The sequence below is a fragment of the Hemitrygon akajei genome, chromosome 8 (genome assembly GCF_048418815.1).
Source record: "Hemitrygon akajei chromosome 8, sHemAka1.3, whole genome shotgun sequence".
Classification (NCBI taxonomy): Eukaryota; Metazoa; Chordata; class Chondrichthyes; order Myliobatiformes; family Dasyatidae; genus Hemitrygon; species Hemitrygon akajei.
In genome coordinates, this window is record NC_133131.1 from 137,667,025 (window position 1) to 137,811,203 (window position 144,179).

Here is a 144,179-nt window from a genome sequence, read left to right on the forward strand (position 1 = left end):
TATTTAAAGGATATATGAAAAAAAACCACCCCAACTTTAAGAATTATAATCGCAATACTAAAATCTGCGCTTCTTAATATGCTTAGTTGTAAAAAAAAGAGTATAATCACTAAAAGTTTATAAATCGGTTTATAACCCAAACAAATCAAGAAGTATTTAAACTATGATAAGCGATGCATTATAGGAAGAAGACGAAAAAAGAAACAATAACGCCATCTTAAACAAAACCAAGAATATTTTGCAAAAAACTACCATCTTGATAATAAAAAAAAATTCCCTTTGAAAGGTTAAAAATATACCTTCAAGGGAACAAAAATAGTAGTCAAAAATATAGTATAGTGGTTAAAGTGTATGAGACAGAGTGATTAATATAACGAAAGCACACTTTAACTTAAATATGAAGTATAGGATAACCCTACACCAATAGCCAGAGACTAACCCTGGTTTAAGGAATCGAAAACCATCTTTCACGATCAGAATCACTCATTTATTAGAGAGTAGTGTCTATATCAGTAGGTAAGTTCTCCTCCAAATACTTTTTCGCTTCAAAAGTAGAAAGGAAAACCTGGCGCGGAGCGTTCGGCAGGGAGATCCTGAGCTTCGCCGGGTATAAGAGCGCAGGTTTTAGATTTTTCTCATAACATTCGGACATCAGAGGTTTAAAAAGAAGCCTTTTCTTCATAATTTCAGAACTAAAATCTTCCACCAAACGGAAATAGTAATTTTGAAATGTAATCATCCCAGCCCTCCGAGCCTCACAAATGAGTTGTTCTTTGTCGTGTACGTAGTGAAACCGGACAATTACCACCGGGGGTTTGCCTGAAGCACTCGATGAACGACTCCAAATTCTATGTGCTCGGTCAAGTAGCGGGGGGTTCTCTGGAAAGACCGACGGAAACGCATCTTTTAAAAATTGAGCAAAATATTTCGAAGGATCGCCTTTTTCTATGCCATCTCGGAGACCAAGCATGCGTAGGTTCTGTCTTCTGGACCGATTCTCCAAATCGACACTCTTGGCTTTAAGTGTTTCCACCAGTTTAATGGTCAAAATTAAATCCTATTGCAATTTTTCAATTGTCAAATCTCGTTTCCGAGCTTCTTCTTGCAGAGACGTGATAAGAACTTGTTGCTGGTTAATTACTGAATCCGTGTTAGTCATATAATCTTGAAAAGCCTTTATATCTTGTTTAAAAGCTTGATGTTGTTCATCAAATTTTCTATCCAAAACCTCCATAAGCAGTTCATAAGTTAACTCAGTGCGTTGCGGTTGAGCTAGCTTCTTTCCATTACCGTTCGGGTTGTGCCCAGGTTCTCGTCCTTTGGATCTAAGAGCCATTTCTGTTTGCATATCTTCAAGAATTCACAATAAAATCTTAACAATAAGCCCAAGAAAGTAGCAAGAATCTTTTGGTGTAGGTAACAATAAGTTGAATAAGGGTGATCAAAGGTTAAAACAAGTAAAGGTTATGGAGCGGATCTGAAACAGTACTCACTCCATGAGCGTCTCCCGCTGACCAGCATAGGTCTTCTGTCAATATTTCAAAGGAGCTCAATTTTGGTTCTCCTGTGAACATAATTTCTCAATGTATACAGAGCAATCTGCCGTGCCTCGGGCCATTTCAATCCCGCTTTTTGGTGCCAGGGTTTCTTAATACTCCATTCTCCATTAAATGGAAGGAGTTTACCCCTACTACACATCTTCAATGGCTACGTGATATTATGTCTTATTTAAATTTAGAAAAGATCCACTGCTCAGTCTTAAATTTGAAACGATCTTTTTATGATATCTGGGGACCTTTCCTAAATTACTTTTCCAATTTATAAATTTTAACAGTGCACAGACTTTTATGTTAATTTTTATCTTCTCTTCATAAGCGAACATGTCTTTTTTTCCTAATTATCCATTATCATCCATCAGCTTTTTCCTTTGGTAGTTGGTAGGGGGTTGACTTTTTTTTATATAAATTTTTTTTTATGATGTATGACTTATCTTTAAATTTTTGATTACAGAGTTGTATACCTTTATGTGTTATGCTATAACATTTTGATCCATTTTATTACAATATATGAATATACACAAGTTATGTTGAGATGTATCTATGTGTTGCACTCTGTAAATCTTGTTTTTTTTCTTCTGAATAAAAATATTGTAAAAAGAATACTCCATTCATTCTTTCCTGAAAATTGAGATTGATAGGCTCCGCACCAATGCTTTAGTTTCCCTGTGAAATGGATTTCTCTATCCCTATTATATTTACAAGAAATTCCAAATTAGCAAATAATTTCCTGCATCAGTATTTTAACTACTCTACGAGTATCACATTTAGGCTGTCATGGTCTGGTCCATGTAGACTGCATTCCGGTTCAAGGTCCGGTTCAATCGCTCCTTATTCCAAGTTTTCTGGTTTTCTCTTGTTCTGTTGGGTGCTCTAATTGAGGCAGCTGATTCTCATTTTGGGCTGGCTATGGGTTCAGCTTCATTTGCTGGTAGTCAAGTGAATGGACAATAAATCCTGAAGGTGGCAGTAATGCAACAGTGTGGATGCCAACTGCTGTAAAAACTCAAGGAAGAAGAAGAAGCTTCATTTGCTGAACTGTTCCCTTCATCTTCCTCTTGAAGCCTTTGCCTGCAACCTTGACTGGATTGCTGTCAAGTTCTACTGCTGGATCAAGACTGGAGTTTTGCTGTGTCTAGATAAGGAACTGTCTATTGTTGTTTGGAACTGTCTCTGTGCCCATGCCCTTGCTAGGTAGGTCTGGCTGTTTGCTGCTACCTTGTGTTAGGAACTGTCTCTCTGTTCTGTGTAGAGCCCTGGCCCCAAGTCCTGTTTCTAAGGAGGGGTCCTGGCTCTGTGTTCCATGGCCCTGTGTTCCTGTCTCTCTCAAGGCCAAGGCTCTCTGTTCAGGTGTCCTGTCCTGTCCATGTGCCTTGTCCTGTGCAGGAGTTCCATGTCTAGTCCTGCAGCCATGCCTCGAAGAACCCTAGCCATGTCCAGTCCTGTAGCTATGTCATGTCCTCGCCTAGTTTTGGGGTCCAAGCCTGAGTCAAGACCCGGGTTCTGGGTCCTTGTCCAGTCTCTGGCTTGGAGTCCAAGCCCAGGCTCCTAGTTCCCAGTTCCTTGTCCTGGTCTTGCTTTCTTAGCCAAAGTCCTAGCCCGTCTGTGTTCCTGTCCCAGCTCCTAGTCTGTGTCCTATCCCATCCCTAACTCTAGTCCAGTCCAGTTCCTAGTACTTTTAGTGTCTGTGTCTTGCATTTGGGTCCACTCCTAGCACCCACTTTATGACATAGGTGTAGGAAATGCTTCTACCCATTTAGAAAACGTATTCACAATAACTAACAGATATTTATACTATTTATAACCCCTTCCCCCACACACAAACACTTCCTGGTACATGTACAAAGTCTACTTATAGATTCATAAATGGTGCCTAGGGGTGGGCGAATAGTCAAATTTAGTGGGAGACTTCCCTCGATTGTTTCTTTGGCAAATATCACAAGTTCTAACCAACTCTTCTACTAGTACTGTTAGCCCTGAGCAAACAACTGCTTGTAGGGAAAATATGGTGTGTAGTGTAACTGTCCGTTAACATAGCATCAAAGGCTCTGTATTCCGGAGCCCAGTGTCAGTAATTTGTCATTCCAAGGAATGCAAACATCTACTTATTTTCTGGTCCAGGAGACTGTGCGATTGCGGACACGCATTCAGGACCAAGTCTTCTGGTGCCTTGTTGCACAATATAGACCAAATGGGTAACAGTTGCATGGCGAAACTATAGCTTAGAGAATGAGGCTCGGTGTCCATCGGTTCACAGGTGGTTTGGCAGTGTCAGTCTTACGGCAATCTGCCAGTGTCTTGGAGGCCAGCAGCAGATCATTAGCTTCAATTACACTAATATAATGTACTATTATATAATGTATATAACTATAATGTACTCAACTCATCTCGTACGGCAGCTGTATAAACCGCTGGACTCTCGGTATATACCCCTGAGGCATCCTCGTCCAGGTATATTGTTGTAATTTATACGTAAAGGCGAACCCATATTGACTGTCCTTGTACAGAAGGATCGAGAAGGCGGCGGAGCAGAGGTCCATCACCGTGCACCATCGAGGTTCAGATGGTATTGAGGCTAAAAGTTGTGTCCGGTGCAACAGGGGAAATGGGCTGTACTATCTGATTGACAGCCTTCGAATCCTGCACAAACCGCCATTCGGCCGGTCTGTTCGGTGTCGGGGATTGGCAATATGGGTTATTGCAAGGGATTTGTGCTGTGCGTAGCACTCCTTGTTGTAAGAGTCTTGATAACTGGTTTAATAGCGTTAACAGCTTCAGGAGATAAACGGTATTGACGAATGGTGAGGATTCTCACGTTTCACAGGTCACAGGTCAGACACTTCTTACAAAAATACTTAAATACTTTTTGCATATATACAAGGTTCTGACCTGTTAGATATTATTTTAAAAATGAATCCTTTAGTGAAGGGTTTTACTGGGGAAATTTATAATTTGTTGTTACAGCAGCACAATTACCCTTTACTTAAGATTAAGCAAGATTAGGAGAGAGAGCTTCACATAACCCTGATAACAGAAGATTGGTTAACTCTTCTTCAACTTGTGCCAATCACTCATTAATTCAATTTAAAATTGTACATCGTTACTATTTGACAAAGGAGAGATTGTCTAAAATATTTCCTAATGCTGATAGTCAGTGTGACAGATGTGAAACCGAGACAGCCACATTGACATATGTTTTGGTTGTGTTCTGTACTGAAACATTTTGGAAGTCTCTTTTCTCTACAATTTCTAAAGTTTTAAAAATTAATTTACAACCTAATAAATTGACAGTTTTATTTGGTATAATCACTCAATAGATTCATGGTATTTCACCATCAGTCCAACATGTAATTGCATTTGTTATATTATTGGCCAGAAGGGCTATTTTGTTGAAATGGAAAGATTCTTCTGCTCCTACTTTGATACAATTGTTTTCTCAGGTGATGTTATGTCTTTATTTGGAGAAAATCAGAACTCAAACTTTTGATCCTTGATTTGATTTTGAGAAAAGGTGTGGTTCATTCACCCGCTACTATCTGATTTGAGTTAATTAATATGGTTTCCTTCTGATTTTTCTTTAAGAGGATTTGAGTTAGCGGATTGATGTTTTTTTTTATGGAAGCTTGTATGATGTATAACTCCAGGGTTGTACTCCCAATGTTTTTTTCAGTTAGTAGGGGTTTTTTAGTCAGTAGGGGTTGTTTTTTTTCTTCTTAAATATTCTTAACACTTTATTTTCTCATTATTATTGATATATTACTTAGCTTTGTTAATCAGTTATTTGCTAATTTAATTCCTTATTGTACATAATGACATATTGACTTAATGTATCTCTCTTTGTTAATCTTCAATAATAATGAATAAAAAAGATCTTAAAATGAAACCCTTAGTCCTCAGGATAAAATTTTCTTCCACACTCCTCTCCTTCGGGGGTTTTCTGAAAGTCTGATCTTTGCCGACTCTATCACCCATCCTATTGGGTCCCAAGGGGATTTTGCATCATAAAAGGAGCCGACCCTCTGAAGGACTCACTATTTTTCATTCCAGGGCCAGAAGACATAGGAGCAGAATTAAGCTATTCAGCCTGTCGAGTCTGCTCTGCCATTCCATCATGGCTGATCCCGGATCCCACTCAATCCCATATACCTGCCTTCTCACCATGTCCTTTATTGCCCTGACAGATCAGGAATTGATTAAATATACGGAAGGACTTGACCTCCACTGTAGTCTATGGCAGGGCATTCCACAGATCTAATCCTCTCTGGCAAAAAAAAATCCTCCTTACCTCTGTTCTAAAGGGTTGCCCCACAATTTTGAGGCTGTGCCCTCTAGTTCTGGATATCCCCACTAGAGGATAATTAGATAATACTCTGCACTATTGTTCCTTTTACCAAAAAGCATTATCATACTTTTCCTAACACTATTCCACCTGCAAAGTTTTTGCCTATTCTAATTTCTCCAAGTCCTGCTGCAGTGGCATTGCTTCCTCAGCACTACCTACACCTCCCTCTATCATTCACAAACTGTGCCACAAAGGCATCAATTTCATTATCTAAATCATTGACAAGCAATGTAAAAAGCAATGGTCTCAATACTGATCTCTGAGGAACACCACTAGTCACTGGTAGCCAACCATAAAGGGCCCCCTTTTATTCTCACTCACTGCCTCCTGCCTGTCAGCCATTCCTCTATCCATGCCAGTATACGGTGGCATGCAAAAGTTTGGGCACCCCTGGTCAAAATTTCTGTTACTGCGAATAGTTAAGTGAGTACAAGCTTACCTGATCTCCAAAAGGCATAAAGGTAAAGATGACACATTTTAATATTTTAAGCAAGATTACTTTTTTAAATTTCCATCTTTTACAGTTTCAAAATAACAAAAAAGGAAAATGGCCCAAAGCAAAGGTTTGGGCACCTTGCATGGTCAGTACTTAGTAGCACCCCCTTTGGTAAGTATGACAGCTTGTAAATGCTTTCTGTAGCCAGATAAGAGTCTTTCATTTCTTGTTTGGGGGATTTTTGCCCATTCTTCCTTGCAAAAGGTTTCTATTTCTGTGAGATTCTTCAGCCATCTTGAAAGCACTGCTCTTTTCAGGACTATCCACAGATTTTCGATCATGTTTAGGTCAGGGGACTGTGAGGGCCATGGCAAAACCTTCGGCTTGTGCCTCTTGAGGTAGTCCATTGTGGATTTTGAGGTGTGTTTAGGATCATTATCCTGTTGTAGAAGTCAACCTCTTTTCATCTACAATTTTTTTTAGAGATGGTGTGATGTTTGCTTCCAGAATTTGCAGTATTTAATTGAATTTATTCTTCCCTCTACCAGTGAAATGTTCCCCATGCCACTGGCTGCAACACAAGCCCAAAGCATTATCGATCCACCCCCGTGCTTAACAGTTGGAAAGATGTTTATTTCATGAAATTCTGCATCCTTTTTTTATCCAAACATACTTTTGCTCATTGTGGCCATAAAGTTCTATTTTAAATTTATCAATCCACAGGACTTGTTTCCAAAATGCATCAGGATTGCTTAAATGTTCCTTTGCAAACATATGATGTTGAATTTTGTGCTGAGGATGCAGGAAAGGTTTTCTTCTGATGACTCTTCCATGAAGGTCATATTTGTGCAAGTGTCGCTGCACAGTAGAACAGTGCACCACCACTCCAGAGTCTGCTAAATCTTCCTGAAGGACTTTTGCAGTCAAACGGGGCAGTTTTGATTTGTTTTTCTAACAATCCTATGAACAGTTCTCTCAAAAAGTTTTCTTGGTCTTCCAGACCTCAACTTAACCTCCACCATTCCTGTTAACTGCCATTTCTTCATTACTTTATGAACTGAGGAAACAACTACCTGAAAATGCTTTGCTATCTTTTTATAGCCTTCTCCTGCTTTGTGGGCATCATTTATATTTATTTTCAGAGTACTAGGCAGCTGCTTAGAGGAGCCCATGGCTGCTGATTGTTGGGACAAATTTGAGGAGTCAGCGTATTTATAAAGCTTTAAAATTTGCATCACCTGGCCTTTCTTTTCCAATATTTTTATTAGTTTCTACATAAAAGAGTACAGAGTACAAGTAAGTGTATATAAAGGTCAAAAACGATTAAAAAAAACCTACCAATTACATTATCTCTGTTCATAATAATCTCATTACCCCATATTCATGTAAGTTAATCAATAGTTATATTGAAATATACTAATTTATTACAAAAAAAAACCTAACCCTTACCAAAACCGAAGCTGTTAAGGACAAGAAGGTAAAATACCTTCTCAAAAAATGAAAATTAATAATAGCCAACACCTGAGTTTAAACAATGAATTGAAGGTTTTGAAAATAATTCAGAAAAGGTCCCCACAATGTTTGAAAGTCTTGACAAGGTTCAGAAATTGAACAACTAATCTTCTCTAAATCTAATCATGACACTCTCTCACCTAGAGGGGGTCAGTTGTGCTGTGAGGATTACATTCCTTGACTTCTCTAGTGCCTTTAACACCATCCAGCCCAAGATCTTAAGGCACAAACTAACAGAGATGGGAGTAGACTCTCACATGGTGGATTGGATAGTGGACTACTTGACAGATAGACCTCAGTATGTGCGGTTGGGAGACTGTAGGTCTGACACGGTGGTCAGCAGCACAGGGGCGCCGCAGGGAACCGTACTCTCTCCGGTCCTGTTCACCCTGTACACATCAGACTTCCAATATAACTCAGAGTCCTGCCATGTGCAGAAGTTTGCTGATGACACAGCCATAGTGGGGTGTGTCAGGAATGGACAGGAGGAGGAGTATAGGAAACTGATACAGGACTTTGTGATATGGTGCAACTCAAACTACCTGCGTCTCAATATCACCAAGACCAAGGAGATGGTGGTGGACTTTAGGAGATCTAGGCCTCATATGGAGCCAGTGATCATTAATGGAGAATGTGTGGAGCAGGTTAAGACCTACAAGTATCTGGGAGTACAGTTAGACGAGAAGCTAGACTGGACTGCCAACACAGATGTCTTGTGCAGGAAGGCACAGAGTCGACTGTACTTCCTAAGAAGGTTGGCGTCATTCAATGTCTGTAGTGAGATGCTGAAGATGTTCTATAGGTCAGTTGTGGAGAGCGCCCTCTTCTTTGTGGTGGCGTGTTGGGGAGGAAGCATTAAGAAGAGGGACGCCTCATGTCTTAATAAGCTGGTAAGGAAGGCGGGCTCTGTCGTGGGCAAAGTACTGGAGAGTTTAATATCGGTAGCTGAGCGAAGGGCGCTGAGTAGGCTACGGTCAATTATGGATAACTCTGAACATCCTCTACATAGCACCATCCAGAGACAGAGAAGCAGTTTCAGCGACAGATTACTATCGATGCAATGCTCCTCAGACAGGATGAAGAGGTCAATACTCCCCAATGCCATTAGGCTTTACAATTCTACCGCCAGGACTTAAGAACTTTTTAAAAGCTATTATTAATGCTTTTTGAGATAGTGATTTAGATGCATATCATATTCTTTACTGAGTTAAGTATTGTATGTAATTAGTTTTGCTACAACAAGTGTATGGGACATTGGAAAAAAAGTTGAATTTCCCCATGGGGATGAATAAAGTATCTATCTATCTATCTAATTTTGCATGACCAACAAGCATGAGTAGCAGGAAAAGCATCTTTCCATTTAAACAAAAGTACCCTCCGAGCTATAAGAGAGCTAAAGGCCAAAATATGTAAATCAGATGTCTTCAGCTTAATATCTTGTCCTGCAACAATACCAAATAGGGCAGTCAGACAGTTAGACTTAAAGTTGACTTTGAAAAGTAAGGAAAAAGTTTGAAAGACTTCCTTCCAATATTTTTCAAGCTTCGGACAAGTCCAAAACATATTAATTAACGAAGGTTCTCAATTATTACATCTGTCACAGTAGGGAGATATATTCAAATAAAAATGAGATATTTATCCTTGGTCATATGACCTCTATGTACCACCTTAAATTGTAGGAGGGAATGACGAGTACATAGTGATGAACTATTAACCTGTTTAAAAACTTCATTCCAAGCTTCCTCAGATATTGATGTCTGTAAACCTTGTTCCCAGAGATTCTTAATTTTGTCTAAAGGAACATTCCTCTTCTCCAGTAACATACCATAAATATTAGATATAGAACCATTATGAAAAGGTGTCAAACAAAATATTACATCTAGTAAGTTCTTAACTGAGCTTACAGGAAATGTGCAAAATTGAGATCTTAAAAAGTCTCTGATGTGTAAATGTCTAAAAAAGTGAGTTTTGGTTAAGCTATATTAATCTGACAATTGCTCAAATGATAAAAGGTTTCCTCCAACAAACAGATACCAATAACATTTAATACCCAACCTGTCCCATTCTTTAAAAACTAAATAAGTCATGGAGGGTTTAAAAAATTAGAATAAATGGGACTTGAAAGGGAAAATCTCAATAAACCAAAGTGTTTTCTAAATTGTATCCAGATCCTCAAAGTATGTTTAACTATCAGTTTAGCATTGTAAGTAAAATTATCAGTTTACTTACAAATAAAGGAAGTGAGGATTCAAGAAGAGAAATAATAGAAAATTTATGAACAGTGTTAGCTTCTTAAGAAACCCATACCGGACAGTCTACGTGATTAATATAATATAGCCAATATGTAAGATATTGTATATTAAATGCCCAGTAATAAAACCTAAAATTAGGTAAGGCTAAACCTCCAGACTTTTTAGATTTTTGAAGATGAATTTCAAATTGATTGCTACTTGGAATTGACATTAAATACTGGGACACTTTCTGTTTAAAACAAAAAGCTGAACAAAGAATATTTGTTTAAAGTTTCGGTTAAGAGGAATAATAGTCCTACTACACTAAGTGTTTAAGTTTTGAACTCCTTCTTCCTCATATTTTTCATGAAGCCAATTTTTAATATTTTAAAATAAATTTTAAATAATAAAGCTTTATTATCAACAACTCTGACCCCCTGGAAAGGTCTTGCAGTTTTGCAAGGAAACTGAACTTCCTTTTAAGCCTCTCAGGCTCTGAAAAGTGAAGGTCCATCATAACTGACAACTAACTCTCTGCAGTTCATGAAAACATCCCTGGCCTCTTCACTATGTTCTCCATCCCATTACTTTTGCCTAACTTTCTCCCCTTCTTTATCCCTTTTATGGTCCTTTTATCCCTTTTATGGACCATGACACAGTACTTCCCATATCATGGTCCAGTCTGTGAAATCTGCATTCCAGTTGATGGTCCAGTCCATGTTTCTTATTCCAGGTTTTCCGGGTTTCCCCAGTTTCTGTTGAGGCAGCTGATTCTTGTTTGGGCTGGCTTCATAAATAGCCTCAGGATTCAGCTTCCAGCTGCAGGATTGTTCCTGTCCAAACACCCTGTCTGTATCCCTTCCCTTCGCCTTCCTCCTGGAGCCTAGCCTAGCCTAGCCTAGCCTAGCCTTGCCTTGCCTTGCCTTGCCTTGCCTTGCCTTGCCTTGCCTTGCCTTGCCTTGCCTTGCCTTGCCTTGCCTCTAGCCTTGCCCCACCTTGGCCAGGAGCCCTGCCCTGCCAGGAGCTCTGCCTCTACTTGGAGCCTCACCCTGCCCCACCCTGCCCTGCCTCGGCCTGGAGCCTCGCCCTGCCCTGCCCTGCCCCACCTTGGCCTGGAGCCTCACCTCGCCTCGCCTCGCCCCATCCCACCTCTGCCTGGAGCCTCGCCCTGCCCTGCCCTGCCCCACCTTGGCCTGGAGCCTCACCTCGCCTCGCCTCGCCTCGCCCCATCCCACCTCTGCCTGGAGCCTCGCCTCTGCCTGGAGCCTTGCCCTGTTTGGAACTGTCTGTCTGTGTCCAGGCCTTCGCTAGGTAGGTCTGGGTGTTTTGCCACTACCTAGCATTGGGAACTGTCTCATCATGTTCAGCATTCTGCATGATGAATCCTGGCCCTATGTCCTGTACCCAAGGAGGGGTACCAGCTCTGTGTTCTTCGTTCCTGTTCTCCCTTGACCAAGGCTTTGCGTTCCTGTCTCTTCCTCGACCAAGTCTAGGGATCTTGTCCAGTCCCAGTCACGTCCAAGGTCCTTGTCCTGTCCAAGCCATGGATTTATGTTCTCGTCTTGTCATGTGCCTTGCCCAGCCCAGGAGCACCTTGCCCAGCCCGTAGCTGGGGTTCCCTTGTCCTGTCTTGAAGTCTCACGTCCAGCTCTGTTGCCTCTCCTCATCCTGTAGCCACGTCTCGCCCAGCCCAGGAGCACCTTGCCCAGCCCGTAGCTGGGGTTCCCTTGTCCTGTCCATGAGTCTCACGTCCCATCCTGTAAACTCATCATGTCCTCACCAGGTTCTGGGTCCTTGTCCAGTCTCTGGCTCAGCGTCCAAGCCCAGGCTCCTAGTTCCCAGTTCTATGTCCTGGTTCCTCTGTCCTAGCCAAGTCCTAGCCCAGGCCCGGAGTCCTTGTCTGGTCCAGGGCCTGTGTCATGTCCAGCATCTCTTCTTCCTCACTTCCCTTGCTTCCTCCTCAAGCCTAGTCCTGTTGCTGGTAGTTCAGTGTCTGTGTCTTGCTTTTGGGTCCATTCCAACGACCCCCTTATGACATCTCAGTATCTTCCATTTTTATATCAGATTTCCAGAATCTGCCGTTTTTTTTGTTTTCAAGTGTAGATAGATCTTGAGAATCCACATATATGTTTATTTTTAGCGCCATTCCCAGTAGAGTGTAGAACGGGCTGCAGGGCAAGTAATTAATCTCCTGGGTACGAGCGATTAAATGGACGAGAAGATGTAATGTGAAAACTGCTGAAAGACTCAAACTGCTTTCAGAAGAGTTTGTAGTCCACACGGGCTTATCGATGGAGCTGAGTCCATGCATTTATTGGAAAACAAAACTGTACAGTGGAGAAACCAATGGCGTGGCTGTTCACTTACTCTCAGCCGCGGACAATGGCATAAAGAGCGGAAAAATTAATGTCCATCCCTCTGCGGATGGAGGTGTCGGTCAACTGGAAAAAAATACCTGTAACGCCTACAGAGGTCTGCCGAACGATGGGGATTTCAAAACTGCAATTGTTTAAATTCAAGTGATTTGTATTGGTGTCAAGAGTATTGACGACACTTTATTTTAAGATTCAGTCAGCAATCTGAGCACGGTCGGGGAACGCTGTTGCAAATGAGGTCTTATCCAAAAGTCGCATCCAACTAACGCCAAAAATAATATGTTGTTGAGAACCCTGGGAACCAGAACATGATAACCGATTATATTAAGTTTACAGAGCAAATAACCTTTTGGAAGAACTCAGCGAATCGAACAGCCTCTGAGCAAAGGGAGGAATTGTCAAAGTTTCGGGTCAAAAGTCTGCTTCAACTCTTCCCATAATTCACCCTTCCCCGAATACAGCCGGAGCTGCTAATTTCCTCCAACAGGTTCTCTCCTCTTTCGCCATGGTTATCGTTAAAACGCGCAATAAGTAGGTGGAGCCACTGGGTGAACCGGTCGCTACAACGAAGGTAGAGTCACACTAGAAGTCAGACTGTCGAGTTTCTCTGATCGTTGAGCCATGAAATCAAAAGCAAGGTATTTCCTCCTTGTTGTAGTTTCTTCCGTTTGCTTCTGTTTCGTCTTTTGGAAAGGAAGAGAACAGATAAATAATTTCAGGTACGGAAAAATGATTTGCAAGTCATTTGACATATTTTCCAAGACGTGGGAGAATAATTTTTAAGAGAAGTCGGTTGGTAGTATTGATAATTAAATTGTTACATGGAAATATACTGAAGTTATCTCAGCAAATGATATTTGGTCTCGCCTCTTTACAACGGTAATTAACTTTTTTGTGAACAAATTGTTTCAATTAGTCAGTTTTTAGTCTGTATTTTTTAATTCTAAAGCATCCTTGGTTAAAAAAATTAAATGTGAAAGACTTGCCAACTAGTTGTGCAACAGGAAAGGATCAGTTGAACTGCATTCCCTAGGTTTCTTTACAAATTCGTCGAATCCAGCCGCGATAAACATCAAATAAGGAAGTCAGGGATAAAGAATAGGCATAGAATGATCTTGAGGTTAAATGATTAACCATATTTTTGTTAATGGCGGAGCAGGCACGGCAGGCCCACATAGCCTCTGTTTCTCATGTTTAGTTGTGCCGCTCTTTGACTTCAAAGAGACTTGACCTATACTTACATTACTGGAGGTGGTATTTCATTCATGAAAATATGCTGTTCCCATTGTGTGCTTGTGGGTCTTTAGAAAAACTCACTGCACAGTCAGTCTATATTGCCATATAACCCTCTCATAACTGTTACATATCCCATGAAAGTATTTTGTTTTCAAACCACTTAAAATATTCTACCCCTAAATGATGGGGCGAATGATCACTCTGAGTTATTGTGGGGTTGTGGAGTTATTGTAAGGTTAGTATTATACAGTTGAAGTCTTATTTATGCAAAAAGCTAAAGTTGAGCAGCCTTGAGTAATTGGTGAAACGTGCACGATATGGGGTTGGATCATTGCCGTCTCATTTAGAGGAATAACAGTTCTACTACACTAAGTGTTTTGGTTTTGAACTTCTTCCTCATTTTTCATGAAGCCAATTTTTAATATTTTTATTCATTATAGAATCAAGAAACAGATATGGAATGATCAAAAGGAAATAAATTCACCAGAATGTATGGAAATAGCCAAAATCCTCACACTTAAACCCAAAAGGTAACAAAACTTTCAATTCTGAGTCCAGCATCTCTGATTATATAAAATAAACCATTATATTGTCATGGTCCGGTCCATGAAATCCACGTCCCGGTTCATGGTCCGGTCCATGGACTCCGAACTCTGGGTCCTCTGGCTATCCATTGTTTCGGTTGGGTTTAATCACAGGCATCTGATTCTCATATTGGAGCTGGAATATAAGTGGCCCTGGGTTTGAGTGTAGTTGCTGGTTTGTCTTGTTGGTATCCTGTCCTTGCCTCTGTGGGGTAAGTCTGGATGTTCTTGCAGTTACCCTATGGTGGGATCTGTCCCATCCTGTCCTTGCCTGTATCGCCATCAAGTTCAGACGCCAGAGTGAGACCGGAGCCTTGCCACGCCAACAGAAGAAACTATCTATCGTTGAGCTTGGAACTGTCTCTTTGTGTCTCTGTGTTTAGTGTCCATGTATAAGTCCTGGCCCTATGTCCTGTCCCCAAGGAGGGGTCCTGGAGGTTCCAGTCTGTGTCCAAGCCCAAGTTGTAGCCTAGGCCCTGAACCCTGGTCTCGTCTAGGGCCAGTGTCCATGTCCAGCTATGCCTCTCCCCACCTCTGCGTTCCTGTTCTCCCTCGACCTAGACCAAGTCTGAGCTTCATGTCCTTGTCCAGCCCTGGAGTCCCACGTCCTGCCCTCACCTGGATCCGGAGTCCGAGCCCGAGTCAAGACCCAGGTTCCAGGTCCCTGTCCAGTCTCTGGCTTGGAGTCCTTGTCCTTGGATCATTTTCTTGGATCACTTTCTTACATAATAGAAGACACAATCTTAATAGACACTATAAAACACAACATCAGACTGAAATAGAAGGAAAGCTGAAGCTAGTGCTTGCGTCTGAGTTACGGAAAGAATATGTGATTAAGAAAAAGAAATTTTAGAACAAGACCAAGTAGAATGTAAAAAAGTACCAATTTCATGGTTACTTCGGAAACACTGATCAGATAAATTTGGGTTTAATTTATTTATTTTTTGTGGTGTAATATATAATTGATGTAAAAAATTGTATTGCACTAATCTTAATCGGACGTTTATTGTATTTGTCATACTCTCAAGACATAGTCTTGACCAATTTTTTTCTTCAATTTAAATATTCAAATCACTTTCCCATTTTTGTCTTGACTTATGGACTCCTTGTTTAATTGCCTGTTTTTGAATCAAATTATACATACAAGAGATACATTTTTTAATCTTTCCTTTTTGAATTAAAGTTTCTATTTCATTGGATTTTGGTAATAACATTGTTGGACCTAATTTTTCTCTTAAATAAGCCCTTAGTTGAAAGTAACAAAAAAGAGTGTTGTTTGATACTTTATATTTATTCTTTAATTGATCGAATGACATTAATATACCTCCTTCAAAACAATCTCCTATATATCTAATCCCTTTTTGAAACCAGTTATATAAAAGTATATAAAATTCAACCTTTTTGGACAAATTTAAGAGTTTTATTGGAACGAATTATTGGAATACAACTTCCACATAATCCAATATTACTTTTACTAGGTGATATTGAAGGGATAAAACCGATATCCAAATTGAATAAATATCAGAAAGAATTTATAAAAATTGCATTGGCAGTAGCCAAAAAAGCTATTGCAGTTACTTGGAAATCGGATACATATTTAAGTATAGATCATTGGAAGAAAGAAATTTATGGCTGTATTCCACTTGAAAAAATTACTTATAATTTAAGAGATAAATATGAAACATTTTTGAAAATTTGGCACCCTTATTTACAAAAGATAGGATTAAATATATAGGTGCTCCGAAGATGAAATAATTGGTTACTTGGGGAAAGAAATAAATATATATACTAAAGTTATTACGACCTCCATGGAGCATGTGGGGATCTTCCAATATCCAGGCATTCCTTTTTTCTTTCTTTCTTTCTTTCTTTCTTTCTATAGGGATGTTAGGGGGGAGGGGTTAAGGGGAGGGGGGATGGGTAACACATATTTTCTTTTTCACACTTTTATTCTGTAACTATTTGAAAACACAATAAAAAAAGTTTAAAAAAAAAAGAAAAAGAAAGAAATCAAAACACAAAATATATTAAAAGAAGTCTCATTAAGGTAAGTAATGTTTGCCTTGTTTTTATATTAAATCAATATATCATGTAAAAATGCTAGATATGTCTATATTAACATATTTTTACAAGAATTTTATGGGGGTACAAGAGTTATATGGCACATCTGAACTCGTGCGTGAAAAAATTGACACGGAATGTAAAAGGTTGGCCATCCTTGTCCTAGGCCCTCAGGTTCTGAAGGAAGTAGCTAGAGAGATAGCGGAGGCATTAACAATGATCTTTCAAGAATTGATAGATTCTGGCATTGTACCGGATGACTGGAAATCTGCTTTTTAAGAAGGGTGGGAGGCAGCAGAAAGGAAAATATAGACCTGTTAGCCTGACATCAGTGGTTGGAAGTTGTTGGAATCGATTTGTTAGGGATGAGATTACGGTGTACCTGGAGACACATGATAAGATAGGCCAAAGCCAGCACGGTTTCCTGAAAGAAAAATCCTGCCTGACAAGCCTACTGCAATTCTTTGAGGAAATTATGAGCAGGGTAGACAAAGGCGATGCATTAGACATGGTGTACTCGGATTTTCAGAAGGCCTTGGACAATGTGCTGCATCTGAGGCTGCTTAGCAAGATAAGAGCCCATGGAATTACAGGGAAGTTACTAGCGTGGGTGGAGTATTGGCTGGTCAGCAGAAAACTGAGAGTTGGAATAAAGGAATGTTATTCTGGCTGGCTGCAATTACCAGTGGAGTTCCACAGGGGTCAGTGTTGGGACCGCTGCTTTTTACAACATAATTCAATGATTTGGACAACGGTATTAATGAATTTGTGGCTAAATTTGCCAATGATACAAAGTGGAAGAGTAGGTAGTTTTGAGGAAACAGAGCCTGTAGAGAGACTTGGATAGTTTAGGGGAATGGGCAAAGAAGTGGCAAATAAAATACAATGTTGGAAAGTGTATGGTCATGCACTTTGGGGGAAGAAATAAACAGGCAGACTATTATTTAGATGGGGAGAGAATTCAAAATGCAGAGATGCAAAAGGACTTGGGAGTCCTTGTGCAGGATACCCTAAAGGTTAACCTCCAGGTTGAGTCAGTGGTGAAGAAGGCAAATGCAATGGTAGCATTTATTTCTAGAGGTATAGAATATAAGAACAGGGATGTGATGTTGAGGTTCTATAAGGCACTCGTGAGACCAGACTTGGAGTATTGTGTGCAGTTTTGGGCTCCTTATTTTAGAAAGGATATACTGACCTTGGAGAGGGTTCGGAGAAGATTCACGAGAATGATTCCAGGAATGCAAGGGTTACCATATGAGGAATTTCTGGCAGCTCTTGGGCTGTATTCCCAGGAGTTCAGGAGAATGAGGGAGGTTTGCATAGAAACATTCTGAATGTTAAAAGGCCTGAACAGATTAGATATGGCAAAGTTACTTTCCATGGTAGGGGATTCTAGGACTTCAGGATTGAAGGACGTCCTTTTAGAATTAAAATGCAGTGAAATTACTTTAGTCAGAGGGTGGTAAATCTATGAAATTCGTTGCCACGAGCGGCTGTGGAGGCTAAGTCATTGGGTGCATTTAAGGCAAAGATAGGATCTTGATTAGTCAGGACATCAAAGGGTGAAAGCAGGGAGGTGGGATGACTGGAAGAATTGGATCAGCCATGATTGAATGGCGGAGCAGACTCAATGGACTGAATGGCCCCAGCAAATCTAGTTTGAACTCTCTCCAATAGCCTTAGCAAACCCCCCCTGCCAGGATATTGGTCCCCCTCATATTCAAGTGCAACCTATCCTTTTTGTACAGGTCATGCCTGCCCCAAAAGAGGTTCCAATGATGCAGAAATCTGTATCCCTACCCACTGCTCAAATCCCTCACCATACATTTAGCCTCCACTTCATTCTATTCCTATACTCACTATCGTGTGGCACAGGCGGCAATCCTGAGATTACCACCTTTGAGGTCCTGCTTCTCTGCTTCTTTCTTAACTCCCTGTAGTCTGTTTTCAGGACCTCCTCCCTTTTCTTACCTATGTCATTGGTACCAATATGTTCCACGACCTCTGGCTGTTTACCTTCCTACTTCAGGATGTCGTGGCAACGATCAGAAACATCCCAGACCGTGGTATCTGAGAGGCAAACTACCATCCGTGTTTCTTTCCTGTATCCACAGAATTGCCTCTCTGCCCCCCTAACTATAGTCCCCTATCACTGCTGCCATCCTCTTCCTTGCCCTACCCTTCTGAGCAACAGGACCAGGCTCTGTGCTAGAGGCACAGCCACTGTTGCTTCGCCTAGGTAGGTTAGCCACCCCCCACCCCCCCACCGATAGTACTCAAACAGGAGTACTAATTGTTAAGGGGGACATTGGGGTATTTGGGGCACCGAATGTTGGAGTATTCTCTAGTATCTGACTCTTGCCCTTTCCTCTCCTGACTGTTACCCACTTATCTGTCTCCCGAGGCTCCTAGTGTGACTACTTGTCTATAGCTCCTCTCTATCACCTCCTCACTTTCCCCGACCAGACAAAGGTTATCAAGCTGCATCTCCAGTTCACTAACCAAGTCCCTAAGGATCTGCAGCTCGACACACCTGTGCAGATGTGGCTGTCCAGAAGGTTGTGAGTCTCCTCGACATCCCACATCTGACCCACAGTACAGAACACTGGCCTCACAGACATACTTACTGTTTCTTTTCTTCACAAGTAACTTACCTCACCTCGATGCATTATCACCAAAGACCAATTGAGCCAAATCCCTCCTACTCTGACTCCCTCTACTCCGTCACCAGCTCCTCTGATGCCTGCTCTATAAAGCTATCTTCTTTTTACATTCTTCCCACCGGTCTAACTCGTTGATGTACACATGCCTGCGCAATCATGCCTCGATCAAAACTTTTTGTTTTCCCGGCATAACATCACCTTCCATTCTAACATCACTTTGTGGTTTGACTTCAAATTTCATAGCAATATTTGCATTCGATATTTACTCGTTCAACCATTCTACTACAAGCTGCTTGGATGTATTCCTTAAACAATCTCCTTAACTGGAGTGTATGCACTGGCAGGACTGGACGAAGGGTCTCGGCCTGAAATGTTGACTGTACTCTTTTCCATAGATGCTGCCTGGCCTGCTGAGCTCCTTCAGCATTTTGTGTGTGCTGCTAGGCAGGCTTCACTCTCTTGCTTCTTCTTTCCTCTTTGGTGGGCAGCCACATAACTGCCCTCTTACGCTGTCTCTAGCAATTGTTGTACCCACTTCTCTGACACAATCCCATCGATTTCAGGTTCGGACAAACCTAATGCTAACAACTCCTCTAATACTCTCATGTCCCTTCTCGTCCTGAATTTATAAGGGTGTAACCTTTTGAAGATGCACTGTATTCCTTATTATCATTAAGGCAAAACTACCTGCCGTGTTCCGGCACCATTTTTGCAATCGTATTTTGTAGTTTTTGTTTCATCCTTTCCAAAATTCCACTAGACTGTGGTCTATAGGGTACATGAAATCTCTGCTTGATCCCTAAAAGTGCCATGGCATCTTGCATTAGCTGAGCCATGAAATGTGTCCCTTGTTCCAGTTTGGTACTCTGGGGTAGCCCCCAGCGAGGGAATATCCTTCTTAATAAGACTTCTGCAGTGGCCTTTGCTGAGTTTGCCTTAGCCAGGAAAGCTTCCGCCCATCTATTACTACTAGAATATATTTGTATTGTCCTGAGCTGGACAGTAAGGGACCAATGTAATCTATCTGCCAATTAGTCCAAGGCCCTTCCACTGATCTGGTGTGTCAAAGGGCTCCTTTCTTTACATTTCTGTCAGGATTATATTGTACACAAATCAAATAAATGTTGACATAATGCTCCACATCATTCTTCATCCTAAGCCAGCAGCCCACTTTTCCAGAGTGCCTGGTGTCCCCATAGATCATGGTACCAATGGATCATCTGGTTTCTTCCATCCAAAACCATAGGCTTTCCTTCATGAAGGACAACTCCATCTTTGACAAGCACTCCCGAGTACTCTTTTTGTATATTTCAGACAATTTTTAAAATTCTTGCATCTGATCCTTTGTAAAATCCACAACTTTAACCTGTTCCTTCTGCCTCCCAATCTCCCCAATCTGTGGCTGCCATTCCTACCCAAATAAAGCACCTTGCTTTGCCAGTTCGTCAGCCTTTCTGTTTTCCTCAGGAGATAATTTAGAGTGGGATTTCACCATTATGACTCCATATTTTTCCCTTTGCCAGCTCAGATATATATTGTAATAAAGTAGCAATGTGAGTGGCTTCCGGTCAGCTGAAACAAGTCCTCTGGCTTCCCACAGAGGCAAATGTTCTGTAAGGCTGTTCCAAGTGTATTTACTATCAGAGTGTAAGACTAACCCTGGCAGAAAACGTTCTGGATAGCTAACCACGTATGCTACAGTTGCCATTTCTGCTGCCTGTGCACTCATGGTTTTGTGTAACTTTAAAGCTACACTAGGCCTTTCCTGGCTACGTTCATCCTCTGCATATATGCCACACCCAGTTGTCCTCTCACTATTCTGTACTGATGAGCAGTGTTACGAAACCCCGTAACCAGGTAACTTACCAGCAAAGATAGCGGGATCAGCTGAGTCGGATGCTACTATTTTCAAACGTTTTATTCAAAAAGGGCACAAACGTATGGTTAATACAAAACATTCAGATCATATACATCGTCAAAACTCAATCTAAAACACCGGTGTAATAATAATCAATCAGAAATAAGCTCTATAGTTGTCTAGGGGTAATACTGAGTCCAATTGAAATATAAAGAGTCACTCAGAAGTTTGCAGGCTTTTCCCTTTTGGGAACCACTGGGGTTTTCACGTGGTAGAGAGAGAGAGATGATTTAGAAAGGATAAACACTTGCCCGTTGTCTTTGCAGAGCAAATCCTTGGAATCAGGGGAGCAGGCTTCCCCGTTGTTAGTTAAAAGCAGTCTTTCGTTGGTTCTAGCCACAGATTCAAAATTTGGAATCTAACGCACGTGGCTTCCTTCAAAATGGCTTCCCGCTCCCACGGGAATCGGTATCGTGCTTCTTTGGTGTCTCCTTGGTGCGTCTGAGGGTTTCCCCCCCTCAGACCCTCCTTTATACTTCTTCACGGGATCGCAGGTGTCAATCAGGTTGCAGGTAATGTGATCTCTCTCTCAACCAGCCCACTTTGCCCGAGGGCTTTTCACGTGGTCTCCATGAGACAATAGTCAATGTCGCCTTTATTCTGCTTCTTGGGAGAACGTGGTCTTCCGCACGTCTCTCTCTCTCTCTCTCTCTCCCATTTTCCTGTGTCTATTCAGCACGTCTCTTTCTCTCTTGGGTCAGTTGACCCCCCCTCGACTAGGGCTCTTGCGATTCTCACAAAGGAGGGGGCCGAGGGCATAACAGCAGCCATCTACAAAAATTTTAAAATAAGGTTTTTCTTTTTCCTTTGTGTTTTTGTTCTCAGGCATTACTTTATCTGATCTGCTTTCACCCCCTCCTTTTTGTTCTGACACAAATGGATCCTTGCGATCATTTGCTCTCATAACGTGACACTCACGTTCACTTTCTCGGTACACCGGGTTTTTGGCTAACATTGAGGTAATGTTTACTCATTTCACACTAATATTTCTCCCTTGCAACGGCAACATCCATCTAGCAATTCTGTTTTGGCTTACTGAGCCATCTTTAATCCTTCTATCTGGCAGTAATTGTATGGGGGTGTGTTCTATCAGTATGTAAGTGGATTAAGTCCCACTATTTTGGCAAAATTTTGTACCACCCAGAAAACTGCCGGCAAGTATTTTTCATACAGTATACCCCTGTTCTACTGGTGAGAACATGCATGATGCATATGTTACTGGTCTTAACTTCCCATGCATCTCCTGTAACAACACTGCTGAGAGGGTGGTATCAGTTGTAGCCACCTCCAATGAGAATGGCTCATTCGGATTTGGGGTTTTTACAGTATGTACAGTGGCTAGCGCCTGCTTCAGAGCTGTAATGGCCTGGGTGTGTTCTGATTTCCATTCCCATGCCATATTCTTTTTCAGTAATTCCATTAAAGGAGCCGCATTAGTGGAAAATCCATCAATGTGATCTCTACAGTATCCTACCAGCCCCAGAAAGGACCGCAGCCCTTTCCGGTCTCGGGGAATAGGCAGTTTCATAACCAATTCTACTCTTTGCTTATCAATTTCTCTTCTTCCCAATGTCAATTATTCCCAAATAACAAAGTTCTTATTTCATCGTTTTTGTTTTTTTAGGGTTTACCTTTAGTCCCAGTGCAAGTAATAATTGCAACAATTCTGCCAATAACTGATAATGTTCCTGCTTGGTTTCAGTCTGCAGAAGCAGATCAACTTTGTATTGTACCAAGCACTCAGGACTTGAAAATTGTTTTAACCCTTTGCCTAAGCATTGGTGAAATATTCAGTAGATGGGGAATTATGGAACCCCTGTGGTAGGGCAATCCAAGAAAGTCCCTGAAAAGTAAATGCAACCTTGTATTGACACTCTCATTTTAGTGGGATAGACCAAAATCCATTATTTATGTCTAAAACTGAACCATTGCGATCTTCCATTCTGTTTGACCACTGTCTCTGTGTTAGTTGCTACAGCTGAGGCTGTTAATGGGGTTACTTTATTTAGCTCTCAATAGTCTATTGTCAACCTCCAACTGCCATCTGGTTTCCTCACTGGCCATATGGGTGAGTTATTAGTGCAGACTACAGGCCTCAGTACCCCTTGCTGTATCAAACTCTGTATTATCTTACCTATATCTTCCTCTGCTTTTTGGGAGACCCATATTGCTATTGTTGTGTGGGGTCTAAACCTTGTATGCACACACTACCAGTCATCCTTCTGATCATTGCTCATCTCCTCTAGTTTTATCCACACTGCACCCATTGTGCATAGTCAATCCCAAATATTCTCCTGCTGGGATCTGCATGTAGTGTATTTTATTCATGCCAGTTAGCATCTACCAAATCATACAATTAACTGTGTCAAAACAAAGCCCCGCTTTGCCCATGTAATCCCACCCCAGTATATGTTCCTGATCCCAGGGTAATTCCACCAACACTATCGAATGTTCCAATGCTTTGTGTCCTATCCTTATTTCCAATGGTAAACTCACATGTCCCACTTGCGAATGTCCTGTGAATACACTTAGGATAATTTAACCTTGTATCTCCCAATTTGCTTTACTTACATTAGTGGTTTGGGATTCTCTGGTATCTCATAAAAGTAACAGGGCAGCCTCCAACCCTACCACTCACTAAAGGTCTTCCAGTTCCATTCCACCTTGTGTTACACTCCGATGTTGGTGAGGCCTGACACCATCATTGAAGCTCAGGGTACAATTACGTCCCACTGGCTCAAGGTCACCTGACCTACCTGGGCCACCAGCTTACTGGTTCTTGTACAGGGCTACAACCAACATTGTTTCATGGTTCTACCCTACCCAGCCTTGTGTATTTGTGTCTTTCAACTCTGGCCAGTCCAAAGCAGTTTAATGTGGCGACCCAGACATAGTCTAATGAGATTACAGATCGTTTCTTTGGTAGGTCTGGCATTTTACATAATAAGTAGCTACTCATCTGAGAATGGTCTCAGATTTAGCAGGTCATTATCTGAAGTTCCTTGTGTCCGCATTGAATTGTTCTGATTAGATTGTCCCAGGGTAAGAATCAGTTCACAGAATGGGGGGAAACAAAGACAATAGGTTTGTCTGCTTTCCCTGTGCTTTATTTGTCAAATCCATTAATTATACACTGTAGTTTCTTCTGGCCACCTAGCTGATCGAGTAACCCGTTTGCAGGCCACTGGTTGAGTTGAGCACAGAGACAAGTGAACCTCGTGGAGCAGCCAGCTGAATGGGCTTGACCTTCACCTCTGGCACAAACACTCAATCTGGCCCAGCACTTAAATCAATCAAACCTCTGGTCTTTCCTCACTCTTGGGCTTGGGTCCCATCACTTTGACTCTGCCTCATGTCCATTCACTTCTCAGTTCTGCCTCCAAATCCACTCCAACAATGGACAAGCATTGGCTCAATCCCCGCCTTCGGGCCTGGGTCTCACCGCCTTGATTCTGTCCGTACATGCCACGTCACTACCTTTCTGCACCTTTCAGACGTCAGTTCATACCACAAAAATGCTAGGTGATACAGGCAGTCAGAAGCTCAATTCCGAAAGGGAAGTTACAGGCAATTGATTGCAATGATCATTTACCAGAAAGATTAATAAAGTAGTTAGTGGTTTTCTTTGTTTTATTTGCAATGGGCAAGTAGTTGCTGTGCTTCATCTGCACCATCTTAAACTGAAGCATATCTGAAAGAGGTGGGAACAGACTAATATGCCTCTTAAATCCTTTCTACCATTCATTAAGATCATGACTGATCTTCGATCATCAACTAATTTTCCAGTTTCAGCCACTGAGTTCCAAAGGGATTATCCTTTATTTGGAAATTGTGATCCATCCAGTCTAGATCCCTCAACTAAGGAAAACAAGCTTCAGATGAACCTAACAAATTCTGCCCATCTAAGGCCCTCATACTAAAGAAGTACCAGTCAATACTGGGGAAGTTGAAATCACCTACTAGAATGTGCTGTTCTATTAACAGTATGTCTTGACATGACCTGCCTGCAAATCTGTTCCACTGGATATGTGGTTCTTAACCTCTCACATCACAGAGTGAGCTTTGAAATTTCTTTGAGATGCATACATGGTCGATCTGGTTTACTGTTAGCTGGCTTGGTGACATCCATATTGCCTTGCTCATTTACTTGTGTGTGAATAAGCTTCCTCCAATAACTAGCCAGAAGTTAGCACAAGTTTCAGAAAATCATTTCCTATTTTTGTTCATTTCTCTGGGACCATGCTTCACTCTCTACTGTTAATATCCTGCATTATCCCTGCTTATTTTGGCATTAATGTCCGCAATGAAAATGGTCAAGTTTTTTTCCCTTCCCTCTGCTGATGACCGCACTGAGTGTTAAGCAGAATTTTATTTGTCGTCTTCATTAGCATTGCTTATTGGTGCATCACGTTGGATAACTCAAGCTGTGATATTCTTGTGCTTGGTTTTAAAGCTAGCACTGATGGTTCTGGAACTGATGGCTTGCCATGAGATCATGCCTCTATGTGCTTTTGGTTTCTTCATGAAGGCTACACTCTCTGTATGTGGTACATCATCATTTTGATGGCCTGAGTAGATGATACTTAACCTGTTTGCCAGTTGAATCTCTCCAGATGACATCCATCTTGTCTCAGTCAGTCTGAGAATTGACTTTTTGTATCTTTTCATCTCATTTGCTATGATGATGAATTTTCCTGTCTGGTACATGGTTCTCACTGTTGTGTATTTGATATTTCAATAATATTTGAGTAACCTTGTGATTGTGTATATTGTTTGCTCAGGCATTCTTGTTAGTTTAAATAATGAATTATGGCTTTTATGTAAAAATATGTTAACTGCATACATCATCATGCTACTACGTGATACGTCTGTGCCTTGCTTAAAGTAAAGACTTAGCTAGATCTGCATTACCTGACTCCTGTGTCTTCTTTGGAAGTAATTTAATATCTTGAAGTTAAAACACATAACATTGGCGATTAGGTATTTTAAAATGACCCCAAAACGGCTACTGACCTGTTCAAGTGAACAAAATGTTCAAAATAAAATTGTGTGAGAAACAGACAGCCTGAGCACAGGGAGGTCAAGCTTTGTTTTAAAAAAGGCGTTCTTCAGAAGGGAAGATAAAATTATTTTTAAAGAAAATTCAGAAAATGGAAGATTCAGTGTTTCCTAAAGCATGAGTACTGGGTGATAATAATCACAGAAAAGTCGGAGATGGCTGGCTACATCGGAAAGATTGATATTTAATTATACAATGGCTAATTGGCTCATATATACTAAACTATTGGAACAGTATTTTAAAGCAAATGAAACAGCAACAAGAAGTGAGTGCCAATTTTACTGAGTACATTGAGCTTAAAGGCATACAGTTTGCTTCAATATTTGACTGCTCCATTGAAACCAGCTGAAATGAGCTGTGCTGTTATTCTAAAAGTAATGCAGGAACATTTAGAACAAAAACCATTGCTGATTGGAGAATGCTTCAGGTTTCATAAGTGGAACCAAAAAGAAGAGGGGTCCATTTCAGTGTACATGGCTGAATTGAAGAGATTGTCTGAGCATTTTCAGTTTGGTAATGGGTTTAATGGTACTTTAAGATTCTACAAACTAAATGATCTCTTAAAGAATGCCTCCTAACTGAAGCACAACTTCAGTGGAAATTGATATTCCAAGGAAACCACAGACAGAGGTGCAGTCAGGAATGAAAGTGAGTGTGAACAAAACTGCAATGCTGAAACAAGAGACCTGCTTGGCGAAACAGATTTAAGTTACCATTGTGTCAGGGGCTCACATGCACCTAATACATGTTGATTTAAAGGTAAAACTAGCAGAAAATAGGAAGGAAAAGCAAAGAGTTCCTGAAAAGAGAATTTAGAGAGCTAGGTAGAAAGCTGAAAAGCACGACCTGCCAGGTAGTAATTTCTGAACTGCTGCCTGTGTCATGTGCTAGTGAGGGTAGAAACAAGATGATTTAGCAGATAAATGTGTGGCTGATAAGCTGGTGCAAGGAGCAGGGCTTCAGGATCCTGGACCATTGGGATCTCTTCTGGGGGAGGTATGACCTGTTCAACAGTGATGAGTTGCACCTGAACCCAATGGGACCAATGTTCTCAGGGGCAGGTTTGTTAGAGCTGTTGGGGAGGGTTTAAACTAATTTGAAAGGAAGGTGGGAACTGGAGTGAGGGGACTCAGGATAGGATGGATGGTAAAAAAGTCAAGATAGCATGCAGTTAGACCATCAGGAAGGGCAGGCAGATGATGGGACTTAGTTGCAGCCAAGAAGCTGAGTATCAAAACATTAGAGATGCAGAATCAGAAAGGATAGCAAATATGGTACTCAAGGTGTTGTATCTAAATGCACGTATTATATGAAATAAGGTGGATGATCTTATTGCACTATTACAGATTGCCAGGTATGATGTTGTGGTCATCACTGAATCATGGCTGAAGGATGGTTGCAGTTGGGAGCTGAATTCCAAGGTTACACATTGTATCAGAGGGATAGGAAGGTAGGCGAAAGGGGTGGCATGGCTCTGCTGGTTAAAACTGGCATCAAATCAGTGAAAAGGTGTGATATAGGATCAGAAGATGTTCAATCCTTGTGGGTTGAGTTAAGAAACTGCAAGGGTAAAAGGACACCGATGGAAGTTACATGCAGGCCTCCCAACAGTGGCTGGGAGGTGGACCACAGGATACAACAGGAAATAGAGAAAGCATGTCAAAGGGGCAATGTTATGATAGTCATGGCAGATTTTAACGTGTATGACGATTGAGAAAATCAGGTTAGTAATGGATCTCGAGAGTGAGTTTGTTGAATGCCTAATAGGATACAGAACTGGGACCCCTCCTTAGGAACAGGACATGAGGCTGGGGCTCTACACAGAGTCAGGAACCTTCCTAGGGAGCAGGACGTAGGGCTGGGACTCGGGTTTTTGTCATTGAAATGATAGACCAATTAGCCTGACCTCAGTGGTTGGGAAGATGTTAGAGTCAATTGTTAAGCTTGAGATGATGGAGTACTTGGAGATACAGGACAAGATAGTACAAAGTCAGCATGGTTTCCTTCAGGGAAAATCCTGCCTGACAAACCTATTGAAATTCTTTGAGGAGATTACAAGTAGGATAGATTAAGGGGATACAGTGGATGTTGTATATTTGGACTTTCAGGAGGCCTTTGACAAGGTGCCACACATGAGGCTGCTTACCAAGTTAAGAGCCTATGGTATTACAGGAAAGTTACTAACATGGTCAGGGCATTGGCTGATTAGTAGGAAGCAGTGGGTGGGAATTAAAAGATCCTTTTCTGCTTGGCTAGTGACTAGTCGTGTTCCACAGGGGTCAGTGTTGGGACCACTTTTTATGCTGTATATAAATGATTTAGATGGTGGAATAGATGACTCTGTTGCCAGGTTTGCAGATGATATGAAGACTGGTGGAGGGGCAGGTAGTGTTGAGGAAACAGGTAGGATGCAGAAGGTGTTAGACAGATTAGGAGAATGGGCAAGATAATGGCAAATGAAATACAATGTTAGAAAATGCGTGGTCATGCTCTTTGGTAGTAGAAATAAATGTGCAGACTATTTTCTAAATGGGGCAAAAATCCAAAAATCTGAGATGCAGAGGGACTTGGGAGTTCTTATGCAGAACACTCAGAATGTTAACTTGCAGGTTGAATTGGTGGTGAGAAAGGCAAATGCCATGTTAGTATTCACTTCAATTGGTTTAGAATACAAGAGCAAGGAGGTGATGCTGAGGCTTAATAAGGCACTGCTGAGGCCTCACCTTGAGTATTGTGAACAGTTTTGGGCCCGGCATCTGAGAAAAGATGTACTGGCATTGGAGAGGGCCCAGAGGAGTTTCACAAGGGTGATTCCAGGAATGAAAGGGTTATCATACGAGATATGTTTGATGGCTCTGGGTCTGTACTCGCTGGAATTCAGAAGGATTGAGGGGGGATCTTTTGAGTTTTGAAAGGCCTAGACAGATTAGATGTGAAAAGGATATTTCCTATGGTAGGAGAGTCTAGGTCAAGTGGGCACTGCTTCAAGGATAGTGTGGTGACCTTTCAAAACAGAGATGTAGAGAAATTTCTTTAGCCAAAGGTGAATTTGGGGAATTTGTTGCCATAGGCAGCTGTGGAGTCCAGGTCGTTCGGTGTATTTAAGGCAGAGATTGATAGGTTCTTGATTGGGCAAGACATCAAAGTTTACAGGGAGAAGACTAGGAACTGGGGTTGAGGAGGAGAAAAAAAAGATCAGCCATGATTGAATGGTGCAGCAAACTTGATGGGTCAGATGGCCTAATTCTGCTCCTATGTCTTATGGTCTTGTGGTCCAAAATGCAACAAAGTAAAACACACAAAAAACATATCTTGGGCAGACAAAAATAAATGGTCTGCACAGGCAAGAGAAAGCACTAAAAAGTCAAGTTGTACTTTCAAAAAGAACACTAATCTGGACTCTGTTGACAAGAAAGCCTGATATGATGAGACTGACACAGGATTGTGCAGTCTTGAGATTTACAATGTAAAAATTAGCAATAGACAAGAACTATGGCTTACACCAGAACTGAATGGCAAATTAATTAAAATGGAATGGGCCACTGGCTCACCTGTTTCAGTCATTCCACAAAATGGGTTTCAAAAGTACATTTAATGTCAGAGAAATGTATACAATATACATGCTGAAATGCTTGTTCTTCATAACCATCCACAAAAACAGAGAAGTGCCCCCAAAGAATGAATGACGCTTAAATGTTAGATCTCCAAAGTCCCCCCCAGCTCCCGTCCTTCCCATGCATAAGTGGCAGCATGCAACAATCCCCCCTCCCTCCACCAGCAAAAAAAGAGCATCGGCACCTCTGCCACCGAGCACTCAAGCATGAGCAAGGCATCAGCAAAGACACATACTCGCAGTACCCCAAAGACGACATTGTTCACCTGACATTCGACATGCCACAGGCTATTTTTCTCCCTGATAAGGGAGAAAGAGATGTCTCCATTTCACAGCGAGGGGGGAGACATAACAAACAACTCGCTGGTTTATGATGTTAAAAGTCTGTTGCGTCGCTTTTCCGAGCTTTGTGCCCAAAGATCTCGGGTCTCTGGGAACACAGCTTCAGATCTTCCATCTCCCACCAGTCTTCTGCTCGGACACTGACCACTGATTCCCCCCCACCCCACCCGTCTCCAGAGCCATGACAACTTGGTCCTCCAAAGGCGAATGGAGCTCTCAGGCCGAGCTCTTGGTGTGCTGAACAACGGCCAGTTGTGATACCCCGAAATCACGAGAGTGGGTCCCATTTCCACCAAGAACCATAGTTAGTGTGAAACTCTGGGTCAGGGTCTTCAAAAGAACCATGAAAGGGAAAATTAGAGATATTAAAGATGGAAATATAGCTGTTTCTGAAGATGCAAGCAAAAGAGTCACTGTTAGGTGCCATTATCCCTCCTGAGCTCTGCCTTCTATGTGACTGGCTTTTCAAAATTACCACACTGAAACCCAGCTGGATGAATGGAAGGCCAAAAAGGAATGAGTCAATGGAGATGTGGAAACACAGAATTCATCAGATGTTGTGAATGAGGAAATCAAGAAGAGAGATCAGGTCAAAAGGGAGCAATAGAAAGATTAATAAGAGCATACTGCAGTGAACTAAATGCACCTTCCTAAGATCACAATACACAAACTAGAAGAAGAAAACGAAAGGAAGAGATGGAGAAAAAGAATGTGAACAAGAAACAGAATGATGTGAAAGAGAGAAGGAACATGAAAAAGGAGAAAAAGGATCAATGTAGATCCAGAGAGAGAAAAGGAGAAGAAAGGTATCCAGAGCTGTCAGAAACAAGTCCTGAAGTCTCAAGGTTGATTCCAGCAGCCCCCATGGAGGAGACCCCAGGGCCTGGGATTGTTTTTGCAGAAGTAAGTCTTACCTGCCAAGTGGAGTGATCCCCACTGTCAGGAAAGATATTATCCCACAAGAGTAATAAATTCTCCACAGCAATTAAATCTTTCATCCTGAATAGGACAATTCTAAATGTATTTGGATTTGGATGTATTCTACAATTCTAAATGAATCTGGACATGCTTTGGATGTCTGTATATATTTGGATGTCTACTGAGTTAAAGTTTATAGCTAAGCAGAGATGAGTGTTGAGTATTTGATATTTGAATAATATTTGAGTAATCTTTTGTATATACATATAGGATGATTAAGCATTCTTGTTCATTTAAATAATTACGAGTTATATGTATAAATACACTAATTGCATACATCGTCACTGTACCATGTGATACATGGACATCACACTTAAACTCTTAGGAGGCAGTGATCATAGCATGATAGAATTCAACCTGCTGTTTGAGTGGGAGAAGATGAAGTCAGATGTATCAGTATTACAGTGAAGTAAAGGGAATTAGAGGCATGAGAGAGGAGGTGGCCAAAGTTGATTGAAAGGGGATGCTATCAGGGATGATGGCGGAGCAGCAATGACTGGAGTTTCTGGGGGCAGTTTGGATGGCATAGGATAGATAAATCCCGAAGATGAAGAAGGATTTTAAAGTGAGAATGAGGTAACTGTTGCTGACAAAGAAAGTCAATGACAGCACAAAAGGAAAAGAAAGGGCATATAATATAGTGAAAGTTAGTGGGAAGCTGGCTTGGGAAGCTTTCAAAACCAGCAGAAGGCAACTAAAAAAATTCATAAGAAGAGAAAAGAATAGTTAAGAATGTTGGATAACTAGTAATGTAAAAAAGGACACCAAAAGTTTTTTTGTCAGATATAACTAGTAAAAGAGAGACAAAATGGATATAAGACCACTGAAAAATGACACTGGAGAGGGAGGAATGGGGGACAAAGAAATGGCAAACAAACTTAATGAGTATTTTGCATCAGTGTTCACTGTGGAATACATTAGCAATATTCAAGAAGTTCAAATTTTTATGGTCTTATGGAGTGTCAGGTATCAGAACTGTAGTTGCTGTTATTAAGGAGAAGGTGCTTGGGAAACTGAAAGGTCCGAAGGTAAATAAGTCACCTAGACCAGATGAACTACACCCCAGGGTTCTGAAAGAGGAAGCTGAAGAGATTATAGAGGCATTAGTAGTGATCATTCTGTTAATATCTGAAATATGCTTCTGGAGGAGATGGTTCAGGTAGATACAATGACAACATTTATGGTCACAACATTAAAGAAGATCTAAATAGGCACTTGAATCACAGGGGCATGGAAGGCTACGGACCTAATGTGGGTAAATAGAATTCATAAAGAAAGGTAAAATGGCCATTGTGGACATGGTGGGTTGATTATGCTTCTATGGTGTATAACTATCTCTCAGAAGCCTGTCTACATTCTCATCTCTACCCACCTTCCCACTTCACGTATAAAACAGGTCATTTTTTAAAAAATCGAGGCATGACTGCACAGGCGCGCAGTTGTCAGTGAGTTAGACTAGTGGGAAGAATTTAAATGCAGGGAGTTTTTCTTCAGAGAATTGATCAAGGCTTGATTGCGCAGACATGAGGACATCAGCGAGTTAGACTGGTGGGAAGAATTTAAAAGGAGAGAGTTTTTTCAGCAGTTTGATTGAGGCACAATTGCCAGGCGCGTGGACACCATTGAGTTAGACTGGCGGGAAGAATTTTAAAAGAAAACAGCTTTATAGAGCGTGCAACTGAGCAGAGGGAGTCAGAGTAGGAGAACTTTGTCAAAACGAGGCTTCAGTGATAACGGGCTGAGGCAAGGTAAGTTACTTCTGAAGAATAGGAATAGTAAGAATGTCTGTGAGGCCAGTGCTCTGTACTGGGTGTCAGATGCAGGATGTCTAGGAGACTCCCAGCCTCCCGGATGGCCACATCTGTGCCAGGTGCATCAAACTGCAGCTCTATAGGGACCAGGTTAGGGAAATGAAGCTGCAGATTGATGACCTTCCTCTGGTCAGGGAAAGTGAGGAGGTGCTGGAGAGAACCTATAGGCAAATAGTCACACTGGGGCCTCAGGGGACAAATAGGTGGGTAACAGTCAGGAGAGGGAAGGTCAAGAATCAGATACTAGAGAGTACCCCTGTGGCTGTCCCCCTTAACAATAAGTATTCCTGTTTGAGTACTGTTGGGAGGGTGGGTGACCTACCTGTGGGAAGCAACAGTGGCCGTACCTCTGGCACTGAGCCTGTGGCTCAGAAGGGTAGGGAAAGGAAGAGGATGGCAGCAGTGATAGGGGACTCTATAGTTACGAGGGAAGACAGGTGATTCCGTGGATCCAGGAAAGGAACATGGATGGTAATTTACCTCCCAGCTGCCAGGGTCCAGGATATTTCTGATTGCATCCACAATATCCTGAAGTGGGAAGGTAAGCAGCCAGAGGTCGTGGTTAATATTGGGTAGGGAAAGGGAGGAGGTCCTGAAAAAAGAATACAGGGAGTTAGGAAAGAAGTTGTGAAGCAGGACCTCTAAGGTAGTAATCTGGGGATTACTGCCTGTGACACACGACGGTGAGAATAGGAATAGAGTGAGGTGGAGGATAAATGCGTGGCTGAAGGATTGGAGCAGGGGCAAGGGATTCAGAATTCTGGATCATTGGGACCTCTTCTGGGGCAGGCGTGACCTGTACAAAAAGGATGGGTTACACTTGAATTCCAGGGGGACCAATATCCTGGAGGGAAGGTTTGCTAAGGCTGTTGGGGAGAGTTAAAACTAGAATTGCTGGGGGGTGGGAACTGAACTGAAGAGACACAAGACATGGTTGGCTCACAAATAAAGAAAGGTTGTAGGCAGTGCGAGAGGGAGGATAGGCAGGTGATAGAGAAGGAATGCACTCAGAATGATGGTTTGAGATGTGTCTATTTTAACGAAAGGAGTATCATGAACAAAGCAGATGAGTTTAGAGAGTGGATCAGTACATTGAGCTAAGATGTTGTGGCCATTACAGAGACTTGGATGGCTCAGGGGCAGAAATGGCTACTTTGAGTGCCAGGCTTTAGATGTTTCAGAAAGGACAGGGAGGGAGGCAAAAGAGGTGGGGGTGTGGCACTGCTGATCAGAGATAGTGTCATGGCTACAGAAGAAGAGGAGGTCATGGAGAGATTGTCTACTGAGTCTCTGTGAGTGGAAGTTAGAAACAGGAAGTGGTCACTAACTCGGTATTTTTTATAGACCAACCAATAGTAACAGGGACATCAAGGAGCAGATAGGGAGACAGATTCTGGAACAGTGCAGTAATAACAGGGTTGTTGTGATGGTGGATTTTAATTTCCCTAATATTGATTGGCATCTCCATAGACTGAGGGGTTTAGATGGGGTGGAGTTTGTCAGGTGTGTTTAGAAAGGTTTCCTGACACAGAATGTACATAAGCATACAAGAGAAGAGGCTATACTTGATCTGGTATTGGGAAATGAACCTGATCAGGTGTCAGGTCTCTCAGTGGGAGAGCATTTTGAAGATAGTGATCATAATTCTATCTCCTCTACCACAGCATTGGAGAGAGATAGCAAACAGACAATTTAGGAAAGTGTTTAATTGGTATAAGAGGAAATATGAAGCTATCAGGCAGGAACTTGGAAGTATAAATTGGGAGCAGATGTTCTCAGGGAAATGTACGGCAGAAATGTGGCAGATGTTTAGGGGGTATTTGTGTGGCGTTCTGCATGGGTGTGTTCCAATGAGACAGGAAAAGGATGGTAAGGTACAGGAACCATGGTGTACAATGGCTGTTGAAAATCTAATCAAGAAGAAAAGAAAAGCTTAAGAAAGGTTCAAAAAACTAGGTAATGATAGACATCTAATTCTTTCAAAAATAATGGCTAATCGGCTGGAGAATATTCCAGCTAAAATTATCTCTCAAGACCAAACAGGTTTTGTAAAGTGCCATTATTCCTTCTCTAATGTTCGGAGACTGTTAAATGTTATATATTCATCCTTTTCTACGTCTCCCCAGCGTGTTGTCTCTCTCAATGCTGAAAAGTCATTTGATAGAGCTGAATGGAAATACTTATTTAGTGTTTTAGAGAAATTTGGCTTTGGTATTAATTTTAAAAAGTGGATCAGAATGATATATAAAAGCCCTGTTGCTACTGTTATCACTAACAATTGCAGATCTTTTTTTCAGCTTTCATGGGGTACAAGACAAGGATGTCTGTTAAGTCCTTTATTACTTAATTTGGGGCTGGAACCCTTGGCTATTGCACTTCGTGAAGCTGAAGATATTCTGGTTCTGGTCACCAAATTATATTAAAGATGTCAACAAAATAGAGAGAGTACAGAGGAGATTTACTAGAATGTTACCTGGGTTTCAGCACCTAAGTTACAGAGAAAGATTGACCAAGTTAGGTCTTTATTCTTTGGAGCGTAGAAGGTTGAGGGGGGCTTGATAGAGGTATTTAAAATTATGAGGGGGATAGATAGAGTTACATGGATAGGCTTTTTCCATTAAGAGTAGGGGAGATTCAAACAAGAGGACATGATATGAGAGTTAAGGGGCAAAAGTTTAGGGGTAACATGAGGCGGAACTTCTTTACTCAGAGTGGTAGCTGTGTGGAACGAGCTTCCTGTAGAAGTGGTAGAGGGAGGTTAGATTTTGTCATTCAAAAAAAAATTGGATAGGTATATGGTCAGGAATGGAATGGAGGGTTATGGGCTGAGTGCAGGTAGGTGGGACTAGGTGAAAGTAAGCGTTCAGCACAAACTAGAAGGGCTGAGATGGCCTGTTTCCGTGCTGTAATTGTTATATGGTAATATGGTTATATTCATGGAATTCTCATAAATAGGACTGTTCATAAGATCTCCCTTTATGCTGATGATCTCTTAGTTTATATTTCGAATCCTGAAGAATCCATTCCTAGTTTATTGAAACAGTTAAACAATTTTGGAAAGTTTTCGGGATATAAACTAAACCTTTATAAAAGTGAATTATTTCCCCTAAATGATTCTGCTTCTATATACGATGACATTCCTTTTAGAGTTACGGACTCATTTACATATTTAGGTATTATCACTAAAGATCATAAAGATCTTTATAAAGCTAATTTGGTTCCTTTAGTGGATTTTATGAAGCAATTATTTTGTAGATGGAATCCACTTACACTTAGCTGGCCAAATTCATGTAGTTAAAATAATTTTACCAACATTTTTATATGTATTTCAAATATCCCTATTATTTAACTAAGAAGTTCTTTGATCAGGTTGACTCTATTATTTCATCTTTTGTTTTGAATAATAAAAGACCAAGAATTGGTAAATATCATTTACAAAAATTTAAAAAAGATGGAGGTGTTGCTCTGCCTAATTTAAGAATATTATTGAGCTGTTAATATACGTTATATGTGTTTTTGGTTATATTGGGCTGATAAAAATGAACGATCACCTTGGGCTGATTTGGAATTGAATGCTGTGAAAAAGTTTCACTTAACCTCATTATTAGGAGCTTCTCTACCTGTACAACTGGCCAAAATTACTAATTTAAATTTATACCCTGTGATTAAGCAGTCATTACAAATTTGGTTCCAGTTTAGTAAGTTATTTTAATCCCAAAAAATTTAAACTTTTTAGTTTAATTTATCAAAATTATTTATTTAAGCCTTCATTAAGTGATCGTACCTTTCTTCTTTGGAGGAATAAAGGAGTTTATTCCATCATGGATCTGTTCCAAGATGGCTGATTGATGCCTTTTGAGAAATTAGTAACTAAATACTCTCTTTCATATTCACATTTCCTGCAATATCTTCAGGTCAGACACTTCTTACAAGAATATTTAAGTAATTGTCCATATATTCAGGATTCTGACCTGTTAGATATTATTTTTAAAATGAATCCTTCAGTGAAGGGTTTTATTGGGAAAATTTATAATTTATAGTTACAACAGCACAATTACCTTTCACTTAAGATTACGCAAGAATGGGAGAGAGAGCTTAACATGACCTTGATAACAGAAGATTGGTTGCGGATTTTGAAGTTGGTTAACTCATCTTCGATCTGTGCCAGTCACTCTTTAATTCAATTTAAAATTGTACATCGTTACTATTTGACAAAGGAGAGACTGTCTGAAATGTTTACTAATGTTGATAGTGTGATAGATGTAAAACCAAGAAACCACATTGACACATACGTTTTGGTTGTGTTCTGTATTGAAACATTTTTGGAAGTCTATTTTCTCTACAATTTCTAAAGTTCTAAAAATTAATTTGCAACCTAACAAAATGACAGTTTTATTTGGTATAATCACTCAATATTTTCATGGTATTTCTCCATCAGACTATCAGACAAGCATTTGTTACATTATTGGCCAGAAGGGCTATTTTGTTGAAATGGAAAGATACTTCTGCTCCTACTTTGATACAATGGTTTTCTCAGATGATGTTATGTCTTAGTTTGGAGAAAATCAGAAGTCGAACTTTTGATCCTTGATTTGATTGAGAAAAGGTGGGGTTCATTCACCCGCTACTATAATCTGATTTGAGTTAATTAATATGGTTTCCTTCCGATTTTTTTTAAATGGATTTGAGTTGGTGGATTGATGTTTTTCTTTTATGGAAGCTTGTATGATGTATAGCTCTGGGGTTGTGCTCCCAATGGGTTTTTTTCTCAGTTTTTTTTTAGTTACAGGAGTAGTAGGGTTTTTATTCTTAGTTAGTAGAGGTTCTTTTTTTCCTTTTTTCTTTCAAAAAATATTCTTAACACTTTATTTTTTCTTATTATTGATATATTGCTTAGCTTTGTTAATCAGTTATTTGCTAATTTAATTCTTCATTGTACATAATGACATATTGACTTAATGTATCTTTTTTGTTGATCTTCAATAATAATTAATTATTATTTAAAAAATAAAAGTAAATGATAGAAATCTAGAAAATTATGCAGCCAGCAGGAAGGAGCTTAAGAATGAAATGAGGAGAGCCAGAAGGGGCCATGAGAAGGCCTTGGTGAGCAGGATTAAGCAAAACTGCAAAGCATTCTACAAGTATGTGAAGAGCAAGAGGGCAAGACATGAGAGAATAGGACCAATCAAGTGTGACAGTTGAAAAGTGTGTATGGAACTGGAGGAGGTAGCAGAGGTACATAATGAATGCTTCAGTATTCACTACGGACTAGGACCGTGGTGATTTTAGGGATGATTTATAGCAGAAAGAAAAGCTTGAGCATATAGACATTAAGAAAGAGGATGTGCTGGAGGTTTTGGAAAGCATCAGATTTGATAAGTCCCTGGGTCCAGACGAGACATACCATGGCAACTGTGGGAAGCAAGGGAGGTAATTGCTGAGCATTTGGCACTGATTTTTTGCTTTATCAATGGGGACGGGAGAGTTTCGGAGGATTGGAGGGTTGCAGATGTTGTTCCTTTATTCAAGAAAGGCAGTAGAGATAGCCTAGGAAATTATAGACCAGTGAGTCTAACTTCAGTGGTTGGTAAGTTGACGGTGAAGATCCTGAGAGGCAGGATTTATGAACATTTGGAGAGGCATAATATGATTAGGAGTTTTCAGCATGGGTTTATCAAAGGCAGGTCATACGTTACAGATTGATTGAAATTTTTGAGGATGTGACTAAACACATTGATAAAGGTAGAACAGTAGATGTAGTGTATATGGATTTCAGCAAGGCATTTGACAAGGTACCCCATGCAAGACTTATTGAGAAAGTAAGGAGGCATGGGATCCAAGGGCACCTTGCTTTGTGGATCTAGAAATGGCTTGCACACAGAAGGCCAAGAGTGGTTGTAGAAGGGTCATATTCTGCATGGAGGCTGGTGACCAGTGGTCTCTCAAGGATGTTCTTGGACCCCTACTCCATGGATTTTATAAATGACCTGGATGAGGAAGTGGAGGAGTGGGTTAGTAAACTTGCTGATGACGCAAAGTTGGGGGAGTTGTGGACAGTGTGGAGGGCTGTCAACGATTACAGTGAGACAAAACTGGGCTGAGAATTGGCAGATGGACTTCAACCCAGATAAGTGTGAGGTGGTTCATTCTAGTAGGTCAAATATGATGGCAGAATATAGTATTAATGGTAAGACTCTTGGCAGTGTGGAGGATCAGAGGGATCTTGTGTTCTGAGTCCATAGGACACTCAAAGCTGCTGCGTAAGTTGACTCTATGGTTAAGAAGGTATACAGTATATTGGCCTTCATCAACTGTACGATTGAGTTCACCATCCGAGAGGTAGTGTTACAGCTATATAGGACCCTGGTCAGGCCCCACTTGGAGTACTGTGCTCAGTTCTGGTCGCCTCACTATAGGAAGGATGTGGAAACCATAGAAAGGGTGCAGAGGAGATCTACAAGGATGTTGCCTGGATTGTCCACAGGTACTTCATACGTATTATATTATATCTGACCCAACAGGATGCAGCTGCATTACTATATGAGGCTCTGATTACATCCTTGTACTCTGCTGTGCATGACAACGTGTTACCACTGATAGCTGAAGTCCAGTCAGCTATTTGTCAGCAAAGCATGTCTACTTATGTTGCCGCCTTCAGGGAGATACAATAGTGAACTTGGACTATAAGATCCCTCTGTACATCAGTGCTGTTAGTGGTCCTGTCATTTACTGAACCCTTCATTTTAAGTAAGGGATATGTCAAATGCCTTAAAATCCACACAGACAACCTCCATTGCTCAACCTTCATCAATCACCTTTGTCATCTCAATAGTCTTTCTGACTTCAGAGTGGAATAAGCCCTTTGGGCCCTTTGAGCTGTGACAGCTAGCAACTCCTAATCTAACCTTAGCCCAATCACAACTTACAATGAGATATCAAACTACCAACCAGAATGCTTTTGGATGGTGGGAGGAAACTGGAGCACTTGGAGGAAACACATGCAGTCACAACGAGAATGTACCAAATCCTTAAAAATAGCAGTGAGGCTTGAACTCAGGTTGCTGGTACTGTAAAACATTGTGCTAGCCACTATTTACAACAAACTTTCTCATCTTATTGGACTAAGGAAGTCCCAGTTAATGTCAGGAAAGTTCAAGGCATTCAGTAAGCTGCTGCTTTTACAACTTTCCCTAAGCTGCCAACAGACTTGGCCCTCTATCACCTGCTGTCTGTTTGAAGGGCTATAGTGACAATAGGGATAGGTTAAATAGGTTTGGAGTTTATTCCCTGGAGCACAAGAGAATGAGGCGAAATCTTATAGAGGCGTACTACGACGTGAGAGATGTGTAATAAATGAATGAATGCAGGTTTTTTTCCCCTCAGCTTGGGTAAGACTAAAACTAAAGGTCATAAACTTAGGCTAAAATCTGGAATATTTAACAGGAATCTGAGGAGGAACTGCTTTGTTCAGTGGGTGGTGCAGGTGTGAAACTAGCTGTCAGCAGAACTGGTAGGTGTGAGTTCAATTGTTATACTTAAGAGAAGTTTGATTAAGTACAATTAACGAGAGGCATTGATCGTGTGGATAGCCAGAGGCTTTTTCCCAATACTGAAATGGTTACCACAAGAGGACACAGGTTTAAGGTGCTGGGGAGTAGGTACAGAGGAGATGTCAGGGGTAAGTTTTTTACTCAGAGTGGTGAGTGCGTAGAATGGGCTGCCAGCAACGGTGGTGGAGGCAGAAACGATAGGGTCTTTTAAGATACTTTTGGATAGCTACATGGAGCTTAGAAAAACAGAGGGCCATAGGTGAACCTAGTAATGTCTAAGATAGGGACATGTTTGGCACAACTTGTATTGTGCTGTAGGTTTTCTATGTTTCAATGTTATATGGATGAGAGAGGTATGGAGGGCTATGGCCTGGGTGCATGTGGATGGGACTAGGCAGAAAACCAGGATGGCATGGGCTAGATGGGCTGAAAAGCCTGTTTCTGTGCTGTGGTTCTGTATGACAATGATTCTATTGCATTCTCCTTATTTTTGAGCTCTACCCATATTGGATCAGCCCTCCAGTTTGTCCTCCCTGGCTGCAGCTGTAAGATTTTCTCTGATCAGTAGAACAATTTCTCATGACTTACTTCCCCCTCTATCACATCTGAAATACTGGAAGCCCGATGTTCAACTGCCCAGACCTGCCCCTCCCACATCCTATGATACAATCAAGTCCCAGAGCAATATAAAGGTGAAGAGGCCAATGTTGAAGAAAACTTAACAAGAGGAAAATAAGTCACACAATGAATAGTATTAAAATAGTTAAGAGCAAGGCGAAGCACATAAATGTCCATAAATGATTCAACATACTTGCAGTGAAGAAGTGGAAGCAGCAACATAACCACAGACAAGCTCTGGTTAGATTACTGTGTTTTTGCCGGACTTGATTATGGTTAACAGTCACAGTAGTAATTACGAAGTTTGATGAGCTATTTGCCAGCACAGCAAGGAAAGAAGAAACTTTTGGCTTCTTGTTTTTACATCAGAAATTTCTAAAATGTTCCCAATCCATGGGCTTGCTGCTTCTCCCGGTAACTTCATAAACCTTTCCTTAGCTTGATTATTAGTTTAATTTCTGTTGTAATCATTTATTAAAAAAATATAGAAATGTAGAAAACCTGTAACACAATACTGGCCCTTCGGCCCATGATGCCGTGCCGAACATGTACTTATTTTAGAAATTACCTCGGTTACCCATAGCCGTCTATTTTTCTAAGCTCCTTTTTTCTTATCCAGGAGTCTCTTAAGAGACTCTATTGTATCCGCCTCTAACTCCATCGCCGGTAGCCAATGCCAAGTCTCACCACCCTCTACGTAAAAAAATAACTTATCCTTGACATCCCCTCTGTACCTACTGCCAAGCACCTTAAAACTGTGCACTCTTGTGTTTGCTGTTTCAGCCCTAGGAAAAAGCCTCTGACTATCCACACAATCAATGCCTCTCATCATCTTGTACACCTCTACCAGGTCACCTCATATCCTCCGTCGCTCCAAGGAGAAAAGGCTAAGTTTGCTCAAACTATTCTCAAAAGGCATGCTTGCCAAACCAGGCAACATCCTTGTAAATCTCCTCTGCACCCTTTCTATGGTTTCCACATCCTTCCTATAGTGAGGCGACCAGAACTGAGCACAGTACTCCAAGTGGGGTCTGACCAGGGTCCTATATATCTGTGACACTACCTCTCGGCTGCTGAACTCAATCCCATGGTTGATGAAGGCCAATACACCGTATGCCTTCTTAACCACACAGTCAACCTGTGCAGCAGCTTTCAGTGTCCTATGGAGTCAAAACCCAATGTGAGAGTTAATTACTTATTAAGATGTGCAGTGACTCCAAGGAGTTAAATACTAAGCTTCTGCTAAACTGCTAACGCAAGGATGACTAAAGGGGGGGGGGGGGGGTGGTCGCTAAAGCTGCAAAGGTGTAACCGTGAAGATTGTGAAATATGCTACTGATAATAAAATAGAGGATGTAATGGTTGACCGTGGGTTGTAACGAAAGACAACCCCAAATATGGAATGGAAAAGTACTGAGTACTAAGCTCAAGAGTGTGCACCTCCTAGCTCTTCTGAGCCGGGAGGGGAGGAGTTAAGAGAGACATATAAAAATTGGAACTGTGTAAGGCTCAAGGTTCCTTTTTATAAGGCACCCAGCTCTGCAGACCTGTTCTAATAAACTTTGTTTCCTTGAATTTGTCCTTGGCCATGATTCAGGGGCAGGACGTTTCTGACACCCAAGATGCCTCTGATACTCCATACTGCCAAGAGTATTACCATTAATACTATATTCTGCCATCATATTTGACCTACCAAAATTAACCACTTCATACTTATCTGGGTTGAACTCCATCTGCTACTTCTCAGCCCAGTTTTGCATCCTATCAATGTCCCACTGTAACCTCCGACATCCCTCCACACTATCCACAATACCCCCAACATTTGTGTTATCAACAAATTTACTAACCCATCCCTTCACTTCCTCATCCAGGTCATTTATAAAAATCACAAAGAGTAGAGATCCCAGAACAGATCCCTGAGGCGCACCACAGATGACCAATCTCTATGCAGAATATGACCCATCTACAACCACTCTTTGCCTTCTGTGGGCAAGCCAGTTCTGGATCCACAAAGCAATTTCCCCTTGGATCCCATGCCTCCGTACTTTCTCAATAAGCCTTGCATGGGGTACCTTGTCAAAAGCCTTGCTGAAATCCATATACACTACATCTACAGCTCTTCCTTCATCAATGTGTTTAGTCACATCCTCAAAAAATTCAATCAGGCTCGTAAGGCACGACCTGCCTTTAACAAAGCCATTCTGAAAATTGCTAATCATATTATGCCTCTCCAAATGTTCATAAATCCTTCTCTCAAGATCTTCTCCATCAACTTACCAACCACTGAAGTAAGACTCAGTGGTCTATAATTTCCTGGGTTATCTCTACTCCCTTTCTTGAATTAGGAAACAACATATTTTGGAACCTTTTGGTTTCCCTTAATCCTCTCAGCCAAGGCCTTCTCATGGTCCCTTCTGGCTTTTCTAATTTCAGTTTTAAGCTCCTTCCTGTTAGCCTTATAATTTTCTAGACTTCTATCATTACATAGTTTTTTGAACTTTTCGTCAACTTTTCTTTTCTTGACTAAATGTTTAACAGCCTTTATACAGCACGGTTCCTGTACCCTACCATCCTTTCCCTGTCTCATTGGAATGTACCTATGCAGGATGTCACGCAAATATCCCCTGAAGATTTGCCACATTTCTACCATACATTTCCCTGAGAACATCTGATCCTAATTTATACTTACAAGTTCCTGGCTGATAGCTTCATATTTCCCCTTACTCCAATATAACGCTTTCCTAACTTGTCTGTTCCTATTCCTCTCCAATGCTATGGTAAAGAGATGGAATTATGATCACTATCTCCAAAATGCTCTCCCACTGAGAGATCTGACACCTGACCAGGTTCATTTCCCTGGAAGCCTGATGGAAGTTTATTAAATTATGAGAGCAATTGATAGGATAGATTGTCAGAATCTCTTTCCCAGGCCAGAAATACCAAATATTGAAAAAAAAACAGACATTTATTGAGAAGAGATGTTAAGGCAGATGATTAGTGTAAATTTTTTTCTCACAGAGTGGTAGATGCCAGGAGCAGCTGCCAGTGTGGTGGTAGAATCAGACACAATATTGATATTGACAGACACATGGAGACTTAGGATCATGTACAACCATCTGGAATTAGTTACTGTAGCCCATGTGGTCTATTCTATATTGTTCTATATTCTATGTGGGCTTCTCTGTAATACCACAGCAAGCCCTATCTCAGACCATTGAGTTCAAGTTCCCTTTTCTCGTGAATGAAATTTCATTACAATGCTGCAAAAAGAAACAAAATAAGCATAAAGAATACAATTTTTTAAAAAAGCTGTAAATATATAAGCAATCCTAGAAAACGTAATGTACAAGAAACTGTTATATACAGTGTGTGTTTAATGCTTCAGTAATAGATAGATGATAGATAGATAGATACTTTATTCATCCCCATGGGGAAATTCAACTTTTTTCCAATGTCCCATACACTTGTTGTAGCAAAACTAATTACATACAATACTTAACTCAGTAAAAAATATGATATGCATCTAAATCACTATCTCAAAAAGCATTAATAATAGCTTTTAAAAAGTTCTTAAGTCCTGGCGGTAGAATTGTAAAGCCTAATGGCATTGGGGAGTATTGACCTCTTCATCCTGTCTGAGGAGCATTGCATCGATAGTAACCTGTCGCTGAAACTGCTTCTCTGTCTCTGGATGGTGCTATGTAGAGGATGTTCAGAGTTTTCCATAATTGACCGTAGCCTACTCAGCGCCCTTCGCTCAGCTACCGATGTTAAACTCTCCAGTACTTTGCCCACGACAGAGCCCGCCTTCCTTACCAGCTTATTAAGACGTGAGGCGTCCCTCTTCTTAATGCTTCCTCCCCAACATGCCACCACAAAGAAGAGGGCGCTCTCCACAACTGACCTATAGAACATCTTCAGCATCTCACTACAGACATTGAATGACGCCAACCTTCTTAGGAAGTACAGTCGACTCTGTGCCTTCCTGCACAAGGCCTCTGTGTTGGCAGTCCAGTCTAGCTTCTCGTCTAACTGTACTCCCAGATACTTGTAGGTCTTAACCTGCTCCACACATTCTCCATTAATGATCACTGGCTCCATATGAGGCCTAGATCTCCTAAAGTCCACCACCATCTCCTTGGTCTTGGCATCAGCGAACTTCTGCACATGGCAGGACTCCGAGTTATATTGGAAGTCTGATGTGTACAGGGTGAACAGGACCGGAGAGAGTATTAGAATAATTTTGTAAATATTCTGCTTGATTAAGCATTCTTGTTTCTTTCAATGATTCATTACAGATTATATGTATAAATACGTGAATTGCATATGTTATCATGCTACTATATGATATGTGTGTGTACTTAAAGTAAAACTCAAAGTTAGACTTGCATTTTGGACTCGCGTATACTTTGAATTAGTTTAATGTTTTGAAGTTACAAAACATAACATTGGCGATGAAATATTTTTAAAACACACCTAAGACAGCTATCACAAACAAGAGAAAAGCTGCAGATGCTGGAAATCTGAGCAACACACACAAAATACTGGAGGAACTCAGCAGGCCGGGCAGCATCTATGGGGAAAAAGCACCGTCGACGTTTTTGGCCGAAACCCTGGATGCCATGCCCCTCCTACTCCATAAAGCCTCTATTTTGGCTCTTTGTTGCTTCTATATTTGCAGCCACAATTACAACATTCGAAGGGTGTTTGAACAAGTATATGGATAGGAAATACAGAGAAAATATGGGTCTTATGCAGCCAAATAGGATTAGTTCAGTGTAAATATATACGTATCTTTTAATATTGAGAGATAGGAAAATGTTCAATAAAAGCTGGTTGTCAATGTTAAACAAAATCTTGAAAGCTAATGTGCAGGTGCAGCAGGCTGTTAGAAAGACGTCTTTTATTGCAGGAAGATTTGAATGCAAGAGCAATGATCTCTTATCACAATAATATAAACTATTGTTGTGATCTTGTTTTCCAGTTCTTTCTCCATTGCTATCCATGTTTGCTTTTCCAAGAAAAGTTCAGAGAATGTTGATGGTACTGCTAAAATGATGGTCTCAAAATGGGAGGAAGATAAACATCCTCCATATTCTGGATCTGAAGGGACATCATTTTCAGACCAAAGAAGGATCCAGTACTAGCATTCCTTCTCTAAGACATTAATGAATCAGATGGGTGTTAAATAAGAATTCACTCATTTCATAATCACCATCATAATGACCAGCTTTAACTCCAAGTGTATTTAATTTCTTGATTATGAGTTCCCCAGATGCCATTGTTAGATTTAAGCTTTACCTATGGATTAATGGTCCACAACTCTGGATTTGTGCCCAGAAACTTCAGTGGTACTTTACCCCATCCTGCTGTCCTTCATATTGAATCTATCTTTTTCAATTCCTCCATAGTTCAGCTTTGCATGCAGGCTATCTTCTTTCCTTCATGTCCACTCTGGTACTGTAGTTGTAGAATTTGACCTCAATCCCTCCAGACTGGCTTACACTTGTGGCTTAGTGCAGAACAATATTTTTCTACTGATTTATTGCTCTCAAAGGTAATGTTCAAATATTGATCTGCTCTTGCCTTCAAAACTTTAAGTGCCACTCACCTGCGTGGTCCACTGTATCTACTTCATTTTTGGTTTTATTCAGTCATTTTTCAGGAGATGAGTACAGAGGCGAGGCCAGCATTTATTTCTCAATAATACCTGCCCTGAAAAGGTGCTAGAGGGCTGCCTCTGGAACGGCTGTTTTCTTTTTGATGAGCGTGCTTCCACATGGTGAAACACATGGCTGGTGTGCTTCTATGCACCTGAAGCCTCTTGCAAGTAGAGGTCAAGGGCAAGGCAGTTTCCTTTGGAGCCCATGTGTTACGTACCCCATAACGGGTTAAAAAGGACCAGCAGAAATGGACACACCTGGAGTCTCAGTCTTCCTTTATAAACACTATTTTATTAGTAACTATATAATATAGTAATAAAAAAACAAGATAAGGATAACAGGTTAGCAGAGTATATGCATATATAAGTGAGTAAATAAAGTTCCCAAACTTCTCCCAGCTCAGGATATAAATGATACAGTCTTATGATGATATAGGTATGAAGTCAGTTCCGTTCTGGATATTGAATTGAGTAGATTGAAGAGAGAGATGTGATTTGTCTTCCCAGTGCCGATGCCATCGAATCTTGCACATCGTCCACCTGCTCCCGAAACTTACTAAAGTCACCAAAAGAGAGTGCCATTTTCACGCGGTAAAGCTATCAGCCCAGGCGAGGGTTAAACACACCGATCGTTTTCCACCGGTCACCCCCTTGTACACACTGTGAGCAAAAACCCCACCTTTGTCGTGGGCACACAAAACTCAACCAGTGTCAGTTTCATCAGTTTGCATTTTGTGTGTGTTGCTTGAATTTCCAGCAGCTGCAGATCTCCTTGTGTTTGCATTGGGAAAATCAGTTTGGTACTGGATCCCAAGACAGGGAATTTGTAGAATGTCTACCAGATGACTTTTTAGAGCAGCTTGTGGTTGAGCCCACAAGGAGAAAAAGCAATTCTGAATTGGGTGTTGTGAAATGAATCAGATTTGATTAGGAAACTCAAGGTAAAGGAACCTTTAGGGGTCAAAGGTCATAATGGAAACATAGAAATGTTGAAAAACTTACAGCACAATACAAGCCCTTCAGGCCACAAAGCTGTGCCAAACATGTCCCTACCTTAGAAATTGCCTAGGGTTACTCATAATCCTCTATTTTTCTAAGCTCCATGTACCTATCCAGGAGTCTCTTAGAAGACCCTGTTGTATCCGTCTCCACCACCATCGCCGGCAGCCCATTCCACACACTCACCACTCTCTGCAAAAAATAATTTAGTCCTGATATCTCCTCTGTACCTGCTTCCAAGCACCTTAAAACTGTGCCATCTCGTGCTAGCTATTTCAGCCCTGGGAGAAAGCCTCAAACTATCCATGCAATCAATGCGTCTCATCATCTTATTCACAATAATATTATAGAATTTACCCTGCATTTTAAGGGGTAGAAGATAAAATCAAATATACTGTATCACTACTACAGTGGAGTAAAGGGAATTACAGAGGCATGAGAGGTTGCTGGCTAAAGTTGATTGGAAAGGGACACTAGCAGGGATGATGACTGAGTATCAGTGGCTGGAGTTATTAGGAGCAATTCGGAAGGCAGTGTATAGATACATCCCCAAGGTGAAGAAATATTCTAAGGAGAGGATGAGCCAACCATGGCTAACAAGGGAAGTCAAAAACAGCATAAAAGAGGGTGCATGTAATATAACAAAGAGTGAGAAATTAGAGGAATAGGTAACTTTTAAAAAAACAACAGAAAGCAACTGACAAAAAACATAAAGAAAGAAATGATGAAATATGCAGGTAAGCTAGCCAATAATATAAAAGGCGATACCAAAATTTTTTCATATATAAAAGAGGGATAAGAGTGGATACTGGACCACTGGAAAATTATGCTGGAGAACTAGTAATTCTGGAGAAAGAAATAGTGTATGACGTTAATAAGTATTTTGGGTCAGTCTTCATTGTGGAATACACTAGCAGTATTCCAGAAGTTCAAGTGTCAGAGACAACAAATTAGTGTGGTTGCTTTTACTAAAGAGGGTGCTTGGGAAGCTGAAAGTCCGAAGGTAGATAAGTCACCTGGACCAGATGGACTACACCCCAGGGTCCCGAATGACGTAGCTGAAGAGATTATGCAGGCATTAGTAATGGTTTTTCAAGAATCACTAGATTCTGTAATATTTCCAGGGGGCTGGAAAATAACAGATGTCACTCAAATTTTTAAGAAGGGAGGGAGGCAGAAGAATAGAAATTATAGGCCAATTAACCTGACATCAGTGGTTGGAAAGACATTGGACTCCATTATTAAGGATGAAGTTTCAGAGTACTTAGAGGCACATGATAAATTAGGCAAAGTCAGCATGGTTTCCCTAAGGGGAAATCTTGCTTGACAAATTATTTGGAGTTCTTTGAGGAAATAACATGCAGGATAGACAAAGGAGAGGTGTATTATCTAAACTAAGTTTTCCGGTGGCCCAATCACTTCGGGAGTGAGAGAGGAGGCAATTCACAGGCCAGGGAGAAAGATTTAAAAAGGAGTGTTCGTGTCTTTCAGCTTTTTCCCAGTGCCCAATCAAAGCGGGAGCATGAAAGGAAGTAACTCACAAATTGGGGAAAGATATTTAAAAAGGAGCATTCATATTTTTTTGGTGTTTTTCCAGTGGTCCAATCACATCAGGAGTGAGAAAGAAGACGACTCACAAGTCAGGGAGAGAGATTTAAGATGGAGTGTTTGTGGGCTTTTGGTGTTTTCCAGAAGCACAGCCAAATAGCAACTACCTGCGTCTCAATATCACCAAGACCAAGGAGATGGTGGTGGACTTTAGGAGATCTAGGCCTCATATGGAGCCAGTGATCATTAATGGAGAATGTATGGAGCAGGTTAAGACCTACAAGTATCTGGGAGTACAGTTAGACGAGAAGCTAGACTGGACTGCCAACACAGAGGCCTTGTGAAGGAAGGCACAGTGTCGACTGTACTTCCTAAGAAGGTTGGCGTCATTCAATGTCTGTAGTGAGATGCTGAAGATGTTCTATAGGTCAGTTGTGGAGAGCGCCCTCTTCTTTGTGGTGGCGTGTTGGGGAGGAAGCATTAAGAAGAGGGACGCCTCACGTGTTAATAAGCTGGTAAGGAAGGCGTGCTCTGTCGTGGGCAAAGTACTGGAGAGTTTAACATCGGTAGCTGAGCGAAGGGCGCTGAGTAGGCTACGGTCAATTATGGATAACTCTGAACATCCTCTACATAGCACCATCCAGAGACAGAGAAGCAGTTTCAGCGACAGGTTACTATCGATGCAATGCTCCTCAGACAGGATGAAGAGGTCAATACTCCCCAATGCCATTAGGCTTTACAATTCTACCGCCAGGACTTAAGAACTTTTTTTTAAAAAGCTATTATTAATGCTTTTTGAGATAGTGATTTAGATGCATATCATATTCTTTACTGAGTTAAGTATTGTATGTAATTAGTTTTGCTACAACAAGGGTATGGGACATTGGAAAAAAAAGTTGAATTTCCCCATGGGGATGAATAAAGTATCTATCTATCTATCTATCTATCTATCTATCTATCTATCTATCTATCTATCTATCTATCTATCTATCTATTAGCAAAGGCAAATAAAATTAAGGCAAGGTTAAGTGTTGTGTGAATGGACCAGTGTTAGAATGGGGAGGCTTTGGCTCATCAGGCTTTGAAGAAAACAGGATTGGGTGAGATAAGTATTTGGTGAGCTACTTCATTCTTCGTTTCTCATCTGTTCGTCCAATGAGAAACGCTCGAGGAGCTGAGTTATGTTCTTTGTGTAAGATGTGGGAATTTTGGAAGACTTCCAGCCTCCTACATAACCACATCTGCACCAGATGCACCAAGCTACAGCTCCTCAGAGAATGTGTTAAAGAAATGGAGCCTGATGAATATTGGCTCAAACGGGAAACTGAGGAGATAGTAGATAGGAGATACAGGGAGATAGTCACCCCTGAGTTGCAGGAGGCGGGTAACTGGGTGACTGTCAGAAGAGGAAAAGGAAATGGGTAGCCAGTACAGAGTACCACTGTGGCTATTCCTTTCCATAACGAGTATACCACTTTGGATACTGTTGAGAGGGTCAACTTACCGGAGGGACCCACGGTGACCGGGTCTCTGCACTGTGGCTCAGAAGGGAAGGGAGGGGAGAAGGGGACTGCGGCAGTGATAGGAGATTTTATAGTTAGGAGCATTAGATATGAGATTTTATGGATGTGATAGAGATGCCTGGATGGTATGTTGCCTTCCAGGTCCCAGCATCAGGGACATACAAGAATGGGTATACAAGCTGAGGCAGTGTGTAATTAGACTGTCAGGAAGTTCAAGCTGATGAAAGGGCAAAATTGAAGTCAGTGGGATGAGTTGTAGGTTTACAGGGGCCAAAATAAAAAAGGGTGAATACAGGGCAGGAAGTTTTATATTCAAATGCACACAGTATAGGGAATAAAGTAGATGATCTTGCAGCTTAGAGATTGGCAGGTTTGATGTTGTGGGCATCACTGTGTCAGGACTGAAATAAGATTATAGTTGGGAGCTTAACATCCTAAGGATACGCTTTGCATTGAAAGAACGGGTAGATAGGCAGAGGGGGTGGCATGGCTCTGTTGGGAAAAAAAAGGGAACCAAATCCTTTGAAAGAGATGACAGAGGATTGGAAGATGTAGAATACTTTTGGGCAGAGCTAAGAAACTGGCAGGGTAAAAGAGCTTGATAGGAGTTACATACAGGCCTCCAAACAGTAGCTAGGATATCAGCTACAAATTACAATGGGAGATTTAAGACGATGCTTGGGATATTGGCAGCTAACAAAATTGCTAACTACTTTATTAATAACACTTTTATTCTGAAAACAATCATTGCAATCAATAAACAAGAGGAAATCTGCAGATGCTGGAAATCCAAGCAACATCCACAAAATGCTGGAGGAACTCAGCAGGCCAGGCAGCATCTATGGTAAAGAGTACAGTTGATGTTTCAAGCCGAGTTCCTCCAGCACTTTGTGTGAGTTGCACTGCAATCAATAGCCTGTAACTGTCATGGTTCGGTCTGCTGGCTGCTTCTTTCAGTTAATTTCCTTTTCCCCATGTTCCGGGGAAAAGACCCTGTTGGGCTCTTTGATTAGGGCACCTGATCCTTATTCAAACGGTTCAGGATAAAAACCCCAGCTTACAGCTACTCGCTGCTGGTTTGTCACTGGGCGGCTATGCTCGTTCTGGGCTGCTGAGAATGAGTCGAGTCGAGAGTGTGCCCGTTGCAGCTCCTGGGTCAAGTCGAGAGTCTGTCATCCACTGTTCCTGCTTCGAGTCAAGAGGCTGGTACGTCACTGTAGCCTGAACGGTGATGAATGTGCTGAGCCGCTGAGAATAAGAGACCATCTTCATGAACTTCTCCATGTCAAAATACATTTTGTCTGTTGTTGTTCGTTTCTGTCATCTCATGTCCAGCTGAATGGGTCCGGCTGTTTTCCCGCTGCTCTGAGCCGGGATGCGAGTGGTCTGTCAATTTGTTTTGTTGGCTCTGAGTCCCAGTCCAAGTCAAGGCTCTGAATCCAAGTACAAGTCCAGGCTCTGTGTTCCAGTCAAGTCCAAGTTGAGGCTTTGTGTCCAGTCAAGTCGAGGCTTTGTGTCTGGGTCAAGTTACAGTCCAAGTCCTGGCTCCGAGTCCAAGTCACGTCCCAGTCCAAATCAAGTCCAAGTCCCGGTTCCAAGTCCAAGTGCGTCTCCGTGTCAAGTCTCCATGTTTGTGTCCAGCACTTGGGTTCACCCCCAGTCACTCTGTGTAACAGTAACTTCCCTCTTTGAGGTGTGAACTGAAGTCTCAAGGGTTCAGGATGGTTGTGTTCTGTGTATATGTCTCATGAATCAAGGTGGCGGGGCCAAAGCCTGAGAAAGAGGAACAAACCAATATATGGTCATTGCTGGGGCAGTCGGTGCAGATTTGAAGCAGTGCATCTGTGGCGAGCCAAGGCAAGGCAGGGCCTGAGAGTGAGGAACAAGCCAATATTAGACCAAGTTAAGCTCTGGGCCAGAATTGGAAGGTAAGGTAGGGGCAAAATTGAGGCTGTCAGGCCCAGTCCCAAAAGCATATTGATGTGGCAGAGCCTGGGTCCAAGAGTGAGTGGATTTAAGCTCTGTGTCATATTGAAAAGGACGGGGTGTCTGGGCCAGAGGTGAGGGACGGGCCGGTGTTTACGCAATGCTCGGTGAGGTTTACTCGTCTCTGTGCTGAACTGAAGGCTGTAGCCTGCAACTACCAGGCTTCCGGATTGGCTGTTACTGGCTTCATGTCTGTGAACTCACTTTCATAAACGTTTGTTCGGAATGTTACTCACTTACTTTTTATCCTCTGTATGATTTGTTCTTATTTTTGCAGATTGGGTATTTGATGATCTTTTTCAATGGGTTCTTTAGGGTTTCTTTGTTTTATAGATGCCTGTGAGGAGATGAATCTCAAGATTGAATATAGTATACATACTTTGATGATAATTGTACTTTGAACTTTGAGATAGAAAATGCATGTCATGGTGGATTTCAATATGCAGGTAGATTGAGAAAATCAAATTGGTACTGAGTGCCAAGAGAGGGAATTTGTAGAATGCCTACAAGGTAGCTGTTTAAAACAGCTTGTGATTGAGCCCAATAGGGTATCAGCTATTCTGGATTGGGTGTTGTGTAATGAACTGGATTTGATTAGGGAAATGAAGGTAAATGAAGATATTGAAGACAGTGATTATAATGTGATAGGATTCACCCTGCAGTTTCAGAGGGAGAAGGTAGAGCCAGATCAGTATTACAGGCAAGTAAAGGGACTTACAGAGGCATGAGAGAGGGACCAGCCAAAGTTGATTGGAAGGGGACACCAGCGGGGACAACAGCAGAGCAGCAATGGTTGGAGTTTCTGGAAGCAATTCAGAAGGCACAGGATGGATACATCCCAAAGAAGAAGTGTTCTAAAGGCAGAATGACACAACCGTGGTTGACAAAGGAAGTCAATGCCACTTAAAAAAAAGCCAAAGAGAGGGTATATAATATAGCAAAAGTTAGTGTGAAGTTCGAGGATTGGGAAGCTTTTAAAAAACAACAGAAGACAACTAAAAAAGCTGTAAGAAGGGGATTGATGAAATATGAAGGTAAGCTCGCAAATAATATCAGAGGATACCAAAAGTATTTTCAGATATGTAAAGCGTGAAAGAGAGGTGAGAGTAGATATCAGACTGTTGCAAAAGTAATACTGGAGAGGTAGAAATGGGGACAAGAAAGTGGGGTATTAGCTGAGTAAGTGTTTTGCATCTGTCTTCACTGTGGGAGACACTCGCCATATGCCGGAAGCTGAGGAGTGTCAGGGGTCAGAAGTGAGTGCAGATGCTATTACTAGGGAGGAGGTGCTTGGGAAGGTGAACGGTCTGAAGTTAGATAGGTCAACTGGATCAGATGAACTACTCTCCAGGATTCTGAAAGAGGTAGCTGAAGAGATTGTGGAGGAATTAGTGATAATCTTTCAAGATCAAAAAAAAATTGGCATCTTTCCAGAGGACTGGAAAGTTGAAAATGTCTCTCTACACTTCAAGAAGAGAGGGAGGCAGAAGAAAGGAAATTAAAGGCCAGTTAGCTTGACCTTAGTGTTGGGAAGATGATGATTGTTAAGAATGAGGTTTTGGGATATTCAGAGGCACATGATAAAATAGGCCATAGTCAGCATGGTTTCCTTTTGATAGAAAAATCTGTTGGAATTCTTAGAGTGCTTAGCCCACTGCTCTACTGTCTCTACACCCATGGTTGGGCACCGCTCAAACAGCATCAATACATTTGCTGATGATACAATGATTGTTAGCAGGATCTCAAATGGTGCCAAAAAGACGTAAAGGAGTGAGATATGCCAGTTAGTTGAGTGATGTCACAGCAACAACATCCACAAGACCAAAGAGCTGATTGTGGACTTCAGGAATGGTATGACGAGGGAACACAAACCTGATCCTCATAGAGGGATCAGAAGTGGCGACGCTGAGCAATTTCAAGTTCCTGGATGTCAATATCTCTGAGGACCTAAACTGGATGCAACATGTGGATGGAACTATAAAGGAGTCAAGACAGTGCTATATTTCATTAAGAGTTTGAAGAGATTTGGTTTGTCAACTAAAACACTCAAAAGCTTCTACAAGTGTATCATGGAGAGCATTCTGACTGGCTGTATCACTGGTGTTGGGGGGAGGGTACTGCTCAAGATCAAAATAAGTTGTAGATACTTGTAAAATTAGTCAGTTCCATCATGGGTTCCAGCCTCTGTACTATTCAACGCATCTTCAAAGAGTGGTGCCTTAGGGAGGCAGTGTCCATCGTTAAGGATCCCCACCACCCAGGACATGCCCTCTTCACACTGTTACCATCAGGAAGAAGGTACAGGAGCCTGAAGGCACACACTCAGCGATTCAGAAACAACTTCTTCCTCTCTGCCACCAAATTATAAATGGTCATTTAACCCATGAATACTACCTCACTATTTTTTTATTTCTAATATTTTGCACTATTATTTTAATAAACTGAAGTATTTAATAGACATATATATTGTGATGCTCTGGGGGATGGAGGGGTGGAGAGTGTGGTCAACAGCCTGCCCCAACATTCCTAATGACCAGTGCTTTTTATTGTTATTGTGTTAAAGTACTTTTGTGGAATTATGGTGGGATGTTCAAGTTCATTTATTGTTACATTTTTGCATGCGTTATACAGTTGTTCGTACACGTGTTTGTGGATCACCCTCACTGTAACTGGGGTGTGAAATAATCACCTCCCCCATCTGTATGTGACTGAGTGGGTTCTCTCCCTGGGTCATAGCGCCCAGTCTGTTTTTGTGTTCATCACAATAAACATAGTCTTTGAGTTTAATGAGATTCTTCCTCTATCATTATGGACCAAGTTCACGCCACATTGGTGTCAGGAGTGGGATTAGAAATTAATGGTAAGTTTGAAGAGCTACGACTTTGGATAGGCCACCTTAAGACCCAGAGAATAAGTCGAGGGCCTGAGGATTATGCCTCCCCACACCCCCAGGCGGGCTAATGAAGACAGAACCCAGCGGTCAGAGATCAGCCATGATGGAACGGTGGAGCAGACTCGATGAGCTAAATGGCCAAACTCTGCTCCTATTTTTTATAGTCTTTTGGAAGTCAGCCAGTTTACTGTTTTGACCATTATACTAAAAGCTATTTTGATGGGAAATACTACCTGCATTTTGTTGTCTGATGAATGAACTTCACTCCAGTAATAAGTTGGACATTTCCAAAGTTGTCAGACATGAATTTACACTTGGTATAACTATAGTTATGCAACACACACATAACGCCTGAGCAGCTCAGCAAATTGTTACTTCTTGTTGAGATTTGTAACTATTACTCATAGATGACTGCAACGTTTTAGTGAAGAAAATAGATTTAAGCAGACAGATTTACAATAGACGGATGTGTCATTGTGTGGTTTCATTACTCCACTAGTTTCCTTCGGTTTGAGCAAAGTCCATTGCTATCTGTTCCTGGATATGGGCAATTACTTCTGTGAAATACTGTTTATTTTATTGCCTGATTTTTTAAAAAGTTCATGAAGTCATTTTGTCTTTTCGTGTCATGGTGAAATTTGAAGCTTGGTCACAAAACTGCCTTTGTGGCACAGTTACCTGACTTATTTGATGTTGTAATTATTTGAGTTAGGTACTGACTCTTTCTTCAGATCTGATTGCCCTCTCAGCCTATCAGAGAGTGGTGGTCACTATATGATTAGTGTAAATGTGTGCTTGATAGTTGACGTGAATAATCAAGATGGTAGGAACAATTTTCCCATCTAGAGCTCAGTGAAGAACACTCAGTGAGATGTCTGCACTTTATTAGAGGTGCTCTCACTGAAATCTGCCAACCGCTCCAGCCAGTGTTCCTCCCATATATGTGGTGCAGGCTGGCTTCAACTAATTAATCAATAGATGTTCTTCATTTATTTATTCAGCAACACACTTGACCTACGTAGTCCCAGTCTTCAAATCTATTTGAAGACTGCATGCAGTTTCAATGCTGCTTATATCATGAGAATTTGCAAACCTTTCAACTCTACACGATTTGATTTTATGCTCTTAGGTTTACTGAGGATGATTTTATTAAACTGTTCAAGCAACTTCAGAATTGCAAGTGGGTGAAGAATACAGAAGAGCAGAAGAATTTGAGGTAATTTGCAAAGTTTAGTATTGCTGAAGTATAACTGAACTGCATCTAAAATATTCTTGGAAGAGAATGGTGGATTTATTTCTGGTGCTTCATTTTCACCTCACATCCCAAAGACAGCTCATAGAATTACAGAACATGAGAAAAGGACCTTCAATGCAACACATTCATCCCGACTAAAGTGCCTATCTCAGCTAATCCCATTTTCCTGCGTTTGGAACATGTTCCTCTAAAACTTTCTGACCCACGTACCTGAAAATGTCTCTGTAGTTATACCCACCACTTCCTCTGGCAACCATTCTCAGAGTGGAAAATCTTGCTTTTCAGGATCCCTTTAAATATTTCTCCTTTTATCATAAACCTATGTCCTTTAGTTTAAGGCTATGGCTATCCACCTTACCTTTGCTTCACATAGTTTTATAAACTTTCATAAGGTCACCCCTCAACCTGCTTTGTTTCAGGAAAAATAGGGAATAGATGTGCAGAATGATAGATTAATCATCCAGTGTTTGTCTATGAGTTACTACAAGACCATTCTCCACGTGTCTTACAAACAATATTATGTGATGCTTCTTTAAAGTAGAGATATCCCTTTAGAACTGAGTTCAGGAGGGATCTTTTCAGCCAGGAGTTGCTCAATCCATGGAACATGTTGCCACAGTGGGCTATGGAGGCCAAATCGAAGTGTGCATTTAAGGTAGGGATTAATGGATTCTTAATTAGTAAGGGATTATGGTTTACGGGAGAAAGCTGGAAAAAGGGGTTGAAAATGGGAGGCTTCTAATCAGATTTTGAGAGTACGAAACTTATATGTGCCTTTCACAACAAAAGACAAGGATAACAGGTTTTGGGAACCTTGATTTCAAGAGATATTGAGGCCCTGTTTAAGAAAAAAGCAGGTGCATAGCAGGTTTAGGCAGGTAGGAACAAATGAGGAACTTGAGTAGTATAAAAAATGCAAGAGAACACTTAAGAAAGGAATCAGGAAGGCTAAAAGAATGCATGAGGTTGCTGCAGCAGACATGATGAAGGAGAAACCTAAGAGATTCTACGTATATGTTAAGAGCAAAAGAATTGCAAGGGACAAAATAAAGTTCACTGGCAGATCAGAAAGATAATTTATGCTAGAGAGAATGAGATGTGGGAGAACTTAGATTAATTTCTTGCATCTGTATTGTTACAAGAACGGCCCCTTGTTATAATAATCAAGGTGGCACAGTGAGATTCTGTAATTACCACCAAATACCTGTATTGTTTCAATGGAAGAACATGTGAACTTACACAACCGAATACCTGTGTGCAGACCTACTAAGTTTTCCTATCCTTCCATGAACAGTTAACAAATAGGAAGGATAATACCAGTTAAAAGAATTCTTTGCTGCTGACTGTATCTTCCTCGTAGTCCCGTCTCGAATCTCCACGTCCTTGGAGCTCCTCATATCCACGATGTTGAATCTTCTACAGAGTCATCTCTATCTTTTATCAGAAAACCTCTGCTTTTATATCCATTCCTCACCAGTTGAAATATTACATTCCAATGTCATTGGATATAGGTTATGTGTCTAACCTTTAACACCTTTCTATTAGCTCTGCTCCAAGCCAGCATCCATTTATTGCCCTCTTCCCAGAAGGCAGCAATCGGTAATTTATGGCTCTTTCTTCTCAATCAGCAAACAGATTGAAGCACACAGGGCAAATACAGACCCCAAAAGTTAAAAACCTGCATGTTATATCCAACTAAAGAACACCTCACTTCTTATTTGGAAATTATCCCTAGTTCAGCACATTACCTGGAGCGTAATCATGTCAACTTTAAAACAGCGACCAAGCCAAGAGACTTTAGCTCACAACAGGGAGAACACAGAGTTCCTTCATAAAATGGCAGCTTCTATCTCCTTCCTAATGGCAAGAACAAAGGTAAATGCCCCATCTGCTTCCACTGTCCTTGAATCATTTAAACTTACTGATTTGTAGACTGTAGTTCTTCCTGGGTAACAGTATTTCCTCGGGAGCTTGACACAGACTCTATAGAAGGGAGGCAAAGTAGTAGTTCAGCCATGGACCCTATGCAGATTACAGAAGAGGAGGTGTTTGCTGTCTTGAAGCAATCAAGGTGGACAGATCCTCAGGGCCTGAGAAGGTGTTCCCTTGGATCCTGTGGAGGCAAGTGCAAAAATTGCAGGGGTCCTTACAGGCATACTTAAATCATCCTAGGCAACAGATGCAATATTGGAGGATAGGACAATAGTTAATGTTGTTCCTCTGTTTACAATGTCACATACCCTGTGACTGGGTTACCAAACCAGCAGAAATGGAATGATACGTTGGAGTCTGGTGGTACTGTAACTAAAGGTGTTTATTAGTAAACTAAGTAATACAATATCAAAAATGCAAATATACATATAAAACAGGTTAGCAATGATAAATACAGAAGTGTAGGAATAAGAATCAAAACCAAGCTCTGTCGTAGTCTAGGGGTAAATGAATAGTCTGAAGATAATGCAGAGTTCAGTTCAGTTCAGTTTGGGTTGAGGTAGTTGCTGTTGTGATGTTGGAGAGAGAGAGAGAGAGAGCAAGCGAGAGATGAGCAGCTACAGCAGGCAAACCTTCTGTCGTCTTCTTGTTCCGTTGTACCTTTGTGGTCACCGATTATGACCCCTCCATTCCGAGCCAGACCGTTCTTCAATGGTGGGCTCGTCACCACCATGGTGGTCACGTCAATGGTGTCATGGGTGGACACACACACAAGCCACCACCGGCCTGGTTTCACACACTGTGAGCCTCTGACCGATTCCCCCCAAATCGATCCTCCAAGCCCCCACCTTCCTGTGGGTGCACAACACTCGTTCAGTGTCCAGTGGCGTGTCTGCCTGTGTCTCAGCAGACTCGTCTTTTATCTCCCCCGCCGGGGTACCAGCCATCCATCAACTCCATGTCCATCAAACTGGCCACTCCCTCCTGTCTCAGCAGGCACCTGGCATCACTCTGCTGTGTCAGCAAGGATTCACTCAAGCAGGCAGAGTCCTTGGAAGTAAAGTCAACAATCAGCGAAGAAGCCATAATTTAAAATCCTTGTGTCTCTCTCATTATCAGCATGTGTAGCATGGTGCCTCTCCCCCTCTTTATCTCTCTCTTGTTAGCAGCATAGTTCACGGGGTGGGGGGGGGGTGTCAACTCTGGACACCATCTCCCCATGGTTTTCTCATCACACATAACAAAAGGCTGTAAGAATAAATCATGATATTATATGCCAGTGAGCCTGACATTAGCGGTGGAAAAGTTATTGGAAGGTATTCTAAGAGACCGGATTTATGTGTATTTGGATAGACAGTTCGAGAGTGTCAGAGCAGAAGTGTGTGAGGTTGTCATTACTCGGGAGAAAGTTCTTGGGAAGCTGAAAGGTCTGAAGATAGATAAGTCACCTGCACCAGATAGTATATCCCAAGGTTTCTGAAAGAGGTGGCCAAAGAGATTGTGGAACGTTTAGTAATGATCTTTCAAGAATCAGTTGATCTTGGCATGTTTCTGGAGGAATGGAAAATTACCAATGTCACTCCACTCTTCAAGAAAGGAGAGAGGCAGAAGAAAGGAAATTGCAGGCCAATTAGTCTGACGTTAGTGATTCGGAAGATGTTGGAGTCAATAGTTAACGATATGGTTTCAATGCACTTGGAGGCACGTTATAAAATAGGCTGCAGTCAGCATGGTTTCCTTAAGGGAAAATCTTGCCTGTCATATGTTTTGGAATTCTTTGAAGAATAACCATAGACAAAGGAGAATTGGCGGATGTTGCGTACTTGGATTTTCAGAAGGCCTTTGACAAGTTGACACTCATGAGGCTGCTTAACAAGTTAGGAGCCCATTGTATTAGGGAATGAACCTAGCATGGATAGAGCATTGGCTAATTGGCTGGTGACAAATAGGAGGCAATAAAGGGAGCCTTTTCTGGCTGGCTGCCAGTGACCGGTGGTGTTGGGACAGCTTCTTTTTGCATTATATGTCAGTGATTTGGATAACGGAATTGTTAGCTTCGTAGAAAATTTGTGGATGATACCAAAATAGATGGAGCAGCAGGTAGTTCTGAGGAAGCAGAGAGGCTACAGAAGGACTTAAACAGATTAGAAAATTGGGCAAACAAGTAACAAATGGATTACAGCATTCGGAAGTGTATGGTCATGCACTTTGGTAAAAGAAATAGTGTTGGCGTGTGGTCAAGTGGCTAAGGTCTAGTGATCTGAAGGTCACTAGTTCGAGCCTCAGCTGAGGCAGCATGTTGTGTCCTTGAACAAGGCACTTAACCACACATTGCTCTGTGACAACACCAGTGCCAAGCTGTATCGGCCTAGTGCCCTTCCCTTGGACATCATCGGTGGCGTGGAGAAGGGAGACTTGCAGCATGGTCAACTGCCAATCTTCCATACAAATTTGCCCAGGCCTCAGTCAACATCAAAATTAATGGAAAGCTGAAGAAGAAGAAGAAGAAATAAAAGCATAGACTGTTTTCTAAGTGGAGAGAAAATTCAAAAAATCTGAAATGCAAAGGAACTTGGAAGTCCTTGTGCAAGATCCCCTAAAGGTTAATATACAGGTTCAGCCATGTGTTGTTAGCGTTCATTGTGAGAGGACTAGAATATAAAAGGAAGAATGTAATGTTGAGGCTTTATGAAGCACTGGTTAGGCCTCACTTGGAGTACTATGAGCAGGTTTTGAGCCCTTATCTAAGAAGGAATGTGCTGAAATTGCTGAGGGTTCAAAGGAGGTTCAGGAAAATGATTTCAAGATTGAAAGGCTTGTCATTTGAGGAGTGTTTGATGGCTCTGGGCCTTGACTCACTGCAGTTCAGAAGAATGAAGGGTGACCTTATTGAAACCTATCGAATGTTGAAAGAACTCGATAGAGTCTATGTGGAGAGGATGTTTCCTATGGTGGGAGAGTCTAAGACCAGAGGACACAGCCTCAGAATAGAGAAGAGTCCAGTTAGAAAAAAGTGAAGAGGAATTTCTTTAGCCAAGGAGTGGTGAAGCTGTAGAATTCATTGCCACAGGCAGCTGTAGAGGCCATGTCACTGGGTGTATTTAAGGCAGAGATTGATAGATTCTTGATTAGTTAGGACATGAAGGAATACGGGGAGAAGGCAAGACATTGGGGCTGAGATGGAAAATGGGTCAGCCACGATGATATGGCAGAGCAGACTCAATGGGCAAATGGCCTAATACTGCTCATACATCTTATGGTTTTATGGGATTGATTAGGGATAGTCAGTATGGTTTTGTGCATGGTAGGTCATGTCCAACCAATCATAGTGGGATTTTTGTGGTAGTTACCAGGAAAGTTGATGAAGGCAAGGCAGTAGACTTCAGCAAGGCATTTGACAAGTTTCCGCTCGTGAGGTTAGTCATGAGATTCGGTCACTTGGCATTCAAGATGAGCTACAAATTGGACTAGACATTGTTTTTGTGGGAGAAGCCAGAGTGGTAGTTTATGGTTGCCTGTCTGACTGAAATCCTGTGACTAATGGAGTGTCACAAGGATCGGTGCTGGGTCCATTATTGTTTGTCATCTTTATCAATGATCTGGATGATAATGTGGCTAACTGGATGACATCAAGATTGGGGGTAAAATGAACAGCAAATAAGACTATCAAAGCTTGGAGCAGGATCTGGACCAGCTGGGAAAATGGATTGAAAAATGGCAGATGGAATTTAATGCAGGCAAGTGTGAGGTGTGGCAGTTTGGAAGGACCAACCAGGGTAGGTCTTACATAGTGAGCAGTAGGGCACTGAGGGGTGTGGTAAAACAAAGGGATTTAGGAATAAAGGTTCATAATTCATTGAAGTGGTGTCACAGCTAGATAGTGTTGTACAGAAGGCTTTTGTCACATTAGTCTTCATAGATCAAAGTATTGTGTCCAGGATTTGAGATGTTATGTTAAAGTTGTATAAGATGTTGCTGAGGCTTAATTTTGAGTATTGTGTCCATTTATGATCATCTGCCTACGGGAAAGATATAAATTAGATTGAAAGAGTATGGAAAAAATTTACAGGCATGTAGCCAGGTCTGGAGGATCTGAGTTATAAAGAAAGATTGAATAGGTTAGAACTTTATCCCCTAGAATGTAGAAGTCTGAGGGGAGCTTTGATAGTGGTATACAAAATTATGAAGGATATAGGTAGTGTAAATGCAAGCAGGCTTTTTTCCACTGAGGTTGGCTGAGACGAAAACTGGAGGTCATGGGTTAAGGGTGAAAGGTGAAATGTTTAAGGGGAACATCAGGGGAAACATCTTCACTCAGAGGGCGGTGAGTGGCTGGAGTAAGCTGCCAGAGCAAATGGAGAATGCAGGTTCAGTTTCAATAATTAAGAGACCAGATATAGGTCGATGGAACTAGGCAGTTTAAATGGTTTGGCACGGGCTAGATGGGCCAAAGGACCTATTATGCTGAAATATTTCATGACTATGACAAAAAAAATAATCGGACATGATTGAAAGACAGAGCAGATACTCTTGGTTGGATGGCCTAATTATGCTTCCCATCTTATGATCTTTGTAATATAAAAATGCTTTATTAAATAAAATAACTTAAAAAGGAGCAAGCAGAATTCCTAAGTTCTGCACAGAAGTACTCAGGAAGCTGGTTTCTGTAATTTGGACATTAAAACAATTCATTCACAAGGCAGAGATCTGATAGTCAATATCCCAGCAGACATTGCAATGAGTGGTTGCCTTAGTTTTGACTGAAATCTTGACTGGACATGGAATCTATAATTTCCTGACTCAGAAGTGATGGTGTTACCAAATGGAAAACTGAACAGTGTATAGTGTAACTTTACACATGTAATGATATTGTGTTGCAGTTGTACAAAATGTTAGTGAGAGCACACATAGTGTATTATATACAATTCTGTTCAACAGGCTACAGTAAAGATGTGGTGGCATGTGAGTCAGTGCGGAAGTGGTAGACCAGATGTTGTTTGTAATGTAAGTCTGTAGTTGCAATGAGTGGTTGGACAGATTTGGTTTATTCTCACTGGAATGTTAAGTGTTTGTGGGGGTAAGCTTATAGAGATTTATCAAATTACGAGGGCATAGATGTAAGTAGAATCACTTTCCCAGGGCAGGGGATACTAGGACTAGAAGGCAAGGGTGTAAAGGAAGAGGGGAGGAATTTAAAGGAGATCTGAGAGCTAAGTTTTTCATAGTGATTGCCGAATATTTCAGATGAGCAGCCAGAGAAACAGGTAGATGTAGATACTATTACAATCTTTAGGAAGCATTTGGACAGATGCATGGATTGATGCAGATACTTGGATAAGAAAGGTGGAAAGGAATGCTGGCACTGTTCCCCCTAAGATGGAGGGGTGTTAAGACAGGGAGTCACTGAAACGCTCTCCCACACATAGTGCTTGTTGCCACATAGCTGGAAATTTCTTTTATATAATGTTTTATTAAAATGGTGTGTAGTTTTTAGACCATGTAAAAATGTTTCTGCTCAGAGCAATGGTTGGTCTGCACAGCTGTAAAAATGAAAGTCGAGGGGTTGGAAAAAGGTCTAACGATTAGTAGAGACAGGCATCATGGTTGATATAGATAGAATAAATGGTCACAAGTACTTTTTCCCCAGAGGAGAAAAGTATAGAATTAGAGGGCACAGGTTCAAGGTGAGAGGAAAGGCATTGAAATGAGAACTGATGGGTAGTTTTACACACAGAGAGATGAATGGTTGGCTTGGGTGAGGTGGGGCAAGAAGGTCCAGTTCTGTGCTTTGATTCTATAATTCAATGTTTTCTCTTCCAGGTCACGGCTGCAGAAATGCTGCAATGCAAGTCAAAATTTTATTGTCACTCAGGACAATTCACCATTGGGAACAAATATCAGTTATAGTGCAGAACCTCGAAGAACTTTTAAAATTACAGAAGATGTTGTCAATCTACTTCCTAAGGTAGGTGATAGTTTACTCGAGTATACATGAATTAAGAGTAAGTGTAAGATGTGCTGCATTTTAAAAAATCTTGAATACTGCAGAAGGTTCACAACTCCATAGTTCATTTTTTCCAATTTACGAACCATTCCACTTCTCACAGCATTTTCACAAATACTGGAGATGAAACTCTTGCTCTCTCCCTCATCCTTTCCCATTACCCATGGATCCTAACAGTCCTTAAAAGTGAAGCAACAATTAATTTGTATTTCTTTGAGTTGAACTTATTCCATTTGGTGCTGCTGTTGTGGAGAAATCAAATGCAGACTGTGGGACTTCTACATTGTTCCAATGATGCCTAATGTAATGTCATCCTTGGGACTTAGAATTGAGCTTATCAGTTTGAGGTGACTTTTATGAAGATGTACCTGTGTTAAGTTTCCTAATTACTTTCTTTTCTTGTTATAGTCTGTTACAAATTATGCACTGGGACATTCTGATCCTTCTACATCTTGGAACACTGTAATCTCTTACCTCATAGATGACACCAAAATAGACAATTTCACATTATCCTAGAATATACAGTATTCGCCAAGTATTTATTCACTAAACCTATATTTCTTAGTAGGCTGCTTTCATCCTCTATCACAATTTACTCTGCTACTTAATGTCAATAGCATATTTAGCGAACACATGTTTCATTCCTTTATCCAAACTACAGTACTTACATTGATTATCAATAGCTATAACTCATCACTTGTCAGGTCTTGTCAACCAGGAAAGACCTGATGTAATGACTGTTTCCTGTTAGCTGGTCAACTGTCTGTTTATTCCAATCTGCTATGTTCTGTGTCGGGTAATTTTATTGTGGCACTAACTTTTGATGCAGTTTTATCTCATGTGTACATATAGCATTTCAGCTCAATATCTTGGTTCAACAATGAAGAGTAGGTTCATGAAACAACAGGAATAGAGTTTAAATATCTGGAATGCAATTTAAAATTATGACTATTGCATGAAAACTGAATCAAACAACTAGTTCAGATACTAGCAGAAAAGGAGAAGAGTGCTGAAGTACTGTTGTTGACAGTGGCAAACTAAAAGCAGTAGAAAACTAGCTTTAGATCAAAGAAAGATATGCAATGTCTAGTGTTTATGGCTACTTCTACTGTTAATGAGTATTTTTATCTTAAAAGTATTAAATGGCAGCTACTGAAACACCGCTGTATGGAAAGAATCCTTACCTATCATTGGAGTCATTCATGAATTAACGTCTTGGGGAGGCAAATATTCATCTTGTAGCAGACAGGGTCATTGAGAAAGGGAAGGCTATCCTAGTGTCAGCTACTGTTTTAAGGTTACTGTAACCGCATAACCTCAAAGTATTTTATCATAAAATAGTGTTTGTTTTCCATTTAGTAAAATCTTTTGGCAGCACTAATGCACAGCTCTTGGCAATTCAAGTTCTGGTTGATTTAAATGGAGGCGGGCAAAGGATTCTCTAGTTCTAGATGATCCGAGTAAATATCTGGTCAATGGCAAACAGTATGAGCAGTATTATGTTGATGACGGGAAATTCTGTGATGCAAATGACATGGAATGTCAAGAGAGCACAGGAACATAACCAAAGAACCAGAAGTTGGTTGTTTGACCATCTGAGGCAGCACCACTACACATCATGGTAGACCTTCTTCCTTGGCTCCATTCTCACACCTTATCCCCATATCTGTTAATATTCAGAAATGTATTCTTTTGAGTGAAGTTGATGACTGAGGCTCCATAGCCATAGGAAATGATAAACAATCAGCAAACAAAAAAATTTCTACTCATCTTAGTCCTAAGAATAACATTTGATTACTCAGCCAGTGGAAATGCCCTGAATCCATCAAGCCTGTCAGGTCCTGTAGAATTATTTTAGTCTTCAATTAATTCTACTCTCATTCTTTTAAACTCTGGAGAAAAAAAAAAGCTTAATCTGTGCAATCGCTCCTCGTACAGCAACAAGACAATTAAGTTAAAGGAATATTAACTGCACACCCTCCACATCAAGTACATCCCTTTTAAAGGCATGTGAATAAATCTATAAATGATATTCCAGATGATGAATCAGCAAATGTAAGACAACATTGTTCCTATACTTAAATCACATAGTAATAAAGACCAGCATACGATTTGCTTTACAAATTGGTTGCTGTATCTTCACATTAACTTTTAAGTGTGCGTACACAAGGACACCAAGGTACCTTTAAAGACAAACATTTCCAAATAGGTCACTGTTTTGTGTTCTGTGTGATACGGTGGATGATTTCACATATCTCCTTATTCCACCTGCTATGTTTTCACCCACGCCTGTTCACATTAATTTTCTAAAACAAAATGTTTCCAGTCCAAATTTTCCAGGTTCTGCCATCTCAGCAGGTGTAAGTATCAATGATCTTTAATATGAACCTTGCAGAGAGAATTTAGTGATAGTCATGTTGGGTAAGGAATATTAACATTTCACTTTCAATTCAAGACCATTCTGCATGGAAGGAAGCCAGCAATTTGACTTAAGCATAAGGAAATTGGCTACTAAAAAGACCAAGGGAAGATTATGGTGCATTGAACCAATGACTTTATTTTTAGAATCTTTTTATTGGTACATAATCATCAACAGCTATAAAATGATACAAATCTTTAACAGATTAATACGTATACAATTAATAAAGCTGAAGAGAAAAAACTGATCTTGAAATATAAAAATGGAAAAAAAATTATATATATATATATAAGAGAAAAAGAAAAAAAAGAACCCCAGCTAAGTAAGAAAAAAAACGCACTAAACTATAATAAAAAAGAACCATTAGAATCAACCCCCGGAGCAATATGTTTTGACCATCATCTAAATATATAAAAAAGTCATCAACCGTCATTTCATATTTATAAAAAAAATTAAATTGGAAGGAAACCATATAACTTAATTCAAATTAAATAATAATATTTGGCAAAAGAACCTCATCTTCTCTCAAAATCAAATCAAAGATCAAAAGTTCTACTTCTAATTTTTTCCAAACTAAGACATAACATCACTTGAGAAAACTATTCAATTAATATAGGGGAAGAAATATCTTTCCATTTTAATAAAATAGCTCTTCTTGCCAGCATTGTAACAAATGCAATTACATGTTGATCTGAAGATGAGATACCCTGAATATGATGCAGATCTATTCCAAACAGAACAGTCAATCTATTAGGTTGTAAATTAATTTTCAAAGCTTTAGAAATTGTAGAAAATAAAGATTTTGAAAACAATTTTAATGAAGAACATGACCAGAACATACGTGACAAAGTAGCTACTTCAGTTTTAGATCTATTGCAATAGTTATCTATACTAGGAAATACTTTAGATAGTCTTTCCTTTATTAAGTAATAACGGTGTACAATTTTAAATTGAATTAAATGATAGTTGGCACATAAAGAAGAATTTGTTTTTCAAAACTCAAAGCCAATCTTCATTAACAAAGGTCATATTAAGTTCTCTCTCCCAATCTTGTTTAATCTTTAGTGATAGGTTCTCTTTTTGTAACAAAAGTAAATTATAAATTCTGCTAATGGAACCTTTCACTAAGGGATTCAATTTCAAAATGGTATCCAACAAATCAGATTCTTGTAAATATGGAAACTTAGGTAAATATTGTTGTAAAAAATGTCCAACCTGAAAATATTGCAAAAAAATGTGTATGAATGAGAGAAAATTTATTAATTAACTCCTCAAAAGTCATCAATTGACCATCACAAAATAAATCTGTAAAAGAATGAATTCCTTTATTTTTCCATAAAAGAAAAATGGGGTCAGTTGTTGAAGGTTTAAATAAAAAGTTTTGATATAAAAAACTAGGTAATTTAAATTGTTTAAGATTAAAAGAATTACAGAACTGAAACCAGATCCATAGAGATTGTTTAATAACCGGATAGAGATTTAAATTTGGAATTTTAGAGAGCTGTAAAGGTAATGGAGCTCCTAAAATTGAAGTTAAATTAAATTGTTTAACAGCTTTTAATTCCAAATCAACCCATAATGGTTTTTGGCTCTTATCAAGCCAATATAACCAAAAACATAATTGTCTAATATTCACAGCCCAGTACTACAGTCTTAAATTAGGAAGTGCAAGTCCACCATCTTTTTTAAATTTTTGTAAATGATACTTATTCATTCTAGGGCTCTTATTGTTCCAAATAAAATAAATAAGGGAGTCAATTTGATCAAAAAATGTTTTAGTTAAAAAGATAAGTATATTTTGGAAAATATATAAAAATCTAGGTAGAATCATCATTTTCACAGCATGAATATGACCTATTAAAGAAAAAGTGGATTCCATCTAGAAAATAATTGTTTCATGGAGCCCATTAAAGGAACTATATTCACTTTATAGAGATCTTTATATTTTTTAGTAATTATAATACCTAAATACCTAAATGTATTAACAATTCTAAAAGGAATATCATTATATGTACAAGCATGAACAATTAATGGGAACAATTCACTTTTATTCAGGTTAAGTTTATATCCTGAAAATTTACCAAAATCTTTAAGTGTTTCCAAAAGATTAGGAATTGATTCTTCAAGATTTGAAATAAAAACCAAAAGATCATCTGCATAAAGAGAAATCTTATGGTTCCATTCATAGAGATACCATGAATATTTTTAGCTTCACGTAATGTTATAGCTAAAGGCTCCAATACAAGATTAAATAATAACGGACTTAATGGACATCCCTGTCTAGTGCCACGAGACGGTGAGAAAAAAGACCAACGGTTATTAGTAATGACCGTTATTATTTAATAATTATTAACACAATACTTACTGACTTTTATTGTGTTATTGAACCAAGCATTGCCTTTCATAAGGAGTTAAATTCCTGTTAAATTCCTGTTAAATTCCTGTTAAATTGCTTTACACTGGTTATTATTTGCCTTTTGAAGTGCAATTCTAAAGAGCTGATTAACATGACCCATGGTAAATGCTAACCAGAGGAACACACCCTCATTCTGTGAATGAATAAGTATTTAAACCATCTGCAGCTACCTGTTCCACAGTTGATAGGAAATGCGGGACAGGGACATGAAATGAAAAGCTGTGATAGAAACCTTTTGCCTTCTCTATTGTTCAACCCCATTGCTTCATTCAGTGAATTTTCTCCTCCTCTCTAGTGTTGCGGAATGAGAGTCGAATCCTACACAAAATTAGTTATAGGAAGATGCACACTGATTCCCAAATATGGAAGGGCATGTCAGCCATGAGTGTAGGAAAGGAATTAATGTGCTTTGTCCCCTTGGAAAGCTGTAGGAGTTATATCAGAAAGGGGTTCTGGATAAGAAAGTACAAAGAATTCTGTCATTCAATGTTTACTCTGGAGCAATTTAGTTTAACACTAAATATAATATACTACCGTAGATTCCGTACTACAGAGCGCACCTGATTAAAAGCCGCAGGCTCTAATTTTAGAAAGAAAATCAATTTTGTACTTGTACAAACCGCACCGGATTTTAGGCCACACCGGATTTTAGGCCGCAGGTGTCCCACGTTGCAATATGAGATATTTACACAGAAAGATATTACACGTGAGGATTTTTTAACTTTTAATTAAATCCGTATGGTAACATAAACAAATACATATTGCAAATGCTTTTTTTCGAACCGTGTCTGTAACATGGCTACTTTTAAAATACATATGTATCGGTAACACACAAATTACGTTGCGTATACTTTTTTACTGAACAGTGCACGAACAACATTCCAATATCTCCTAACGACTGGTAAAAAAATATATATACTGCAGCCTACCAGGAAAAGTTATTGATTGCCTTTAACTTAAAAGCAGCGTTTTCGCTCGGGTCTAATGCCGCTCGCCCCCCAACTTTCCGTTTATCGCAAACCGGCATTTTCCTACAAGATGCGGCAAAACCGGATGTGACGTCATAGCATCCCGGGATGTAGTACAGAAAACAAATATAGTTAAAACACTTCTAACTTTAACTAGAAAATACTAACAAATGAATTACTAAGCGAAAATATTATAAACTAAGTAACTGCCATAAAGGCAGCACAATGCTTTTCTTCGAGTGTTTTCCATGTTGATGAGGGTGAGTACAAATGACTGATTTACAATAATTTAATTGTGAAAGTGCGCTTGATTTATCATACAATTTCATTGGACCTCTGTGAACTACTCATCAATTTTATTGGTCTACTGTTACGAGGCAAAATGTTTTTGGCGGCATGAAAAAAAAACATGTATTAGCCGCACCGTAGTAAAAGCCGCAGTGTTCAAAGCTGTTCAAAATGTGGGAAAAAAGTAGCGGCTTATAATCCGGCATCTACGGTAATACTAAATTATTTCCCATTAATAATACCACTCACGATCTGAGCGGTTATGTTTTTGTATACTTCTGTATATGTGTATCCAAAATCATTATTCTATTTTATATACTTGTAGTAGATCTTACTGATTCCTTCCACTTCACTTTCACTCTTTCTTATTTGATAATTTTTAAGTATGTAATCCATTGGGTAAGTGTGTAGATATCTCCCTGTTGTCAGAGGGGAAAAGTGCTCTGGTTGGAGTTGCAGCTGAAGCCACAATTGAATCCATTGCACACATTTTATTCACTTCCCATCTGTAGTAGCGTGCAATAAATTCAATGTATTATATAATTATCCTGTGAAATTCCCATCTCCGCAGTACATGTATGACTTGGATCACACTTTAAAAACTCATTATCCACTTGTAGAAAAGAACACTTCACTGTCTAAGTTAAGTATTTTAATTGTAAGGACTGCTTCACTGCAGCAACTCTGATCTCACAGCATTGAATACAAGGACATCGTTAACAACCTACAAAACTTGTTTCAAATACAATTATTTTAAGCTACATTCAGATAATTTGTAGATTTTTTTTGTCTTGTTTTTTTTCCTCTGAAAGGAGTTTTAAAACATAATGAGGATAATTGACATTTTCCTACATCCTCACCCTGGTATTTTCTCCTTTAAATATACTGTAAAATAATCCCATGAGATTGATAATGCAAATTCAATTTTCTGCAGAATTTAAGAAATGATAGAATTGTAAGAGATTCTAATTCTATGTCACTGATTTTGTTTAGACAGTGCCATTTAAAAAGCTTAAGCACTGCTCTGTTGTTGGAAATGCTGGAATTTTGGCAAACAGCAGTTGTGGAACAGAAATAGATCGGGCTAACTTTGTATTCAGGTATGAATCAGAATATGGGTTTCATTTGCTTCAGAAACGTTGGCCTACTGGAGATAATCATTTGGTTTGAAAATCACCTCTGACTAGAATTTTTTAAGGCCTATTGCCAATTCAATGATTGATATGGTGTTAATGATGATTTCATTACAAAATTTGAGTCCTTTATTGTTAAATAATTTAAATTACAATCTATCACATCTGTCGTCTTAGCTAGTCTGATAAAAAATTTATGCTTATTTTATTTTTTCCCATTAAATTGTTGTTTTTCATGATGTACATACAAGTGGCAAGTTTAAATTATGCAATATTATGTATTTGCTTGCAGGTGTAATCTGCCTCCTCTTGTTGATTATAAGGAAGATGTGGGTACTAAAACAGATGTTGTTACTTCCAATCCAACTATCATTATAAATAGGTAATTATTTATTTAGCTACTGAAAACAAAGATAAAGAGAAATGTATCAAAGATGGAAGAGGGAAGCTGTGTATTGAAAACAGATGTATGTTGTAGCCAGTCCCCATATTTTCAGGAATTTTTCTTTCTATTTTGTTTCTTTATCATTGTCTTCTCTAGTAATTTGATGAGTTCATGCAAGCAAGGAATTTCATTGCTTCTAGGTGTACATGACAATAAATTAATCTGAACCTTTAGCAACATGTAAAATACTGGAGCAACTCAGTGGCCTGTGGAGAGAAACAAACAATCAATGTTTTGGATCAGTCGTCTTCATATGGACTGGAAGAGAGAGGGGAGCTAGCCAGCATTATAGTATGAAGGGAAGGGATGGTGCAAGGGCTAGCAGCCAGTGGGTAGAGCAACACACAAAAAGCTGGTGGAACGCAGCAGCCCAGGCAGCATTTATAGGAAGAAGCACTGTCGACGTTTCGGGCCGAGACCCTTCATCAGGACTAACTGAAAGGAAAGATAGTAAGAGATTTGAAAGTAGGAGGGGAGGGGGAAATGCAAAATGATAGGAGAAAACCGCAGGGGGTGGAGTGAAGTTGAGAGCTGGAAGGGTGATTGGCAAAAGGGATACAGAGGTGGAGAAGGGAAAGGATCATGGGACGGGAGGCCTAGGGAGAAAGAAAGGTGGAGGGGAGCACCAGAGGGAGATGGAGAACAAGCAGAGTGATGGGCAGAGAGAGAAAAAAAGAGAAGGGGGGAAAGAAAACTAAACATACCAGGGATGGGGTAAGAAGGGGAGGAGGGGTATTAATGGAAGTTAGAGAAGTCAATGTTCATGCCATCAGGTTGGAGGCTACCCAGCTGGTATACAAGGTGTTGTTCCTTCAACCTGAATGTGGTTTCTTCATCTTTACAGTAGAGGAGGCCAAGGATAGACATATCAAAATGGGAATGGAACGTGGAAATAAAATGTGTGGCCACTGGGAGATCCTGCTTTTTCTGGCAGACCGAGCGTAGGTGTTCAGTAAAACGGTCCCCAAATCTGCGTCGGGTCTCACCAATATATAAAAGGCCACACCGGGAGCACCGGACGCAGTATACCACACCAGCCGACTCACAGGTGAAGTGTCACCTCACCTGGAAGGACTGTCTGGGGCCCTGAAAGGTGGTGAGGGAGGAATTGTAAGGGCAGGTGTAGCACTTGTTCTGCTTACAAGGATAAGTGCCAGGAGGGAGATCGGTGGGAAGGGATGGGAGGGACGAATGGACAAGGGAGCCGTGCAGGGAGCGATCCCTGTGGAAAGCAGAAAGAGGGGCGAGGGGAAGATGTGCTTGGTGGTGGGATCCTGTTGGAGGTGGAAGTTATGGAGAATTATACGTTGGACCCAGAGGCTGGTGGGGTGGTAGGTGAGGACAAGGGGAACCCTATCCTGAATGGGGTGGCAGGTTGATGGGGTGAGGGCAGATGTGCGGGAAATGGGAAAGATGCATTTGAGAGAAGAGATGATGGTGGAACAAGGGAAGCCCTTTTGTTTAAAAAAGGAAGACATCTCATTCGTCCTGGAATGAAAAGCCTCATCCTGAGAACAGATGTGGCAGAGACGGAGGAATTGCGAGAAGGGGATAGCATTGAAATAGATACATTTCAACCCCTTTAACTGGCTACAATTATGTTCTGTCCCCTGCCTGTCCTTCCTCATCAACTCAGAACTCTTAGCATCATGCCCTTGCCCTTCTACCTTAATCGCTGCACTCACATTCTGATTCCCACCCCCCTGCCAAACTAGTTTAAACCCTCCCCAACAGCTCTATCAAACTTGCCCGCCAGGATATTGGTCCCCCTAGGATTCAGGTGCAACCCGTCCTTGTTGTCCAGGTCACACCCGCCCCAAAAGAGGTCCCAATGATCCAGGAATCTGAATCCCTGCCCCCTGCTCCAATCCCTCAGCCACACATTGATCCTCCACCTCATTCTATTCCTATTCTCACTGACGTGTGGCACAGGCAATGATCCCGAGATTACTACCTTTGAGGTCCTGCTTTTCAACTTCCTTCCTAACTCCCTGTAGTCTTCTTTCAGGACCTCTTCCCTTTTCCTACCCATGCCATTGGTACCAATATGTACCACAACCTCTGCTGTTCTCCCTCCCACCGCAGGATACCTTGGACGCGATCAGAAACATCCCGGACCCTGGCAAACTACCATCTGAGTTTTTTTTCCTGCATCCACAAAATCACCTGTCTGAACCCCTGACTATAGAGTCCCCTATCACTACTGCTTTCCTCTTTCTTTCCCTACCCTTCTGAGCCGTAAGGCCAGACTCTGTGCCAGAGGCACGGCCACTGTCGCTTCCCCCAGGTAGGCTGTCCCCCCCAACAGTACTCAAACAGGAGTACTTATTGTCAAGGGGTACAGCCACAGGGGTATTCTCTAGTACCTGACTCTTCCCCTTCCCTCTCCTGACTGTGACCCATTTCTCTGTCCCCTGTGGCCCCAGAGTAACCACCTGCCTGTAATTCCTCTCTATCACCTCCTCACTCTCCTTGACCAGACGAAGGTCATCAAGCTGCATCTCCAGTTCCCCAACACTGTCCCTTAGGAGTTGCATCTCGATGCATCTGGTAATAATAAATTAATAACCTAATAAATAAATAACCTAATTAATTAAAAACCTAATAATAAATTTTCCTAATTTGTCAACTCTTATACCTCGTACCTTTGCTATTTCCTTATCTGAGATTCGAGACCCTCAGTTTCTGTTTCTAATGTTTCAAATTTTAATCTTAATGCAGAATTCTATCATTGGATTTCTCTTCCACAAAATACCACACACACCAAGATTGTTAATTATTCGGTTCTGATTGCACATAACCTAAACTGGATAGCATGTTCTAGGTTGCAGCGAGGTTTACTCAGCTCGAACGACGGACACGGCCACCGCCTCCAGGTTTCAGAGCTTCTGTGTGCAGCACCTGCACTGAGAGCTGTGAGCTGACGTCAGTCCGCGGTGGCCGGAGGGCCGTGCTGTGCTGGAGCTGAGCTGCTTACGGCCCAAGAGCAGGCGGCTTCGGCTGGACACGCATGCCAGCCTCAGCTTGCACGCTGTTCAGGCCAAGTGCGGCAGCACCGGCTCCCCCTCTGTTCCCCTGCACCAGGAGACGCAGCCGTTCACCGGCTACAGGCTCTATAAGGCACTCCTGAGACCACACTTATTGTGTGCAGTTTTGGGCTCCTTATTTTAGGAAAGTCTCACAAGAGTGATTCCAGGAATGAAAGGGTTACTGTATGCGGAACATCTGGTTGCTCTTGGGCTGTATTCCCTGGAGTTCATGAGAATGAAGGGGGATCTCGTCGAAACATTCTGAATGTTAAAAGGACTGGACAATTTAGATAAGGCAAAGTTATTTCCCCATGGTACGGGAGTCCAGGACTAGAAGACAACTTCGGGATTGAAGGATGTCCATTTAGAACAGAAATGTGTAGAAATTACTTTAGTCTGAGAGTGGTAAATCTGGAATTTGTTGCCACGAGCGGCTGTGGAGGCCAAGTCATTGGGTGTATTTCAGGCAGAGATAGATAGGTTATTGATTAGCCAGAGCATCAATGGGTATAGGGAGAAGGCAGGGGAGTGGAGATGGCTGGAAGAATTGGATCAGCCCATGATTGAATGAATTGTGGGCACAAGCAGGTGTGTGATGGGTGGACAAACATGAGAAAATCTGCAGATGCTGGAAATCCGCACAACGCACACAAAATGCTGGAAGAAAAAGAGCAAACAGTCGACGTTTCAGGCTGAGGTCCTTTATCAGGATTGTAAAAAAGATGGGAAGTCAGAGTAATAAAGTGAGGGGAGGGGAGGAAGAAATACAAGGTGGTAGGTGATAGGTGAAACCTGACATATTACCGGAAGTTTGAGAAATCGATGTTCATTCAATCAAGTTAGAGGCTATACAGCATGTCAGTCGTTGGCCTCCTCCACTGCTGCGATGAGGCCACACTCAGATTGGAGGAATAACACCGTATATTCCATCTGGGTTGTCTTTAACCTGATGGCATGAACATCAATTTCTGAACTTCTGGTAGTTGCAGGGGAGTTGTAGGAGCTGTAGGCAGGTTGTGAAGGTGGGGGAGATTAGAGGGGTAGTAAAGAGGGCAGAGAGATCAGAGAAAACAAAAGATGGGGATGGGGTTACTGGAGGTTAGAAAAATTGTTTTTGATGCTTTCATGTTGCAGAGCAACAAGACAGAATATGAGATGGTGATTTTCCAGTTTGCTTCTGACTTAATGTGGTATTTATGGACATCAGTGTGGGAATGGAAAGTGGAGTTAATATGGCTGGCAACACGACTTTGATCTCTAGGGAGAGTGTAGAGCACAAGAGTCACAGCCAGAGGCTTTAATACAGAATGTGACACGAATCAGAGGCTAATGTGAAAACCAGAGCTTTTGGAAATTTTACTCACCACAGATGTCCAGACAGGATGTAATGCCTCTGAAACACCAGCACTCACTGATGTGCCTATGATCCTTGACCTCTCTGAATAGCTAGTTATTGCCAGATCACCACCTCCACTAATGGAGTACTACCAGAGGGGTGACCATTGAAGGAATATATCTCCAGCTGCTTGCAGGAAGCAACACCCACTGTTAGAAAAGTAACAATGCAGTGCAATATGCTCGTCAGTTTATCCAACACCTGAAGTCACATGCAAAGCTCCAATTTGAGGCAATAAGGGCAGAAATGGGCCTTGCATGAATAGTGAAGACATTAAACTTGGGTTGTTTTCTCTGGCGTGGCAAAGGCTGAGGAGAGATTATTAAAATTATAAATGACATAGATAAAGTGGACAGCTGGTATCATTTTCCTGAGGTCAAAATGTCTAATACTAGCAGTCATGCATTTTAGATGAGAGTGAATAGTTCAAAGGAGTTGTGTGGGGCAAATCTTTTTCAAAGAGACTGGAGTGTGCCTGGAGTACATTGTTAGGGGTGGTCAATGGAGACAAATATGATGGAGGTATTTAAGAGGGTACTTGATAGTCACTTGAATGTATATAGAATGGAGGGATATGGACATTGTGTAGGCAGAACCGATTAGCGTAGTTAGGCATTTTATTACTAGAGTAATGTGTTTAGCACATCATGGGCCAAAATGCATGTTCCTGTGATATTCTATGTATTACATATCATAATTACATATCTGGTAAATAGAATGTAGAATTGTAGTTTTGAATGTTAGTTCATCTGCATATGATTGATAATTTGACTTTACTTACAGGTTCTCCTGATCACTTACAAAAAATATTTTGAGAGATTGATCATTTCCTTGAACTTCATGGCCTTAATGTAAACTGTATTATTTAAATTACAGGTTTAAAAATCTTAATTTAAGAAGAAAACCATTTATGGACCATATATCTGCATATGAAGATGCATTTATTCTATTGCCTGCATTTTCTCATTCATTCTGTACTTCAATTTCATTTAAAGTTTTATACACTCTGCAAGATTTTGGAATGAAACACCAGGCGGTGTTTTTAAATCCTTCATATATGAATTCCGTCAGTAAATTCTGGAAAGGTGAAAATTTAAATGAGAATGTTCTTTCTAGCGGTTTGTTAATAATAAGTGCAGCGATAGACATGTGTGAAGAAGTTTGGTTGTATGGATTTTGGCCCTTCACCAAGGACATGAATGGAAACAAATTCTTCCATCATTACTACGACAACCAGTTGCCATCAAAAGCTCACAAAATGCCTGCTGAGTTCTACAAACTAATGCAGCTTCACGCGAAAGGCATTGTGAAGCTGCACGCTGGTAGCTGTGAAAATGTAAGAAATTGATAAACTTGAAACAAAAACTCTTATTTTGTGATGGAGAAGCAAAAAACTTACTTACCAACTATTATTGATGCAACATAGAAAATATTCTATCTGGATGAATAACAGCTCTGCATGTGACTGTAAGAAACTGCTGAGAGTTTTGGATGTAGCTTAGCACATCACGGAATCCAGCCTCCTCTGTGGTAATTCTGTCAATATTTTGTGTGGAAAGAGGCCTTTTGACCCAATGAGTTCAGACCATTCCACTTTACATTAATCCTATGTTTTATTTTCCCTAAATTTTCTTTAAACGCCTTCCCCTTACCAACAACTCACACTAGGGGCAATTTACAATGGCCAGTTAACCTACTATCACACACATCATTTGAAATGTTGGGGGGAACTATGTGGGAGCACCCAGAAGATACCCACATGATCACGGAGAACATGGAAACTCCAGTAACCGAGCATCCAAAATCAGAAATGAATCTGGTTGCTGGCACTATGAGTTAGACAGTCAACTAGCAGAGCCACGGTGACAGGGTATAAATGTGTTTTTTTCATTTATAGTTTTATCTCTCTTCAGATAATATAATAAATTATTACTACTGATGACACTTTATGATACTGCATACAATGTTAACTAAAGTGTAACACCCTGGTTAAGATTTTAATGCTAATGTAGGTTTTTGTAATGTTGAAACAGTTTTCTGTAGAAGCAGTGTGTTCTGCTGGTAGTGTTTGGGTTATCATTAAGGGGTTGTGATGATCATGTATCCAATCATGATGGTGGAATTGGGAGAAGGTTCTAGAGAATGCTGGGCAAAGATGTTTTCTGATGGACACTGGGGTGGGTGAGGTCTTTTTGGCGAGAGATGGAGAGAGAAGCTCGAGAGAACCAGCCGTAGGATTCATTCCAATGAAAATCGTGATTCGATGGAATCTGAGAGGGGAAATCCTACCAGTGATCGGTGAATAGGAGTTGGTGCCATGAGTACATCAGACACTTCAGCTTTTGGAAGGTTTGAGCTCCAACCTGTGCACTTTTGACTTTTAATTATGTTGCGGGCCTTTTGATTTTTCTCTTTCTCTTCTTTCATCTTAAATAACAGTGTATTTTGTATGCAAGAGAGACAGATACATGATAAGATTGACTAGATTTAAGTATTCAATTACTTATATTCAGATTTGGAATAAAGTTATTTTGATTTTGAACACTCAAGTTGTAAGGAATGGTGAATGTAACACATTTACAGGTAAGAAAATGTACATTGATTAATGGCTTTGGTAAAGCTTTGCTAAATACAAATAATGAATTGAAAGCGCTTTCACTTCTTCATTTTATATCTTTTCCAAAATGATATAATTTTAAGACTTTAATATTACCCAAACAATGCACACAATTGTGGAATTGCAAATGTTTTTTAACATGGAAAGAGACATTCAACCCATACTGGCTCCATATATGAACAATCCAGTTAGACTCCACATCCTTATAGCCCTGAAAATTATTTCAGATACTCATCCAACTTCTTTCTGAATGTTCTAATAGAATCTTCCACTCCAACTCCCCTGGTCATGAAAACAAATTGTATCACTATTGATTCTTTTGTCTTTCAGCCTCAATCTATGTCCTGTAGTTCCTGATCATTCTGATGCTAAGACCTGGTTCTCTCAATCTATTTTCCCTGAACTCGTAATGATTTCATAGGATCACCTTGCAGCCATCAGTATTCCAAAGAGAACAAACCCAACTTTCTGGCTACCCATAAAACTAACGTCTCTCATTCTTGCAATCATAACCTAAGAATATAGGAAATTGTGCTATTTCTCTATACGTTTTGAAATTGAGTGCGCCTGACTAGACCATAAGACAGGACCATAAATTAGGTCATTTGACCTATCCAGTCTGCTCTACCATTCGATCATGGCTGATCCTTTATTTTTCTCTTCCTCAACCCCATTTCCCGGCCATCTCCCTGTAACCTTTGATGCCATGTCCAGTCAAGAACCTATCAAACTCTGCTTTAAATACACCCAACGACCTGGCCTGCACAGCTGCATGTGGCAACAAATTCCACAAATTCATCACCCTCTGGGTAAAGGAATTTCTCCGCATCTCTATTTTGAAAGGACATCCCTCTATCCTGAAGTTGTGCCATCTTGTCCTAGACTCTCCCACCATGGGAAACATCCCTTTTCCCACATCTATTCTGTTTAGGTCTCACCATTTGGAAGGTTTCAATGGGATACCCCCTCATCCTTCTAAATTCCTGTGAGTACAGACCCAGAGCCATCAAATGTTCCTCATATTATAACCCTTTCGTTCCTGGATTTATCCTTGTGAACCTCCTCTGGACTATCTCCAATGCCTGCATAGCTTTTCTAAGTCCAAAACTGTTCACAATACTCAAAGTGAGGCCTCACCAGTGCCTTATAAAACCTCAGAATCTAGACCTCTTAAAATGAATGCTAACATTGCATTTGCCTTCCTCACCACCAACTTAGTCTGCAAGTCATCCTTTAGGGTGTTCTGCACAAGTACTCCCAAGTCCCTTTGCATCTCAGATTTTTGGATTTTTTCCCTGTTTGGAAAGTAGTCTGCACATTTAGTTCTACTACCAAAGTGCATGACCATGTGTTTTCCAACATTATATTTCATTTGCCACTTTCTTGCCTATTTTCCTAATCTGTCTATGTCCATCTGCATCCTACCTGTTTCCTCAACAATTCTTCCACCAATCCTTGTATCATATGCAAACTTGGCAACAAAACTACCTATTTCATTAAATAAATCATTTATATACAACATAAAAAGAAGTGGCTCCAACACTGACCCCTGCAGAACACCACTAGACACTGGCAGCCAACCAGACAAGAATCCTTTTATTCACAGTCACTACCTCCTTCCAATCAACCAGTGCTCCAACCATGTTAGTAGCTTTCCTCTAATACCATGGGCTCTTAACTTGGTTAGCAGCTTCATGTGTAGCACCTTGTCAAAGGCTTTCTGAAAGTGCAAATATACAACATCAACTGAATTCCCTTTATCTCTCCTACTTGTAATCTCCTCAAAGAATTCCATTAGCTTTATCAAGCAGGAGTTTCCCTGAAAGAAACCATGCTGACTTTGTCCTATCTTGTCCCATGTCATCAAGTACTCCATAACCTCATCCTTAACAATTGACCCCAACATCTTCCTGACCCCTGAGGTCAGGCTAACTGGTCTATAATTTCCTTTCTGCTGCCTTCCTCCTTTCTTAAAGATTGGAGTGACATTTGCTGTTTTCCATTCCTCTGGCACCATTCCAGAGCTCAATGGTTTTTGAAAGGTCATTGTTCATGCCACCACAATGTCTAATGTTACCTCTTTCAGAACCCTAGGGTGCAGTTTATTTGGTCCGGATGACTTATGTACCTTTAGGTCCTTCAGCTTTTTGAGCACCTTTTCCCCTTGTAATAGTCACTGCACCCACTTCTCTTCCTTCACACACTACAACATCTGGCACACTGCTCGTGTCTTCCACAGTGAGACCGATGCAAATACTCATTTGGTTCATCTGCCCTATCTCCTTGTCCCCTGATATTATTTCTCCTGCCTCATTTTCTAATGGTCCTATATCCACTCTGATCTCTTTTTTTTATATACTCGAAAAAGCTTTTATTATCCACTCTAATATTATCTGCTAGCTTGCTTTAAAATTTCATCTTTTCCCTTCTAATGATTCTTTTAGTTGCTCTCTGTAGGATTTTAAAAACTTCCCAATCCTCTATCTTCTCACTAGGTTTTGCATTGTTGTATGCCCTTTCTTTTGCTTTTACATTGGCTTTGACTTCCCTTGTCAGCCATGATTGTACTATTTTGCCATTTGAGTATTTCTTCATTTTTGGAATACATATGCACCTTGCACCATCCTCATTTACCCCAGAAACACACACCATTGCTCAAACCTTCACTGAAGTATTGCTACATCAGACTACTTTCTCCCCATCAAATTTCAAGTTGAACTCAATCATATTTTGATCGCTGGTTCCTAAAGGTTCTTTTACCTTAAGCTTCCTAATCACCTCTGGTTCATTACGTAACACCTAATCCAGTATCACTGATCCCCTAATAGGCTCAATGACAAACTGCTCTAAAAAGCTATCTCTTAGGCATTCAACAAACTCACTCTCTTGAGATCCATTACCAACTTGATTTTCCCAGTCGAACTGCATGTTAAATTCTCCCATGACTATCATAACTTTATCCCTTTGACATGTCTTCTCTATTTCCTGTTGTAATCTGTGGTTTACCTCCCAGCCACTGTTGAGAGGCCTGTATATAACTGCCATCAGGGTCCTTTTATCCTTGCAGTTTCTTTACTCAAACCACAAGGATTCAACATCTTCCAATCCTATGTCACATCTTTCTACTCATTCGGTGCCATTCTTTACCAGCAGATCCACACCATCCCCTCCGCCTACCGTCCTATCCCTCTGATACAATGTGTAACCTTGGACATTCAGCTCCCAACTACAACCATCCTTCAGCCACGATTCAGTGATGTCCACAACTAGAATCCTTAAATTATGCCAAGACTTTTGCACAACTTGCCTGCTAGCATTTTGTTGTTCATGCAGCAGAACACCTCGATTCCTCTTCAGTTCAATCACTTGCAATCACTTTCCATTTAGATAGATATCTGCTTTTTGATTTCCCACACCACACGACTTCCATACTTTCCCACATTAAATTCCATTCATCAGTCTTTTGCCCACTTGCTCAATATACATATCTATATCCATTGCACAGTCAGAGTAGTGTAGTCATAGAACACGGAAAAGATTTCTGTGTCACTTCACTTGTCCATACCGATCAAATTGCCTACCTGAGCTAGTCCCAGTTGCCTCTGTTCAACCCATCTCCTCTTAACCTTTCTTGTCTACTACCTTTCGAGATGTCTTAAATGATGCCATTTGCCTGCCTCTACCATATCTTGTGGTAGGTCATTCTATATGTCCACTACCTTTTCTGTGCCCCTCACCTAAAATCTATGCCCTTGACTTAAAATTCCCTGATGCTGGGAAAAAGATTCTGACCTTTCACCTTATCTATGTCATTAGAAACATAGAAAATCCACAGCACAATACAGGCCCTTCAGCCCACAAGGTTGTGCCGAACAAGTCCCTACCATAGAAATTACTAGTCTTACCTATAGCCCTCTATTTTGCTAAGCTCCATGTACCTATGCAAAAGTCTCTTAAAAGACCCTTTCATATCCACCTCCACCACCTTTGCCGGCAACTCATTCCACACACTCACCACTTGGAGTAAAAAACTTACCCCTGACATCTCCTCTGTACCTACTCCCCAGCACCTTAAAACTGTGTCCTCTTTTGGCAACCATTTCAGCCCTGGGAAGAAACCTCTGAATATCCACACGATCAATGCCTCTCAACATCTTATACACCTCTATCAGGTCACTTCTCATCCTCTGTTGCTCCAAGGAGAAAAGGCCGAGTTCACTCAACCTATCTTCATAAGAGATGCTCCCCAGGCAAAATCCTTGTAAATCTCCTCTGTACCCTTTCTATGGCTTCTACATCCTTCCTGTAGCGAGGTGACCAAAACTGAGCACAGTACTCCAAGTCATGGCCCGAAACGTTGACTGCTCATTACAACAGATGCTGCCCGACCTGCTGAGTTCATCCACCTTGTTTGTTTGTGTTGATTTGACCACAGCATCTGCGGTATACTTTGTGTTTACTCCAAGTGGGGTCTGACCAAGGTCCTGTATAGCTGCAACATTACCTCTTGGCTCCTAAATTCAATCCCACGATTGATGAAGGTCAATACACTATACCCCTTCTTAACCATTGAATCAAACAGCACAGCCGCTTTGAGTGTCCAGTGGACTCTGACCCCAAGATCCCTCTGATCCTCCACACTGCCAAGAGTCTTACAATTAATACTATATTCTGCCATCATATTTGACCTACCAAAATGAACCACTTCACACTTATCTGGGTTGAACTCCATCTGCCACTTCTCAGCCCAGTTTTGCATCCTATCAATGTCCCACTGTAACCTCTGACAGCTCTCAACACTATTCACAACACACCCAACCTTAGTGTCATTAGCAAACTTACTAACCCATCCCTCCACTTTCTCATCCAGGTCAATTAAAAAATCACAAACAGCAAGGGTCCCAGAACAGATCACTGAGGCGCTCCACTGGTGACCGACCTCCATGAAGAATCTGACCCGTCTACTACCACTCTTTGCCTTCTGTGGGCAAGCCAGTTTTCGATCCACAACACAATGGCCCCTTGGTTCCCATGCCTCCTTACTTTCTCAAAAAGCCTTGCATGGGGAACCTTATCAAATGCCTTGCTAAAATCCATATACACTACATCTACTGCTCTTCCTTCATCAATATGTTTAGCCACATCCTCAAAAAAATTCAGTCAGGCTCATAAGGCACAACCTGCTCTTGACAAAGTGTCATAAGGTGGGCTTTGAGAGCGGACCCAAATGCAAGACACAGACTCTGAAGTCCTAGGGACAGGACTAGGTGTGTCAAGAAAGCAAGGGAATTGCAGAAGAAACGACACTGGACAAGACACAGGCCCTGGACGAGACTAGGACACAGGGCCTTGAATAGGATTAGACTGGGAAAGCGAGACCTGGACAGGGAACTTGGAACCTGGACAAGGACTCTGAGCCAGAGACTGGACAGGGAGCCGGAACCTGGGTCTTGACTCAGGCTTGGACTCCAGATCTAGGCGAGGACAAGACATGGCAAGGCAACAGGACTGGACGTGGGGGCAGGACACAGAATTCCTGGGCTGGACGTGGGACTCTTGGGCTGGATGAGGACATGAAGCTCAAACCTGGACAAGGGAGTCTGGAACACAGAACCTTGGTCTTGGGAGACGGGAACGCGGAACACAGAGCCTTGGTCTTGGGAGACGGGAACGTGGAACACAGAACCTTGGTCTTGGGAGACGGGAACGCGGAACACAGAGCCTTGGTCTTGGGAGACGGGAACGTGGAAAATAGAGCCTTGGTCTTGGGAGATGGGAACATGGAACACAGAGCCTTGGTCTTGGGAGACGGAAACGCGGAACACAGAGCCTTGGTCTTGGGAGATGGGAACGTGGAACACAGAGCCTTGGTCTTGGGAGATGGGAACGTGGAAAATAGAGCCTTGGTCTTGGGAGATGGGAACGTGGAACACAGAGCCCTGACCCATCCTTGGGAACAGGATGTAGGGCCGGGACTCATACACAGAAAGCTGAACATGACAAGACAGTTCAAAACACTAGTTAGCGGCAAACGGCTGGACCTACTTAGTGAAGGTGAGGACACAAAGATACAGTTCCAAACAACAAAAGATGTTTCCTTATCTGGACACAGCAAGGCTCCGGTCTTGCTCTGGCAGTAGAACTTGATGGCGAGGCTCCAGCCAAGGGTTACAGAAAGAAGGGGAAGGGAAGGGAACAATCCAGCCTCAGGATAACAGCAAAGGCAGCCTGGCTTACCCAACAGAGGCAAGGACAGGAAGGGACAGATCCAACCACAGGGTAACAGCAAAGATGGCCTGACTTACCCCACTGAGGTGAGGATGGGGTACTGACAAGACAAACCAGCCCCCACACTCAAACCCAAGGTCACTTATATTCCATCCCCAATATGAGAATCAGGTGCCTGTGAGTAAGCCCAACTGAAACAAGGGACAGCCAGAAGACTCGGAGTCCAGACTTCACGGACCAGACCATGACACAAAGCCGTGCTGACTATTCCTAATCATACTATACCTCTCCAATTGTTCATAAATTCTGCCTCTCAGAATCTTCTCCATCAACTTAGCAACCACTGAGGTAAGACTCACTGGTCTATAATTTCCTGGTCTATCTCTGCTCCTTTTCTTGAATAAAGGAACAACATTCGCAACCCTCCAATCCTCTGGAATCTCTCCCATCCCTATTGATTGATGTCCCTCATTACTTTTAAAAACCTCTCTGAATTACCTCTCAGACTCCTACGTTCTATAGACAAAGAAGCCCCATCCAATCCTGCCTCTATTGAAATTAAAGCTCTTCCTTGTGAATCTTTGCTGTATGCTTTCCAGCATTCTTTCATCAGCGAGGGAGAGAGAGGTCACTCCTGCAACAGTGAGAATGGAGATGAGGAACTGACATTAACAATGTTATAATCTCCCATGTCTCTTCTCCAAGCCATTACCCCACCCGTCTCGAGGACCAAGAGGCTTTCACACTCCATTTAAGACAAACTTTCAACACTAAATCAGACTTAGAAACAAATGCCGCTTCATTTCTTCTGATGACTCCTGATGAAGGGTTTCAGCCCAAAACGTCATCACTACCATAGATGCTGTCTGGCCTGCTGAGTTCTGCCAGCATTTTGCGTTTTTATTCATTTCTTCCTCATCACCTTTGCCTTCTTGTTAAATATAGTCCCATACTGAATATGACTATAATACAGAGGATGCAGTGGGCATTCACTAGGATTTTGTTCAAGATAGAGCATTTAAGCTAAATGGAGATTGCTGAAGGCAGAGGAGCAATATGTTAGAAGTACATAAAAATACTAAGAGACATAGATAGGACAGATAGTCAGAGTCTTTTTCCCAGCGTGAAAAATATCAAATTCCAGAGGGCACAGCATTACTCTGAGAAAAGGAATGTTTAAGAGAGATTTACAAGGTAAGATTTTATACACAGAGAATGGTAGATGAGGTGATGGAAGCACTAATGATAGCAATGTCTGTGGCAATTGTGCACCTGAGCAGACAGAGAATGGAGAGGCATAGATGGTATGCAGGAAGATGGGAACATTTTAAATTTGCATCATAAATTATGCAGACATTGTGCACCGAAGGGTCTGTCCCTACACTGGACTGTTCCACCTTCTTTCTTAATAGAGACAAAGAAATTCAGGGTCATGTGAAGCTATGGGTGCAGGTGGTGGATGGTCGAATGAACCGCTGATGCATATCACAAGTCCTGGTTATGCGACCATTGATGCCAGGCAGGCAATCTCTGAAGAGTTTTGATAAATTAAAAAGAGTATATACAAATTATGTATTAAGTAAAAAATGGACAGTTACCACAAAGTATCCAAAGATTGTTTAAAATGAGAGAAAGTCAACATGATTTAAGAGGAACATGTATATTTCAAAAACAGAGGATAAGAACAAATGAAAAAAACATTGTATTTCAGTCAGAGGGGTGAATTTATGTAACAGTTGTAGTGAGAATTTAAAAACTGCACCACACTTAACAAGTTTAAAAAATTATTTTAAAATAATTTAATGAACAAATATAAAGTACATGATTAAAAAAGAATGGGAATAATGTAAATAAATGATACTTGGAATTGGATTTTGTGTTGAAAGATTATGAACTTTTTTGTTTTGATGTGATGATTGATGACAAATATGTTTTTGTAAAAGTAAGAGGAGTAGCGTAATAATCTGTAGCTTCAGCCTACACCCTTTCAGTCTGTTTTAAAGATTTTTATTATATAATTTTGTCTTATGTAATCATCGTTGAAAGTGATGCTTTTTGTTATGTTTCTACTGACTGAAATAAAATTTCATTCATTTCATTCATTCATAATGGCTGGGGTCACCCATCTTGTAAATACACTGCCTAGAAGAGGGCAATGGCAAATTACTTCTTCAGAAAAATTTGCCAAGAACTATCACGGTCAAAAACCATGATCGCCCACGTCACAACATGGCACATAATGACAATGATGATAAATCTAATGTCATAACTAGTGAGTTATTGGGGAGAAAATTCTTAAGAAACAGTTTTATTCTATACCTGGAAAGCCAAGGATTATTGAGGAATCACTAGTTTGGATTTCTTACAGAGATACTGTCTGATCAATGTCATGTATTTTCCAAAGAGGTAATGGTGTATTATAATCTCCGAGTCATTAGAATCATACAGTCTAGAAGCAACCCCTTGAGCTCAACTCATCGATGCTGACTGTGTTGCACAGTGAGCCAGTCCCATCTGCCCACATTTGGTCCACGGCCTCTAAACATCTCTTAACTGTTAATGAGGGCAACGTGGTTGATGTAATCTACAGAGAATTCATTAAGGCCTCCGAGAAGGTTTCAGGGCCAGATAACAAATGAAATATAAAATTGACTTGCTAATAGAAGCAGAGGTGATGGATAAGGATTGTATTTGTGATTAGAACCCTACAATGAGAAGTGTCTTTTAAGTACTGATGCTTTTAGTACTGATGTAATGATGTAATGATTTGACATCTGGCATGTCATCTAAAACTTTCCATGGATACACAGTGGAGTGTATCCTGACTAGCTGCATCATGGCTCAGTGCAGTCATAGAGTCATAGAGAAATACACAAACAGGCCCTTCAGCACATCTAGCCCATGTGGAAAATCAATGAAACTGTCTACTCCCAAGGTCCTGCATAGGACCCTAGCTCTTGATATCCCTGCTATCCAGGTACCTATTCAAACATTTAAGTCAAGCACGCATGGACCACTTGTGCTGACAGCTCATTCCACACTCTCATGACCTTCTGAGTGAAGAACTTTACCCCCAGGTTCCCATTAAACTTCTCACCTTTCACCCTTAAGCTATGACTTCTAGCTGTAGTCCCACCCAATCTCAGTGGCAAAAGCCTGCTTGCATTCATCCTGTCTATAACCCTCATAATTTTGTATGCCTCTATCAAATCTCCTCTCAATCTTCTAAAGAATACAATGCCAACATATTCCATCTTTCCTATAACTCAGGTCCTCCAGACCCCCAAAATCCTTGTAAATTTTCTCTGTAATCTTTCAACCTTGTTTATATCTTTTCTGTAGGTAATGACCAAAGCTACACATGATACTCCAAATTAGGCTTCACCAAGTTCTAATACAACTTAAAAATAACATCTCAACTTTTGTACTCAATTCATTTATTTATGAAGGCCAATGTGCCAAAAGCTTTCTTTATGACCCTTTCTACCTGTGATGCCACTTTCAATGAATTATGAACTTGTATTCCCAGATCCTTTTGTTCTACCACATTCCTCAGTGCCCTACCGTTTAAGGCCTACCCTGGTTAGTCCTACTTAAGTGGAAAACCTGGCACTTGCCTGCATTAAATTCCATCTTTCATTTTTCCACCCATTTTTCTTGCTGGTCCAGATCCCTCTGCAAGTCATGATAGCCTTCCTCGCTGTCCATTACACACTCCCAATCTTTGAGTCATCCGCAAATTTGCTGATGTAGTTAACCACATTATCATCCAGATCATTGATATAGATAACACATAACAAAAGACCCAGCACCATTCCCTGCAGCACTCCACTAGTTACAGGCCTCCAGTCAAAGAGGCAACTCTCTACGACTACTCGTTGGCTCTCCCACAAAGCCAACGTCTAATCCACTTTACTACCTCATCCTGAATATCAAGCAACTGAACCTTCTTGACCAGCCTTCCATCCGGGACCTTGTCAAATTCCTTCCTAAAGACATTAAGACCATAAGACATAGGAGCAGAATTAGGTCATTCCATCATGGCTGATCCTGGATCCCACTTAATCCCATACACCTGCCTTCTCGCTATATTTTTTGATGTCTTGACCGATCAGGAAACTCTCAACTTCTGCCTTAAATATACCCACAGACTTGGCCTACATTGCAATCTGTGGCAGAGCATTCCACAGATTCACCACTCTCTGGCTAAAAAAATTCTGATCTACCTCCATTTCCAATTTTCAGGCTGCGCCCTCTAGTTCTGGATACCCCACCACAGGAATCACATTTGTGAACCTCCTCTAGACGATCTCCAATGACAACACATCCTTTCTGAGATATGGGGCCCAAAACTGTTGACAATACTCTTACGTGCAGCCTGACTTGTGTCTTGCAAAGCTTCAAAATTATCTCCTTGTTTTTATATTCTATTCCCCTTGAAATAAATGCCAACATTGCATTTGCCTTCTTTATCACAGACTCAACCTGTAAATTAACCTTCTGGGAGTCTTGCACATGGACTCCTAAGTCCTCTGCACCTTTGATGTTTAAACCATCTCCCCATTTAGATAATAGCCCACACTGTTGTTCCTTTTACCAAAATGCATTATCATATATTTCCCAATACTGTATTCCATCTGCCATTTTTTAGCCCATTCTTTCAATTTGTCTAAATCCTGCTGCAATGGCATTGCTTCCTCAGCATTACCTACACCTCCACCTATCTTTGATTCTTCAGCAAACTTTGCCACACAGCAATCAATTCCATTATCCAATTCATTGACAAACAATGTGAAAAGAAGTGGTTCCAATACTGGCCTCTCAGGAACACCACTACACAATGGTAGCCAACCAGAAAAGGCCCCCTTTATTCCCAATCACTGCCTCCTACCTGTTAGCCATTCCTCTATCCATGTCACTATCTTTCAGTAATGCCAAAATATTTTATCTTTTTAAGCAGTCTCATGTGTGGCAACTTATTAAATGCCTTCTGAAAATCCATGTAAATGACATCCATTACCTTTCCTTTGTCCACCCTGATCTTGTTATCTCCTTGAAGAACTCTAAATGATTTGTCAAGCAAGATTTCCCTTTACAGAAACCATGCTGACTTTGACTTATTTTATCATTAGTCTCCAAGTACCCCGAAACCTCATCCGTAGTAGTAGACCAACAATCTCCCACCACTGAAGTTCAGTGAACTGATTATAATTTCCTTTCTTTTGACTTTCCCCCTTCTTAAAGAGTGGAGTGACACTTGCAGTCTTCCAGTCCTCTACAGCCATGTCAGAATCAAATGATTCTTGAAAGATATACCTCCCTGTATCATTCTGAATTCCCTCATGATCGTAATACCATGTGTGATTTTCTTGGGAAATTGAATTTTCCAAAATTATCATCAGATGATCTTTCAATATTAGAAACTCCTATTACGGATGCAGAAATTAAAGGGGTTATTTCCTCTATGAATTCTGGGAAAGCACCAGGTCCAGATGGGTATACAGTAGAATTTTAAAAATGTTTTTCTGCTACTCTGTCTCCTTGGTTATGCAGGGTTTTTGAAGAAGCAATTAGATTGGGCAATCTGCCACAAACTTTTTATAGAACTTCCATTTCTTTAATACTGAAGAAAGATAAAGACCCTACTGACTGTGCATCCTATAGACCAATATCTTTATTGAATGTAGATTCCAAGATCTTTTCCAAGTTACTGGCATCCAGGCTGGAGAAGGTATTACCCCAAATTATTTCGGAAGATCAAACCGGTTTTATTAAAAATCGCTATTCTTTTTTCAATATTAGGAGATTATTGAATATTGTTTATACTCCTTCACATAGCACTTCAGAATGTGTTATTTCATTAGATGCGGAGAAAGCATTTGATAGAGTTGAATGGCCATACTTATTTTATGTGCTTGAGAAGTTTAATTTTAGTCCGACATTCATTTCCTGGATTAAACTGATATATCATACTCCAGTAGCCTCGGTGCTTACTAACAATCTAAGATCTCCCTTTTTTCGTTTATTTCGGGGTACTAGACAAGGCTGTCCTCTTAGTCCATTATTATTTGATATTGCTTTAGAACCCTTGGCAATTGCTATCAGAGAATCACAGAACATTTTTGGCATTAATCGTGGGACAGATATACATAAGTTATCATTATATGCAGATGATTTATTGTTATTTATTTCTGATCCTGAGAAATCCATTCCTGCAGTTTTATCACTGTTGGTTCAATTTAGTGATTTTTCCGGGTATAAATTAAATCTTAATAAGAATGAATTGTTTCCTTTAAATAGACCGGTTCCAATTTATGGAAATTTACCTTTTAAATTAGTTAATGTCTCTTTTATGTACTTAGGGATTAAAATCACAAAAAACTATAAAGACTTATTTAAGGTTAATTTTTTACCCTTAATTGATCAAATTAAATGTTTGTTTACTAAATGGTCACCACTATCTTCATCTCTGATAGGTCAAATTAATGCTATTAAGATGGTTATTTTACCCAAGTTTTTATATATATTTCAAGCAGTACCAATTTTTATTCCGAAATCTTTTTTTGCTAATGTTGATTCAAAAATTTCCTCATATATATGGCAGAATAAAAATCCTAGGTTAGGTAAAATATATTTACAGAAGGCAAAGGAGGAAGGTGGATTGGCATTGCCTAATTTTAGATTTTATTATTGGGCAGTTAGTATCTGATATTTGATATGTTGGTTAAAGGATTGGGATATATCTTTTAGCCCTCATTGGGTAAACATGGAAATTAAATCTGTACAAGGATTTGCATTGGGTTCTATTTTAGGGACTTCTCTTCCCTTTGCTCTTTCTAAATTGCCGAAATGAATTGACAACCCGATAGTTAAACATACTTTACGTATATGGTTTCAATTTCGGAAATATTTTGGGTTGACTCAGTTTGTTTTAAATATTCCTATTGTATCCAATTGCTTTTTTTATCCTTCTATTATAGACCAAGCTTATTCAGCTTGGAAGACTAAAGGATTATTACGATTTTCCGATTTATTTTTGGATAATTGTTTTATGTCTTTTGAGCAATTATCTAATAAATATAATTTGCCTAGATTTCATTTTTTTAAATATTTACAGATTAGGAATTTCTTAAATACTGTACTTGCTACTTTTCCAAATTTTGTGTCTTCAGGTATTTTGGAGAATTTGTTTGAACTAAATCCCTTTCAGAAAGGGCTAATATCAAAACTTTACAATATAATTATGAAGATACGTTCCGAGCCCTTTTATAAGACTAAAAATGATTGAGAAAGAGAACTTAACCTTATTATCCCTATTGAGAATTGGGATAAATTCTTCAATTAGTTAATACATCATCTATATGTGCTAAACATTCATTAATACAGTTTAAAGTTGTGCACAGGGCTCATATGTCCAAGGATAAATTGGCTCGTTTTTATTCCTATATAAATCCTATTTGTGACAGATGTCATTCTGAGATAGCGTCTTTAACTCATATGTTTTGGTCATGTCCGCTTTTGAAAAAATATTGGAAAGATATTTTTGATATTATTTCTGCAGTATTGAACATTGATTTACAACCTCATCCTATTACTGCAATTTTTGGTTTACCAATGATGGACTCACTCCATTTATCCACTTCCGCTTGTCGAATGATTGCATTTCTTACATTAATGGCTAGAAGATCTATTTTGTTGAATTGGAAAGAAATTAATCCTCCTACCTTATTTCATTGGTTTTCTCAAACTATGTTATGTTTAAATTTAGAAAAAATTAGAAGTGTTGTATTTGATACTTCTATTAAATTTGAAAAGATATGGAGACCATTTATTCAATATTTTCATATGATGTAATATGACCCTGTTCCAAGCCTATTTGTTTTTCCAGTTTTGATTGTATATATGTTGAGTGGATCGGAGTTGATGACACTGATGATTTTCTATTGTTGCAAGATATTATAAACAGCCCTTTTTTTTTCTATTTTTTCTTTTTCTCTTTTTTCTTTTTTTGTTTCTTTTTTCTCTATTAGTTATTAGATTATTAGATTAGTTTTTTTGCATATTTTTTTTCTTTTTTCTGTTTTTAAAAAAATATATATATTATGATATACCTAGGTTTGACTTGTTTATTTGTATATTGTATCGTTCATGATTTGGGAATACTCATTTATACTGTAATCATTGCTTATGTATTCTCTCATGTTTAGTTGGAAAGTGTATGTTTGTAATTCCATTATCTATGTATCATTTTATTTTGTTGATATTAATAACAATAATAAAAAGATTGAAAAAGAAAGAAAGGGATGGAAACAATCAGAAGTAGAGGTCAAGACCACAGACCAATGTTCTGCAAGGACCTCCCTGAAACCTGTCTCAGAAGTTGTGTTGCTCCTCCCCAAAGAAGACTTACGTTAAACATGATAGCAAGGTATTTAGCAGTGACACACAAAGGTCAGGCAGGGAGTGTTCTGCCTTTCAAATAAATGATTTATGTTCTTTTCTATGTGGTCAAGCATATTTACCTTTTATTTTGAAATGAGCAGCTTCAGATCTGTATTCGATTCCTTCCTGTGCATTCAAGATGTCAGAAGTAGGAAAGCACGTCTACGAACTGAAACTAAACAGAAAGGCTTGATACTCATCTCTTTTGGAAATTCCTCCCTCTTGCCCCAAGTCCTGACTCCAGCAAGCTGTCAAAAAGGTTCCACATGGGAGATTGGAGATTGGTATAGGAGGTTGTGACTCAAGGTTCCCAAGGCAAGTGGTAAATTGAATCCAACATTGGGTTGGTATTAGGAAGCAGACAGTAATCTAACTTTCCTGGTCTCATCTACCATGATGTGTTCTTAAAGCTGCAGTCTTTTGATCCGGAGAAAAGAATGGAACCAACCAAAGTGCTCATAAATGAAAGGCAACATGATGACAAGAGAATATCCAGATTTATTTGTAAGGCAACAAAAGTTTGAAAAAAAAAGTAAAAGAATTGGAGCTAGAAGTGGCGGGCTTGTGTTTGAAGAGCAAATAGTACAAGTGAATATGAGAATGGAACACACAAGGTATTTCAGAGATAGATACAGAATTGAAGATATGGGCTGGTGTGTACAAAATAGCGAGGAGAGAATATTAAAAATTTAATTGGTGGAATGAAGTATTGTTACTGTCAGAAAAGGTGAAGGCAGGTGCAATGGGAAGATGAAAGCCACATACTTATTGGAGGCAACAATTCCTTCATTTCAAAACCATCTTCCTATATTCCTCAATTCCAATGACTTTGAACCTAATAAGCCATCCCTGGTTCTCTGTCCACAGATGATGCCTAATCTGTTGAGTGATTCCAATAACTTCCAGTTTTATTAATCATGTATCATCCTGTATCATGGCCTGGTATGGAAATACCAATGCCTTTGAACAGAAAATCTTATCAAAGGTCCAGAATGTCATGGGTAAAGCCCTCCCAAATTTCGAGCATATCTACATGAAATGCTGTTGTAGGAAAGCAGCATCCATCATCAGAGATCCTCAGCACCCAGGTCATACTCTTTTCTCGCTGCTGCCATCAGGGAAAAGGTGCAAGAGCCTCAGAGCTCACACCACCAGGTTCACGAACAGTTACTATCCATCAACCATCAGGTTGAACAAAATGGTATTGTTATGAGTGATGAACAGATCTGATGGACAATGGGGTGCAGAGTTACCCATCCCCCACTCCCTGAGAATCATGAACCATTGCTGTTGCTATGCTGCTCATGAGAGAGAGAGAGATGTTAAATATGCAAGAACATCTGCTACAGATAAAAGAGGGGAGAGAGACTGTTGATCTCCTGTATTATGACTTCTACAAGGATTATTTATCTTTTAACATTTTGCTCATTAACATTCCTCAGGAGACAGCAGGAGTGGCCTGATTTGATGGACACTGTCATTCAGAGTTGATGGATAGCTGAGACCCCGTGAGCAGGGATAAAAGACAGGTCTGGAGAGACACCCTTCAGACACACCAGGAGACACACCAGTGGACACTGATTGAGTGTTGGAAACCCACAGGAAAGGTGGAAGCATCGGAGACCGAACCAGGTGATCGGTCAGTTAAACTCACAGTGTTACAGCAGGGCCGGTGGGGACTTGTGTGTGTGTCCACTCATGCCAGAGTCCACCACAGAAGAACGGTCTAGCTGAATGACAGAGGGGTCATAACTGAATGGCCACAATGACACGACGGATTAAGAAAGGAGTAAAAGGTTTGCCTGCCGCAGCTGTTGCTGTTAATCTCACTCGCTCTCTCTCTCTCCAACAATTACAACACAACAACCATAACTACCTCAGCACGCATGAACTGAACTGAACTTTATACTTTTCTATGACAATTCATTTACCCCTAGACAGCGATAGAGCTTGTTTATAATTGCTTATTATTATTCCTACACTTTTAGGTTTATTTTTGCTAACCTGTGTTATATGTATATTTGCATTATTGGTATTGTTTTGCTTATTTTACTAATAAACACTTTTGAATACAGTACCACAAGACTCCAAAGGATTCTTCTGTCTTTGCTGGTCAGACACCCAGTTACGGGGTATGTAACAGTATAACTACACACACTTGCCCAACTATTGAGATGTTCCCACAACCAATAATCTCACATAAGGACTCAATCTTGGTATTTCATGTACCCATTAATTATTGCAATTTTTTAATATTTGTATTTGCATTTGGTTGTCTTATACACTCTGGATCATCTTTCATTGAACCTGTTATAGTTACTGTTCTATAGATTTGCTGACTATGCCTGCAGGAGAATAAGTGTCAGGGTTGTATGTGGTGATATGTATGTACTCTGATAATAAAACTTACTTTGAATGTTAATATTTCCAGCATCTTAAAGGATAAGAGTTTAAGGAACCATTTATACAAGTTTATAATGGTGCCAGTTCAAGTAGAGAACAGAATAAGCTGCAGGACTTGTCATTATCCTCTTGGGTACATATAATTAAATGGTCTAAACACAAAACTTAAGTGCAAAAAAAACTTCTGAAACAGGCTGAATGGGATAGCAGGTCAGTTTAAAATGTACAAAGGAAGAGCTTATCAATAAAGCTAAACCCATGCAGTTATTGAAAAATAACATTCACAACAGATACAATGAAGTTCAGATTAGGAGACAGATGTGTGAGGGAGCAAAAACAATTGGGTTTTTTTATTGATCCTGAGTTCAAATTCCCACTATTCCTTGGTGTCTCTTCAGTGTAAAAGGATTGGATGGGCAGAATTTGTTCAGTGTGTCCAGGAAGGATTCCCAACAAAGAAAGTAGACAGACCAATTAAAAGAAAGGCCAAACTGGATCTGGCACCAAGCAATGAACCTTGTCGGGTGACAGATCTCTCAGCTGGCGAGCAATTCAGAAACAGTGAACACAACTTCTTGACCTTTACAATAACCTTCGAAAAGAGATAGGAGCAGATGGTATGGGGAAGTATTTAAATGCAGGAACAATGAATTACGATGCTATTAGACAGAAACTTGGGAGTGTAAATTCAAAATGGATGCACTCAAGGAAATGGACAATAGAAATGTGGAGGTTGTTTAGGGATCACTTGCATCATGCTCTGGATAGGTTTGAGCATAAGACCACAAGACCATCTGATATAGGAGCAGTATTAGCCTGCTCCACCCTTTCATCATCACCATCCATTTTCCCTCTCAACCCCAATCTCCTGCCTTCTCCCCATGTCCCTTCATGTCTTGAACAATCAAGAATCTATCAAACCTTGCCTTAAATATATCCATTCACATCCAGGAATCTATTTTTTTGAGTAATGTTGATGACCAGGATTCCATAGTCCTCTGGGGCAGATAATTGCAAACAATCAACAAGTGAAGAAGTTTCTCCTCATCTTAGTTGTACATGGCCCATTCTTCTTCTCAAAGTCTAATCCTTGATTCCTCGGCCAGTGAAAATGTCCTCCCTGCATCCAGTCGTTCAAACCTTGTAAGAATATTTTTGTTCTCTCATTCTTCAAAACTCTGGAGAAATAAGGTAATCTATGCATTCACTCATCATATGTGAACATAGTGATTGTATCTGACGTCATCACCTACTCTGTAAGTCAATAAGTAAATAAAAGAATATCTTTCCGAAGAATCCTTTTTAATCATCTTTACTCTAACCTTAAATATATACTCTTTTCTTTTTGATGCAACTGCCATGGGGAAAACTTTCTATCAAGGGCTTTTATTTTTACCTGTATCAGTTCACTCGTCTGTCTCCTTCACTCCAGGGAAAAGAGGTCCTGCGTATCAAATCTCTCCCAATGACTAACAGTCTGATTACGATCCATGCTGCCAGCTCACCTGACTTCCCTGGTGAACCGGCTCGCCCTCTCCCTACCCTGCGACAAACATTCTGATTATGATCCATGCTGCCAGCTCACCTGATTTCCCTGGTGAGCCGGCTCGCCCTCTCCCAACCCTGCCTCTGTCATCTCTGCCCATTGAACTGGCTTCATTTATTCTCTACATTTGTCTCCTCACCTGTGGTATGACTGCAGTTCTTCCAATTCCCCTGCTAAATTTGCTTATTCCCCACCACCCCATCCCCCCGCCTCTGAGTAGCATGGGCTACTTTAGGCCATTTGATGTGTGATCATTAAGTCTGTATAGCAGCTGATGAGAAAATCATTTAATGTGGGGGACTGATAAATTGGTTTATTATTGTCACTTGGATCAATGATAGTGAAAAGCCTTGTTTCAGGTCCAGAACCAGAATCCGAATCAGGTTGAATATCACTGGTATATATCATGAAATTTGTGGTCATGTCACAGTAGTACATTGTAATACATAATATTAAGATATATAAATTACAAAAGGAAACATATATTTAATAATTACATTCAGTAAGTAGTGCAAACAGAGAGCAAAAAAAGTGAGGTAGTGTTCATAGGTTCATGGTCCATTCCAAAATCTGATGGCAGAGGGGAAGAGGGTGATCCCGAAGCATTAAGTATGTGTCTTCAGACTACTCCTGAATGGTAGCGATGAGAAGAGGACCTGTCCTGGGTGATGGGTCCTTAATGATGGATGTTGCCTTTTGAAGCTGTCCTGGATGCTGGCACATATCCATGAGCATGGGAACAATGGGAATATGTAACATAATCATTCAGAATGTTATAGTGAATGAAAATTAAATGAAAAGCAGCTGCAGATACTGAAAACCTAAAATACAGATATAGTGGGCTGATACCCATAACAGAGCTGGCTGAGATTACAACTTTCTGCCCCTTTCTTGAATCCTGTGCAGTGGCTCCTCTATTCTGGACGGTAATGTAGCCAGTTAGAAAGCCCTCCATGGTACACCTGCAGAAACTTACACGTCTTTGGTGACATCTCAACCTCCTAATGGACTAGAGCTGCTGTCACGCCTTCTTTGTAATTTTATCAATATGCTGGGCCCATGATAGATCTTCAGTGATGCTGACACCCAGGAACTTGAACCTGCTCATCCTTTTCACTGCTGATCCCTCGGTAAGGATGGCTGTGTGTTCCCTCAACTTCCACATTCCTGAAATCTACAGTCTAATGGACTTTGAGTGCGAGGTTGTTGTTGCGACACCATTCAACCAGCTGATCTTTCTCGCTCCTGTATGACTCATCATCATCTGAAATTCTGCCAATGATAGTTGTGTCATCGGCAAACTTCTAGATGGTGTCTGTTATCTTTATAGATCCTTTCATCACATCAAAGCCCTGAGACAGTGCAATGGTAGAATGCAGATTAAAGGGTGGTGCAGCCCATTGGGTCAGAATGTCCTGTTCCAAGCTGTACCTCTAAGTAAAATAAAATAACTAGTGTTACAAGCTGAGAAAATGCAGCGCTGGCAAACGATAAGCTACAAACCATAAAAAGGAGGCTGTCAGGTCAAGAGACAATCCTTGTCATAATAGGACATTGTTGAATAATTCTGCAACTGCAGAGTACAAGTTGTCCAGGGGCCGGATGCTATGTGCTTTTCATCTTTTGTATCTTCTTCTGCAAAGGAGAGGGTAGAAAACAAATGTCAAGAGTGGGGACAATAGTTGAGTGATCAGAAATTAAATGAGTTGCAAGGAATAATATTGAAATAATTCAAGACAGACTAAAGAAGGAGATGGGGGAAATAATCGGTCTTTCTAAAATCATATTGAAATATATTTTTTAACTTATAATAAATATCTCAAGAGAAAGCTAATCTGTATCTGAACCAAATGTCTAGTTTCTTTTTCTTTCTTTATCCCCTTTGATTAAGAACATTAAGTGTATGGAGACAATTCTTTGGTTAGCTTGATAAATTTCCACAGTATAATTGTTGAACTGTCACAGCTGAACTGCTGCCTGTCATGCAGACAACCATTGACAGAGTGTCCTCTACCAGTTCCATCAGACCATGCAGCTTGTTCCAAAACAATCACAGTGATGGTGCACAACTGGAAAGAGGATATTTAGCCCAAAGAGTTAGTAGCCGCACAAGGAGACTGTGGTAACAAGGTGATGTTTCCAGGCAGTCACTGGCTATTCATAGTTTTTATTTGAGGTTCCTTTCAAAGATCAATGAATGGTCATTGGGTGACAAAGATTATTCTCTCATGATATATAAATGTACATTGAATTCAAGGAGAGAGGCTGTGTGGTTTTGCTAGGACTGCAGAGCACCATAGACTGTGTAAGGTAAGAAATCAAGTTACAGGCATTGCAGATCAACACTATCTAGTATGAAGATCAAAACATCTATGTGATGTAATACACTAGGCAATACACAGGTCATTTTATGGAATCCTGGTAGCAGCCATAATGGTTTCATTTTATAGCAGATTGTTCTGCAAATTAAATAGTGGTCACTGGGAGACGAGTGCTTCAATTATTACATGAAGCAATGAAACATTTTGTCATGAGAAATGAGATGGTGCACACACCTGGTATTTTAACATAATCCTTCCCTTGTCTCAACCATGCTGGCAGAGCCCCCAGTACTCAAAGTGAAGTTATCAAAATGTATGGTGGTATGCTGAAAACCGTGCAATCTTTCATAGGAGTAAGAAGTTTGCCGATGACTAAACAGTCAGCAACTGCAGAACAAAAGAAGAGAAACAAAGCATGAAAAGAGGGAGTGTTGCTGGGATAGGAAAGGTCCAATAATATTGGCAACTTTTCTCTGCTTTGGGGTTTGCGAAGAACAATTCTGAATCTAACCCTAAACATACGTCCACATTGGTACAATCTGTTAGGATAATGTTGAAATCATGGCTGACTTACAGTAAGTAAAAAGTAAAAAAGTAGTAAGATGAAAAGTAAAAGTGGCAGGCAGGCAAATCCAGGGCAAAAAGCAAACAGGGCCACTTTTCAGCATAATTGTATAAGGGCTAAGAGTGTTGTAAAAACAAGCCTGAAGGCTTTGTGTGTCAATGCGAGGAGCATTTGTAACAAGGTGGATGAATTGAATGTGCGGATAGTTATTAATGAATATGATATAGTTGGTATCACAGAGACATGGCTCCAGGGTGACCAAAGATGGGAGCTCAACATCCAGGGATATTCAATATTCAGGAGGGATAGACAGGAAAGAAAAGGAGGTGGGGTAGCGTTGCTGGTTAGAGAGGAGATTAACACAATAGAAAGGAAGGACATTAGCCTGGAGGATGTGGAATCGATATGGGTAGAGCTGCATAACACTAAGGGGCAGAAAACGCTGGTGGGAGTTGTGTACAGACCACCTAACAGTAGTAGTGAGGTTGGGGATGGCATTAAACAGGAAATTAGAAATGCGTGCAATAAAGGAACAGTAGTTATTATGGGTGACTTCAATCTACATATAGATTGGGTGAACCAAATTGGTAAGGGTGCTGAGGAAGAGGATTTCTTGGAATGTATGCGGGATGGTTTTCTGAACCAACATGTTGAGGAACCAACTAGAGAGCAGGCCATTCTAGATTGGGTATTGAGCAATGAGGAAGGGTTAGTTAGCAATCTTGTCGTGCGAGGCCCCTTGGGTAAGCGTGACCATAATATGGTGGAATTCTTCATTAAGATGGAGAGTGACATAGTTAATTCAGAAGCAAAGGTTCTGAACTTAAAGAAGGGTAACTTTGAAGGTATGAGACGTGAATTAGCTAAGATAAACTGGCAAATGATACTTCAAGGGTTGACGGTGGATATGCAATAGCAAACATTTAAAGATCATATTGATGAACTACAACAATTGTTCATCCCAGTTTGGCAACAGAATAAACCAGGGAAGGTAGTGCACCCGTGGCTGACAAGGAAAATTAGGGATAGTATCAAGACCAAAGAAGAAGCATATAAATTAGCCAGAAAAAGCAGGACACCTGAGGACTGGGAGAAATTCAGAGACCAGAAGAGGAGGACAAAGCACTTAATTAGGAAAGGGAAAAAAGATTATGAGATAAAGCTGGCAGAAAACATAAAAACTGACTGTAAAAGCTTTTATAGATATGTGGAAAGAAAAATATTAGTCAAGACAAATGTAGGTCCCTTACAGTCAGAAACAGGTGAATTGATCATAGGGAACAAGGACATGGCAGACCAATTGAATAACTACTTTGGTTCTGTCTTCACTAAGGAGGACATAATAAATCTTCCGGAAATAGTAGGGGACCAATGGTCTAGTGAGATGGAGGAACTGAGGGAAATACATGTTAGTAGGGAAGTGGTGTTAGGTAAATTGAAGGGATAAAAGGCAGATAAATCCCTAGGGCCAGATGGTCTGCATCCCAGAGTGCTTAAGGAAGTATCCCAAGAAATAGTGGATGCATTAGTGATAATTTTTCAAAACATCTTAGATTCTGGATTAGTTCCTGAGGATTGGAGGGTGGCTAATGTAACCCCACTTTTTAAAAAAGGAGGGAGAGAAAAACCAGGGAATTATAGACCAGTTAGTCTGACATCGATGGTGGGAAAAATGCTAGAGTCGGTTATCAAAGATGTGATAACAGCACATTTGGAAAGAGGTGAAATCATCGGACAAAGTCAGCATGGATTTGTGAAAGGAAAATCATGTCTGACGAATCTTATAGAATTTTTTGAAGATGTAACTAGTAGAGTGGATAGGGGAGAGCCAGTGGATGTGGTATATTTAGATTTTCAAAAGGCTTTTGACAAGGGCCCACACAGGAGATTAGTCTGCAAACTTAAAGCACACGGTATTGGGGGTATATTATTGATGTGGATAGAGAATTGGTTGGCAGACAGGAAGCAAAGAGTGGGAGTAAACGGGACCTTATCAGAATGGCAGGCAGTGGCTAGTGGGGTACTGCAAGACTCAGTGCTGGGACCCCAGTTGTTTACAATATATATTAATGATTTAGATGAGGGAATTAAATGCAGCATCTCCAAGTTTGTGGATGACATGAAGCTGGGTGGCAGTGTTAGCTGTGAGGAGGATGCTAAGAGGATGCAGGGTGACTTGGATAGGTTAGGTGAGTGAGTAAATTCATGGCAGATGCAATTTAATGTGGATAAATATGAGGTTATCCACTTTGGTTGCAAGAACAGGAAAACAGATTATTATCTGAATGGTGGCCGATTAGGAAAAGGGGAGGTGCAACGAGACCTGGGTGTCATTGTACACCAGTCATTGAAGGTGGGCATGCAGGTACAGCAGGTGGTGAAAAAGGCAAATGGTATGTTGGCATTCATAGCAAAAGGATTTGAGTACAGGAGCAGGGAGGTTCTACTGCAGTTGTACAAGGCCTTGGTGAGACCGCACCTAGAGTATTGTGTGCAGTTTTGGTCCCCTAATCTGAGGTAAGACATTCTTGCCATAGAGGGAGTACAAAGAAGGTTCACCAGATTGATTCCTGGGATGGCAGGCCTTTCATATGAAGAAAGATTGGATCGACTAGGCTTATTCTCACTGGAATTTAGAAGATTGAGGGGGGATCTTATTGAAACGTATAAAATTCTAAAGGGATTGGACAGGCTAGATGCAGGAAGATTGTTTCCGATGTTGGGGAAGTCCAGAATGAGGGGTCACAGTTTAAGGATAAAGGGGAAGCCTTTTAGGACCGAGATGAGGAAAAACTTCTTCACACAGAGAGTGGTGAATCTGTGGAATTCTCTGCTACAGGAAACAGTTGAGGCCAGTTCATTGGCTATATTTAAGAGGAAGTTAGATATGGCCCTTGTGGCTAAAGGGATCGGGGGTATGGAGAGAAAGCAGGTATAGGTTTATGAGTTGGATGATCAGCCATGATCATACTGAATGGCGGTGCAGGCTCGAAGGGCCGAATGGCCTACTCCTGCACCTATTTTCTATGTTTCTATGTTACACCCTATAAAAGCCATATAATTCAATATAATGTGCTACGTACCCGTGACACGTGACAGTGGTGTACTTGTCACGTGACAGGTGTTGAAGCTATACTGGAGTTGAGGTAATGATCTTGTGATGGTGGAGTGACATCATTTTCCCGCCAGTAGGGGTCATGTGACAGGTTTTTTTTACAGGGTATAAAAGGAGGACCCCTCCCTGTGAGGAGGGGCAGTTCGTGGCTGGATTTGCCATGTTGACTTCATGCCACTGTGTGGTTTAATGTTTTGATGCAGTTTAGTTGAAAGATGGAGAGTTTTATTTAATGCCTAAAGTTTAAAAGGTCATTGCCAGCAGTTTCTTTATAATACTGCCAGTTAAAAATCAGTGGAGAGTGAAGATCGGAGTTCGGAAGTTAAAGGACCGAGGAAAGTCGATTTTGATGGTGAAACAGGTTCGACCTTGTTTGATCCTCATTCGGAAGGAATTCGTTGACTGTGCTCGTGTTAATCCCTGTGAAATAGCAGAAAGGATTGAGTACAGTTTTGTAAAGGAAAGGTCAGTGCCTTTAAGCTGTTTCATTTCATCTTTGTAAATTCTCCGTGGGAAAAGTATAGTTCGACTGGGAATCGCAGCAGGACGACATGAAAGAGAATTTAAATCGTCTTAAAAAAGTCTCTCCCTTAAATGGACTGTAAGCATTTTGAACTTTTGCAATACTACTTTGAAGAACGGTTTTTGCAACATCGCTTTAAGAACTGATTAAGCTGCTGCACAGCAGCTGACCCGGTTACGTGAGTACTTTGTTTACCTTTGGGGGTTTGTTTTACGGTGTTTAATAAATGTTTTATTTGTTATAAAAACCCCTGCCTCACTCATATATTTATTGTTGCTGAATCCATAACAAATGAAATAACCAAAGGAGTGGTTGGTAATATGAAATATAGGGAATAATATTGGTAGATAACTACAGCTATAAAGTGAATAAAATATGTGCCATAAACTGAGTTATAGCTTCAGATTCTGCAGCTCCCAACAAAGCACTTCCTCCCTGTCACAGCAGGTAGGTACAGGAATGTACATAGTTGCACAATGTACTGAATAGTTATCTTGGGAATTTTGCCATCACAGTGACATGCAAATGTTATGGATTACACTTTAAAAGCTTAGTTTACTAAAATCAACAGTTTTTATTGTAAGTCAACACTTTTCAATTGTTAGCATTGCTTCACTACTGCAACTCTGATCTCATTATTTTGAAGATAAGGAAATAATTCCAAAATACTTCTTACAAGTGCAATATTCATGTAACTTTCTTGTTTTGAAATAAATTTTGAAACATTATTAAGATAGACATCTTAATACAGCCCCTCCCTGGATATTTCCTCCCTTAAATATACTATAAAATAATACTATGATGTTGATTATATATGTACAGTTAATAGAACAAAGGGCATGAAACATTACAGTGCAGTCACCCTTTGACCCACAATGTTGTGCCAAACCAATTGAATTAATAATCAAATGGCCAACTAAACTAATCGGTTCTGCCAACAAAATGTCCATATCCTTACATTTCCCTCATATCCATGTGTCTATCTAAATGTCTCTTAGAAGTCCCTAATGCATCCGCCTCTACCACCATCCCAGGCAGCATTTTGCAGACACCCACCACTCTGTGTAGAAAACCTGCCCCTCACATCTCCTTTGAACCTGCCTTCCTCTCACCTTACATGCTTGCCTTCTAGTATTAGAGATTTTAACTCTGAGAAAAAGATACTGTCTACTCTGTGCCTTAGGACCTATAAACCTACAAAATTGTTCTCTGCAAAACTGAAGAAATGATAGAATTGTAAGAGATTTTAATTCAATGTCACTGATTTTGTTTAGCCGGTACCACTTAAAAAACATAAACGCTGCTCCATTGTTGGAAATGCTGGAATTTTAGCGAACAGCAGGTGTGGAACAGAAATAAACCAGGCTGACTTTGTGTTCAGGTAAGAGTCAAAATGTGGCTTGGAGTTTCTCTAGAAACATTGGTCTTCTGCATCTGAGCACTTAGTTTGAAAGTTACCCCTCTCGGCAATTTTCTAAGACCTGTCACAAAACCATTGATTAATTTTCTGTTACTGATGACTTAGAACCATAGAACCATAGAACATTACAGCACAGAAACAGGCCTTTTGGCCCTTCTTGGCTGTGCTGAACCATTTTTCTGCCTATTCCCACTGACCTGCACCTGGACCATATCCCTCCATACAGCTCTCATCCATGTACCTGTCCAAATTTTTCTTAAATCTTAAAAGTGAGCCCACATTTACCACTTCATCTGGCAGCTCATTCCACACTTCCACCACTCTCTGTGTGAAGAAGCCCCCCACCAATGCTCCCTTTAAACTTTTCCCCCTTCATCTTTAACACATGCCCTCTGTTTTTTTTTCTCCCCTAGCCTCAGTGGAAAAAGCCCGCTTGCATTTTACTTTATCTATACCCATCATAATTTTATATACCTCTATCAAATCTCCCCTCATTCTTCTACGTTCCAGGGAATAAAGTCCTAACGTATTCAACTTTTCTCTGTAACTCAGTTTCTCAAGTCCCGGCAACATCCTTGTAAACCTTCTCTGCACTCTTTCAACCTTATTAATATCCTTCCTGTAATTCATGACCAAGTTTTAGTAATTTATTTCTAACTGATTTAAATACAAATTTAATTTAAATACAAATCAAATATTGTGACATCCAATCCAACCATCATCAAAGAAGTGTGATTGTCAATTTGGATTTATTAATCAACTAAAAATAAAGATAAAGATAAATGAGTGACACCAAATCTTTGGCAGCACACAAATGTTGGCAGAGAAATGGACAGTTAACATTTTGGGTCAAAGACTTTAATCAAGACTGAAAGATAGATGGGAGATAGTCAGTAGAAAAGGGTAGAGGGAAGCGGTTGAGCAAGAACTAGTCGGTGATAGGTGGATCTATGAGAGGAAGGGTGAAATGCAGATTCGGGAAGGGGGAGTGGATCTGAAATGTCCTCCTTTTTAAGCCTGTGACCTAAATATAGAACATAGAACTCGGTACAGAGCCTTCAGCCCACAATATTTTGCCATCCTTTTAACCTACCTCAAGATCATTCTAAAACTTCCTTCCCACAGAACCTTACATTTTTCAACCATAGTCAACATGGATTCCTCAATGGAAAATCTTGCCTGACAAATCAGTTGGAATTCATTGAAGAAATAACAAGCACGATAGACAAAGAAGAATTGGTAGATGTTGTGTACCTGGATTTTCAGAAGCTTTTGACAATGTGCCACACATGAGGAGGCTCAACAAGTTAAGAGCCGATGTTATTACAGGAAAGTTGCCAGCATGGATAAAGCCATAGCTGATTGACAGGAGGCAAAGTGTGGGGAGAAAGGAAGCCCTTACTGCTTGGCTGCATATGACTAGTTATGTCCCACAGGGATCTGTGTTGGAAACAATTCTTTTGACATTATATGTCAATGACTTGGATGATAGAATTGATTGTTTTGTGGCAAAGTTTGCAGACAATGAAGATAGATGGAGGGGCAGGCTATTTTGAGGAAGTACAGAAGCTATGGAAGGTCTTAGACAGATTAGGAGAACGGGCAAGGACATGGCAGATGGAATACTGTGTTGAGTAGTGTATGGTCATGTACGTTGGTAGAAGAAATAAAAGGGCAGACTATTTTTTAAATGGAGAGAAAATTCAAAAATCTAAGGTACAAAGGGACTTGGAAGTCCATGTGTAGAATTCTCTAAAGGTTAATTTAAAAGTTGAGTCAGTGGTGAGGAAGGTAAATGTGATCTGAGCATTCATTTTAAGAGGACTAGAATATAAAAGTGAGGTTGTAATGTTGAGGCTTTATAAAGCACTGGTGAGGCTTCACTTGTAGTATTATAAACTGTTTTTGTGCCCCTTATGTTGGAAAGAATGTGCTGAAATTGGAGAGGTTTCAAAAGAGGGCACAACCTCAGAATAGAGGGGAGTCCTTTTTGTCATGGTCCAGTCCGTTAACTACTCATTTCAGTTAATTTCCTTTTCCCCGTGTTCCACTGGGATCCTTGATAAGGGCACTTGATCCTCATTCGAACCAGCAGCATGTGAACTCCAGCTTTCGTCTACTCGCTGCTGGTTTGTCCCCTCAGTAGAGCGGCTATGCAAGTGCCAAGACCAATTCAAGTTCTGAGCCACCACGAATAAGGGACCGTCTTCCGAGCTGGTAAGAATAAGGAACCGTCTTCATGAGCTTCTCCATGTCAGGATTCGTATTGTCAGTCGTTGGTTGGTTTAATCATCTCGTTCCCAGCTGAGCAGGTCCGGCAATTTGCCGCTACTCCAAGTTGGGAATTCTGCCTCTTCGTATCTAGCTGAGGATTGCTGGCCATTTGCCGCACCTCTGAGCCAAGATATGAATCGTCTGTCTTTGGTATTTTCGTCTCCGTGTTCCAAGTTCCAGGCTCCGTGTTCCAGTCCGGGCGGGGCTCCGTGTTCCAGTCCAATGGTTCAATTTAACATCAGAGAATGTACACAGTGTAACAACCTGAAATTCCTTCTCTTTACAGACTTCAATGAAACAGAAAGAAAACAATGAATGAAAGGATCATCAGTTCCTCAATGACCCTCCCTCCCCCTCCCACGCACAAGCAGTAGCAAAATCATCAACCCTCCCCCCACTTGCTCCAGCAAAAACACCTCCTCCCTGCCCCCCCCATGCAAACAATAGCATACCCTCAAAGAGACCATGATCTAGAGTGCTTCAAAAACTACAGTCCATCCCAGCACTTTGACATCTGAGACAGGCTCTCTCTCACTTGTTAGTGAGAGGGACATATCACTCTTGTGATGAGAGGGGAGACCAGCAGCTCGCCGTTTCACCGTTGTAATCTGCCACGTCGCTTCTCCAAGCAGTCCCGCGCCCCTCCCACCCCCACCGACTCGAGGACTGACGGGCTCTCACTCATCATCAAAAAAGAAAGGGATGGCTCAAATTCAGGGGCTTTCTTTTGATAGTAGCGTACACCGCTTGCTGTCTCCATATTTCTGTCACTGACATCAACAAGGACTTGAATCATGCATAGAGTCGCACCCCAGAGGCGCTCGTTTTCCAGGGTGCACCTTAAGATACCAAATGCCAGTCTGCATGACGAGTCCAAGATTGAGATCCCACTACCTGAGAAGAACCGTAGTTTGAGTTGCAGTTGTCGATCACGGGCACCAACAGGACCCTAGTCACCTTGAATAGAAAAAGGAGCTATTTCATAGATGAACTGGAAGAACTCTCCCAGGCCTGCAAAAGCCTCTGCTGCCATCTTTTCCAGCTTATCCCATTCCAAGGAAAGGATGTGCTGACATTGCAGAGAGTTTAAAGGAGGTTCACAAAATTGATTCTGTGAATGGAATATTTGATGGCTCTGGACCTGTACTCACTGGAATTCAGAAGAATAAGGGGTCACCTCACTGAAACCTAATGAACATTAAAAGGCCTTGATAGAGTGGATGTTTCCAATGGTGCAGGAATCTAAGACCAGACGACACAGCCTTAGGATGGAGATGAACAGGAATTCTCAAGGTAGAGAATGGTGAATCTGTGCAATTTGTTGCCACAGGCAGCTGTGGAGGCCAAGTCATTGGGTATATTTAAGACAGAGGTGGATGGATATTTGATTAGTCAGAACATAAAGGAATACAAGGAGAATGCAGGAGAATGGGGCTGAGAGAGAAAATGGATCAGCCATGATGAAATGGTGGAGCAGACATGATGGGTCAAATGGCCCGGTTCTGCTTCTGTGTTGCATGGTCATATGGTCTAGCTAAGTGTCTTTCAAATGTTCCAAATGCATCTGCCACTAGCACCATCCCTCTCATATGTGCCATTTTTGCCCTGGGAAAGAATTGCTGGCTGTCCACTCTATTATGATTCTTCTCACTTTATACACCCCTATCAAATGATCTCACATCCTCGTTCGCTCCAAAGAGAAAAGCCCTAGCATGCTTATCCTTTCCTCATAAGACAGGCAGCATTCTGGTAAGTACCCTCTGCGCCCTCTCTAAAAACTCCACTTCCTTTCTGTAATGAGGCAACCAGAACAAAGGCTGATAGTATTCGAGAAGTTATTGGTATCCTCCTTTATGAGGACAGATCCAAATCTTGTATTTAATCAATAATCCATTTATTTGGTTTTGATTATAATTTCCATCATTTCACTTATCCTGCATTTAGTATTGTTTTAGCTTGTAGTATCTCAGTGCACTTTTGTAATGAAATAATCTTTCTGGAAGGTATGTAAGACAAATGGATGGTTGTAGATGGTTTGCATTCTCCATGGAGGATGATGACCAGTTTTGTTCCACAGGGACCTGTTCTGGGATCCCTACTCTTTGTGATTTTTATAAATGACATGGATGAAGAAGTAGAAGTTTGCTGATGACACAAAGGTTAGGGGCATTGTGGATAATCTGGAGTGTTGTCAGAGGTTAGAGCAGGACATAAATAGGATACAGAATTGGGCTGAGAAGTGGCATATGGAGTTCAACCCAGATAAATGTGAAGTGATTCATTTTAGGAATTCAAATTTGAAGAGAGAATATAGTATGAAAAGAAAAACTCTTGGCAGTGTGGAGGATCAGAGAGATCTTGGGGTCCATGTCCATTCAACACTCAAAGCTGCTGTGCAGGCTGACAGTGTTGTTAAGAAGGTGTATGGTCTGTTGGCATTCATCAACTGTGGGATTGAGTTCAAGAGCCGTGAAGTAATGATGCAGCTACGTAAGACCTTGGCAGTCCTGCCAAAGGGTTGTGCCCTGAAATTCAACTGTACTTTTCTCTATAGAAGCTGCCTTGCCTGCTGAGTTCCTCCAGCATTTTATGTATGTTGCTCAATACAGGAAGGATGTGCAGAGGAAGATATGCACTATAGAAAGAGTGCAGAGGAGATTTTCAAGAATGTTGCCTGGACTGGAGAGTGCCTTATGAAAATAGGTTGAGTGAACTTGGATTTTCTCCTTGGAGCGACCAAATATGAGAGGTGGCCTGATAGAGGTGGGTAAGGTGATGACAGGCATTGATCGTGTGGATAGTCAGAGGCTTTTTCCCAGGGCTGAAATGGCTAACATGAGGGGGCATAGTTTTAAGCTGCTTGGAAGTAGGTACGGAGGGGATGCCAGGGTAAGTTTTTCACACAGTGTGGCGAGTGTGTGGAATGCACTGCCAGTGACGGTGGTGGAAGCAGATACAAAACGGTCTTTTAGGAGACTCTTAGATAGATACATGAAGCTTAGCAAAATAGAGGGCTATGCAGTAGGCAAATTCTAGGCAGTTTCTAGAGTAGTTTACATGGTTGGCAATACATTGTGGGCTGAAGGGCCTGTAATGTGCTGTAGATTTCCAGTTCTATGTTCTATGAGTCCTGTGGAACACTATTAGTCATCAGCAACCAATCAAAAAAGACTCCCTATATTCCCTCTCTGCCCCTGGCATCTAACTTCTTCTTTATTGCTCTACTTTCTGACCCAGTGTTCTGATTCCCATCCCCCTGACAAACTAGTTTAAACCCTCCTGAGTAGCACTAGCAAACCTCTTGGCCAGGAGGTTAATTGCAGTTCAGTTACAACACCAAATTAGGTGCACCTCATGTACAGGTTACCTCTGCCCCAGAAGAGGGTCCAATGATCCAAAAACCTGAGACACTGTCCCCTGCACCATCTCCTCAGATACTCATTCATCTGTACTGTCATCCTATTCCTCCCCTGTCTTGCACGTGGTTTTGAAGCTTGGTTATTACTCCTGAAGGAAAGATGTCGTTGAATGCTATTTTGTAATTGATAAACAGAAGATTGGTGTATGTCTTGTGGTTGTGTTGGTGGTCCAAAGATTCCTTCCACTGTTGACCTGTTGTGGTATGTCAATTGCAGTGGGTCAAAGTTCTTGATTGGGCAGGAGATAATTCTAGTCAAAACCAATCTCTTGTAGCACTTTATTACAGGGGATCTGAGTGCTACTGGATGATACTGGGTCAGTGGAAATGCCACCTTACTTCAAGGAGGATTTGAACACATCTTTAAATTGTTCTCTCTTTTTATTTCTTCTGGAAGAGAGCTCAGAATGTCACTTTTAGCAGTCTGATGCAGTCACATCAATTTTGAATGACAAATTTAGGGGAATTTAGCTGCCTATATAAATTGTTTAATTTTAAACAGAAAATAAGAATCAACATTTCTTTGATGGCTTTTCTCAGTATCAATGTCATACAAAACATGAAAGTGGATTGGGAAAACCAGGACAGTAATGGGCCTCAAGATAGAGAATCTGTAGAATATCTAAGAGATGGCTTTTTAGAACAGGTTGTTGTTGAGCCCACTAGGGGATTGGCTGTGCTGGATTGGGTGTTGTGCAATGATCCGGAGGGGCAAAGGTTCAAAAGTTCAAAGGTCGAATTTAATGTCAAAAGTTGGAGGCTTTTCTGTTGGATTGGTAAACAAATGTTAACTTTAGATGGCATTTCACTCTGCACCAACAGATAAGAACATCAGGAAAATGAGAGTAGAAGTTGAGTTTTCCAGACCATGAGTCAGGATGTGGTAAATCAAGAGAGTAGGAAAATCGTCAGCCACTAGGTGGCAGGAGAGTCACATATTTAAGCTCTGACACAAAGCTCAATATGGCATTAAACCAAAACCAACATTTTTAAAAAAATGAATTTTCACTCTTCAGTTCGTCTTACTTCTTTAATTTTGGAAATTCTCCTTTTGCTTATTCTTTAGTGTACCTCTTTAGGGGTACTTCCATAAGTTTTCTTAAACTTATTTTATTTTCCAGTTAAAGAACAACACAGTATAAGCTGTTCAGCCCACAATATTCTGTTGACCTTTTAATCTAAGATCAAGCCTTTTAAGATTTGATCGAGAGACGACTGTGCAAGCACATGGACGTCAGCGAGTTAGACCAGCATGAAGAGTTTAAAAGGAGACAGCTTTTATAAAGCGGGCTCCGGAGGAGCGGGCAACAGAGTAGAGGGAGTCAGAGTAGGAGGGCTTTGGCTCAACGGGGCTTTGGTGATAATGGGTCAAGCTGAGGTAGGTTACCTGTGAAGAATAAGAACAGGAAGTATAAGGCCGGTGTTCTGTACCGGGTGCCAGATGTGAGAAGTCCGGGAGACCCCCAGCCTTCTGGAAGGCCATAGCTGCATCAGGTGTGTTGAGCTACACCTCCTTAGGGACTGCGTTAGTGAATTGGAGATGCAGCTCGATGACCATCATCTGGTCAGAGAAAGTGAAGAGATGATAGAGAGGATCGAGGTCACCAGGAGACACTCATGGAGTGAGTACTGTTTCAGATTCGCTCCATAACCTTTACTTTTCTTAACCTATGATCACCCTTATTTAACTTACTTTTACCTACACCAAAAGATTCCTGCTACGTTTTTGGACTTATCTTTAAGAGTGTACTGTGAATTTCGAAGAAATGAGTACAGAAATGGCTTTGAGATCTAAAGGGCGAGACCCTGGGAAAGATTCTAACGGCAACGGAAAGAAAAAAAAAGACCGATCCTAAGCGCACTGAATTGACTTATGATATGTTATTGGAGCTTTTAAATGAAAAATATGAAGAACAACGACAAACTTTCAAACAAGATCTAAAGGCTTTCCAGGATTCTATGGATAAGACTGATTCAGTAGTTAAACAGCAGCAAGCTCTAATCGCAACTTTGCAAGAGGATGCTTGGAAGCGAAACTTGATAATCAAAAAACTGGAGCAGAAATTATCTTCGACGATTAAACAGGTGGAAACACTTAAAGCCAAGAGTGTCGACTTTGAAAATTGGTCCAGAAGACAGAACTTACGCATGCTTGGTCTCCCGGAAGGTATTGAACAAGGGGACCCCTCGAAGTATTTTGCTCAACTTTTAAAGGATGTGTTCCCTTCTGTATTCCCAGACAGTCCTCCGTTACTTGGTCGCGCCCACAGAATTATGCACCGATCATCAAGTTCTTCATCTAAACCACCTGTTGTAATTGTTCGATTTCATTATGTGCATGTCAAAGAGCAACTTATTCGTGTGGCTCGGCGTTTAGGGAATTCAAAGATTTCAAGTTTAGATTAGTGGAGGATTTTAGCCCAGAAGTAATGAAGGCAAGGCTTCTTTTTAAACCTCTGATGTCTGAATGTTATGAGAAAAATCTAAAACCAGCAATTTTATACCCTGCGAAGCTTAGAATCTCGCCTCCGAATGCACCACAGCGTGTTTTTCTCTCCACATCTGAAGCTCGAAGCTTTCTGGATGAGAATTATCCTACTGCTTTGGACTCTCGTTTTTAACAAATGAATGATTTTGATCGTTACAAGATAGTTTTTGTTTCCAAAACCAGATTTTGTTTCTGGCTATTGGTGTAGGTTTATTCTATATTTTGTATTCTAATTAAAGTTTTCTTTCGACGTACTAATCTTCTTATTTTACTTACTTTAACCACTGTACTTTATTTTTGGTCATTATTATTAACCCTTTGAAGGTGAATTTTTTTAAACGGTTTGATATATATCCTTTTCATTTTTTGTGTGACTAAGATGGCGGTTTCTTCTCTAAAATATTTCTTGCTTTTTTTTTGATTTTGTCATTTTTTTTCTCTCGTCTTCTTCCTATAATGCATCTCTTATCACATTTTAACTTACTTTTGTTTGGGTTTTAACCCGATTTATAAGTTACAAGTGTTTATATTCTTTTTGGTTTTTTTTACTAGCAATTATATTAAGTTTGTTTTAGTATAGTGATAATTACTTTTTTGGAGTTTGGGTGGATCTTTTTTTCTCTTTTTTATATATTTGGAGTTGCCTTCTGCTGACACGGGGGTAGATTTAGTATCATTCTTTTTTTTCCCCAGCCTTCTCCAGGCTCGGGATGGACTTTTTCTTCTTGGGTGGGGGGTGGGGGTTTCTTTTCTAAATCTATTGTTCTTTTTACCAGTTTTTTTAGTTTTTTTTATTTGGGCTGATTTTAAACTACTAAAATGTCCACGATGTTGTCACTTCCGGGTCTGCCCCTTATTTTTGTTCCTCTTCCGGGTGCATGAGTTCATAATTTGGTTAACTCTTTATATACCAAAGGGTTGATTTTAGAAATATGGCTCAGACCATTAATTTTGTCTCTTGGAATACTAATGGCTTAAAACATCCGATTAAACGGAAAAAGATTTTCAAAGTATTCCAAAGACTGAACGCACATATTATTTTTGTACAAGAAACTCATGTGAAGAAAGAGGATAATCAACGTTCTTTTCAGTTTTGGAAGGGTCAACAGTACCATTCAAATTCGAATGCCAAAGTAAAGGGAGTTTCAATTTTTATTGACTCCTCTATTACATTTGTCCAACACGATATTATTTCAGATCCGAATGGTAGATTTTTGTTAATTACTGGGTTACTTTTTAACAAAAAGGTTGCTATAGTTAATGTTTATGTTCCAAATGTGGATTATCCTGATTTTTTAAGTCTTTATTTACTTCTCTACCTAATCTAAATGAATATATGTTAATAATGGGTGGTGACTTTAATTGTTGTTTAAATCCTTTGCTGGACAAATCTATATCCACTCAGACTTTACCTAATAAGTCAGCCACATACATTAACTCTTTTTTGACTGATAATGGAATTTTCGATATTTGAAGATTTCGGCATTCTAAGGACAAAGAGTTTTCATTTTTCTCGCATCTTTATCATTCTTACTCGAGAATTGATTTTTTTTTGACTCTCGTTTTATTCCATCTGTAATTGGTTGTAATTATGATATTATAGCCATCTCTGATCATGCTCCATTGAAACTGTCTATTAAACTTATGGATACAGCTTCTAGTGTTAAGCAATGATGATTTGATTCTACCTTACTGCAAGATCCGGATTTCATTAAATGTATGAAGGAACAGATTGATTTCTTCTTTTCAACTAATTCCACGGATGATATTTCTTGCGGAACACTTTGGGACACTTTTAAAGCATATATACGTGGACAGATTATCTCCTATTCCGTTGGTTTAAGAAAACGTATTAAGAAGGAAACTCTTTTATTGGTTGATAAAATTAAAGAAATTGACAAGAAATATTCGACTGCTCCTAGTAAGGAGCTTTACAAACAAAGGGTTGAACTTCAAATGGAACACAGTTTATTACTTACATCTTTGATTGAAAATCAATTAATGAAAACCAGATCTGATTTTTATATACATAGTGATAAATCAGGTAAACTGTTAACTAATCAATTGAAGAATGCTTTGGTTAAACGTCAAATTATTAAGATTTGTCAACAGAATGGTGAATTGACAGTTAACCATGATGAGATAAACAAATCTTTTCAAGATTTTTATGCCTCCCTGTATCATTCTGAATTCCCTTATGAACATAATACCATGTATGATTTTCTTGGGAAATTGAATTTTCCAAAATTATCATCAGATGATCTTTCAATATTAGAAACTCCTATTATGGATGCAGAAATTAAAGGGGTTATTTCCTCTATGAATTCTGGGAAAGCACCAGGTCCAGATGGGTACACAGTAGAATTTTTAAAATGTTTTTCCGCTACTCTTTCTCCTTGGTTATGCAGGGTTTTTGAAGAAGCAATTAGATTGGGTAAACTGCCACAATCTTTTTATAGAGCTTCCATTTCTTTAATATTAAAAAAAGATAAAGACCCTACTGACTGTGCATCCTATAGACCAATATCCTTATTGAATGTAGATTCCAAGATCTTTTCCAAGTTACTGGCATCCAGGCTGGAGAAGGTATTACCTCAAATTATCTCGGAAGATCAAACTGGTTTTATTTAAAAAAAATCGCTATTCTTTTTTCAATATTAGGAGATTATTGAATATTGTTTATACTCCTTCACGTAGCACCTCAGAATGTGTCATTTCATTAGATGTGGAGAAAGCATTTGATAGAGTTGACTGGCCATACTTATTTACCGTGCTTGAGAAGTTTAATTTTAGTCTGACATTCATTTCTTGGATTAAACTGATATATCATACTCCAGTAGCTTCGGTTTTTACTAACAATCAAAGATCTCTCTTTTTTCGTTTATTTTGGGGTACTAGACAAGGCTGTCCTCTTAGTCCATTATTATTTGATATTGCTTTAGAACCCTTGGCAATTGCTATTAGAGAATCACTGAACATTTTTGGCATTACTCAGGGGATGGATATACATAAGTTATCATTATACGCATATGATTTATTATTATTTATTTCTGATCCTGAGAAATCCATTCCTGCAGTTATATCATTGTTGACTCAATTTAGTAATTTTTCTGGGTATAAATTAAATCTTAATAAGAGTGAATTGTTTCCTTTAAATAGACAGGTTCCAATTTATGGAAATTTACCTTTTAAATTAGTTAATGACTCTTTTATATACTTAGGGATTAAAATTACAAAAAATTATAAGGAGTTATTTAAGGTTAATTTTTTACCCTTAATTGATCAGATTAAATGTTTGTTCACTAAATGGTCACCATTATCTTTATCTCTGATAGGTTGGATTAATGCTATTAAGATGATTATTTTACCCAAGTTTTTATATATATTTCAAGCGGTACCAATTTTTATTCCGAAATTTTTTTTGCTAATGTTGATTCAAAAATTTCCTCATATATATGGCAGAATAAAAATCCTAGATTAGGTAAAAAATATTTACAGAAGGCAAGGAAGGGAAGTGGATTGGCATTGCTTAATTTTAGATTTTATTATTGGGCAGTTAATATCCGATATTTGATATGTTGGTTAAAGGATTGGGATTTATCTTTTAGCCCTCATTGGGTGAACCTGGAAATTAAATCTGTACAAGGATTTTCATTGGGTTTTATCTTAGGGTCTCCTCTTCCCTTTGCTCTTTCTAAATTGCAGAAACGAATTGACAATCCGATAGTTAAACATACTTTACGTATATGGTTTCAATTTCGGAAATTTTTTGGGTTGAATCAGTCTGTTTTAACTATTCCTATTGTATCCAATTTCTTTTTTTATCCTTCTATTATAGACCAAGCTTATTCAGCTTGGAAGACTAAAGGATAACTACGATTTTCCGATTTATTTTTGGATAATTGTTTTATGTCTTTTGAACAATTATCTAATAAATATAATTTGCCTAGATTTCATTTTTTTTAGATATTTACAGATTAGGAATTTCTTAAATACTGTACTTCCTACCTTTCCAAATCTTGAGTCTTTGGGTATTTTGGAGAATTTGTTAGAACTAAATCCTCCTCAGAAAGGTGTAATATCAAAACTCTACAATATAATTATGAAAATACATTCAGAGCCCTTCTATAAAATTAAAAATGATTGGGAAAGAGAACTTAACCTTACTATCCCTATTGAGAATTGGGATAAAATTCTTCAAATAGTCAATTTATCATCTATATGTGCTAAACATTCATTAATACAGTTTTAAGTTGTGCACAGGGCTCATATGTCCAAGGATAAATTGGTTCGTTTTTATTCCTATATAAATCCTATTTGTGGCAGATGTCATTCTGAGATAGCATCTTTAACTCATATGTTTTGGTCAGGTCTGCTTTTGAAAAAATATTGGAAAGACATTTTTGATATTATTTCCACGGTATTGAACATTGATTTACAACCTCATCCTATTACTGCAATTTTTGGTTTACCAATGATGGACTCAATCCATTTATCTTCTTCTGCTTGTCGAATGATTGCATTTCTTACATTAATGGCTAGAAGATCTATTTTGTTGAATTGGAAAGAAATTAACCCCCCTACCGTATTTCATTGGCTTTCTCAAACTATGTTATGTCTAAATTTGGAGAAAATTAGAAGTGTTGTATTCGACCCTTCTATTAAATTTGAAAAGACATGGAGACCATTTATTCAATATTTTCATATGATGTAATGAGACCCTGTTCCAAACCTATTCGTTTTTCCAGTTTTGGTTATACATATGTTGAGAGGATTGGAGTTGGCGACACTGATGATTTTGTATTTTTTTAATAGATATTATAAACAGCCCATTTTTTAATTTTTTTTCTCTCTTTTTTTTCTTCTTTTCACTTTATTAGTTATTAGGTTGTTAGATTAGTTTTTCTAGCATAATTTTTTTTCTTTTTCTCTTTTTTGTTTTTTTTTAATATTATGATATAACCTAGTTTTGCTTTGTTTATATGTTATTTGTATCATTCATGATTTGGGAATACTTAATTATATTGTAACTATTGCTTGTGTATCCTTTCATGTTCAGTATTAATTTGTAAGTTTGTAATCCCACTATCTATGTCTTAATCTTATTATGTTGATATTAATAATAATAATAAAAAGATTGAAAAAGAAAGAAAGATAGAGAGGATCTATAGGCGAGTAGTCACACCGGGGCCTCAAGAGACAGTTAAGTGAGTAACAGTCAGGAGAGGTAAGGACAAGAGTCAGATACTAGAGAGGGAACCCTGTGGCTGTCCAACTTAACAATAAGTACTCCTGTTTGTGCACCGTTGGGGGGGAATTACCTACCTGGCGGAAGCAACAGCAGCTGCGACTCTGGCACAGAGTCTGGCCCTGTGGCTCGGAAGGGTAGGGAGGAGAAGAGGAAGACAGTAGTGATAGGGGACTGAATAGTCAGGGGGTCAGACAGACATTTCTGTGGATGCAGGAAAGAAACATGGATGGTAGTTTGCCTCCCAGCTGCAAGGGTCTGGGATGTTTCTGATCGCATACATAATATCCTGAAGCGGGAAGGTAAACAGCCAGAGGTTGTGGTACATATTGGTACCAACGATTTAGGTAGGAAAAGGGAGGAGGTTTTGAAAACAGACTACAGGGAGTTAGGAAAGAAGTTGAGAAGCAGGACCTCAAAGGTAGTAATCTCAGGATTACTGCCTGTGCCATGCGACTGTGAGTATAGGAATAGAGTGAGGTGGAGGATAAGTGTGTGGCTGAGGGATTGGAGAAGGGGGCAGAAATTCAGATATCTGGATCATTGGGACTTATTTTGGGGCAAGCGTAACCACTACAGAAAAGACGGGTTGCACTTGAATCCAAGGGGGAACAATATCCTGGCAGGAAGGTTTGCTAAGCCTATTGGGGAGAGTTTAAACTAGAATTGCTGGGAGGTGGGAACCAAAGTGAAGTGACAGAGGCTGCTGGCTCACAAATAGAGAAAGCTTGGAGACAGTACGAGAGGGAGGATAGGCAATAAAATCATGAACAAAGTGGATGAGCCTAAAGTGTGGATCAGTACCTGGAGCTATGATGTTGTGGCCATTACAGAGACTTGGATGGCTCAGGGGCAGGAATGGCTACATGGAGTGCCGGGTTTTAGATGTTTCAGAAAAGACAGGGAGGGAGGCAAAAAAGGTGGAGGTGTGGCACTGCTGATCAGAGATAGTGTCATGGCTACAGAAAAGGAGGAAGTCATTGACGGATTGTCTACTGAGTCTCTGTGGGTGGAAATTAGAAACAGGAAGGGGTCAATAAACTCTGCTGGGTGTTTTTTATAGAACACCCAATAGTTACAGGGACATTGAAGAGCAGATAAGGAGACAGATCCTGGAAAGGTCTTGTGGTGGGAGATTTTAATTTCCCAAAAATTGATTGGCATCTTCCTAGAGCAAGTTGTTCAGATGGGATGGAGCTTGTTAGGTGTGTTCAGGAAGGTATCTTGATATAATGTGTAGATAAGCCTATAAGAGGAGAGGCGGTATATGATCTGGTATTAGTAAATGAACCTGTTCAGATGTCAGGTCTCTTAATGGGAGAGCATTTTGGAGATAGTGATCACAATACTACCTCCTTTACCTTAGCATTCGGGAGGGATAGGAACAGACAAGTTAGGAAGGCCTTTAATTAGTGTATGTAGAAATATGAAGCTATCAAGCAGAAACTTGGAAACATAAATTGGGAACAGAGGTTCTCAGGGAAATGTATGGAAGAAATGTGGTAAATATTCAGGGGGTATTTGCGTGTAGTTCTGCATGGATTTGTTCTAATGACTCAGGCAAAGGATGGTAGGGTACATGAACTGTGGTATACAAAAGGTGTTGAAAATCTAGTCAAGAAGAAAAGAAAAGCTTATGAAAAGTTCAAAAAAACTACCGTAGATTCCGGATTATAAGCCGCTACTTTTTTCCCACATTTTGAACAGCTTTGAACTCTGCGGCCTTTAATCCGAAGCGGCTAATACATGGTTTTTTTTTCATGCCGCCTCGTAAACATTTTGCCTCGTAACAGTAGACCAATAAAATTGATGAGTAGTTCACAGAGGTCCAATGAAATTGTACGATAAATCAAGCGCACTTTCACAATTAAATTATTGTAAATCAGTCATTTGTACTCACCCTCATCAACATGGAAAATACTCGAAGAAAAGCAAGACCCGAGCGCGTCAGACCCGATTAGACCCGATTAGACCCGATCGCGTTACGCAAGCGCGTCAGACCCGATTAGACCCGATCGCGTTACGCAAGCGCGTCAGTCCCGATCGCGTTACGCAAGCGCGTCAGACCCGATTAGACCCGATCGCGTTACGCAAGCGCGTCAGACCCGATTAGACCCGATCGCATTACGCAAGCGCATCAGACCCGATCGCGTTACGCAAGCGTGTCAGACCCGATTAGACCCGATCGCGTTACGCAAGCGCGTCACACCCGATTAGACCTGATTGCGTTACGCAAGCGCGTCAGACCCGATTAGACCCGATCGCATTACGCAAGCGCATCAGACCCGATCGCGTTACGCAAGCGTGTCAGACCCGATTAGACCCGATCGCGTTACGCAAGCGTGTCAGACCCGATTAGACCCGATCGCGTTACGCAAGCGCGTCACACCCGATTAGACCTGATTGCGTTACGCAAGCGCGTCAGACCCGATTAGACCCGATCGCATTACGCAAGCGCATCAGACCCGATCGCGTTACGCAAGCGTGTCAGACCCGATTAGACCCGATCGCGTTACGCAAGCGCGTCAGACCCGATTAGACCCGATCGCATTACGCAAGCGCATCAGACCCGATCGCGTTACGCAAGCGTGTCAGACCCGATTAGACCCGATCGCATTACGCAAGCGCGTCAGACCCGATCGCGTTACGCAAGCGCGTCAGACCCGAACGAAAACGCTGCTTTTAAGTTAAAGGCTCGCAGTATATATATTTTTACCAGTCGCTAGGAGATATTGGAATGTTGTTCGTGCTGTTCAGTAAAAAAGTATATGCAACGTAATTTGTGTTACCGATGCGTATGTATATTTAAAAGTAGCGGTGCGGCCTAAAATCCGGTGCGGCCTTTACAATTAAAAAATTGATTTTATTTCTAAAATTAGAGCCAGCGGCTTTTAATCAGGTGCGCTCTGTAGTCCGGAATCTACGGTAGGTAATATTAGAGATCCAGAGGATTATAAAGTTAGCAGGAAGGAGCTTAAGAATGAAATTTGGAGAGCCAGAAGGGACAATGAGAAGGCCTTGGTGAGTAGGATTAAGGAAAACCCCAAGGAATTCTACAAGTATGTGAAGATCAAGAGGATCAATAGGATCAAACGTGAGAGAATAGGACCAATCAAGTCTGACAGTGGAAAAGAGTGAATGGAACTGGAGAAGATAGCAGAGATACTTTATGAATACTTTGCTTCAGCATTCACTACGGAAAAGGATCTTGGCAATTTTAGGGATGACTTACAGCGGATTGAAAAGCTGGACATTAAGAGAGAGGATGTGCTGGAGCTTTTGGAAAGCATCAAGTTAGATTAGTCTCCAGGACCAGATGAGATGTACCCCAATCTACTGTGGGAGATGAGGGAGGAGATTGCTAAGCCTCTGGCAATGAATTTTGAATCCTCAATGGGGACAGGAGAGGTTCTATTGGATTAGAGGGTTGAAGATGTTGTTCCTTTATTCAAGAAAGGGAGTAGGGATAGCGCAGGAAATTATAGACCAGTGAGCCTTACTTCAGTGGTTGGTAAGATGATGGAAAAGATCCTGAGAGGCAGGATTTATGAACAGTTGGAGAGGCATAATATGATTAGGTATAGTCAACATGGCTTTGTCAAAGGCAGGTCGTGCCTTATGAGACTGATTGCATTTTTTGAGGATATGACTAAACACATTGAAGGTAGATCAGTAGATATAGTGTATATCGATTTCAGCAAGGCATTTGATAAGGCTTATTGAGAAAGTAAGGAGGCATGGGATCCAAGGGGACCTTGCTTTGTGGATCCAGAATTGGCTTGCTCACAGAAGGTAAAGAGTGGTTGTAGATGCATCATATTCTGTATGGAGGCCAGTGACCAGTGGTATTCCTCAGGGATCTGTTCTGGGACCCTTACTCTTCGTGATTTTTATAAATGTCCTGGATGAGGAAGTGGAGGGATGGGTTAGTAAAATTACTGATGACATGAAAGTTGGGTGTGTTGTGGATAGTGTGGATGGCTGTCATAGGTTACAGTGGGACATCAACAGAATGAAACACTATGTGACTGTGGTAGTCCAGAGACAGTTTAGCATGATTTGCTGAGTTGTAATTGATATAAAATTGAAAGAAGAATATTGTTCAAGAGGCTGTCTGACTTAAATGTGTTTTGTTTTTCTATTAAATCTTTGTTTGGCCACCAAGAGAACCACCATCTGATTGAAAAGTTTATTATTCTGTTTCTATGTGTGACTAGTTTATATTTGAGAATTCAAGTTTCTTGAAATTCTGTAATTAATTGTACATCCTGCGGAGGGCAGTAATACGCCTCGATGCATCTAAACTGCCAGAAGAAGAAGAAGAATGAAACATTTGACTGAGAAGTGGCAGATGGAGTTCAACCCATATAAGTGTGAGGTGGTTCATTTTGGTAGGTCATATATGATGGCAAAATATAGTATTAATGGTAAAACTCTAGGCAGCGTGAAGGATCAGAGGGATCTTGGGGTCCGAGTCCATAGGACACTCAAAGCTGCTGTGCAGGTTGACTTTGCGGTTAGGAAGGCATACAGTGCATTGGCCATCATCGCCCATGGGATTAGGTTTAAGATCGAGAGGTAATGTTGCAGCTGTATAGAACCCTGGTCAGATCCCACTTGGAGTACTGTGCTCAGTTCTGCTCACCTCATTACAGGAAGGAAGTGGAAACTATAGAAAGGGTGCAGAGGATTGCCTGGATGTTGCCTGGATTGGGAAGCATGCCTTATGAGAATAGGTTGAGTGACTTGGCCTTTTCTCCTTGGAACAGCGGAGGATGAGCGATTACCTGATAGAGGTTTTTAAGATGATAAGAGGCATTGATCATGTGGATTGTCAGAGGCTTTTTCCCAGGGCTGTAATGGATAGCATGATAGAGAACAGTTTTAAGGTAAGATGCACAACACGCTGGAGGAATTCAGCAGGTCGGGCAGCATCCGTGGAAACGAACAGTCAATGTTTTGGGCCGGGACCCATCAGGACTGAAGAAGGGAGGGGGCAGCGGCCTCTCTCTCACACACACACTCTCTCTATCTCTCTGTCTCACTTTCTCTGTCTCTCTCTCTCTCTCTCTCTCAATCTCTCTCTCACCCACTGTCTCTCACACACACTCACTCTCTCACACACTCCCTCTCACCCTTTCTCTCTCTCACACATTCTCTCTTTCTCACACACACTCTCTCACTATCTCTTTTACTCTCTCTCTCTCTCTCTCTCTCTCCCTCCCCCTCCCTTCTGAATCCCTGGCAGTTACTTCGACAGTTAATCTCGACAGTTACTTTGGCACTAATCTTCATCTGTTACCTTCACCTGTGTCCTCGTCCATATTGCCGTCAAGGTCGACCGCCAGAGTGAGACCAGAGCCTTGCCACGCCAAGATAATGAACTATCTACCGTTGAGTTTGGAACTGTCTCTTTATATCCCCATGTTTAATGTCCATGTCAAAGAAGAGTCCCTGCCCTAGGTCCTGTTCCCAAGGAGGGGTGCAAGCTCTGTGTTCCAGTGCTCAAGTCCAAGGCTCTGAGTTCCTGTGCTCAAGTCTAAGTCTGAGCTTTGTGTCCTCATCCAGTTCTGGTGCCTCTTCCAGTCCATGTGCCTCGCCCAGCCCAGGAGTAGCTCGCCGATTCCTGTGCTGGAGATTCCTCGTCCCGTGCTGGAGTCCCTGGTCCAGTCCAAGCCTAGTCTTAGAACCTCGTCCAGACCCTGTCACGGCTTTGTATTCCCAGCACTATCTAGTCTGTTCCTAGTTCTGGATCTGGGTCTGAGCCCGAGTCAAGACCCATGTTCCAGGTCCCTGTCCAGTCTCTGGCTCGGAATCCTTGTCCGGGCTCTTTGTTCCAAGTTCCACCTCCGGGTCCTGTGTTCCTTGTCCTGTTCCTAGTACTTCAGGGTCTGTCTTGCATTTGGGTCTGCTACCATTGCCCCCTTATGACAGTTAGTTGGGATAAGGCACATAGAACCACTAACTCATTGGGGTAGGCAATGCATACAGTCCACTCTATCTCAGGCAAAGCACTCCCCACCATTGAGGATATTTACATGAAGAGCTGTCATGAGAAAGCAGCTTCCATCAGTACCCAGACTATGCCCTCTTCTCATTACTACCATTGGGTAGAAAGTACAGAAGCCTTAGGTCCTATACCACCAGGTTCAGGAATAGTTATTACCCTCCAACCATCAGGTTCCTGATCTTGTGTGTAAATTCACTCACCACTGTTCTAAACTAATTCTGAGACCCAAAGTCTCACTTTGAAGGATTCTTGACATATCATGTTCTCAGTATTATTTTTATTTGCACAGATTGCCTTCAGTTTTCACAGAGGGTGTTTGTCAGTCTTTGTTTCTCATAAAATTCTATTGCATTGTAAATGCCTGCAAGTAAATGAATCTCAAGTTAGTAATGGTAACAAACTTTGATAATGAATTTACTTTGAACTTAAGTTATTTCTTAGATTATGTCCAAAAAAATTGCCAAATATTTCTAAAATGCTTTAATTCCATTTGGAACTCCTCAGAAATTCCTGAAGATCACCAATGACTGGATACTCAACAGGAACTATGAGATGAATAGAGACTGGGGAATCATCAATAAGTTATTCATCTCCCAATACTCTAAAGATTTTCATGGTTAAGAAATTGGTCAAACTGTAACCAGTGCATTTCAATATTGTGGAAAATTGTGAACTTGTCAACTTTGGACCTAAATAGTGCTATATAAATGATAAAAAGTTGGGTTCTTCAAGAAGGTTAATAAGGAAATTGCAGACCCTCCATTTATTCAGGAAATTGGAGCATTTTAAAAGTAAACATGTTCTCCTAAGGGATGAGTGATCAGGAGAGGAAGTCCAGCTTGATACGGAGTATTTAAAGTGGATAAGGTCCTTCTGGACTGTAGGAAGTCTGTCAGGGGAAGGGACAGAACACTTAATAAAAAAGAGGATAAATTTTGCAGAAGAATTTAAATTGGGGAATTATAGTGGTATGAGAGAGGAGTTGTCTAAGATGTTCAGGGAATCAAGCTAAAAGATAAGTTGGTAAAGAAACAGTAGCATATGTTTAAACTGCTGGTTAATACTAGCATGAGTTTATTCCAACCTAAATGAGGGTTTCTGTGAGAAAGAAGCACAGTCCATGGATAATTAAAAAAAAAAGGTAATGAGTCTTGTGGTTGTGAAAACAATCCCAGGTTCTGGGGTTTGCTCTATGGTGGTTGTAGGAGTTAACTCTATGAATGCACAAACTAGTTCTGGCAGCTCTTGACACCTCTCTTCTCCTTTTTTCGCTCACATTCTTTCTTTCTAACTCCTCTCTTCTTTTCGACTTCTTTGCTTTGTTTTTCTCACCTTCCTTTATCTTCTAGTTTCTCGTATCTGTGAATTTGCTAATTGATCAAGAAATGAAGTCTCATTTATCCTCTTCCATTTCCATGGTACTTATGTCATCCTCCTCTTCTCATTGTTCTTCTTTGGAGGATGTGTATCATGATCTTGAGGAAGGTGTAGTTAGTTCACTGGAGTATTCTCTTATTAATCCTTCATTGCTCCCTTTATGATCTGATCTCTCTCTTGGTTTCCTCATCCATAAAGTCATCCGAAAAATCCTCTGTTTTTGTATCTCCATTGAATCCTTTCTTTTTTGGCCTTTCATTAATTCAGCTGGGCAAAACATGGAGTAACCATCATGAACTCCCGATGACCTGATGATTTCAGTCTCTGAGGCCAAGCAGTCTGAGGTGCCCACCTGCTTCAAGCAGGTTTTAATTATACCGGTACCTGAGAAAAATGTGGTAACCTGCCTGAATGACTATCATCCAGTAGCACTTACATCCACAGCGATTAGATGTTTTAAACGGTTGGTGATGAAACATATCAACTCCTATTATGATCAGTTACACTTGATACACTCCAATTTGCCTACTAGAGTCCACCACAGGTGCTATCTCATTGGCTCTTCACTCAACCCTAGAAAATATGGAGAGCAAAGATGCACACATCAGGCTGCTCTTTACTGACTACAGCTCAGCGTTCACTACCATCATCTGCTCAAAACCAATTAATAAGCCCCTGGACTTTGGCCTCAATGCCTCCTTGTGCACTTGGATCCTGGATTTCCTCACTTGGAGACCCTAGTCAATTTGGATTGTCAGCAACATCACCTCCATGATGTCACCACCAGCACAGGTGCACTACAAGGCTGTGTGCTTAGCCCCCCCCCTCCCCCTCCCCCTCCCCGTTCTACCCACTTTACACTTATGACTGTGTGGCTAAGCACAGCTCTAATGCCTTACTCAAGTTTGCTGAAGACACCGCTGTTGTAAGCTGAATCCACAGTGGCAGTGAATCAGCGTATAGGAAGGAGATTGAAAATCTGACTGAGTGGTGCCACAGCACAACAACCTTTTACTCACTGTCAGTAAGTCCAAGGAGCTGATTATTGACTTTAGGAAAAGGAAGCCTGAGGTGCATGAGCCAGTCCTCATCAGAGGATCAGAGTTAGAGAGGATCAACAATTTTAAATTCCTCGGTGTTATTATTCCTGAGGACCTGTCCTGGGCTCAGCATGTACAGTGCCTATAAAATGTATTCACCCACTCCTTGAAAGCTTACATGTTTTATTGTTTTACAACATTGGATCACAATGGAATTAATTTGGCTTTTTCGAGACAGATCAGCAGAAAAACACTCTTCTGTGTCAAAGTGAAAAGAGATCTCTACAAAGTGATCTAAGTTGATTACAATTATAGAACACAAAATAATTGATTGTATAAGTAGTCACCCACCCTTCAATATGATACACCAAATCATCACTGGTGCAGGCAATTTGTTTTAGAAGTCACACAATAAACTAAATGGGAATCACCTGTGTAGCTGTTGAGGTGTTTCAATTGATTGTAGTAAAAATACTCCTATATCTGGAAGGTTCAATTGCTGGTGAGTCAGTGTCCTGCCAAAAACTACACCGTGAAGACAAAAGAACACTCCAAGCAACTTCACAAAAAGGTTATTGAAAAGCACAGGTCAGGAGATGAATGCAAGAACATTTCCAAGTCATTGGATATCCTTTGAGGTACGGTTAAGTCAATCATCAAGAAATAGAAGAAAATGGCACAGCTGTCAATCTGCCCAGAGCAGGCTGTCCTCAAAAACTGAGTGACTGTGCAAGAAGGGGACTAGTGAGGACGGCCACCAAGGGACCTATGACAACTCTGGAGGAGTCACCAGTTTCAGTGTCTGAGATGGGAGAGGCTGCACATACAACAACTGTTAGCTGGGTGCTTCATCAGTCGCAGCTTTATGGGAGAGTGACAAAGAGAAAGCCACTGTTGAAGAAACTCACATGAAATCTCAGCTAGAGTTTGCCAGAAGGCATGTGGGAGAACCTGAAATCAGCCGAAAGAAGGTTCTATGGTCTGATGAAACCAAAACTGAACATAAGCCAAACACCGTACATCATCAAAAACCCACCATCCCTAACATGAAGCATGGTGATGGCTGCATCATGTTGTGGGGATGCTTCTGTATAACAGGCCCTGACAGGCTTGTGAAGGTAGAGGGTAAAATGAGTACAGCAAAATACAGGGAATTCCTGGAGGAAAACCTGATGCAGTCTGCGACAGAATTGCGACTTGGGAGAAGATTTGTTTTCCAGCAAGACATGACCCCAAGCATAAAGCCAAAACTACACAAGAATAGCTTTAAAACAACAAAGTTAATGCCCTGGACTGGACTAGTGAGAGTCCAGACCTCAGTCCAATTGAGAATCTGGGGCTGGACTTGAAAAGGGCTGTTCACACATGATCACCATGCACTCTAACAGAGCTTGAGCAGTTTTGTAAAGAAGAATGGGGAATGATTGCAGTGTCCCGATGTGCAAAGCTGATAGAGACCTATCCACACAGACTTAAGGCCTATGCAATCAATTATTTTGTGTTTCATATTTGTAAGTAATTTAGATCACTTTGTAGAAATCTGTTTTCACTTTCATTTTCACACAGAAGTCTTTTTCTATTGATCAGTGTCAAAAAAGCCAAATTAAATCCACTGTGGTTCAATGCTGTTAAACAATAAAACATGAAAACTTCGAAGGTGGGGTGAATACTTTTTTATAGGCACTGTAAGTGTAGTTATGAAGTAATCATAACACACTTCTACTTTCTTAGGAGTATGCAGAGATTCGGCATTATATCTAAAATTTTGACGAGCATCTATAGATACGCACCAATGCCTTTGAACATAAAATCACACAAAAAGTAATGGATACAGTCAAGTCCCTGATGGGTAAAGCCCTCCATGCCATTGAGCACATCAACATGAAGTGTTTTTACAGGAAAGCAACATCCATCATCAAGACCCCCGCCACCCAGCTCTCTTCTCACTGCTGCCATCAGGAAGAAGGTACAGGAGCCTTAGGACTCACAGCACTGGGTTCAGAAACAGCTAATATCCCTCAATCATCAGGCTCTTGAACCAAAGAGGATAACTTCATTCAACTTTTCTTACCCCATCCTTGAGATGTTCCCACCACCTATGGACTCTCTTTCAAGGATTCTTCATTTCATATTTTTGATAATTATTGCTTATTTATTTATTGCCAGTGTTTCTTTCCTTTTGTATTGGCACAGCTTGTTATCTTTTGCACATTATTAGAATGCCCAAGTTGGTGTACTGTTTCATTGATCCTGTTATGGTTATTATTCTATGGATTTATTGAGTATGCCCACAAGAAAATGAATCTCAGGACTGTATATGGTGACATATTTGTACTTTGATAATAAATTTACTTTGAACTTTGAGCTTTGGTGTTTGGATCTGCTTTTATAAACAGCTTTATGTCTTCCACTTGAAATTCATGCAATAACCTTAATGCACGCAGAGTAGATTCTGGTTCTTTATATCAGAATCAGAATCAGCTTTAATATCACTGGCAAATGTTGTTGTGAAGCTTGTTCAGAAAATTTCACAACATAAAAGCTGAATGCTTGTAACCCTCTCCCAATTTAAGACCAAGCCATGTTTCGCAACTAATTGCCCAATTAACCGATCAAAAGCTTTCTCGGATATGTTGCCTACAAAAATAGTTGTAGTTGGACTTCCGCATTTCTTCTGAGCAGTATGGCTGTTCCTTAGTCCAATATACTTTCCAACCAGAGGCACAGAGAAAGGCACCAACAACTCTTTACCGTCTATTGGGTAATAGTTCATGATGTACAGCTTGGAGAAAGTTGTGGCATCATCCAATAACTTTCTTAGTTCTCTTTCAGTTGACTCTGTTACAGGTAATGTGGCATGCAAATGGTGAAAGGATCACCAATCAAGTTGTAGTTTTCTCAGCCACCCACGTTCTCACAATCCTGGTCTTCCTGTTTTTACCACATATAAACTGAATGTGGCTTGTTGATTGTTGTATTTCACTGTTACAAATGTCATTTTGTGAAATGGCTGATACAGCTGGGCCAGTGTCCAATTCCATTTTAATCAATTTGCTGTTTGCTTCTGGTATAAGTCATATTGTTTATCATTGTTAGTTTTCATATAGTAAATCTGAAGACTATGCAGTCCTGTGCCCCTCATTATTATCAGATTTTTCATTGACATCATACAGATTAGTGCTCTTTTTGAAACTACAACTTGATGTTTTAGCTTTTTCTCTCCTGTGTACAGTCCATTTACTTCTCTCTGTCCAACATACTCTTTGTATGTGTCCTACTTTGTTGTATTTTCTGCAAATTTCATCTTTAAACCTGCATTGTTCCGGTTTATGTGCCCCCTTGCCATTCTGGTAACACAATTTGTTCGGCCAGGCTGGTTTCAATTTAGTTATTGCAACTTTGCTCACCCTCACTTTCATTCCTGACTGCAACACAATTCTGTCTCTGTCTGCTGTTTCCATTGATACAGCTATAGAAACATAAAAACATAGAAAACATACAGCACAATATAGGCCCTTCAGCCTAAAAAGCTGTGCTGAACATCTCCCTACCTTAGAACTGCCTAGGCTTTACCCATAGCTCTCTATTTTTCGAAGATCCATGTAGCCATCCAGGAGTCTCTTAAAAGATCCTATTGTTTCCACCTCCACCACTGCCGCCAGCAGCGCATTCCACGCAATCACCACTCTCTGCCTAAAAAAACTTACCCTGACATCTTCTCTGTACCTAACTCCAAGCATCTTAAAACTATGCCCTCTCATGCTAGCCAATTCAGCCCTAGGAAAAAGCCTTTAACTATCCACACGATCAATGCCTCTCTTCATCTTATACACCTCTATCAGGTCACATCTCATTCTCCATCACTCCAAGGAGAAAAGGCTGAGTTCACTCAACCTATTCTCATAAGGCATGCTTCCCAATCCAGGCAACATCATTGTAAATCTCCTCTGCACCCTGTCTATGGTTTCCACATTTTCCTGTAGTGAGGAGAACAGAACTGAGCGCAGTAATCCAAGTGGGGTCTGACCAGGGTCCTATATAGCTGTAACATTACCTCTCGGCTCTTAAACTCAATCCCACGGTTGATGAAGGCCAGTGCACCGTATGCCTTCTTAACCACAGAGTCAACCAGCGCAGTGTCTTTGAGTGTCCTATGGACTTGGACCCCAAGATCTCTCTGATCCTCCACACTGCCAAGAGTCTTACCATTAATACCATATTCTGCCACCATATTTGACCTACCAAAATGAACCACCTCACACTTATCTGGGTTGAGCTCCATCTGCCACTTCTCAGCCTAGTTTTGCATACTATCACTATCCCACTGTAACTTCTGACAGCCCTCCACACTATCCACAACACGCCCAAACTTTCTGTCATCAGCAGATTTACTAACCCATCCCTCCACTTCCTCATCCATGTCATTTATAAAAATCACGAAGAGTAGGGGTCCCAGAACAGATCCCTGAGGCACACAACTGGTCACCGAACTCCATGCAGAATATGACCCGTCTACAACCACTCTTTGCCTTCTGTGGGCAAGTCAGTTCAGAATCCACAAAGCAAATTCACTTCGGATCCCATGCCTCCTTACTTTCTCAATAAGCCTTGCATGGGGTACCTTATCAAATGCCTTGCTAAGTTCTATATACACTACTTCTATGGCTCTACCTTCATCAATGTGCTTAGTTTCATCCTCAAAAAATTTAATCAGGCTTTTAAGGCACAACCTGCCTTTGACAAAGCCATTCTGACTATTCTTAATGATATTATGCCTCTCAAAATGTTCATAAATCCTGCCTTTCATGATCTTTTCCATCAACTTACCAACCCCCAAAGTAAGACTCACTGGCCCATAATTTTCTGGGCTATCCCTACTCCCTTTCTTGAATAAGGGAACAACATCTGCAACCCTCCACTCCTCCGGAACCTCTTCTGTCCCCATTGATGATGCAAAGATCATCAGCAGAGGCTCAGCAATCTCCTCCCTCGCTTCCCACAGTAGCCTGGAGTATATCCCATCTGGTCCCAGTGACTTATCCAACTTGATGCTTTCCAAAAGCTCCAGCACATCCTCTTTCTTAATATCTACATTCTCAAGCTTTTCAGTCCACTGCAGGTTATCCCTACAGTCAATCCTTTTCCGTAGTGATACTGAAGCAAAGTATTCATTGAGTACCTCAGCTATTTCCTCCAGTTCCATACACACTTATCCATTGTCACACTTAAATTGTCCTATTCGCTCACGTTTTATCTGCTTGCTCTTCACATACTTGTAGAATGCCTTGGGGTTTTCCTTAATCCTGTCCACCAAGGCCTTCTCTTGGCCACTTCTGGCTCTCCTAATTCATTCTTAAGCTTCTTCCTGCTAGCCTTATAATCTTCTAGATTCATATCATAACCTGGCACAGGAGTGAATCTGCAGATGCTGGAAATAAATAAAAACACAAAATGCTGGCAGAACTCAGCAGGCCAGACAGCTTCTATGGGAGGAGGTAGTGACGATGTTTCGGGCTGAAACCCTTCATATCATTACCTAGTTTTTTGAACCTTTCATAAGCTCTTCTTTTCTTCTTGATTAGATTTACAACAGCCTTTGTGCACCACGGATCTTTTACCCCACCACCCTTTCCATGTCTCATTGGAACGTACCTACTCAGGACCCCACACAAATATCTCCTGAACATTTGCCGCATTTCTTTGGTACGTTTCCCTGAGAACATCTGTTTCCAATTCATGCTTTCAAGTTCCCGCCTGGTAGCCTCATAGTTCCCCTTACTCCAATTACTCGTTTCCCTAACTTGTCTGTTCCTATCTCTCACCAATGCAATGGTAAAGGAGATAGAGTTATGATCACTATCTCCAAAATGCTCTCCCACTGAGAGACCTGATACTTGATCAAGTTCTTTTCCCAATGCCAGATCAAGTACAGCCTCTCCTCTTGTAGGCCTATCTGGATATTGTGTCAAGAAACCTTCCTGAACACACCTAACAAACTCCACCCCATCTAAACCCCTCACTCTAGGGAGATGCCAATCAATATTTGGGGAAATTAAAATCTCCCACCACAAAAACCCTATTATTATTACTCCTTTCCAGAATCTGTCTCCCTATTTGCTTCTTGATGTCCCATAGTTCATGGTGATCTGTAAAAAACACCCAGTAGTTATTGACCCCTTCCTATTCCTTACTTTCACACAAAGAGATTCCATAGACAACCCCTCCATGATTTCGTCCTTTTCTGCAGCCATGACACTATCGCTGATCAACAGTGCCACGCCCCCCACCTCTTTTTCCTCCCTTCCTATCCTTCCTGAAACATCTAAACCCTGGCACTTCAAGTAGCCATTCCTGCCCCTGCACCATCCAAGTCTTTGTAATGGCCACAACATCATAGCTCCAAGTGCTGATCCACGCTCTAAGCACATCCACTTTATTCATGATATTCCTCGCATTAAAATAGACACATCTCAAACCTCTGGACTGAGCGCGTCCCTTCTCTATCGGCTGCCTATCCTCCCTTTTGCACTGTCTCCAAGCATTCTCTATTTATGAGCCAAACTCTTCTTCCACCATCACTTCAGTTTGGTTCCCAACCCCCAGCAATTCTAATGTAAACTCTCCCCAGTAGCCTTAGCAAACTTTCCCACCAGGATATTGGTCCCCCTCGGAGTTAAGTGTAACCCGTCCTTCTTGAACAGGTCACACCTGTCCCAGAAGACGTCCCAATGATCCAGAAACCTGAATCCCTGCCCCCTGCTCCAATCCCTCAACCACGCATTTATCTTCCATCTCATTCTATTCCTATAGTCACTGTCATATGGCACAGGCAGTAATCCTGAGATTACTATCTTTGTGGTCCTGCTTCTCAACTTCTTTCCTAACTCCCTGTAGTCTTTTTTTCAGGACCTTCTCCCTTTTCCTACCTATGTCATTGGTACCAATATGTACCATGACCTCTGGCTGTTCTCCTTCCCACTTCAGGATATCTTGGACGCGATCTGGAAAATCCCAGACCCTGGCATCTGGGAGGCAAACTACCATCTGCGTTTCTCTCCTGCGTCCACAGAGTCACCTGTCTGACCTCCTAACTATAGAGTCCCCTATCACTGCTGCCTTCCTCTTCCCTTCCCTACCCTTCTGAGCCACAGGGCCATACTCCGTGCCAGAGGCACGGCCACTGTTGCTTCCCCCAGGTATGCCGTCCCCCCACCATCAGTACTCAAGTAGGAATACTTATTGTTAAGGGGGACAGCCACTGGGGTGCTCTCTAGTACCTGTTTCTTGCCCTTCCCTCTCCAGACTGTTACACACTTCTCTGTCTCCTGCGGTCCTGAGGTGACTACCTGCCTATAGCTCCTTTGTATCATCTCCTCACTCTCCCTGCCCAGACGAAGGTCATTGAGCTGCATCTCCAGTTCCCTAATATGGTCTCTAAGGAGCTGCAGCTCAACGCACCTGGTGCAGATGTGGTTGTCGAGGAGGCCAGGAGTCTCCAGGACCTCCCACATCTGATACAGAGCACAGAAAACTGGCCTCACACACATACTCTCTGTATTTATTTTAATCAGATGATCTACCTGTCCTTGACCCTTTATCGCCTAAGCCCCATTGAGCCAAAGCCTTCCTACTCTGTCTCCCACTATCCCGTCGCCCGGTCATCAGATGCCCACTCTGTAAATCTGTCTTCCTTTTAACCTCTTCGCACTGTTCTCACTGACCGACCTCCACGCGCTTGCACAGTCATGCCCTGTTCAAAGCTATTCTAAATGTTATTTTAAATGCAAGTTACGCTTCAGTCAGGAGCTGTTTTTGAATGATTTTTTTTTGTAAGATTCCACAAACTAAACAATCTCTCAGTTAATCATTAAGCTCATTGAGGACTGACAATCTCTTTAATTCAGCCGCCTGCACTGAAATTGACTTCCCTTCCTGTTGATTTTGCTTATGAAACCAAAAATTTTCTGCAATCAACAATGGTTTCAGTTCTAAATTATTTTCATGATATCAGCAAAACTAATTTTTGCTGGGTAGTTTGGAACTTCAAAAAATCTTTTCCACCAATCACACTCAACAAAATTAGTTCTCATTTCTCATTTACTCTTTCAATAGCTTCAAAATATTGCATGGTTTGTTCTGTATACATATTCCAGTTATATTTTTGCAATGAAATACATCAATCTTTCCAATGTAGCCAGCCATTTCTGCTTTTTGAAATTTATACTTATTATCACCTGATGCTCATTATTTATGAACCCATGAATTCATCTGTTTTTGATGTTGGTGCCAGGTGAGGTGATTTAGGCACTTCATAAACTGCTGATCCACGACTTTCACACACAACAGTCTCACGAGTTTACGGAGAATTAGTTCGATAAACAGAAATCATCAAGCAAGCAGCAGTTCAGTGGCAGTTCAATGCCTTGTTAATGAGCCAGGTCAGAGGAGAATGGCCAGATTGTCATTTCAACGGATGCAGCCTGACCTGCTGAGTAAACCTTGAAGAGGATGGGCTACAGTAACAGAAGATCATGAACACTCAATGACCACTTTATTATTTACAGGAGGTATGAGTGGATATCACAATTAAGCAGAATTTACAGACAATTATTTTGCTCCTTTCACACTCCAAGATGAATTGCAAGCATTTACTACATCACTCCCTCATTAGTTTCAATATATGATACAGATTTATGAAAATAGAGAAGAACATTAAAAACTGGCCGTAATATCCTTCAGCTTCATCACTTCCTTTGGAAAGGAGGAAACGAAGTCTTTGAGCCACAGCAAACTTTTTACTTTAATTTCTTCATTGTCTTCTTGTAAATAATAGCTAGTTTGAATTGCTTTTGCTGTCTCTATGATATTGCTTTTTGGTTTCAATTTTACTCCTCCAACAGCTGAACCAATAAAAACCCCTTTCATTATTGGATAAATAAACTTGATGCTCTCTACCAAAGTAGGATTGTGCTCTATCAACTTAACAATTGCATTTGAAATGCAAGAGAGTGATTTCTATACACAGAGAGAACAATACTTCCATATGGCATGGTTATTGTTTCACCTTTTCATCAAATTCTACAGTCTCTTTAACCGCATCTATGGTCAGGTTGTTGTTACCTTTTGATACAGCAATAAAGGAAGCAAATGTCCCTTCTATGTAAAGCCTCTGTACAAATAAGGATTTAGAATCATTGGTTGGAAAATGTTGCTTAATAAGCTCTTTGAAACACTGACAGAGGGGTTTCTCAATGCAGTCGGTCCTCCGGCAAGGCATGATGATGGACAAGGACAACCCAATACCTTCACCTTTTTCAGCACCAAAGTTGATGAGCAGGAAGAACCAAGGCTTACTGATAACTGGACTGTTAAACTGAAACCGGCATATAAGAGCAATGTGTCAATTTCTGTGCACAATTTGCATGCAGCGCTTGAGTGTATATGGCTAGTTGCTGTGGAAACCATTTCTACCCTATTCTGTTGGAGTCACTTTGGCCTCCTCATTTGTTATGCCAGTAATTTAAGCCATTCTCTTTAACTTCACTTTAGCTATTTATATGAGAGTCATTAAAATGTGAACAGGAATTTCCAACACAGGGTTAGAGATTCAGGAACTCTACCAGAATATTATGTGGTTCATGTTAAGCATTAAGGGCTCAATCACCACTTCTTGGAAAGCACGTGACATACACTAGCCAGCAAATTTTTTCGGTGCTGTTTCATCAGAATAGTTTTGTTGATTATGATAGACCACCTGAAGCTGAACACAGATATAATTTCTGACTACTTGTATCTGTTATGTACCCGTGACACGTGACAGTGGTACCCTTGTCACGTGACTGGGGTTGAAGCTATACTGGACTTGAGGTAATGGTCTTGTGATGGTGGAGTGATGTCATTTTCCCGCCAGTAGAGGTCATGTGACAGGTTTTTTTTACAGGGTATAAAAGGAAGACCCACCCTGTCAGGTGGGGCAGTTCGTGGCTAGATTTGCCAAGCTGACTTCATGTCACTGCGTGATTTAATGTTATGATGCAGTTTAATTGAAAAATGAAGTTTTATATAATGCCTAAAGTTTATTGGTCATTGCCAACAGTTTCTTTGCTGGTGGAGAGTGAAGATAAGAATTTAGAAGATAAAGATCGAGGAGAATCGATTTTCGACGGTGGAAAGTTCGACCTTATTTGATCCTCATTCGGAAGGATTTCATTGACTATTCTTGCTGTTAATCCCTGGGTTTGACCAGAAAGGATTTGAGAATAGTGTGGAAGGAAGGTCAGTGCCTTTAATCCGTTATATTTCATAAAATTCTACGTGGGAAAGTTCAACGCCGGGGATCGAAGGACAACGACGTGGAAGAGAATTTAAATTGTCTTAAAAAGTCTCTCTTTTTTTTAAATGGACTGTGAGCTTTTGAACTTTTGGCATACCGCTTTAAAGAACTGTTTTTTTTTCAATACCGCTTTAAGAACTGTTTGAACTGCAACGCTATTAAGAACTGTGAATCTGCCGCACAGCAGCTGAGTTCCGGTTAAGCTAGTGTTTGTTTACTTTTGGGGGGTTTGTTTTCAGTGTTTAATAAACGTGTTATTTGTTATAAAAACCCTTGCCTAACTCATATATTTTTATTGTTGCCTGAATACGTAACATAAATATGGGGGCTGCGTCCGGAATTGGATCGTTTGAGTTTAAATGCTTGTTAACTTTTGAATCGGTGTTTTGGTAACGGGGAATGCTCGATTCTTTTGTTTGATTGGCTTGTGAGTGGTATTCGGCAACGATGAATATTGATGAGTTTCTGGATTCGCCAGCCGCGGATTTGTTAGCGAAGGCGAAAAAAACTGATGTATCTGAGATAGCTTGTAGATTGCAACTTAAAGGTATTTTGAAGACTACATCAAAGGCTGTAATACAGAGAAAAATCGCATCACACTTTGTGGCTTCAGGTGATTTTGATTAATCGATTTTAGAATTGTTTCCAATAAGTAATCTGGAGATACAGTTGCAAATTGAACAAATGAAGTTGGATCAAAGTAAAGCAGAATTGGAGCGTTATAAATTGGAAGCTGACCAGAAAAAAAGAGAGTTTGAATATGCAATGGTGAATTTAAGGTCTGGGAATCAGTCTTCTGATTCTAAAAAAACGTTTGTTGCTAGCCAAGAAATTAAATTGGTCCCTCCATTTAGTGAAACAGAAGTGGAAAGATATTTTCAACATTTTGAAACTATTGCTCAGATGTCAGACTGGCCGAAAAATAAATGATCAGTGTTGTTACAGAGTGTAATTAAAGGCAAAGCACAGCAAGTTTACATAGCTTTAACTGCTGCGCAAGCATTAGATTATGATATTGTGAAAACAAATATTCTCAAAGCATATGAATTAGTCCCAGAAGCATATAGGGAAAGATTCAGGAGTTTGAAAAAGTCTGTGGAAAAGATTTATGTGGAATTTGCCTATGATAAAGCTATGTGTTTTGAGAGATGGGTTTCTTCTAAAAATGTAAATGAGGACTATGATACATTGAAAGAGCTGATTTTGATGGAGGAATTTAAAAGAAGCATTCCTGTTGAAGTAAGGACCTACTTAAATGAGAGGGATACTGATAAATTGCAGGACTGTGCTAGATTATCTGATGAGTATGTTTTAATCTATAAGAATAAATTTCCTCAGGGTAGAATTTTTAAGAGGAAAAATAATATGGAGACTCAAGGTAAATCAGAAATTAAAACAGAGGTTAATGAGAGAGGTAAGGAGGAAGGGAAACCTGTGAAGGAAAGACAGTTTGGTCTTATTTGTAACTATTGTAAGAAGCCTGGCCATGTAATAGCTAACTGTGTCAAATTGAAAAAGAAAGAGAAGGAAGCAGTTCCAGATGCTTGTGTGCAACATATTGAAGCACCTGTAAAGCTACAGGGCTTGGTAAACACAAATGAGGATTTGTTAGAGTCTGACCAAGTTAGAAAGGGATATGATCATTTTATAACTGAAGGGTTTGCATCCTTGAAAGAAGGATCTACTCTGGTGCCAATAAAAATTCTTAGGGATACTGGAGCTTTTCAATCACTGATGTTAGATAGTGTGTTGAAGTTTAATGAAGAGAGTGATACTGGTGAGGTAAATTACATAAGAGGTGTTGGAAGTGATTTTATGCCTGTACATTTACATAAAGTAAATTTAAAGTCAGGGTTAGTTACAGGATTTGTTAAAGTAGGATTACAGCATAGCTTACCTGTGAAGGGTATTTCTTTATTGTTAGGTAATGACTTGGCAGGTGGACAAGTTTTTCCTGAAGTGCATTTGACAATGGAGTCAGAGGAACCAGAGATGAATTCTAACACAGATTCTTCCTGTGTTGTGACTAGAGCTATGGCTAAAAAAATTGATGTGCAGAATGAGGTTGTTACTCATGACTGTTCAACTCAGGATTCGAGTTTTGAGGATGTGTCAGAGACTTTCTTACCTTCGTTGTTTGAACAAGGTTCTGGGAGTAAGTCTGACTATGAAGATTTATCTCTGTCTCGGAAGGAGATGATAGCAGAGCAGAATAGAGATCCTGAGATTATAAAATTAAGGGAACAAGCTTTACTAGGTAGTGAAATTGAGAAGGTGTCAGCAGGATATTACTTGGAAAAAGGAGTGTTGATGAGGAAGTGGAGGTCGCCTACAATTCCTGCAAGTGAGGAATGGAATGTTGTTTATCAGGTGGTTGTTCCTAAAGTTTATCGAAATGAGATTTTGACTTTAGCTCATAGTGTGCCTTTAGGTGGACATCAAGGGGTAAGGAAAACTGTGGACAAGATTTTAAAACATTTTTACTGGCCTGGTCTAAGAAAAGATGTGGCGATGTTTCGTAAAATGTGCCATACTTGTCAAATTGTGGGTAAACCAAATCAGGTTACACCAGTAGCTCCATTACAACCTATTCCAGCATTCGGTGAACCGTTTTCTAAAGTTATTGTAGATTGTGTTGATCCATTACCAAAGACAAAAACTGGTTATCAGTATTTATTGACTATCATGTGTACTTCGTCTAGGTTTCCAGAGGCAGTACCACTTAGGAATATAAAAGCTAAAACTGTGACGAAGGCTCTTATAAAATTCTTTACTTATTTTGGATTGCCTAAGGAAATACAAACTGATCAAGGCAGTAATTTTATGTCTGGATTGTTTCAACAGATAGTTTATAAATTGGGAGCTAAGCAAATCACTTCATCTGCATACCATCCAGAATCGCAAGGTGCCTTGGAGAGGTTTCATTCTACCCTCAAGAATATGATTAGGACATACTGTGTGGAAAATGAAAGTGACTGGGATGAGAGTATAAACTTACTTTTATTTGCAGTAAGGGAATCGGTACAGGAATCTTTAGGTTTTAGTCCATTTGAACTTGTGTTTGGGCATAGAGTTAGAGGACCTTTAGCTTTATTGAAAGAACAGTGGATTAGTAAGGAGGTACACACTAATTTGTTGGACTATGTTTTGAAATTTAAGGACAGGTTACATAAAGCTTGTAGTTTAGCCAAGGAAAATTTAAAGTTGGCTCAGGAGAAAATGAAAACTTGGTATGATAAAGAAACTAGGATGAGGATGTTTAAGCCTGGAGATAAGGTGTTGGTTATTTTCCCAGTGCAGACAAATCCTTTACAAGCTAGATTTCATGGTCCTTATGAAATTGTGTCTAGAATCAATGATGTGGATTACGTAATAAAAACTCCAGAGCGTAGAAGGTCAACACAACATTGCCACATAAATATGATTAAACCATATTTTGAGAAACAATCTGATACTGTGACTGTTGTGGTTAGTGAGAATGAGTTTGATGTAACTGGGAACATGATAGATGATTCATCTGACTTTCATTCTAAATCTAACATTGTTTCTGTTAGGTTACCTAATTCGACCATTCTGGAAAATATGGATGAGAAATTAGCACATTTACAGCTAGAGCAGAAACAACAGATGAAGGAATTGATTTTTAAGTATAAGGATTTGTTTCCAGATGTTCCGAGAAGGATTACTATAGCTTCACATGATGTAGATGTTGGAGATGCCAAACCTATTAAACAACATCCATATAGGATGAACATGGAAAAATGTGAACTTGCTGAGAAAGAAATTGAATACATGTTAGAGAATGATATTATTAGACATTCTAACTTGAATTGGAGTTCGCCATGTGTTATGGTGCCAAAACCTGATGGTAGTATTAGGTTTTGTACGTACTATAGGAAAGTGAATGCTGTAACGAAAACAGATGCATATCCAATTCCTAGAGTAGATGATTGTGTGGATAAATTTGGGAAAGCAAAGTTCCTTACAAAGATTGATTTATTGAAAGGGTATTGGTGTGTTCCATTAACGGACAGAGGTAGAGAGACTTCTGCATTTGTAACTCCATCTGGATTATATGAGTATAATGTTCTTCCATTTGGGATGAAGAATGCCCCAGGTACTTTCCAGAGGATGATTAACTCTGTGATTCAGGGATTGAAAGATACTGATGCTTATATTGATGATTTAGTGACAGGAAATGATACTTGGGAAGCACACATAATTGCGGTGGAGGAATTGTTTGAAAGGCTTTCAAAAGCTAACTTAACTATTAATTTAGCCAAGAGTGAATTTGGACATGCCACTGTGACTTACCTTGGTTATGTTGTAGGTCAAGGTAAGGTAGCTCCTGTTCAGGCAAAAGTTCAAGCAATTTTAGAGATTCCCACTCCGACGGGGAAAAAAACTCTCAGAAGATTTTTGGGAATGGTAGGATATTATCGAAAATTTTGTAAGAATTTTGCTAATGTTGCCCTTCCATTAACTAACCTTCTACAGAAGAATGTGAAGTTTGTGTGGACAGTGCCTTGTCAGGAAGCATTTGAAAAATTGAAAACAATGATATGTCAACAACCTGTGCTTAAGGCACCTGACTTTGAAAAACCTTTTTCATTAGCTGTAGGTGCTAGTGATGAAGCTGCGGGAGCAGTATTGATGCAAAGGAATGAGGGTGATGAGGTTGATCATCCAGTAGCTTACTTTTCTAAGAAATTTAATAAGCATCAAAGAAACTATTCAACAATAGAGAAAGAATTGTTATCTCTTGTTTTAGCTTTGGAATATTTTGAGGTATATGTTGGTACAACTCAAAAACCACTTATTGTTTACACTGATCATAATCCGTTAGTTTTTCTGAGTAAGATGAAAAACAAAAACAGAAGATTATTAAATTGGAGTTTGATGTTACAAGAGTACAATATTGTGATAACTCACGTTAAAGGTAAAGATAATGTGGTTGCTGATTGTCTATCTCAATGTTGAATGTACAATGTAATTTTTTTTGGAGTGGTTAGTTTTTTTTTGATTGTAACACTCCTACTGTATTGTATATTGTGCATGTTATATAATTTATACATTTGTTTTTCTTGTAAGTAATTGTTAAAATTTTTGTTCTTGTAAGACCAAAAATGTTTTTTTTGGAGGGAGGTGTTACGTACCCGTGACACGTGACAGTGGTACCCTTGTCACGTGACTGGGGTTGAAGCTATACTGGACTTGAGGTAATGGTCTTGTGATGGTGGAGTGATGTCATTTTCCCACCAGTAGAGGTCATGTGACAGGTTTTTTTTACAGGGTATAAAAGGAAGACCCACCCTGTCAGGTGGGGCAGTTCGTGGCTAGATTTGCCAAGCTGACTTCATGTCACTGCGTGATTTAATGTTATGACGCAGTTTAATTGAAAAATGAAGTTTTATATAATGCCTAAAGTTTAAAAGGTCATTGCCAACAGTTTCTTTGCTGGTGGAGAGTGAAGATAAGAATTTAGAAGATAAAGATCGAGGAGAATCGATTTTCGATGGTGGAAAGTTCGACCTTATTTGATCCTCATTCGGAAGGATTTCGTTGACTATTCTTGCTGTTAATCCCTGGGTTTGACCAGAAAGAATTTGAGAATAGTGTGGAAGGAAGGTCAGTGCCTTTAATCCGTTATATTTCATAAAATTCTACGTGGGAAAGTTCGACGCCGGGGATCGAAGGACAACGACTTGGAAGAGAATTTAAATCGCCTTAAAAAGTCTCTCTTTTTTTTAAATGGACTGTGAGCTTTTGAACTTACGGCATACCACTTTAAAGAACTGTTTTTTTTCAATACCGCTTTAAGAACTGTTTGAACTGCAACGCTATTAAGAACTGTGAATCTGCCGCACAGCAGCTGAGTTCCGGTTAAGCTAGTGTTTGTTTACTTTTGGGGGGCTTGTTTTCAGTGTTTAATAAACGTGTTATTTGTTATAAAAACCCTTGCCTAACTCATATATATTTATTGTTGCCTGAATACATAACATATTACATAGGAATTTGGAGAAACAA

The 144,179-nt window shown here is 40.4% G+C and overlaps 1 protein-coding gene across 2 annotated transcripts; it reads left to right on the top strand.

The window, feature by feature from the left end:
* Positions 1-13,018: 13,018 nt before the first annotated feature.
* On the top strand, positions 13,019-79,328 carry LOC140732299 (alpha-2,8-sialyltransferase 8F-like). Of its 2 annotated transcripts, none has more exons than XM_073054721.1 (7): positions 13,019-13,090; positions 14,129-14,218; positions 56,629-56,715; positions 64,507-64,651; positions 71,775-71,881; positions 72,207-72,296; positions 77,661-79,328. In XM_073054721.1, exons 1-7 carry the CDS (start codon positions 13,074-13,076, stop codon positions 78,130-78,132), a joined length of 1,008 nt encoding a protein of 335 aa, XP_072910822.1. In that variant the 5' UTR covers positions 13,019-13,073; the 3' UTR covers positions 78,133-79,328. The 2 variants fall into 2 exon arrangements, with proteins under 2 accessions (XP_072910822.1, XP_072910821.1); XM_073054720.1 differs by having other exon boundaries at positions 13,031-13,171.
* The last annotated feature ends 64,851 nt before the right edge of the window (positions 79,329-144,179 follow it).

What these genes read in the sequence shown, in the direction of transcription:
- LOC140732299 (XM_073054720.1), top strand. Translation starts at nt 13,074, where the DNA reads ATGAAATCAAAAGCAAGGTATTTCCTCCTTGTTGTAGTTTCTTCCGTT. An exon ending in GAACAGATAAATAATTTCAG is followed by an intron (nt 13,172 to 14,128) that starts GTACGGAAAAAT and finishes TATTCATTATAG; the next exon opens with AATCAAGAAACAGATATGGA. An exon ending in CGGGCTAACTTTGTATTCAG is followed by an intron (nt 71,882 to 72,206) that starts GTATGAATCAGA and finishes ATTTGCTTGCAG; the next exon opens with GTGTAATCTGCCTCCTCTTG.